Source organism: Xenopus laevis, chromosome 8L (genome assembly GCF_017654675.1).
Source record: "Xenopus laevis strain J_2021 chromosome 8L, Xenopus_laevis_v10.1, whole genome shotgun sequence".
NCBI classification, from domain to species: domain Eukaryota; kingdom Metazoa; phylum Chordata; class Amphibia; order Anura; family Pipidae; genus Xenopus; species Xenopus laevis.
This window is the reverse complement of record NC_054385.1, coordinates 9,773,235-9,917,413: the sequence shown is the minus strand read 5'-3', so window position 1 is coordinate 9,917,413 and position 144,179 is coordinate 9,773,235. Positions and strand designations below refer to the sequence as shown.

General features: G+C 42.0%; 4 protein-coding genes, 1 long non-coding RNA gene and 3 other non-coding genes across 10 annotated transcripts; 7 read left to right on the top strand and 1 right to left on the bottom strand.

Annotated features, from left to right (window-relative positions):
• The first annotated feature begins 15,422 nt into the window (after window positions 1-15,422).
• Window positions 15,423-15,512, top strand: trnar-ucu. The gene is given in 2 exon segments: window positions 15,423-15,459; window positions 15,477-15,512. It is a non-coding gene; the product is annotated as a tRNA-Arg (tRNA).
• A 6,902-nt stretch (window positions 15,513-22,414) lies between these two features.
• trnar-ucu lies at window positions 22,415-22,504 on the top strand. The gene is given in 2 exon segments: window positions 22,415-22,451; window positions 22,469-22,504. It is a non-coding gene; the product is annotated as a tRNA-Arg (tRNA).
• Window positions 22,505-24,205: 1,701 nt separating this feature from the next.
• trnar-ucu lies at window positions 24,206-24,295 on the top strand. The gene is given in 2 exon segments: window positions 24,206-24,242; window positions 24,260-24,295. It is a non-coding gene; the product is annotated as a tRNA-Arg (tRNA).
• A 28,982-nt stretch (window positions 24,296-53,277) lies between these two features.
• LOC121397115 lies at window positions 53,278-58,997 on the bottom strand. Its single transcript, XR_005963466.1, has 3 exons — window positions 58,860-58,997; window positions 55,277-55,326; window positions 53,278-53,433 (listed from the first exon to the last, which is right to left on the bottom strand). It is a non-coding gene; the product is annotated as an uncharacterized LOC121397115 (long non-coding RNA).
• Window positions 58,998-59,031: 34 nt separating this feature from the next.
• On the top strand, window positions 59,032-66,825 carry tor1a.L (torsin family 1, member A (torsin A) L homeolog). The gene is given in 5 exon segments (NM_001093663.1): window positions 59,032-59,201; window positions 61,459-61,724; window positions 62,665-62,840; window positions 64,356-64,483; window positions 66,143-66,825. Coding segments are annotated over 5 exon segments (984 nt in total). The 5' UTR covers window position 59,032; the 3' UTR covers window positions 66,388-66,825.
• A 1,900-nt stretch (window positions 66,826-68,725) lies between these two features.
• tor1b.L (1 L homeolog) lies at window positions 68,726-78,746 on the top strand. The gene is made up of 5 exons (XM_018241378.2): window positions 68,726-69,002; window positions 73,125-73,390; window positions 76,529-76,704; window positions 77,981-78,108; window positions 78,323-78,746. Exons 1-5 carry the CDS (start codon window positions 68,792-68,794, stop codon window positions 78,565-78,567), a joined length of 1,026 nt encoding a protein of 341 aa, XP_018096867.1. The 5' UTR covers window positions 68,726-68,791; the 3' UTR covers window positions 78,568-78,746.
• Window positions 78,747-86,708: 7,962 nt separating this feature from the next.
• On the top strand, window positions 86,709-97,227 carry tor1b.2.L (torsin family 1, member B gene 2 L homeolog). The gene is made up of 6 exons (XM_041572936.1): window positions 86,709-86,901; window positions 87,922-88,178; window positions 92,520-92,816; window positions 94,225-94,391; window positions 94,563-94,690; window positions 96,932-97,227. The coding sequence occupies exons 1-6, from the start codon at window positions 86,709-86,711 to the stop codon at window positions 97,168-97,170; spliced, it is 1,281 nt and encodes a 426-aa protein (XP_041428870.1). The 3' UTR covers window positions 97,171-97,227.
• Window positions 97,228-101,433: 4,206 nt separating this feature from the next.
• ptges.L (prostaglandin E synthase L homeolog) lies at window positions 101,434-141,454 on the top strand. 3 transcript variants are annotated; one of them, XM_018241379.2, is made up of 12 exons: window positions 101,434-101,600; window positions 102,097-102,234; window positions 103,385-103,476; window positions 113,598-113,654; window positions 114,068-114,158; window positions 114,240-114,313; window positions 114,426-114,491; window positions 114,591-114,662; window positions 114,776-114,856; window positions 119,309-119,375; window positions 134,398-134,480; window positions 140,922-141,454. In XM_018241379.2, the coding sequence occupies exons 8-12, from the start codon at window positions 114,592-114,594 to the stop codon at window positions 141,169-141,171; spliced, it is 552 nt and encodes a 183-aa protein (XP_018096868.1). In that variant the 5' UTR covers window positions 101,434-101,600; window positions 102,097-102,234; window positions 103,385-103,476; window positions 113,598-113,654; window positions 114,068-114,158; window positions 114,240-114,313; window positions 114,426-114,491; window position 114,591; the 3' UTR covers window positions 141,172-141,454. The 3 variants fall into 3 exon arrangements, with proteins under 3 accessions (XP_018096868.1, XP_041428402.1, XP_018096869.1); XM_041572468.1 differs by lacking the exons at window positions 101,434-101,600; window positions 102,097-102,234; window positions 103,385-103,476 and adding an exon at window positions 103,689-103,761; XM_018241380.2 differs by lacking the exons at window positions 101,434-101,600; window positions 102,097-102,234; window positions 103,385-103,476; ... (4 more) ...; window positions 114,591-114,662; window positions 114,776-114,856 and having other exon boundaries at window positions 119,136-119,375.
• Window positions 141,455-144,179: the final 2,725 nt, after the last annotated feature.

Sequence of the window (144,179 nt, the reverse complement as noted above, 5' to 3'; positions counted from 1 at the left end):
ATCATTTTACTGGCAGTGAAAGTTTTTCTGTGGGCTGGTGCTCCTTTTCACGGGAAAGAACGGCCCCAGTTTGGGTGTTTCTATATCATCACCTTGCTACCATCTCAGCACACTTTTGAAGGCTGCGAGAAGTGGATCTGCTCCATGCCCAATCTCTCATGATCTGAATTAGATTCAAGCAGGCTGAGAGTAGCGGAGGCTACAGCCCGTGTGCCCATGACCATACAATTGTACCTGGAAAATAAATAATTGTTGGTGAAAGAGTGATGTACTATATGATCTCACAGTGGGTGTGTGTGATTGGCAAATGGCTGGCTCTGTGGCATAATGGATAATGTCTTGGACTTTTAGATGGTCATGCTAAGGTTTTCAAAGGATGTTGGTTCTACTCCCACCAGATTTGGCTTCTCCTTATAGCGGCACTGCCTTCCCATATGTCTGGCCCTGTTTAGTGATCAGCTTCAATTCTGTTTTCTTAGTTGGGTTATTTCAGTCTGGCATTGTGTGACAAAGCTGTCATCTTCTTCCACTTCTTTATTCTTTGATGGCTCTGGCCAGCACATGCACAATAGAGTGAAAGACTGGATATTTTGTTTAATTTCAGGATTTTACTGAAGAACAAAGAAGCAGAAGAAGATCACACTGTGGCGCTCCTATAGATTTACCAATTTGGAGACTACATGCCCGAACTGGATGCCAATGAGCATGCTCACATTTTTCACTCAAGTTCACTATATACCTGTAAATGGTAGTATAATTTAATGAACTTTATGTATGTAGGTAATGACAGACGTCATATGCCGGGCTCTGTGGCGCAAGAGCTAGCGCATTGGACTACTAGTTGCATGTGACAAGGTGTTGTGGGTTCGAGTCTCACCTGAGCAGGCTAATATTGAGCTCGATTACAATCGCGCAAGACTGTGCTCGTGCAGAAGCGCATTTACGCACAAAGATTCAAGCGGCTGCTGTGGAGGGATGGGACCAGAAATGGGGTAGGTGACAGAGCAGGTACGTTCCTGGTGCAGACCCTGCTTTGTGCCTTAGGCACATACCTGCTAGTTGAGTTTGGGCTGACCTTACACCCCCATTTGCGGGCGAGTTCGCATCAAGCTCTTCATCGGCAGGGTGGGTCTGTAAAAGGAACATAAAAGTCGAGTGTGGGGTTTTATCTGACCCGCACATCACTAATGTGGGGCCCCTTCCAGAGCCATTTGACAATGCACCATGGATAGTTTAATGGGCGGCTGCCAAAATATTAGACAACCTCAGTGGATTGGTAAGTTTCTCTTTGGGCTTGTCTTCCTATGTGGAAAATAATGTACTAGCTCAGGGAGTTTCTATAGAACAAGGATGCGGTGGAAGAGCTATAACATTAGTCTGATTGTTCTGACCTACAACATCTGACTGTGTTGGTGGGGAGGTCTGCTGAAATTAGGGATTGGGTGCCCAAACTGGGAGCCACTTAGCATACTATCATTCTGGAACTCGACTTCTATATTTTATTAAAAAGCACTTGTGGATCAAATTGTGATCTATATGGTTTCACATGTATGGTTGTGTTTAGGCAGTTATAGTCATCAGGCTCTGTAGCACAATGGTCTTTCAGTTGTTAAGTCATTCGATGGTTTTGGGTTCAAGTCCCACCAAAGCCACAAGTGTCTAGCAGAGGTAATACCCAGCTTGTTAATCATAGGAGGTCAATATGTAAGGCCCTTTTCTGAGTGCACCATAAGAGAAACTGTATTCATACAAACCATAATTTTCTTTTCCTGGTCATCCCTACGGCAGCATGATCTTTGGTTTAGCGATCCCCATCAGTAATACAAAAGAAACACACGCCCCCAACACGCATAAAAGTCCCCCTCCTCCAATCCTCCCCGTTTTAGTAATCCAAGCTTACCAGAGATAATGGTGGGAATGCTGCCGTAGGGATGACCAGGAAAATAAAATAACGGCAAGTATGAATACATTTTCTCTTTTCCTGGTCATCCCTGGCAGCATAATCAATAACCTTTGAGAAATACCATAGCATTAAGGGAGGGATACAAGGCTACTTAACAATTTAATCAGATTGGCCAAAAATGAAGATCTTAAGAAAATAAATCAAGCTTGAAATGTCTGATGAATGTGTTGCGAACGCCATTTTGCACCATGCGCGCCATTTCGCACATGCGCACCACTAGCAACATTTCGGAGTTCACGGGCGCCATCTTCTTCTCTCCAGGAAATCTTCGGAATGAGACCAGCGTGGCGGCGCATGCTCAGTTGGAGCAACTTACTGATTTGCAACAACTGTGGATGAGGTCAATCTCGACACAATATTGACACAATATTGAAAGATTTACGTTCTCCTTTTTCTATAGGTGACGACAGTAATGTGAGAAGTATATGGTGACAAGGACTACACCTTCATTGACATAGGACATATGATGCATTATGTTAAATACTTTTTTTGATTTTGGTTTTCTTCTTTTCCTTGTCTCCTTTTATGTATATACATTATTTTTTTATTTTTAAAAATTTTTTTTCATTTATATTGGCTAACGATAATTAGTTGAGGTGAGGAAGTTTTCTGTAGCTTATTGTGGGCATTTTGAAACTATTTGAAATTAAAATGAAATATAAGGTGGAAGGTATTAATTCTGGAAAATACCACCTTTTTTTGCATTCAATTGACTTGATTGACGCTGGAACACAATTGCGCTCCATAAGATAACTTCCTCATAGCTCTATAAGAGTGGGCGGATGTGACGTTCACAATAGGCGTTGCTGCAACGCATGTGCATTCCATTTGGATTGCAACGCATTTCCTGGTATACACGCTTCTGTGCTACAGGCGGATGTGACGTCACACGCCACTTCTTGTATGTAGGGAGACTATGTAGGGTATCACAAAGGTATTTAAACCTGTTCATTGGACACATTCGCTCTGCCTTTTATCCTTTTTGCAATAATTTATGAGTTTTGCCCCTGATGAAGCCCACGGTTGTGGTCGAAACGCGTAGGGCCAATACTGGGCCATGGGCCATGGGCCATTATTGGGCCATAGCTGAAAATGTAAGTGTATTTTTGTAAATGTAATAAAATTATCCATTTTTAAATATGAGTGTGCAGTCCCTATATTTATAATTATATTGAATTTTTGGGAGACTTTGTTTGGGCGGTCTTCATGGGACAAGCACCTCACTATTGAATTAAAATTGGGTGTGCGCCTTCTAAAAATCTAATTCGTTGAGGTCAATCAAGAGGTCATCCAGGTAATGGTACACTTCTATCCCCTGCAACCTCAGCTGAGCGATGAATACTTCTAGGACCTTGGAGAATCTTGGAGAGACCTTTCCCCCAAGGAAAGATATTGCTATGCAGATTTAGAGGCTCTAGGCTCCATAGAAGTTGTTGGCTGTCTCAAGGTGACAGACACTGTCTCCTTAATCCATATCATAATACTCTCTTGATTTAAGGGTACTGAAGAACAGACTGTCTGTCCATATTATTCGAGGCGTAATCTTGAAAACATGGCTGACATCATTTTCTGTTTTTCATCGCTGGGTTGTCACATGCTCTGCAGAGTCTGACTTCTGTACTCTCCTCCATTCTTTGGTGTTTCCTACTCCAAGATTCTTCGGCAGGGACAGAGTCACTGCAAATAGAGAATTTGAGTACCAAGCTCTTTTCGTAGATGCCTTTAATAAGAAAACAGCAGGCAAGGCCGGATCCATGCTGAATCAAGCTCACTCTTGGGCATGAATGGCGAGGCAAATGGCTGCTTTAACATCAAAAAGCGCATGATGACATCACTACATAAGCTAATATGCGCACCAACAAGAAAAAACCCCTGCCACATGGGGTCTCTGCACAACTAGGTGGAGCTTTGGGTGGAGAGAGTCAGCAAGAACTGCAACCGGTAATCGGATCATTTCGGATTGTTGAGTGCCCAGCCTGCAAACTTATTGATAGAAGATACAAAGGGGAGCAGTGTCGGACTGGGGGCACCGGACCCACCGGGGCTGCTGTCCATGGACCCCTTCCGGACCCCCCCTTCATGGCAGCGTTTTACTTAAATGTTTTCCACCGGACCAGGGTACTTTCACATGTGTTTAATATGTATATCTCATCAAGCACTCACACTTTTCTAATATGGAGCACGTATGTTTGAGACCTTAGTGGACATTTTTGCACTTGTAATTGTAATGACTTTGTATACTGTTTTGTACACTAATAACCACTAGATGGCGGAACAGGATAACAAATGGGTTGTTAATGCGCATCCTTCAGTTTGATAGGGCCGTATGGTCTGAAATGTTGCTTTAATGCTAAGTGTGCAATACAGATATGGAATCTTTAATCTAAAACACCTATTATCCTGACAGATCATCTCCCATTTTCCATTTTATCCAAATAATCAACATTTTTAAAAATGATTTCCTTTTTCTCTGTAATAATAAAACAGTAGCTTGTATTTGATCCCAACTAAGCTATAATTATTCCTTATAGGAAGCAAACCCAGCCTATTGGCTTTTTTTAATATGTACATGAATTTCTAGTAGATTTCAAATTACAGAAAGATCCATTATCTGGAACACACCAGGTCCTGAGCATTCTGGATAACAGATCACATACCTATAAAGGCATTTAATGAATATGTGGTGCTGTTACAGTTGCTCCTGCATTTGTGTGCCGATGGTAAGTTGCCATTGGGGAACGTGCGCTGCCAAGAAAAGAGAAGCAGTTGTAGTGGTGACTACTGTACCAAATGTACTGTATGGTCTCACAGTGTGTGTGGCTCATAGTGTGTGGTTGCCTACTGGCTCTGTGGCACAATGGTTAGTACATTGGACTACTAGTTGAACAAGCTATAAGGCATTCAAATGTTGTGGGTTCGAGTTCCATCAGAGTCAGCTTTTTTAAAACCCAACTTATTAATCACTGGTCCATATGTGAGTCACTTTCTCAGCCATTTGACAAGAGTGCCCCATTGAGAGATTGTCAACACTGAAAAGCTTTCCAACTGATGTCCTGATTAGACTTGTTTATGATTTCTCTCATAGGCCTTTCACTTGTCTTCCTATACATTGCTCAAACTGGCGGAATTGTTTATCTGTAGATTTATATTTTGCCCAATTTATTAATTATGTATTTAGTGCAATAATAATTGTAGCTGAAATGTTAGTTATGCAAATCTCTCTTGTTTGGCTGATCTTTCTGTGGTACAATGGCTAGTGTGTTATCCTTGAAGGTGGAAGGTTTCTTATGGTTATTAGATTCCTACCTAAGTCAGTCTTTGTATCTAGACATAGTAGTATATCCTGCTATTACACTCAATAAACAGTATGTTAGCCTTTAATATATTTAATACAAGTTATACAAAGGTGTGTCTTCTAATTCCCTCATAGTGATAATCTACCCATGAAGTTTGGTTAATCATTGGTCCATATATGAGCCCCTTCCTAAGCCAGGACTGCAGTGCACCATAGACAGTTTGCCAGAACTAAAAAGCTTTCCAACTGATGTCCTGATTAGACTTGTGTATGATGTCCCCCCGATGGCCCTGCTTTCCTCTATGTATGGGACCCTTTTCCTTAGTCATCAACTTGTATTCTGTGTCCTTAGTTGGCTGGTCTCAGTGGGATTATATTAATCTTGATATCTCACTATAAAATGGAGTCTACCCTGGTCTGGTGGAAAACCCAGACCCCTCATATTACTGGTGAGAACAAAAAATCATTGGCTTTACATTGGGATGTTTTCTGTAAATGTATCAAGGCATATTACACCCTCTCAGTAGCCAATGTCTCCTCTCCTATTTGCAATTGCAATGGAACCCCTAGCATGCCAAATTAAATCAAGTGGTGGAAGGGCTCAAACTGGGCAACATGGTAAACCTGACCAGGCCCACAGATTAACATGGGTGCACACCTTTAAATACTTTGCTGTGTGGATTCATACAGACTTGAATAAATATGCTGCGCTTAATATTAATGCTATACTCAGATACTTAGAAACCAGGACAGAGACTTGGGAGCATCTCCCCTATCCCTAACCGGACACAAATCTATTCAAGATGGTGGTCTTATCCAAATTAATATATATTTCTGCAAACTCTGAATGTAATCCCCAGATCAACCTTTAGCAAACTTAAAAGTATTATGTTAACCTTTTCATGTCATGGATACTACTCATTACAAACTTTAAAGTTCCACCTGCCTGTCCCAAATCCCTTCCTGTATTGCTTAGCTACACAACTGACAGTTGCCTGGAGGTTGGCAGAGCCATCTCTGACTAATGCTGCCACATTTCGGGAAGCACAGGTACTGGGGTCCCTGGAGGAGCTCAAAAACCTTTTATACAGAGGAACAGCTTATACAATAAAAAGCCACTCCATTGGCAATGGCTAGGGTGTGGAAAACTGTGTCTTTTATTGTTTTACTTCAATGTAATATGAAAGCATTATGTACAAATGTAATTTACACTGCTGACCTATGTTCATCTTGATATGCTTAATAAAATAATTGTTTAATAAAAATTAAGCAAGGACCCTCCTGATTCAGAACACATGATAACAATCAATTTAATGTGTGTTTTGTCCATGGTTTGGAGTGATTCAGGCAATAAAAATATTTATTATGCCACAGATTTTATATTACCTATTCCCATAAGAATCCCTGTAAAATAATTGGTTAAGTTACGCTCACTAATATCCAGATTCATATGGGTGGATAAAATACCCAGCATGAAATATGATGTTCTTACTCAATCAAAAGATAAAGGGGAATTTGCTGTCCCAGACACTTACCTTTACTGTACTATGTTGCTGTTCATCTGGTCCGTATCCTTCATTGGCACCTGAAAGGTAAACAGAAAGAAAATGGGTTGAAATGGAATATTTTCTATGTAAGGAGCAATTCAAAACAGAAGAAGCACCCCCCACACTCAACCATTCATGCTTTTCTAATATGGAGCATGTATGTTTGAGACCTTTGTGGACCTTTTTTCACTTTCTAATCTAAATTGTAATGACTTTGTATACTGTTTTGTACACTAATAACCACTAGATGGCGGAAAAGGATAACAAATGGGTTGTTAATGTGTATCCATCAGCTTGATAGAGCCGTGTGGTCTGAAATGTTGCTGTAATGCCCTATTATGCAATACAGGTATGGGATCCGTTATGCGGAAACCTATTATCCGGATATATCTGTAAAAATAAAACAGTAGCTTGTACTTGATCCCGACTAAGATATAATTACTCTTTATTGGAAGCAAAACCAGCCTATTGGGTTTATTTAATATTCACATCAATTTCTAGTAGACTTAAGGTATGAAGACCCAAATTACTGAAAGATCCATTATCTGGAACACCCCAGGTCCTCAGCATTCTGGATAACAGGTCCCATACCTGTGGTGCTGTTACAGTTGCTCCTGCATTTGTGTGCCAATGGTAAGTGGCCATTGCGGAATGACTGGGGCAGCTGGGAAATTGACAATAGGCCCATGTCAGATTTCAAAACCGAATATAACAAAATCTGTTTGCTCTTTTGCATTATTCATGTTTTCCCATGACAGTATCCCTTTAAGCAAGAATCAAACTCACAAACTAATGAAACCTTCCACTTTGAAGGCTAACATTCTTCCCATTGTGCCACAGAAAAACTGACAGACAGCACCGTATTGTATAGACTGTACAGACATAGTAGTATATCCTGCTGTTCCACTCAATGAACAGTTTGTCAGCCTTTAATATATTTAATACAAGTAATGCAAAGGTGTGTGTTCTATTTTCCTCATAGTGATAATCTAACCTGATAATAATTGTAGCTGAAATGTTAGTTATGCTATACTTGGTCATTCTGCTGGTTTCTCTGTGGTACAATGGGAAGTGTGTTATCCTTCAAAGTGGAATGTTTCCTTAGGGTGTGAGTTTGATTCTTGCCCCTTCCTGAGCCATTGCACGGGAGCTACCATCTCAGCACATGTTTGAAGGCTGCGAGAAGCGGATCTGCTCCATGTCCAATCTCTCATGATCTGAATTAGATTCAAGCAGGCTGAGAGTAGCGGAGCCTACAGCCCGTGTGCCCATGACCATACAATTGAACCTGGAAAATAATTTGTTGGTGAAAGAGTGATGTACTATATGATCTCACAGTGGGTGTGTGTGATTGGCAAATGGCTGGCTCTGTGGCATAATGGATAATGTCTTGGACTTTTAGTTGGTCATGCTAAGGCTTTCAAAGGATGTTGGTTCTAGTCCCACTTTATTCTTTGATGGCTCTGGCCAGCACATGCACAATAGAGTGAAAGACTGGATATTTTGTTTAATTTCAGCATTTTACTGAAGAACAAAGAAGCAGAAGAAGATCACACTGTGGTGCTCCTATAGATTTACCAATTTGGGGACTACATGCCCGAACTGATTGCCAATGAGCATGCTCACATTTTTCACTCAAGTTCACTATATACCTGTAAATGGTAGTATAATTTAATGAACTTTATGTATGTAGGTAATGATAGACATCATATGCCGGTCTCTGTGGCGCAAGAGATAGCACATTGGACTTCTACTTGCATGAGACAAGTGTTGTGGGTTCAAGTATCGCCTGGCCAGGTGCCGTCGGCAATGGTCCTGGCTGGTATTGAGCTTGACTGTGCCCAAAGATTCAAGTGGCTGCTGGGGAGAGATGGGACCAGACATGGGGTAGATGACAGAGCAGGTACGTGCCTGGCGGCTCCCCAGCTTTGCGCCCTAGGCACATACCCGCAAGCCGTTTGGGACGACCCATTTGCAGGTGAGTTTGCATCAAGCTCTTCATCGGCAGGGTGGGTCTGTGAAAGTCAAGCGTGGGGTTTTATCTGACCCGCACATCACTAATGTGAGGCCCCTTCCAGAGCCATTTGACAGTGCACCATGGATGGTTTAATGGGGGGCTGCCAAAATATTAGACAACCTCAGTGGATTGGTAAGTTTCTCTTTGGGCTTGTCATCCTATGTGAAAAATAATGTACTAGTTCGGGGAGTTTCTATAGAACAAAGATGCGGTGGAAGATCACACTGTGGTGCTCCTATAGATGTACCAATTTGGGGACTGCATGCCTGAAATGGGTGCGGCTGAGCACACTCTCATCTTTCAGTCAAGTTCACTATTTTACAAGTAGTACCTTGTGTATAATGTCCCTGACATGACTCCCACCTGTGACAGCGCTTTCCTCTTTGTAAGCCCTTCTTTCTCCTAGTGATCAGCTTCTAATTTGTGTTCTTAGTTGGCCATTTCACTTAAGCTTTGTGTGAAGTGGCAGAATTCAGAGTAACTTTTTGGTCCTTAAATTTTGCCTGAGTTGAGTATTCTATTTATCTTGCAGCAAGCTGGCTCTGTGCTATGATGGAATGTACCTTGGTCTTCTACAAAACAAGGTAAGATGTTCCATGGTTTCAGTCACCCTAGATTGGTCTTTATATTCATTCTGTCTCTTCATCTATAAGGCTCTAACCCACAGGACCTCCAGAAGTTAAATTAAGGTTGTCAAAAGTTGTGGATGTGAATTCTCAGATGATGTGATCATTGGTGAATAAGTGGACAGCCATTTGGTTTTGGGAAATTGTCCTTGCCCAAAATAACAACAAAATTAAATGGAATTGTACTATAACATTAGTCTGATTGTTCTGACCTACAACATCTGGCTGTGTTGGTGGGGAGGTCTGCTGAAATTAGGGATTGGGTGCCCAAACTAGGAGCCACTTGGCATACTATCATTCTGGAACTCGAGTTCTATATTTTATTAAAAAGCACTTGTGGATCAAATTGTGATCTGCATGGTTTCACATTACATCAGATGAGGCCAAAAGAACCTGGACCTTCAATGAGCTCAAGTTTAATCCACAATGTAGGCCAGATTGATGAAAATCAAGTATGATAGGGGCAGAAGGTTCAAAGGAATTAACCCCTTGAGCCTGTGACCATATTTCCTGGTCTTGAAAGTGTCTCTATGAATTGTTCATAACATCCCTGCTCTCTCAACTTCAACTTCTCAACCTCCAGGCCGCAAGGTTCAGCGTTTCTGGATTCGGGTATAGGAGAGGACCCTGAACCTAACTAACTTCTACGTTGTTGGTAACTTGGTTCCTGAACTGCCACTCCGGCAAGATTGCAGGAAAGTATCATCTTCAGCACAGTGAAGATTAAAATGAATAGGGGAAAGACATATGTTCAAAGGTTTGTCTAGTCCTGAGAGCGCATCCACTGCCGTCGCTGATGACGATGGGACTCTGGAAAAGATAAGTAAGACCCCATTTGGATGTAACCCAATTGAAGACCTTTGGACACAGTTACTACTCTGCTTTACTCAAGGCATCCGCTTGACAATTCAAGATTCACTGCTAGTCCCTCCTTGTTTCCTTATGTAAGCTACTTCCAAAGCATTGTCGCATTTGAATTTCACTGAAGTGCCTAGGAAAACTGACCTGAAGAAGAGTAGAGCTTCTCGAACGGCTCTTATCTTTAGAACATGTCAAGGGAGATGTGATAGATCCCTTCTCCATACTCCCTGAAGTTGTGGCGCATCTGTATGGGCTCCCCAGCCGATGCATCTGTATAGACCTCTATCATACCTCACAGCTGTCCCATTTTTCATGGGACAGTCCTGATTTTGACAGCTCAGCCCACAGTCCTGGGTTTGTTACTGAAATGTCCCGACTTTCTCTTTGATCTCCTGCACTGAACAGCCAGAAAAACATATAAAGTTTTTAACTTCATTGGCTTTTTGCAGAGAGCACAGAATAGATGCTTAGATACTTTTGTAACAATTTACATGGGGTCTCTGCAAAACTAGGCTATTGGCGGAGCTTTGGATGGAGACAGCCAGCAAGAACTGCACACGGAAATCGGATCCTTTTGGATCGTTGAGTGCCCAGCCTGATAACTTACTGACAGAAGAAACAAAATACGGGGGAGGATTGGAGGAGGGGACCCTTATGCATGTTGGGGGTGTGTGTTTCTTATGTATTACTGACCGGGGGGGCTAACCCAAGGTAATTGCTTATGCTACCAGGGATGACCAGGAAAGACAGATTGCCAAAACTAAAAAGTGTTGCAACTGATATATTGGTACTAATTAGACTTGTATCCATGCTTCTACCATCCCCCTCATGGCAGCTGTTTTCCTTAAATGTTTTTGACCGGATCAGGGTATTTTCACATGTGTTTAATATGTTTATCTAATCAAGCACTCACACTTTTCTAATATGGAGCACGTATGATTGAGATCTTTGTGAACATTTTTGCACTTTCTAAATTGTAATAACTTTGTATACTGTTTTGTACACTAATAACCACTAGATGGCAGAAAAGGATAACAAATGGGTTGTTAATGTGTGTCCATCAGCTTGATAGGGCCGTATGGTCTGAAATGTTGCTGAAATACCCTAAGTGTGCAATACAGGTATGGGATCCGTTATCTGGAAACCTCTTAACCTGAAAGATCTCCCATATTCCATTTTATCCAAAAACATTCTCAGTAATAATAAAACAGTAGCTTGTACTTGATCCCAACTAAGATATAATTACTCCTTATTGGAAGCAAAACCAGGCTATTTGGGTTTATTTAATATTTACATGATTTTCTAGTAGCTTTAAGGTATGAAGATCCAAATTACAGAAATATTTGTTAACTGAAACACCCCAGGTCTTGAGCATTCTGGATAACAGATCCCATACCTGTAAAGGCATTTAATTAAAATGTGGTGCTGTTACAGTTCCTCCTGCAATTGTGCTGGTGCTCCTTTTCGCAGAAAAGTATGGTCCCAGTTTGGGTGTTTCTATATCATCACCTTGCTACCGTCTCAGCACGTTTGAAGGCTGCGAGAAGCGGATCTGCTCCATGCCCAATCTCTCATGATCTGAATTAGATTCACGCAGGCTGAGAGTAGCGGAGCCTACAGCCCGTGTGCCCATGACCATACAATTGAACCTGGAAAATAAATATTTGTTGGTGAAAGAGTGATGTACTATATGATCTCACAGTGGGTGTGTGTGATTGGCAAATGGCTGGCTCTGTGGCATAATGGTTAATGTCTTGGACTTTTAGATGGTCATGCTAAGGATTTCAAAGGATGTTGGTTCTAGTCCCACCAGATTTGGTTTCTCCTTATAGCGGCACTGCCTTCCCATATGTCTGGCCCTGTTTAGTGATCAGCTTCAATTCTGTTTTCTTAGTTGGGCTATTTCAGTCTGGCATTGTGTGACAAAGCTGTCATCTTCTTCCACTTCTTTATTCTTTGATGGCTCTGGCCAGCACACGCACAATAGAGTGAAAGACTGGATATTTTGTTTAATTTCAGCATTTTACTGAAGAACAAGGATGCAGAAGAAGATCACACTGTGGCGCTCCTATAGATTTACCAATTTGGGGGCCACATGCCCAAACTGGATGCCAATGAGCATGCTCACATTTTTCACTCAAGTTCACTATATACCTGTAAATGGTAATATAATCTAATGAACTTTTTGTATGTAGGTAATGATAAACATGATATGCTGGGCTCTGTGGCTCAAGAGATAGCACATTGGACTTCTAGTTGAATATGACAAGGTGTTGTGGGTTCGAGTCTCACCTAAGTCTGGCCAGGCACCCTAGGCAACTTGAACTGCTATGGCGCTGGCTAATATTGGGCTCGATTGCGCAAGATGCAGAAGTGCATTTACGCACAAAGATTCAAGCGACTGCTGGCGAGGGATGGGACCAGAAATGGGGTATGTGCCTGGTGCCTTCCCAGCTTTGTATCCTAGGCACATACCTGCAAGACCCTTGGGCTGGTCGAGTTTGGGACGACCTCGCACCCCCATTTGCGGTTAGTTCGCATCAAGCTCTTCATCGGCAGCGTGGGTCTATAAAAGGAATGAGAAAGTGTAGTGTGGGTGGGGTTTTATCTGACCCGCACATCATTAATGTGAGGCCCCTTCCAGAGCCATTTGACAGTGCACCATGGATAGTTTAATGGGGGGCTGCTAAAATATTAGACAACCTCAGTGGATTGGTAAGTTTCTCTTTGGGCTTGTCTTCCTATGTGGAAAATAATGTACTAGTTTGGGGAGTTTCTATAGAACAAAGATGCGGTGGAAGATCACACTGTGGTGCTCCTATAGATGTACCAATTTGGGGACTGCATGCCTGAACTGGGTGTGGCTGAGCACACTCTCATCTTTCAGTCAAGTTCACTATTTTATGAAATAATACATGTAAATGGTAGTATAATTTAATGAACTTGTGTATGTAGGTAATGGGCTCTGTGGCGCAAGAGATAGCGCATTGGGCTCTGTGGCACAAGAGATAGCGCATTGGATTTAAAGTTGCATGAGACAAAGTGTTGTGGGTTTGAGTCTCACCTGAGCCTGATCAGGCACCCTAGGCAACTTGGCTGGCTATGGCACTGGCTGATATTGAGCTCAATTACGCGTGCGCAGAAGCACATTTACGCACAAAGATTCAAATGACTGCTGGGGAGAGCTGGGACCTGACATGGGGTAGGTATGCAGGTATGTGCCTGACACCTCCCCAGCTTTGCACCCTAGGCACATACCCGCAAGACGTTTGGCCGACCTTGCACCTCATTTGCGGGTAGTGGGCGAGTTCACATCAAGCTCTTCATCAGGTGGATCTATAAAAGGACGGTGAAAGTAGAGTGTGGGTGGGGTTTTATCTGACCTGTACATCACTAATGGGAGGCCCCTTCCAGAGCCATTTGACAGTGCACCATGGATAGTTTAATGGGGGGCTGCCAAAATATTAGACAACCTCAGTGGATTGGTAAGTTTCTCTTTGGCTTGTCTTCCTATGTGGAAAATAATGTACTAGTTTCTATAGAACAAAGATGCAGTGGAAGATCACACTGTGGTGCTCCTATAGATGTACCAATTTGGGGACTACATGCCTGAACTGGGTGCGGCTGAGCACACTCTCATCTTTGAGTCAAGTTCACTATTTTATGAAATAATACATGTAAATGGTAGTATAATTGAATGAACTTTATGTATGTAGGTAATGGGCTCTGTGGCTCAAGAGATAGCGCATTGGATTTCTAGTTGCATGAGACAAGGTGTTGTGGGTTCGAGTCTAACCTGAGCCTGGCTAGGTGCCCTAGGCAACTTGGCTAGCTATGGCGCAGGCTGATATTGAGCTCGATTACGCGTGCGCAGAAGCGCATTTATGCACATAGATTCAAGTGGCTGCTGGGGAGAAATGGGACCAGACATGGGGTAGGTGACAGAGCAGCTGAAGGTTTAAAGGAATTAACCCCTTGAGCCTGTGACCATATTTCCTGGCCTTAAAAGTGTCTCTATGAATTGTTCAGAACATCCCTGCTTTCCCAACTTCAACTTCTCAACCTCCAGGTCACAAGGTTCAGTGTTTCTGGATTCGCGTATCGGAAAGACCCTGACTCAATAACTTCTACGTTATTGGTAACTTGGTTCCTGAACTGCCACTCCAGGAAAGTATCATCTTCAGCACAGTGAAGATTAAAGGGAATGGGGGAAAGACATATGTCTTGGACTTTTAGTTGGTCATGCTAAGGTTTTCAAAGGATGTTGGTTCTAGTCCCACTTTATTCTTTGATGGCTCTGGCCAGCACATGCACAATAGAGTGAAAGAATGGATATTTTGTTTAATTTCAGCATTTTACTGAAGAACAAAGAAGCAGAAGAAGATCACACTGTGGCGCTCCTATAGATTTACCAATTTGGGGACTACATGCCCGAACTGGATGCCAATGAGCATGCTCACATTTTTCACTCAAGTTCACTATATACCTGTAAATGGTAGTATAATTTAATGAACTTTATGTATGTAGGTAATGATAGACATGATATGCCGGGCTCTGTGGCACAAGAGATAGCGCATTGGACTTCTAGTTGCATGTGACAAGGTGTTGTGGGTTTGAGTCTCACCTAAGCCTGGCCAGGCAACTTGGACTACTGTGGCGCTGGCTAATATTGAGCTTGATTACGCATGCGCAAGACGCAGAAGCGCATTTACGCACAAATATTCAAGCAACTGCTGGCTAGTGATGGGACCAGAAATGGGGTAGGTGACAGAGCAGATATGTGCCTGGTGCCTCCCCAGCTTTGTGCATTGGGCTGGTTGAGTTTGGGCTGACCTCTCCCCCCCATTTGTGGGCGAGTTCCCATCAAGCTCTTCATCTGCAGAGTGGGTCTATAAAAGGAATAAGAAAGTCGAGTGTGGGTGGGGTTTTATCTGACCCGCACATCACTAATGTAAGGCCCCTTCCAGAGCCATTTGACAGTGCACCATGGATAGTTTAATGGGGGGCTGCCAAAATATTAGACAACCTCAGTGGATTGGTAAGTTTCTCTTTGGGCTTGTCTTCCTATTTAATGAACTGTATGTATGTAAGTGATGGCAGACGTCATGTGCCAGGCTCTGTGGCGCAATGGATAGCGCATTGGACTTCTAGTTGTTTGTGACAAGCTATTCAAAGGTTGTGGGTTCGAGTCCCACCAGAGTCAGATTTTGAATGCCCAATCCAGATAAATCCTGACATGTTAGTCAATGGTCTATATGTGAGCCCCCTTCCAGAGCCATTGACAGGAGTGCGCCATTTATAGTTTTGTGGGGGGGGGCTGCCAAAATATTAGACAGTGGTTTAGTGCGATTGGCAAATGGCTGGCTCTTTGGCACAATGGATAACACATTATATTCTGCTGTTACACTCAATGAACAGTATGTTAGCCTTTAATATATTTAATACAAATTATACAAAGGTGTGTTTTAATTGCCTCATAGTGATAATCTAATCATGACATTTGGTTTATCATTGGTTCATAGATGAGCCGCAAATGTGTAATTGTAGCTGAAATGTTAGTTATGCTATACTTGGCCATTCTGCTGGTTTCTCTCTGTGGTACAATGGAAAGTGTGTTATCCTTCAAAGTGGAATGTTTCCTTAGGGTGTGAGTTTGATTCTTGCCATTGCACGTTAGCACACCATTAATAATTTTACTGGCAGTGAAAGTTTTTCTGTGGGCTTGTGCTCCTTTTCGGGGGAAAGAACGGCCCCAGTTTGGGTGTTCCTATATCATCACCTTGCTACCATCTCAGCACATTTTTGAAGGCTGTGAGAAGCGGATCTGCTCCATGCCCAATCTCTCATGATCTGAATTAGATTCAAGCAGGCTGAGAGTAGCGGAGCCTACAGCCCGTGTGCCCGTGACGATACAATTGAACCTGGAAAATAAATATTTGTTGGTGAAAGAGTGATGTACTATATGATCTCACAGTGGGTGTGTGTGATTGGCAAATGGCTGGCTCTGTGGCATAATGGATAATGTCTTGGGCTTTTAGATGGTCATGCTAAGGCTTTCAAAGGATGTTGATTCTAGTCCCACCAGATTTGGCTTCTCCTTATAGCGGCACTGCCTTCCCATATGTCTGGCCCTGTTTAGTGATCAGCTTCAATTCTGTTTTCTTAGTTGGGCTATTTCAGTCTGGCATTGTGTGACAAAGCCGAGTTTTTTCACCACAAAGCGATCATCTTCTTCCACTTCTTTATTCTTTGATGGCTCTGGCCAGCACATGCACAATAGAGTGAAAGACTGGATATTTTGTTTAATTTTAGCATTTTACTGAAGAACAAAGAAGATCACACTGTGGCGCTCCTATAGATTTACCAATTTGGGGACTACATGCCCGAACTGGATGCCAATGAGCATGCTCAAATTTTTCACTCAAGTTCACTATATACCTGTAAATGGTAGTATAATTTAATGAACTTTATGTATGAAGGTAATGATAGACGTCATATGCCGGGCTTTGTGGCGCAAGAGATAGCGCATTGGACTACTAGCTGTATGAGTAAAGGTGTTGTGGGTTCGAGTTTCACCTGAGCCTGGCCAGGCGCCCTAGGCAACTTGGCCTGTCGCAGCGCTGGCTGATATTGAGTTCGTTTACGACTGCGCAGAAGTGCATTTACGCACAATGATTCAAATGGCTGCTGGGGAGGGATGGGACCAGAAATGGGGTAGGTGACAGAACAGGTATGTGCCTGGTGCCTCCCCAGCTTTGCGCCCTAGGCATATACCAGCAAGACCCTTGGGCTGGTAGAGTTTGGGCCAACCTCGCACCCCCATTTGCGGGCGAGTTCGCATCAAGCTCTTCATCAGTGGTGTGCCTCTATAAAAGGTATGTGAGTGTGTGGGGGGGTGTTATCTGACCCGCACATCACTAATGTGAGACCATTTGACAGAGCACCATGGATAGTTTAATGGGGGGCTGCCAAAATATTAGACAACCTCAGTGGATTGGTAAGTTTCTCTTTGGGCTTGTCTTCCTATGTGGAAAATAATGTAATAGTTTGGGGAGTTTCTATAGAACAAAGATGCAGTGGGAGATCACACTGTGGTGCTCCTATAGATGTACCAATTTGGGGACTGCATGCCTGAACTGGGTGCGGCTGAGCACACTCTCATCTCTCAGTCAAGTTCACTATTTTATGAAATAATACATGTAAATGGTAGCATAATTTAATGAACTGTATGTATGTAAGTAATGACACACCTTATGTGCCAGGCTCTGTGGCACAATGGATAGCGCATTGGACTTCTAGTTGCTTGTGACAAGTCATTCAAAGGTTGTGGGTTTGAGTCCCTCCACAGTCAGCTTTGACTGGAATGTACCTTGGTCTTCTACAAAACAAGGTAAGATGTTCCATGGTTTCAGTCACCCTGGATTGGTCTTTATATTCATTCTGTCTCTTCATCTATAAGGCTCTAACCCACAGGACCTCCAGAAGTTAAAGTAAGTTTGTCAAAAGTTGTGGATGTAAATTCTCAGATGATGTGATCATTGGTGAATAAGTGGGCAGCCATTTGGTTGTCTGTTTTTGGGAAATTGTCCTTGCCCAAAATAACAACAAAAATTAATGGAATTGTGCTATAACATTAGTCTGATTGTTCTGACCTACAACATCTGGCTGTGTTGGTGGGGAGGTCTGCTGAAATTAGGGATTGGGTGCCCAAACTAGGAGCCACTTGGCATACTATCATTCTGGAACTCAAGTTCTATATTTTATTAAAAAGCACTTGTGGATCAAATTGTGATCTGCATGGTTTCACATTAAATCAGATGAGGCCAAAAGAACCTGGACCTTCGATGAGCTCAAGCTTAATCCACAATGTAGGCCAGATTGATAAATATCATAGGAGTAGAAGGTTCAAAGGAATTAACCCCTTGAGCCTGTGACAATATTTCCTGGTTTTAAAATTGTCTCTATGAATTGTTCATAACATCCCTGCTCTCTCAACTTCAACTTCTCAACCTCCAGGCCGCAAGGTTCAGCGTTTCTGGATACGCGTATAGGAAAGACCCTGACTCAATAACTTCTACGTTATTGGTAACTTGGTTCCTGAACTGCCACTCCGGCAAGATTGCAGGAAAGTATTATCTTCAGCACAGTGAAGATTAAAGGGAATAGGGGAAAGACATATGTTCAGAGGTTTGTCTAGTCCTAAGAGCGCATCCACTGCCGTCGCTGATGGCGATGGGACCCTGGAAAAGATAAGGAAGACCCATTTTTGATGTAACCCAATTTAAGACCTTTGGACACAGTTACTACTCTGCTTTACTCAAGGCATCCGCTTGACAATTCAAGATTCACTGCTAGTCCCTACTTGTTTCCTTATGTAAGCTACTTCCAAAGCATTGTCGCATTTGAATTTCACTGAAGTGCCTAGGAAAACTGACCTGAAGAAGAGTAGAGCTTCTCGAACTGCTCTTATCTTTAGAACATGTCAAGGGAGATATGATAGATCCCTTCTCCATACTCCCTGAGGTTGTGCCGCATCTGTATGGGCTCCCCAGCCGATGCATCTGTATAGACCTCTATCATACCTCGAAACTGTCCCATTTTTCGTGGGACAGTCCTGATTTTGACAGCTCAGCCCACAGTCCTGGGTTTGTTACTGAAATGTCCCAACTTTCTCTTTGATCTCCTGCACTGAACAGCCAGAAAAAGATATAACGTTTTTAACTTCATTGGCTTTTTGCAGAGAGCACAGAATAGATGCTTAGATATTTTTGTAACAATTTACATGGGGTCTCTGCACAACTAGGCTATTGGCAGAGCTTTGGATGGAGAGAGCCAGCAAGAACTGCACAAGGAAATCGGATCCTTTTGGATCGTTGAGTGCCCAGCCTGATAACTTACTGACAGAAGAAACAAAATACGGGGGAGGATTGGAGGAGGGGACCCTTATGCATGTTGGGGGTGTGTGTTTCTTCTGCATTAGTGACTGGGGGGGGCTAACCCAAAGGTAATTGATTATGCTACCAGGCATGACCAGGAAAGACAGATTGCCAAAACTAAAAAGTGTTGCAACTGATATATTGGTACTAATTAGACTTGTATCTATGCTTCTCCCATCCCCCCTCATGGCAGCTGTTTTCGTTAAATGTTTTTCACCGGACCAGGGTACTTTCACATTTGTTTAATATGTATATCTTATCAAGCATTCACACTTTTCTAATATGGAGCACGTATGATTGAGACCTTTGTGAGCATTTTTGCACTTTCTAAATGCTAATGACTTTGTATACTGTTTTGTACACTAATAACCACTAGATGGCAGAAAAGGATAACAAATGGGTTGTTAATGTGTGTCCATCAGCTTGATAGGTCCGTATGGTCTGAAATGTTGCTGAAATACCCTAAGTGTGCAATACAGGTATGGGATCAGTTATCTGGAAACCTCTTATCCCGAAAGATCTCCCATATTCCATTTTATCCACAAAAAAAAATTCTCAGTAATAATAAAACAGTAGCTTGTACTTGATCCCAACTAAGATATAATTACTCCTTATTGGAAACAAAACCAGCCTATTTGGTTTTATTTAATATTTACATAATGTTCTAGTAGCTTTAAGGTATGAAGATCCAAATTACAGAAAGATTTGTTATCTGAAACACCCCAGGTCCATACGTGTAAAGGCATTTAATGAATATGTGGTGCTGTTACAGTTGCTCCTGCATTTGTGTGCCGATGGTAAGTTGCCATTGGGGAACGTGCGCTGCCAAGAAAAGAGAAGCAGTTGTAGTGGTGACTACTGTACCAAATGTACTGTATGGTCTCACAGTGTGTGTGGCTCATGGTGTGTGGTTGGCTACTGGATCTTTGGTACAATGGGTAGTAAAATGGACTTATAGTTGATCAAGCTAAGGCATTCAAAAGTGTTGGGCTGGATTCCCGCCAGAAAGAGTTTTTGAGACTGGGGTGGAGATAAAATTCCAACTTATTAATCACTGGTCCATTTGTTAGTCCCTTTCTCAGCCATTTGACAAGAGTGCACCATTGAGAGATTGTCAACACTGAAAAGCTTTCCAACTGATGTCCTGATTAGACTTGTTTATGATTGTAGCTGAAATGTGTAATTGTAGCTGAAATGCTAGCTATGCTACTTGCTCATTCTCCCAGTCTTTCTGTGGTACAATGGAAAGTATGTTAGCTTTCAAAGTGGATGATTAGCTTAGGGTGTGAGTTTGATTCTTGCTTAAGTCAGTCTTTGTATCTAGACATAGTAGTATATTCTGCTGTTACACTCAATGAACAGTATGTTAGCCTTTAATATATTTAATACAAATTATACAAAGGTGTGTTTTAATTCCCTCATAGTGTTAATCTAATCATGACATTTGGTTTATCATTGGTTCATAGATGAGCCGCAAATGTGTAATTGTAGCTGAAATGTTAGTTATGCTATACTTGGTCATTCTGCTGGTTTCTCTGTGGTACAATGGGACGTGTGTTATCCTTCAAAGTGGAATGTTTCCTTAGGGTGTGAGTTTGATTCTTGCCCTTTCCTGAGCCATTGCACGGGAGCACACCATTAATCATTTTACTGGCAGTGAAAGTTTTTCTGTGGGCTGGTGCTCCTTTTCGGGGGAAAGAATTGCCCCAGTTTGAGTGTTTCTATATCATCAACTTGCTACCATCTCAGCACATGTTTGAAGGCTGCGAGAAGTGGATCTGCTCCATGTCCAATCTCTCATGATCTGAATTAGATTCAAGCAGGCTGAGAGTAGCGGAGCCTACAGCCCGTGTGCCCATGACCATACAATTGAATCTGGAAAATAAATATTTGTTTTTGGAAGAGTGATGTACTATATGATCTCACAGTGGGTGTGTGTGATTGGAAAATGGCTGGCTCTGTGGCATAATGGATAATGTCTTGGACTTTTAGATGGTCATGCTAAGGCTTTCAAAGGATGTTGGTTCTACTCCCACCAGATTTGGCTTCTCCTTATAGCGGCACTGCCTTCCCATATGTCTGGCCCTGTTTAGTGATTAGCTTCAATTCAGTTTTCTTAGTTGGGCTATTTCAGTCTGGCATTGTATGACAAAGCTGTCATCTTCTTCCACTTCTTTATTCTTTGATGGCTCTGGCCAGCACATGCACAATAGAGTGAAAGACTGGATATTTTGTTTAATTTCAGCATTTTACTGAAGAACAAAGAAGCAGAAGAAGATCACACTGTGGCGCTCCTATAGATTTACCAATTTGGGGACTACATGCCCGAACTGGATGCCAATGAGCATGCTCACATTTTTCACTCAAGTTCACTATATACCTGTAAATGGTAGTATAATTTAATGAACTTTATGTATGTAGGTAATGACTGTCATCATATGCCGGGCTCTGTGGCGCAAGAGATAGCGCATTGGATTTCTAGTTGCATGTGACAAGGTGTTGTGGGTTTGAGTCTCACCTGAGCCTGGCCTGGTGCCCTAGGCAACTTGTCCAGCCACGGCGCTGGCTGATATTGAGCTTGATTATGCATGCGCATTTACGCACAAAGATTCAAGTTGCTGCTAGTTAGAGATGGGACCAGACATGGGGTAGGTGACAGAGCAGGTATGTGCATGGCTCCTCCCCAGCTTTGCGCTCTAGGCACATACCCGGTTTGCGGGTGAGTTCGCATCAAGCTCTTCGTCAGCAGTGTGGGTCTATAAAAGGAACGTGAAAGTCGATTGTGGGTTGGGTTTTATCTGACCCGCACATCACTAATGTGAGGCCCCTTCCAGAGCCATTTGACAGTGCACCATGGATGGTTTAATGGGGAGCTGACAAAATATTAGACAACCTCAGTGGATTGGTAAGTTTCTCTTTGGGCTTGTCTTCCTATGTGGAAATTAATGTTCTAGTTCGGGGAGTTTCTATAGAACAAAAATGCGGTGGAAGATCACACTGTGGTGCTCCTATAGATGTACCAATTTGGGGACTGCATGCCTGAACTGGGTGCGGCTGAGCACACTCTCATCTTTCAGTCAAGTTCACTATTTTATGAAATAATACATGTAAATGGTAGTATAATTTAATGAACTGTATGTATGTAAGTGATGACACACATTATGTGCCAGGCTCTGTGGCGCAATGGATAGCGCATTGGACTTCTAGTTGCTTGTGACAAGTTATTCAAAGGTTGTGGGTTCGAGTCCCACCAGAGTCAGATTTTGAATGCCCAATCCAGATAAAACCTGACATGTTAGTGAATGGTCTATATGTGAGCCCCCTTCCAGAGCCATTGACAGGAGTGCGCCATTGATAGTTTTATGGGGGGCTGCCAAAATATTAGACAATGGGTTTGTTCGATTGGCAAATGGCTGGCTCTGTAGCACAATGGATAACACATTATATTCTGCTGTTACACTCAATGAACAGTATGTTAGCCTTTAATATATTTAATACAAATTACACAAAGGTGTGTTTTAATTCCCTCATAGTGATAATCTAATCATGACATTTGGTTTATCATTGGTTCATAGATGAGCCGCAAATGTGTAATTGTAGCTGAAATGTTAGTTATGATATACTTAACCATTCTGCTGGTTTCTCTGTGGTACAATGGGAAGTGTGTTATCCTTCAAAGTGGAATGTTTCCTTAGGGTGTGAGTTTGTTTCTTGCCCCTTCCTGAGCCATTGCGGGGAGCGCACCATTAATAATTTTACTGGCAGTGAAAGTTTTTCTGTGGGCTGGTGCTCCTTTTCACGGGAAAGAATGTCCCCAGTTTGGGTGTTTCTATATCATCACCTTGCTACCATCTCAGCACATTTTTGAAGGCTGAGAGAAGCGGATCTGCTCCATGCCCAATCTCTCATGATCTGAATTAGATTCAAGCAGGCTGAGAGTAGCGGAGCCTACAGCCCGTGTGCCCATGACCATACAATTGTACCTGGAAAATAAATATTTGTTGGTGAAAGAGTGATGTACTATATGATCTCACAGTGGGTGTGTGTGATTGGCAAATGGCTGGCTCTGTGGCATAATGGATAATGTCTTGGACTTTTAGTTGGTCATGCTAAGGCTTTCAAAGGATGTTGGTTCTAGTCCCACTTTATTCTTTGATGGCTCTGGCCAGCACATGCACAATAGAATGAAAGACTGGATATTTTGTTTAATTTCAGCATTTTACTGAAGAACAAAGAAGCAGAAGAAGATCACACTGTGACGCTCCTATAGATTTACCAATTTGGGGACTACATGCCCGAACTGGATGCCAATGAGCAAGCTCACATTTTTCACTCAAGTTCACTATATACCTGTACATGGTAATATAATTTAATGAACTTTATGTATGTAGGTAATGACAGACATGATATGCTCGGCTCTGTGGCTCAAGAGATAGCACATTGGTCTTCTAGTTACATGGGACAAGGTGTTGTGGGCTCGAGTCTCACTTAAACATGGCCAGGCACCCTAGGCAATATTGAGCTCTATTACGACTGCGCTCGTGTGCAGAAGCGCGTTTACGCACAAAGATGCTGGCGAGGGTTGGGACTAGAAATGGGGTAGGTGACAGAGCAGGTATGTGCCTGGTGCCTCCCCAGCTTTGTGCCCTAGGCACATACCTGCAAGACCCTTGGGACGACCTCGCACCCCCATTTGTGGGCGAGTTCGCATCAAGCTCTTCATCGGCAGCGTGGGCCTATAAAAGGAATGAGAAAGTCGAGTGTGGGTGGGGTTTTATCTGACCCGCACATCACTAATGTGAGGCCCCTTTCAGAACCATTTGACAGTGCACCATGGATAGTTTAATGGGGGGCTGCCAAAATATTAGACAACCTCAGTGGATTGGTAAATTTCTCTTTGGCCTTGTCTTCCTATTTAATGAACTGTATGTATGTAAGTAATGACTGACGCGATGCGCCAGGCTCTGTGGCGCAATGGATAGCGCATTGGACTTCTAGTTGCTTATGACAAGTTATTCAAAGGTTGTGGGTTCGAGTCCCACCAGAGTCAGCTTTTGAATGCCCAATCCAGATAAAACCTGACATGTTAGTCAATGGTCTATACGTGAGCCATTTGACAGGAGTGCACCACAGTTTAATGGGGGCTGCCAAAATATTAGACAATCTCAGTGGATTGGTAAATTTCTCTTTGGGCTTATCTTTCTATTTGGAAAATAATGTACTAGCCTGGGGAGTTTCTATAGTAGTATCTTGTGTATAATGTCCCTGACATGACTCCCACCTGCCCCCCTGATGGTGACAGTGCTTTCCTCTTTGTACGACCTTCTCTCCTAGTGATCAGCTTCTAATTTGTGTTCTTGGTTGGCCATTTCACTCAGTGTGTGAATTGTGTGAATTGGCAGAATTCTCTATTTGGAACTGTTTGCCCAATTTCTTTTGAGTATGTATTTGATGAAACAATATGGCAGAGTAACTTTTTGGTCCTTAGATTTTGCCTGATTTGAGTATTCTATTTCTCTTGCAGCAAGCTGGCTCTGTGCTATGATGGAATGTACCTTGGTCTTCTACAAAACAAGCTAAGATGTTCCATGGTTTCAGTCACCCTGGATCGGTCTTTATATTCATTCTGTCTCTTCATCTATAAGGCTCTAACCCACAGGACCTCCAGAAGTTAAAGTAAGGTTGTCAAAAGTTGTGGATTACATCATTTTGAGAAATAAAAAATCACTTGTGGATCAAATTGTGATCTGCATGGTTTCACATTAAATCAGATGAGGCCAAAAGAACCTGGACCTTCAATGAGCTCAAGCTTAATCCACAATGTAGGCCAGATTGATGAAAATCAAGTACCATAGGGGTAGAAGGTTCAAAGGAATTAACCCCTTGAGCCTGTGACCATATAGTGTCTCTATGAATTGTTCAGAACATCCCTGCTCTCTCAACTTCAACTTCTCAACCTCCAGGCCGCAAGGTTCAGCTTTTCTGGATTCAGGTATAGGAGAGGACCCTGACTCAATAACTTCTACGTTATTGGTAACTTGGTTCCTGAACTGCCACTCCGGCAAGATTGCAGGAAAGTACAGTGAGGATTAAAGGGAATGGGGGAAAGACATATGTTCAGAGGTTTGTCTAGTCCTGAGAGCGCATCCACTGCCGTCACTGATGGCGATGGGACTCTGGAAAAGATAAGGAAGACCCCATTTGGATGTAACCCAATTTAAGAGCTTTGGACACAGTTACTACTCTGCTTTACTCAAGGCATCCGCTTGACAATTCAAGATTCACTGCTAGTCCCTCCTTGTTTCCTTATGTAAGCTACTTCCAAAGCATTGTCACATTTGAATTTCACTGAAGTGCCTAGGAAAACTGACCTGAAGAAGAGTAGAGCTTCTCAAACTGCTCTTATCTTTAGAACATATCAAGGGAGATGTGATAGATCCCTTCTCCATACTCCCTGAGGTTGTGCCGCATCTGTATGGGCTCCCCAGCCGATGCATCTGTATAAACCTCTATCATACCTCGCAACTGTCCCATTCTTCATGGGACAGTCCTGATTTTGACAGCTCAGCACACAGTCCCGGGTTTGATACTGAAGTGTCCCTACTTTCTCCTTGATCTCCTGCACTGAACAGCCAGAAAAAGATATAACGTTTTTAACTTCATTGGCTTTTTGCAGAGAGCACAGAATAGATACTTAGATACTTTTGTAACAATTTACATGGGGTCTCTGCACAACTAGGCTATTGGTGGAGCTTTGAATGGAGAGAGCCAGCAAGAACTGCAGACGGAAATCAGATCCTTTTGGATCGTTGAGTGCCCAGCCTGCTAACTTACTGACAGAAGAAACAAAATACGGGGGAGGATTGGAGGAGGGGACCCTTATGCATGTTGGGGGTGTGTGTTTCTTCTGTATTACTGACCAGGGGGGGCTAACCCAAAGGTAATTGATTATGCTACCGGGGATGACCAGGAAAGACAGATTGCCAAAACTAAAAAGTGTTGCAACTGATATAATTAGAACTAATTAGACTTGTATCTATGCTTCTCCCATCCCCCCTCATTGCAGCTGTTTTCCTTAAATGTTTTTAACTGGACCAGGGTACTTTCACATGTGTTTAATATGTATATCTAATCAAGCATTCACATTTTTCTAATATGGAGCACGTATGTTTGAGACCTTTGTGAACATTTTTGCACTTTCTAAATTGTAATGACTTTGTATACTGTTTTGTACACTAATAACCACTAGATGGCGATAAAGGATAACAAATGGGTTGTTAATGTGTGTCCATCAGCTCAATAGGGCCATATGGTCTGAAATGTTGCTGTAATACCCTGTGTGTGCAATACAGGTATGGGATCAGGTATCTGGAAACCTATTATCTGGATAGATCATCTCCCATATTCCGATTTATCCAAATAATACATTTTTAAAAAAATGATTTCCTTTTTCTCTGTAGTAATAAAACAGTAGCTTTTACTTGATCCCAACTAAGATATAATTACTTATTATAGTATTATAGTATTATTATTTGCTTATTGGAAGCAAAACCAGCCTATTGGGTTTATTTAATATTTACATGAATTTCTAGTAGACTTAAGGTATGAAGACCCAAATTACTGAAAGATCCATTATCCGGAACACGCCAGGTCCTCAGCATTCTGGATAACAGGTCCCATACCTGTGGTGCTGTTACAGTTGCTCCTGCATTTGTGCGCCGATGGTAAGAGGCCATTGGGGAATGACTGGGGCAGGTGGGAAATTGACAATAGGCCCATGTCAGATTTCAAAACTGAATATAACAAAATCTGTTTGCTCTTTTGCATAATTCATGTTTTCCCATGACAGTATCCCTTTAAGCAAGAATCAAACTCACAAACTAATTAAACCTTCCACTTTGAAGGCTAACGTTCTTCCCATTGTGCTACAGAAAAACTGACAGACAGCACCGTATTGTATAGACCATACAGACATAGTAGTATATCCTGCTGTTCCACTCAATGAACAGTTTGTTAGTCTTTAATATATTTAATACAAGTAATTCAAAGGTGTCTGTTCTATTTCCCTCATAGTGATAATCTAACCTGATAATAATTGTAGCTGAAATGTTAGTTATGCTATACTTGGCCATTCTGCTGATTTCTCTGTGGTACAATGGGAAGTGTGTTATCCTTCAAAGTGGAATGTTTCCTTAGGGTGTGAGTTTTTTGTTTAATTTCAGCATTTTACTGAAGAACAAAGAAGCAGAAGAAGATCACACTGTGGCGCTCCTATAGATTTACCAATTTGGGGACTACATGCCCGAACTGGATGCCAATGAGCATGCTCACATTTTTCACTCAAGTTCACTATATACCTGTAAATGGTAGTATAATTTAATGAACTTTATGTATGTAGGTAATGATATCCGTCACATGCCGGGCTCTGTGGCGCAAGAGATAGCGCATTGGACTTCTAATTGCATGAGACAAGGTGTTGTGGGTTTGAGTCTCACCTGAGCCTGACCAGGTGCCCTAGGCAACTTAGCCTGCCACAGCATAGCAAATATTGAGCTCGATTACACATGTGCAAGATTGTGCTCGTGCGGAAGCACATTTACGCACAAAGATTCAAGCGGCTGCTGGGGAGGGATGGGACCAGAAATGGGGTACGTGCCTGGCACTGACCCTGCTTTGTGCCCTAGGCACATACCTGCAAGACCCTTCGGCTGGTTGAGTTTGTACTGACCTCGCACCCCCATTTACGGGCGAGTTTGCACCAAGCTCTTCATCGGCAGGGTGGGTCTGTAAAATGAACATGAAAGTCTAGTGTGGGATTTTATCTGACCTGCACATCACTAATGTGAGGCCATTTGACAGTGCACCATGGATAGTTTAATGGGGGGCTGCCAAAATAGACAACCTCAGTGGATTGGTAAGTTTCTCTTTGGGCTTGTCTTCCTATGTGGAAAATAATGTCCTAGCTCAGGGAGTTTCTATAGAACAAGGATGCGGTGGAAGATCACACTGTGGTGCTCCTATAGATGTACCAATTTGGGGACTGCATGTCTGAACTGGGTGCGGCTGAGCACACTCTCATCTTTCAGTCAAGTTCACTATTTTATGAAATAATACATGTAAATGGTAGTATAATTTAATGAACTGTATGTATGTAAGTGATGACACACATTATGTGCAAGGCTCTGTGGCGCAATGGATAGCGCATTGGACTTCTAGTTGCTTGTGACAAGTTATTCAAAGGTTGTGGGTTCGAGTCCTGATTTGAGTATTCTATTTATCTTGCAGCAAGCTGGCTCTGTGCTATGATGGAATGTACCTTGGTCTTCTACAAAACAAGGTAAGATGTTCCATGGTTTCAGTCACCCTGGATTGGTCTTTATATTCATTCTGTCTCTTCATCTATAAGACTCTAACCCACAGGACCTCCAGAAGTTAAATTAAGGTTGTCAAAAGTTGTGGATGTAAATTCTCAGATGATGTGATCATTGGTGAATAAGTGGGCAGCCATTTGGTTTTGGGAAATTATCCTTGCCCAAAATAACAACAAAATTAAATGGAATTGTGCTATAACATTAGTCCTGTTCTGACCTACAACATCTGGCTGTGTTGGTGGGGAGGTCTGCTGAAATTAGGGATTGGGTGCCCAAACTGGGAGCCACTTGGCATACTATCATTCTGGAACTCGAGTTCTATATTTTATTAAAAAGCACTTGTGGATCAAATTGTGATCTATATGGTTTCACATGTATGGTTGTGTTTAGGAAGTTATAGTCACCAGGCTCTGTAGCACAATGGTCTTTCAGTTGTTAAGTCATTCGGTGGTTTTGGGTTCAAGTCCCACCAAAGCCACAAGTGTCTAGCAGAGGTAATACCCAGCTTGTTAATCATAGGAGGTCAATATGTAAGGCCCTTTTCTGAGTGCACCATAAGAGAAACTGTATTCATACCAACCATAATTTTCTTTTCCTGGTCATCCCTACGGCAGCATGATCTTTGGTTTAGCGATCCCCATCAGTAATACAAAAGAAACACACGCCCCCAACATGCATAAAAGTCCCCCCCTCCAATCCTGCCCGTTTTAGTAATCCAAGATTACCAGAGATATGGGTGGGAATGCTGCCGTAGGGATGACCAGGAAAATAAAATTACGGCAAGTGTGAATACATTTTCTCTTTTCCTGGTCATCCCTGGCAGCATAATCAATAACCTTTGAGAAATACCATAGCATTAAGGGAGGGATACAAGGCTACTTAACAATTTAATCAGATTGGCGAAAAATTAAGATTTTAAGGAAATAAATCAAGCTTGAAATGTCTGATGAATGCGTTGCGAGCGCCATTTTGCACCATGCACCCCATTTTGCACACTAGCAACATGGTTCATGGTGCCATCTTCTTCTCTCCGGAAATCTTCGGAATGAGACCAGCGTGGCGGCGCATGCGCAGTTGGAGCAACTTACTGATTTGCAACAACTGCGGATGAGGTCAATCAAGAGGTCATCCAGGTAATGGTACACTTCTATCCCCTCAGCTGAGCGATGAATACTTCTAGGACCTTGGAGAACCTTGGAGAGTCCTTTCCCCCAAGGAAAGATCCTGATATGCAGATTTAGAGGCTCTAGGTTCCATAGTTGTTGGCTGTCTCAATGTGTCAGACACTGCCTCCTTAATCCATAGTATAATACTCTCTTGATTAAAGGGTACTGAAGAACAGACTGCCTGTCCATATTATTCGAGGCGTAATCTTGAAAACATGGCTGACATAATTTTCTGTTTTTCATCGCTGGGTTGTCACATGCTCTGCAGAGTCTGACTTCTGTACTCTCCTCCATTCTATGGTGTTTCCTACTCCAAGATTCTTCGGCAGGGACAGAGTCACTGCAAATAGAGAAATTGAGGACTGAGCTCTTTTCGTAGATGCCTTTAATAAGAAAACAGCAGGCAAGGCCGGATCCATGCTGAATCAAGCTCGCTCTTGGGCATGAATGGCGAGGCAAATGGCTGCTTTAACTTCAAAAAGCGCATGATGACATCACTGCATAAGCTAATATGCGCACCAACAAGAAAAAACCCTGCCACATGGGGTCTCTGCACAACTAGGTGGAGCTTTGGGTGGAGAGAGTCAGCAAGAACTGCAACCGGTAATCGGATCATTTCGGATTGTTGAGTGCCCAGCCTGCAAACTTATTGATAGAAGATACAAAGGGGAACAGTGTCGGACTGGGGGCCTGGGACCCACCGGGGCTGCTGTCCATGGACCCCCTCTGGACCCCCCCTTCATGGCAGCTGTTTTCCTTAAACGTTTTCCACCGGACCAGGGTACTTTCACATGTGTTTAATATGGATATCTAATCAAGCACTCACACTTTTCTAATATGGAGCACGTATGTTTGAGACCTTTGTGGACATTTTTGCACTTTCTAAATTGTAATGACTTTGTATACTGTTTTGTACACTAATAGCCACTAGATGGCGCAACAGGATAACAAATGAGTTGTTAATGCACATCCTTCTGTTTGATAGTGCCGTATGGTCTGAAATGTTGCTTTAATGCTAAGTGTGCAATACAGATATGGGATCTATTATCAAAAATACCTATAATCCCAAAAGATCATCTCCCATATTCCATTCTATCCAAATAATCAACATTTTTAAAAATTATTTCCTTTTTCTCTGTAATAATAAAACAGTAGCTTGTATTTGATCCCAACTAAGCTATAATTTCTCCTTATAGGAAGCAAAACCAGTCTATTGGCTTTATTTAATATTTACATGAATTTCTAGTAGACTTCAAATAACAGAAAGATCCATTATCTGGAACACATCAGGTCCTGAGCATTCTGGATAACAGATCCCATACCTATAAAGGGATTTAATGAATATGTGGTGCTGTTACAGTTGCTCCTGCATTTGTGTGCCGATGGTAAGTTGCCATTGGGGAACGTGCGCTGCCAAGAAAAGAGAAGCAGTTGTATTGGTGACTACTGTACCAAATGTACTGTATGGTCTCACAGTGTGTGTGGCTCATGGTGTGTGGTTGCCTACTGGCTCTGTGGCACAATGGATAGTGCAATGGACTTCTAGTTGATCAAGCTATAAGGCATTCAAATGTCGTGGGTTCGAGTTCCATCAGAATAAGCTTTTGTAAAACCCAACTTATTAATCACTGGTCCATATGTGAGTCCCTTTCTCAGCCATTTGACAAGAGTGCACCATAGAGAGATTGTCAACACTGAAAAGCTTTCCAACTGATGTCCTGATTAGACTTGTGTATGATTTCTCTCATAGGCCTTTCACCTGTCTTCCTATACATTGCTCAAACTGGCGGAATTATTTATCTGTAGATTTATATTTTGCCCAATTTATTAAGTATGTATTTAGTGCAACAATAATTGTAGCTGAAATGTTAGTTATGCAATACTCTCTTTCTTGGCTGAACTTTCTGTGGCACAATGGCTCGTGTGTTATCCTTGAAGGTGGAAGATTTCTTACGGTTATGAGTTTGATTCCTACCTAAGTCAGTCTTTGTATCTAAAAATAGTAGTATGTTCTGCTGTTACACTCAATAAACAGTATGTTAGCCTTTAATATATTTAATACAAGTTATACAAATGTGTGTGTTCTAATTCCCTCATAGTGATAATCTAACCATGAAGTTTGGTTAATCATTGGTCCATATATGAGCCCCTTCCTAAACCAGGACTGCAGTGCAACATAGACAGTTTGCCAGAACTAAAAAGCTTTCCAACTGATGTCCTGATTAGACTTGTGTATGATGTCCCCCGATGGCCCTGCTTTCCTCTATGTATGGGACCCTTTTCCTTAGTCATCAACTTGTATTCTGTGTCCTTAGTTGGCTGGTCTCAGTGGGATTATATTAATCTTGATATCTCACTATAAAATGGAGTCTACCCTGGTCTGGTGGAAAACCCAGACCCCACATATTACCGGTGAGAACAGAAAATCATTGGCTTTACATTGGGATGTTTTCTGTAAATGTATCAAGGCATATTACACCCTCTCAGTAGCCAATGTCTCCTCTACTAGTTGCAATTCCAATGGAACCCCTAGCGTGTTGTATTTAATCATCACAAGTAGTGGAAGGGCTCAAACTGGGCAACATGGTAAACCTGACCAGGCCCACAGATTAACATGGGTGCACGCCTTTAAATACTTGGCTGCGTGGATTCATACAGACTTGAATAAATATGCTGAGCTTAATATTAATGCTATACTCAGATACTTAGAAACCAGGACAGAGACTTGAGAGCATCTCCCCTATCCCTAACTGGACACAAATCTATTTAAGATGGTGGTCTTATCCAAATTAATATATATTTCTGCAAACTCTGAACGTAATCCCCAGATCAATCTTTAGCAAACTCAAAAGTATTATGTTAACCTTTCTATGAAATAGATACTACTCATTAGAAACTTTAAAGTTCCACCTGGCTGTCCCAAACCCCTTCCTGTATTGCTTAGCTACACAACTGACAGTTGCCTGGAGGTTGGCAGAGCCATCTCTGACTAATGCTGCCACATTTCGGGAAGCACAGGTACTGGGGTCCCTGGAGGAGCTCAAAAACCTTTTATACAGAGGAACAGCTTATACAATAAAAAGCCACTTAATTGATGAAGGCAAAGGCTAGGGTGTGGAAAACTGTGTCATGTATTGTTTTACTTCAATGTAATATGAAAGCATTATGTACAAATGTAATTTACACTGCTGACCTATGTTCATCTTGATATGCTTAATAAAATAATTGTTTAATAAAAATTAAGCAAAGCTCCTCCTGATTCAGAACACATGATTACAATCAATTTAATGTGTGTTTTGTCCATGGTTTGGAGTGATTCAGACGATAAAAATATTTATTATGCAACAGATTTTATATTACCTATTCCCATAAGAATCCCTGAAAAATAATTGGTTAAGTTACGCTCACTAATATCCAGATTCATAAGGGTGGATAAAATAACCAGCATGAAATATGATGTTCTTACTCAATCAAAAGATAAAGGGGAATTTGCTGTCCCAGACACTTACCTTTACTGTACTATGTTGCTGTTCATCTGGTCCGTATCCTCCACTGGCACCTGAAAAGTAAACAGAAAGAAAATGGGTTGAAATGGAATATTTTCTATGTAAGGAGCAATTCAAAACAGAAGAAGCATCCGCCACACTCAACCATTCATGCTTTTCTAATATTGAGCACGTATGTTTGAGACCTTTGTGGACATTTTTGCACTTTCTAAATTGTAATGACTTTGTATACTGTTTTGTACACTAATAACCACTAGATGGCGCAACAGGATAACAAATGGGTTGTTAATGTGTGTCCATCAGCTTCATAGGTCTGTATGGTCTGAAATGTTGCTGAAATGCCCTACTATGCAATACAGGTATGGGATCCGTTATGCAGAAACCTATTATCCGGATAGATCATCTCCCATATTCCAATTTATCTAAATAATACAATTTTTAAAAAATGATTTCCTTTTTCTCTGTAATAATAAAACAGTAGCTTGTACTTGATCCCAACTAAGATATAATTACTCTTTATTGGAAGCAAAACCAGCCTATTGGGTTTATTTAATATTTACATGAATTTCTAGTAGACTTAAGGTATGAAGACCCAAATTACTGAAAGAACCATTATCCAGAACGCCCCAGGTCCTCAGCATTCTGGATAACAGGTCCCATACCTGTGGTGCTGTTACAGTTGCTCCTGCATTTGTGTGCCAATGGTAAGTGGCCATTGGGGAATGACTGGGGCAGCTGGGAAATTGACAATAGGCCCATGTCAGATTTCAAAACTGAATATAACAAAATCTGTTTGCCCTTTTGCATAATTCATGTTTTCCCATGACAGTATCCCTTTAAGCAAGAATCAAATTCACAAACTAATGAAACCTTACACTTCCAAGGTTAACGTTCTTCCCATTGTGCCACAGAAAAACTGGCAGACTGTCCAGTCTTGTATAGACCATACAGACATAGTAGTATATCCTGCTGTTCCACTCAATGAACAGTTTGTTAGTATTTAATATATTTAATACAAGTAATTCAAAGGTGTATGTTCTATTTCCCTCATAGTGATAATCTAACCTGATAGTGATAGTTGTAGCTGAAATGTTAGTTATGCTATACTTTGCTATTCTGCTGGTTTCTCTGTGGTACAATGAGAAGTGTGTTATTCTTCAAAATGGAATGTTTCCTTAGGGTGTGAGTTTGATTCTTGCCCCTTCCTGAGCCATTGCACGGGAGCACACCATTAATCATTTTACTGGCAGTGAAAGTTTTTCTGTGGGCTGGTGCTCCTTTTCGGGGGAAAGAACGGCCCAGTTTGGGTGTTTCAATATCATCACCTTGCTGCCATCTCAGCACATGTTTGAAGGCTGTGAGAAGCGGATCTGCTCCATGCCCAATCTCTCATGATCTGAATTAGATTCAAGCAGGCTGAGAGTAGCGGAGCCTACAGCCCGTGTGCCCATGACCATACAATTGAACCTGGAAAATAAATATTTGTTGGTGAAAGAGTGATGTACTATATGATCTCACAGTGGGTGTGTGTGATTGGAAAATGGCTGGCTCTGTGGCATAATGGATAATGTCTTGGACTTTTAGTTGGTCATGCTAAGGTTTTCAAAGGATGTTGGTTCTAGTCCCACTTTATTCTTTGATGGCTCTGGCCAGCACATGCACAATAGAGTGAAAGACTGGATATTTTGTTTAATTTCAGCATTTTACTGAAGAACAAAGAAGCAGAAGAAGATCACACTGTGGCGCTCCTATAGATTTACCAGTTTGGGGACTACATGCCCGAACTGGATGCCAATGAGCATGCTCACATTTTTCACTCAAGTTCACTATATACCTGTAAATGGTAGTATAATTTAATGAACTTTATGTATGTAGGTAATGATAGACGTCACATGCCGGGCTCTGTGGCGCAAGAGATAGCAAATTGGACTACTAGCTGTAGGTGTTGTGGGTTCAAGTCTCACCTGAGCCTGGCCAGGTGCCCTCGGCATTAAGACTGTGCTCGTGCGCAGAAAAGCATTTACACACAATGATTCAAGTTCGCTATATACCTGTAAATGGTAGCGGAGGTATGGGACCAGAAATGGGGTAGGTGACAGAGCAGGTACGTGCCTGGTGCCTCCCCAGCTTTGCACCCTAGGTATATACCAGCAAGACCCTTGGGCTTGTTGAGTTTCGTGCCTGGTGCCTCCCCAGCTTTGCACCCTAGGCATATACCAGCAAGACCCTTGGGCTTGTTGAGTTTTGGCTGACCTCGCACCCCCATTTGCGGGTGAGTTCGCATCAAGCTGTTCATCGAAGCCGTGGGTCTATAAAAGGAATGTGAAAGTTGAGTGGGGGAGGGGTTTTATCTGACCCACACATCACTAATGTGAGGCCCCTTCCAGAGCCATTTGACAGTGGATAGTTTAATGGGGGGCTGCAAAAATATTAGACAACCTCAGTGGATTAGTAAGTTTCTCTTGTCTTCCTATGTGGAAAATAATGTACTAGTTCGGGGAGTTTCTATAGAACAAAGATGCAGTGGAAGATCACACTGTGGTGCTCCTATAGATGTACCAATTTGGGGACTACATGCCTGAACTGGGTGCGGCTGAGCACACTCTCATCTTTCAGTCAAGTTCACTATTTTATGAAATAATACATGTAAATGGTAGTATAATTTAATGAACTTTATGTATGTAGGTAATGGGCTCTGTGGCGCAAAAAAAAGCACATTGGGCTCTGTGGCGCAAGAGATATCACATTGGATTTCTAGTTGCATGAGACAAGGTGTTGAGGGTTCGAGTCTAACCTGAGCCTGGCTAAGTGCCTTAGGCAACTTGGCTAGCTATGGAGCTGGCTGATATTGAGCTCGATTACGAGCAGAAGCGCATTTACGCACAAAGATTCAAGTGGAGAGATGGGACCAGACTTGGGGTAGGTGACAGAGCAGGTATGTGCCTGATGCCTCCCCAGCTTTGCATCCTAGGCACATACCAGCAAGACGTTTGGGCCGACCTTGCACTTCATTTGCGGGTAGTGGGCGAGTTCGCATCAAGCTCTTCATCGGGTGGGTCTGTGAAAGTCGAGTGTGGGTGGGGTTTTATCTGACTTGCACATCACTAATGTGAGACCCCTTCCAGAGCCATTTGCACCATGGATGGTGTAATGGGGGGGCTGCCAAAATATTAGACAACCTCAGTGGATTGGTAAATTTCTCTTTGGGCTTGTCTTCCTATGTGGAAATTAATGTACTAGTTCGGGGAGTTTTTATAGAACAAAGATGCAGTGGAAGATCACACTGTGGTGCTCCTATAGATGTACCAATTTGGGGACTACATGCCTGAACTGGGTGCGGCTGAGCACACTCTCATCTTTCAGTCAAGTTCACTATTTTATGAAATAATACATGTAAATGGTAGTATAATTTAATGAACTGTATGTATGTAAGTGATGACGCAAATTATGTGCCAGGTTCTGTGGTGCAATGGATAGCGCATTGTACTTCTAGTTGCTTGTGACAAGTTATTCAAAGGTTGTGGGTTCGAGTCCCACCAGAGTCAGCTTTGACTGGAATGTACCTTGGTCCTCTACAAAACAAGGTAAGATGTTCCATGGTTTCCGTCACCCTGGATTGGTCTTTATATTCATTCTGTCTCTTCATCTATAAGGCTCTAACCCACAGGACCTCCAGAAGTTAAAGGACCAGTAACATCAAATTTTTTTTTCAAAAATTCGTTAGTACATAACGAAAAAATAACACCAACACAAATTAAAATTTAAAATAGCAAAGCCTTTATTAAGAAATAACTTACAGAAACTCCACTTCCTGTCCTCTTCAGAAACGGCGAAAAGGCGAATATCCTTCCTGCAGCGCTCGATTTGTCCTCCCTGGCTAGCTCCAATATTCTACTGACAGTGTGTGAAGTGAGGTGAAGAGAGTTGAAGCTGCGGATCAAGACCCTGCGGGACCGACACATAAAGACCTTTCTGCTGTACGAGTGCAAGAAAACCAACTGGTGCAGGCAGCCAAAGATGCAGACAGTTTCCTGGGAGCAAGCGGTTCTCCCTCCACAGGCAGCGGAGCGCTGAGGTGTCACCCGGCTGACTGAGAAGAGAACCTGGCAGAGCGACTTCAGGAAAAACTCAGGTTCCAGTTGAGAGAAGCAGTCCTGATTCCGGATCTCTGTCCCGGTTGCACACAGTTGATCCCAGTATGGGACGACGAATGGGACGACAGTAGCTCCACTGCGGCCGAGGAACCAGCTGGTACGACGTCAGTAGAATATTGGAGCTAGCCAGGGAGGACAAATCGAGCGCTGCAGGAAGGATGTTCGCCTTTTCGCCGTTTCTGAAGAGGACAGGAAGTGGAGTTTCTGTAAGTTATTTCTTAATAAAGGCTTTGCTATTTTAAATTTTAATTTGTGTTGGTGTTATTTTTTCGTTATGTACTAACGAATTTTTGAAAAAAAAAATTTGATGTTACTGGTCCTTTAAAGTAAGGTTGTCAAAAGTTGTGGATGTGAATTCTCAGATGATGTGATCATTGGTGAATAAGTGGGCAGCCATTTGGTTGTCTATTTTTGGGAAATTGTCCTTGCCCAACAAAAATTAATGGAATTGTGCTATAACATTAGTCTGATTGTTCTGACCTACAACATCTGACTGTGTTGGTGGGGAGGTCTGCTGAAATTAGGGATTGGGTGCCCAAACTGGGAGCCACTTGGCATAATATCATTCTGGAACTCGAGTTCTATATTTTATTAAAAAGCACTTGTGGATCAAATTGTGATCTGCATGGTTTCACATTAAATCAGATGAGGCCAAAAGAACCTGGACCTTCAATGTGCTCAAGCTTAATCCACAATGTAGGCCAGATTGATAAAAATCATAAGGGTAGAAGGTTCAAAGGAATTAACCCCTTGAGCCTGTGACCATATTTCCTGGCCTTAAAAGTGTCTCTATGAATTGTTCAGAACATTCCTGCTCTCTCAACTTCAACTTCTCAACCTCAAGGCCTCAAAGTTCAGCGTTTCTGGATTCGGGTATAGGAAAGGACCCTGACTCAATAACTTCTACGTTATTGGTAACTTGGTTCCTGGAATGCCACTCCGGCAAGATTGCAGGAAGGTATCTTCAACGCAGTGAAGATTAAAGGGAATGGGGGAAAGACATATGTTCAGAGGTTTGTCTAGTCCTGAGAGCGCAAGAACTGCCGTCGATGATGGCGATGGGACTCTGGAAAAGATAAGGAAGACTCCATTTGGATATAACCCAATTGAAGACCTTTGGACACAGTTACTACTCTGCTTTACTCAAGGCATCCGCTTGACAATTCAAGATTCACTGCTAGTCCCTCCTTGTTTCCTTGTGTAAGCTACTTCCAAAGCATTGTCGCATTTGAATTTCACTGAAGTGCCTAGGAAAACTGACCTGAAGAAGAGTAGAGCTTCTTGAACTGCTCTTATCTTTAGAACATGTCAAGGGAGATGTGATAGATCCCTTCTCCATACTCCCCGAGGTTGTGCCGCATCTGTATGGGCTCCCCAGCCGATGCATCTGTATAGACCTCTATCATACCTCGCAACTGTCCCATTTTTCGTGGGACAGTCCTGATTTTGACAGCTCAGCCCACAGTACTGGGTTTGATACTGAAATGTCCCGACTTTCTCTTTGATCTCCTGCACTGAACAGCCAGAAAAAGATATAACATTTTTAACTTCATTGGCTTTTTGCAGAGAGCACAGAATAGATACTTAAGATACTTTTGTAACAATTTACATTGGGTCTCTGCACAACTAGGCTATTGGCGGAGATTTGGATGGAGAGAGCCAGCAAGAACTGCACATGGAAATCGGATCCTTTTGGATCGTTGAGTGCCCAGCCTGCTAACTTACTGACAGAAGAAACAAAATACAGGGGAGGTTCGGAGGAGGGGACCCTTATGCATATTGGTGGTGTGTGTTTCTTCTGTATTACTGACCGGGGGGGGGGCAAACCCAAAGGTAATTGATTATGCTACCGGGGATGACCAGGAAAGACAGATTGCCAAAACTAAAAAGTGTTGCAACGGATATATTGGGACTAATTAGACTTGTATCATATTGGTACTAATTAGACTTGTATCTATGCTTCTCCCATCCCCCTCATGGCAGCTGTTTTCCTTAAATGTTTTTGACCGGACCAGGGTACATTCAGATGTGTTTAATATGTATGTCTAATCAAGCACTTACACTTTTCTAATATGGAGCACGTATGATTGAGACCTTTGTGAACATTTTTGCACTTTCTAAATTGTAATGACTTTGTATACTGTTTTGTACACTAATAACCACTAGATGGCGAAACAGGATAACAAATGGCTTGTTAATGTGTGTCCATCAGCTTGAACGTGCGCTGCCAAGAAAAGAGTTGTAGTGGTGACTACTGTACCAAATGTACTGTATGGTCTCACAGTGTGTGTGCCTCATGGTATGTGGTTGGCTACTGGATCTGTGGTACAATGGGTAGTACAATGAACTTAAGGCATTCAAAAGTGTTGGGTTGGATTCCCACCAGAGAGAGTTTTTGAGACTGGGGTGGAGATAAAATTCCAACTAATTAATAACTGGTCCATTTGTTAGTCCCTTTCTCAGCCATTTGACAAGAGTGCACCATAGAGAGATTGTCAACACTGAAAAGAAAACCCGGAAGTTCGGCTCTTAAAGTTAAAAGAGACGGCTTTTTGCCGCCCCTTGTAACTGGCTGCTGGCTGCCGCCTGAGGCAAGGGTTTCACCTTGCCTCATGGCAGAAGCGGCCCTGTATATACAGTACCTGTAAATTGTAGTATAATTTAATGAACTTTATGTATGTAGGTAATGATTGTCTGATCTGCTGGGCTCTGTGGCGCAAGAGATAGCGCATTGGACTTCTAGTTGCATGTGACAAGGTGTGGTGGGTTTGAGTCTCACCTGAGCCTGGCCAGGTAACCTAGGCAACTTGGCCAGCCAAGGCGCTGCCTGATATTGAGCTTGATAGCGCATTTACGCACAAAGATTCAAGCAGCTGCTGGGCAATGATGGGACCAGACATGGGGTAGGTGACAGAGCAGGCACGTGCATGGCGCCTCCCCAGCTTTGCGCCCTAGGCACAATCCCGCAAAACCCTTGGGCTGGTCAAATTTGGGCCGACCTCGCACCCCCATTTGCGGGAGGGTTCACATCAAGCTTTTCATCGGCAGGGTGGGTCGGCGTGGATCTTTCTAATGTGTAATTGTAGCTGAAATGTTAGTTATGATATACTTGATGATATACTTACTACAAATGGGTTGTTAATGTGTATCCATCAGCTTGATAGGGCCATATGGTCTGAAATGTTGCTGAAATACCCTAAGTGTGCAATACAGGTATGGGATCTGTTATCTGGAAACCTCTTAACCCAAAAGATCTCCCATATTCCATTCTATCCAAAAAAAAAATCTCAGTAATAATAAAACAGTAGCTTGTACTTGATCCCAACTAAGATATAATTATTCCTTATTGGAAGCAAAACCAGCCTATTTGGGTTTATTTAATATTTACATGATTTTCTAGTAGCTTTAAGGTATGAAGATCCAAATTACAGAAAGATTTGTTATCTGAAACACCCCAGGTCCTGAGCATTCTGGATAACAGATCCCATACCTGTAAAGGCATTTAATAAATATGTGGTGCTGTTACAGTTGCTCCTGCATTTGTGTGCCAATGGTAAGTTGCCATTGGGGAACGTGCGCTGCCAAGAAAAGAGAAGCAGTTGTAGTGGTGACTACTGTACCAAATGTACTGTATGGTCTCACAGTGTGTGTGGCTCATGGTGAGTGGTTGGCTACTGGCTCTGTGATACACGGGTAGTACAATGGTGTTGGGTTGCATTCCCTCCAGAGAGAGTTTTTGAGACTGGGGTGGAGATAAAATTCCAACTTATTAATCACTGGTCCATATGTGAGTCCTTTTCTCAGCCATTTGACAAGAGTGCACCATAGAGAGATTGTCAACACTGAAAAGCTTTCCAACTGATGTCCTGATTAGACTTGTTTATGATTGTAGCTGAAATGTGTAATTGTAGCTGAAATGCTAGCTATGCTATACTTTCTCATACTGGCAGTCTTTCTGTGGCACAATGCGAAGTATGTTAACCTTAAAAGTGGATGATTTGCTTAGGTTGTGAGTTTGATTCTTGCTTAAGTAAAGGTGGCCATAGACGCACAGATAATATCGTACGAAACGAATTTTCGTCCGATATTCGTTGCGTGTATGGTGGAAAAAGAGCCGACTGATATCGGCAGAAGACTTGGATATCGGTCGGCTCGTTGATCGGGCTGGACGGAAAATTTTGATCGGGTGCCTTTGAAGGGACCCAAACATCGCCCATGGTTAGTGCTGAATCGTCAGATACAGGTAGAATTCTATTGTTTCTCCCTGTATATCTACCTGTATATCTGACGATTCAGCTCTACACGTGTGTATTGAAACGAACGATCTTTCTTGGAAAGATCTTTTCCAAGAAAGATCGTAATTGTTACGTCTATGGCCACCTTTAGTCTTTGTATCTAGACATAGTAGTATATTCTGCTGTTACACTCAATGAACAGTATGTTAGCCTTTAATATATTTAATACAAATTATACAAAGGTGTGTTTTAATTCCCTCATAGTGATAATCTAATCATGAAATTTGGTTTATCATTGGTTCATAGATGAGCCGCAAATGTGTAATTGTAGCTGAAATGTTAGTTATGCTATAATTGGCAATTCTGCTGGTTTCTTTGTGGTACAATGGGAAGTGTGTTATCCTTCAAAGTGGAATGTTTCCTTAGGGTGTGAGTTTGATTCTTGCCCCTTCCTGAGCCATTGCACGGGAGCACACCATTAATCATTTTACTGGCAGTGAAAGTTTTTCTGTGGGCTGGTGCTCCTTTTCGGGGGAAAGAACGGTCCCAGTTTGGGTGTTTCTATATCATCACCTTGCTACCATCTCAGCAGATTTTTGAAGGCTGCGAGAAGTGGATCTGCTCCATGCCCAATCTCTCATGATCTGAATTAGATTCAAGCAGGCTAAGAGTAGCGGAGCCTACAGCCCGTGTGCCCATGACCATACAATTGAACCTGGAAAATAAATATTTGTTGGTGAAAGAGTGATGTACTATATGATCTCACAGTGGGTGTGTGTAATTGACAAATGGCTGGCTCTGTGGCATAATGGATAATGTCTTGAGCTTTTAGTTGGTCATGCTAAGGCTTTCAAAGGATGTTGGTTCTAGTCCCACTTTATCCTTTGATGGCTCTGGCCAGCACATGCACAATAGAGTGAAAGACTGGATATTTTGTTTAATTTCAGCATTTTACTGAAGAACAAAGAAGCAGAAGATCACACTGTGGCGCTCCTATAGATTTACCAATTTGGGGACTACATGCCCGAACTGGAGGCAATGAGCATGCTCACATTTTTCACTCGTTTACTATATACCTGTAAATGGTAGTATAATTTAATGAACTTTATGTATGTAGGTAATGATAGACATCATATGCCGGGCTCTGTGGCGCAAGAAATAGCGCATTGGACTTCTTGTTGCATGAGACAAGGTGTTGTGGGTTTGAGTCTCACCTGAGCCTAGGCAGCTTGGCCGGCCACGATGCTGGCTGATATTGAGCTTGATTACACATGCGCAAAATTGCAAATTTACGCACAAAGCTTCAAGCGGCTGCTGGGCAAAGATGGGAGCTGAGCCATGGTGTAGGTGACAGAGCTGGTGCCTCCCCAGCGTTGCGCCCTAGGCACAATCCCGCAAGACCCTTGGGCTGGTCGAGTTTGGGCTGACCTCGCACCCCCATTTGCGGGCGGGTTTGCATTAAGCTCTTCATCGGCAGGGTGGATCTTTCTAATGTGAAAGTTGTGGGTGGTTGTGGATTGGGTTTTATCTGACCAGCACATCACTAATGTGAGGCCCCTTCCAGAGCCATTTAACAGTGCACCATGGATAGTTTAATGGGGCTGTCAAAATATTAGACAACCTCAGTGGATTGGTAAGTTTCTCTTTGGGCTTGTCTTCCTATGTGGAAAATAATGTTCTAGTTCGGGGAGTTTCTATAAAACACAGATGCGGTGGAAGATCACACTGTGGTGCCCCTTTAGATGTACCAATTTGGGGACTGCATGCCTGAACTGGGTGCGCACACTCTCATCTTTCAGTCAAGTTCACTATTTTATGAAATAATACATTTAAATGGTAGTATAATTTAATGAACTGTATGTATGTAAGTGATGACAAACATAATGTGCCAGGCTCTGTGGCACAATGGATAGCGCATTGGACTTCTAGTTGCTTGTGACAAGTTATTCAAAGGTTGTGGGTTCGAGTCCCACCAGAGTCAAATTTTGAATGCCCAATCCAGATAAAACCTGACATGTTAGTCAATGGTCTATATGTGAGCCCCCTTCCAGAGCCATTGACAGGAGTGCGCCAATTATAGTTTTATGGGGGGCTGCCAAAATATTAGACAGTGGGTTTGTGCGATTGGCAAGTGTCTGGCTCTGTGGCACAATTTATAACACATTATATTCTGCTGTTACACTCAATGAACAGTATGTTAGCCTTTAATATATTTAATACAAATTATACAAAGGTGTGTTTTAATTCCCTCATAGTGATAATCTAATCATGACATTTGGTTTATCATTGGTTCATAGATGAGCCGCAAATGTGTAATTGTAGCTGAAATGTAAGTTATGCTATAGGTGGACGTGTTGCTGGTTTCTCTGTGGTACAATGAGAAGTGCGTTAGTCTTCAAAGTGGAATGTTTCCTTAGGGTGTGAGTTTGATTCTTGCCCCTTCCTGAGCCATTGCACGGGAGCACACCATTAATCATTTTACTGGCAGTGAAAGTTTTTTTGTGGACTGGTGCTCCTTTTCGCGGGAAAGAATGGCCCCAGTTTGGGTGTTTCTATATCATCACCTTGCTACCATCTCAGCACACTTTTGAAGGCTGCAAGAGAAGCAGATCTGCTCCATGTCCAATCTCTCATGATCTGAATTAGATTCAAGCAGGCTGAGAGTAACGGAGCCTACAGCCTGTGTGCCCATGACCATACAATTGAACCTGGAAAATAAATATTTGTTGGTGAAAAAGTGATGTACTATATGATCTCACGATGTATGTGATTGGCAAACGGCTGGCTCTGTGGCATAATGGATAATGTCTTGGACTTTTAGTTGGTCATGCTAAGGCTTTCAAAGGATGTTGGTTCTAGTCCCACTTTATTCTTTGATGGTTCTGGCCAGCACATGCACAATAGAGTGAAAGACTGGATATTTTGTTTAATTTCAAAATTTTTCTGAAGAACAAAGAAGCAGAAGAAGATCACACTGTGGCGCTCCTATAGATTTACCAATTTGGGGCCTACATGCCCGAACTGGATGCCAATGAGCATGCTCACATTTTTCACTCAAGTTCACTATATACCTGTAAATGGTAGTATAATTTAATGAACTTTAAGTATGTAGGTAATGAAAGACATCATATGGCGGGCTCTGTGGTGCAAGAGATAGCGCAATGGACTTCTAGTTGCATGAGACAAAGTGTTGTGTGTTTGAGTCTCGCTAGGCAACGGTGCTGGCTTATATTGAGCTTGACTGCGCTTAAGCGCAATTATGAACAAAGATTCATAAAGAGAGTTAGGACCAGACAGGGGGTAGGTCACAGAGCAGGTATGTGCCTGGTGCCTCCCTAGCTTTGCACCGTAGGCACATACCCGCAAGACGTTTGGGCTGACCTCGCACCCCCATTTGCGGGTGAGTTTGCACCAAGCTCTTCATTGGCGCTGGGTCTATAAAAGGAACGTAAAAGTCGAGTGTGGGTGGGGTATTACCTGACCTGCACATCACTAATGTTAGGCCCCTTTCAGAACCATTTGACAGTGCACCATGGATGGTTTAATGGTGGGCTGAGAAAATATTAGACAACCTCAGTGGATTGGTAAGTTTCTCTGGGCTTTTCTTCCTATGTGGAAAATAATGTACTAGTTTGGGGAGTTTCTATAGAACAAAGATGCGGTGGAAGATCACACTGTGGTGCTCCTATAGATGTACCAATTTGGGGACTGCATGCCTGAACTGGGTGCGCACACTCTCATCTTTCAGTCAAGTTCACTATTTTATGAAATAATACATGTAACTGGTACTATAATTTAATGAACTGTATGTATGTAAGTAATGACAAATGTGCCAATGGATAGCGCATTGGACTTCTAGTTACTTGTGACAAGTTACAAAGGTTGTGGGTTCGAGTCCCACCAGAGTCAGCTTTTGAATGCCCAATCCAGATAAAACCTGACATGTTAGTCAATGGTCTATATATGAGCCCCCTTCCATAGCCATTTGACAGGAGTGCACCATTGATAGTTTAATGGGGGGCTGCCAAAATATTAGAAAATCTCAGTGGATTGGTAAATTTCTCTTTGGGATTGTCTTTGTATTTGGAAAATAATGTACTAGCCTGGGGAGTTTCTATAGTAGTACCTTGTGTATAATGTCCCTGACATGACTCCCACCTGCCCCCCTGATGGTGACAGTGCTTTCCTCTTTGTAAGCCCTTCTTTCTCCTAGTGATCAGCTTCTAATTTGTGTTCTTAGTTGGCCATTTCACTTAGGGTTTGTCTAAACTGGCAGAATTCTCTATTTGAAACTGTTTGTACATTTTATTTTGAGTATGTATTTGATGAAACAATATAGCAGAGTAACTTTTTGATCCTTAGATTTTGCCTGATTTGAATATTCTATTTATCTTGCAGCAAGCTGGCTCTGTGCTATGATGGAATGTACCTTGGTCTTCTACAAAACAAGGTAAGATGTTCCATGGTTTCAGTCACCCTGGATTGGTCTTTATATTCATTCTGTCTCTTCATCTATAAGGCTCTAACCCACAGGACCTCCAAAAGTTAAAGTAAGGTTGTCAAAAGTTGTGGATGTGAATTCTCAGATGATGTGATCATTGGTGAATAAGTGGGCAGCCATTTGGTTTTGGGAAATTGTCTTTGCCCAAAATAACAACAAAATTCAATGGAATTGTGCTATAATATTAGTCTGATTGTTCTGACCTACAACATCTGACTGTGTTGGTGGAGAGGTTTGCTGAAATTAGGGATTGGGTGCCCAAACTGGGAGCCACTTGGCATACTATCATTCTGGAACTCGAGTTCTATATTTTATTAAAAAGCACTTGTGGATCAAATTGTGATCTGCATGGTTTCACATTAAATCAGATGAGGCCAAAAGAACCTGGACCTTCAATGAGCTCAAGCTTAATCAACAATGTAGGCCAGATTGATGAAAATCAAGTACCATAGGGATAGAAGGTTCAAAGGAATTAACCCCTTGAACCTGTGACCATATTTCCTGGCCTTGAAAAGTGTCTCTATGAATTGTTCAGAACATCCCTGCTCTTTCAACTTCAACTTCTCAACCTCCAGGCTGCAAGGTTCAGCGTTCCTGGTTTCGGGTATAGGAGAGGAGCCTGACTCAACAATTTCTACGTTATTGGTAACTTGGTTCCTAAACTGAAACTCCGGCAAGATTGCAGGAAAGTATCATCTTCAGAACAGTGAAGATTAAAGGGAATAGGGGAAAGACATATGTTCAGAGGTTTGTATAGTCCTGAGAGCGCATCCACTGCCGTCGCTGATGGCGATGGGACTCTGGAAAAGATAAGGAAGACCCATTTGGATGTAACCCAATTGAAGACCTTTGGACACAGTTACTACTCTGCTTTGCTCAAGGCATCCGCTTGACAATTCAAGATTCACTGGTAGTCCCTCATTGTTTCCTTATGTACGCTACTTCCAAAGCATTGTCGCATTTGAATTTCCCTGAAGTGCCTAGGAAAACTGACCTGAAGAAGAGTAGAGCTTCTCGAACGGCTCTTATCTTTAGAACATGTCAAGGGAGATGTGATAGATCCCTTCTCCATACTCCTTGAGGTTGTGCCGCATCTGTATGGGCTCCCCAGCCGATGCATCTGTATAGACCTCTATCATACCTCGCAACTGTCCCATTTTTCATGGGACAGTCCTGATTTTGACAGCTCAGCCCACAGTATGGTATGTTACTGAAATGTCCCGACTTTCTCTTTGATCTCCTGCACTGAACAGCCAGAAAAAGATATAATGTTTTTAACTACATTGGGTTTTTGCAGAGAGCACAGAATAGATACGAAGGTACCTTTGAAACAATTTACATGGGGTCTCTGCACAACTAGGCTATTGGCGGAGATTTGGATGGAGAGAGCCAGCAAGAACTGCACACGGAAATCAGATCCTTTAGGTTCATTGAGTACCCAGCCTGCTAACTTACTGACAGAAGAAACAAAATACGGGGGAGGATTGGAGGAGGGGACCCTTATGCATGTTGGGGGTGTGTGTTTCTTCTGTATTAGTGACCGAGGGGGCAAACCCAAAGGTAATTGATTATGCTACCAGGGATGACCAGGAAAGACAGATTGCCAAAACTAAAAAGTGTTGCAACTGATATATTGGTACTAATTAGACTTGTATCATATTGGTACTAATTAGACTTGTATCTATGCTTCTCCCATCCCCCCTCATGGCAGCTGTTTTCCTTAAATGTTTTTGACCGGACCAGGATACTTTCACGTGTTTAATATGTATATCTAATCAAGCACTCAAACTTTGCTAATATGGAGCATTTCTAAATTGTAATGACTTTGTATACTGTTTTGTACGCTAATAACCAATAGATGGCAGAAAAGGATAACAAATGGGTTGTTAATGTGTATCCATCAGCTTGATAGGGCAGTATGGTCTGAAATATTGCTGAAATACCCTTAGTGTGCAATACAGGTATGGGATCCGTTATCTGGAAACCTCTTAACCCGAAAGATCTCCCATATTCCATTTTATCTAAAAAAAAAATCTCATTAATAATAAAACAGTAGCTTGTACTTGATCCCAACTAAGATATAATTACTCCTTATTGGAAGCAAAACCAGCCTATTTGGGTTTATTTAATATTTACATGATTTTCTAGTAGCTTTAAGGTATGAAGATCCAAATTACAGAAAGATTTGTTATCTGAAACACCCAAGGTCCTGAGCATTCTGGATAACAGATCCCATACCTGTAAAGGCATTTAATAAATATGTAGTGCTGTTACAGTTGCTCCTGCATTTGTGTGCCGATGGTAAGTTGCCATTGGGGAACGTGTGCTGCCAAGAAAAGAGAAGCAGTTGTAGTGGTGACTACTGTACCAAATGTACTGTATGGTGTCACAGTGTGTGTGGCTCATGGTGTGTGTTTGGCTATTGGCTCTTTGGTACAATGGGTAGTGCAATGGACTTCTAGTTGATCAAGCTAAGGCATTCAAAAGTGTTGGGTTGGATTCCCTCGAGAGAGAGTTTTTGAGACTGGGGTGGAGATAAAATTCCAACTTATTAATCACTGGTCCATTTGTTAGTCCTTTTCTCAGCCATTTGACAAGAGTGTACCATAGAGAGATTGTCAACACTGAAAAGCTTTCCAACTGATGTCCTGATTAGACTTGTTTATGATTGTAGCTGAAATGTGTAATTGTAGCTGAAATGCTAGCTATGCTATACTTTTTCATACTGCCAGTCTTTTCCGTGGCACAATGGGAAGTATATTAGCCTTCAAAGTGGATGATTTGCTTAGGATGTGAGTTTGATTCTTGCTTAAGTCAGTCTTTGTATCTAGACATACTAGTATATTCTGCTGTTACACTCAATGAACAGTATGTTAGTCTTTCTCTGTAGTACAATGGGAAGTGTGTTAGCCTTCAAAGTGGAATGTTTCCTTAGGGTGTGAGTTTGATTCTTGCCCCTTCCTGAGCCATTGCACGGGAGCACACCATTAATCATTTTACTGGCAGTGAAAGTTTTCCTGTGGGCTGGTGCTCCTTTTTGGGGGAAAGAACAGCCCCAGTTTGGGTGTTTCTATATCATCACCTTGCTACCATCTCAGCACACTTTTGAAGGCTGCGAAAAGCGGATCTGCTCCATGTCCAATCTCTCATGATCTGAATTAGATTCAAGCAGGCTGAGAGTAGCGGAGCCTACAGCCCGTGTGCCCATGACCATACAATTGAACCTGGAAAATAAATATTTGTTGGTGAAAGAGTGATGTACTATATGTTCTCACAGTGGGTGTGTGTGATTGGCAAATTGCTGGCTCTGTGGCATAATGGATAATGTCTTGGACTTTTAGTTGGTCATGCTAAGGATTTCAAAGGATGTTGGTTCTAGTTCCACCAGATTTGGCTTCTCCTTATAGCGGCACTGCCTTCCCATATGTCTGGCCCTGTTTAGTGATCAGCTTCAATTCTGTGTATTTAGTTGGGCTATTTCAGTCTGGCATTGTGTGACAAAGCTGGGTCATGTTCTTCCACTTCTTCATTCTTGGATGGCTCGGGTCAGCACATGCACAGTACAAGAAGAAATTGGATATTTCGTTTAACTTCAGTATTTTACCTTACTGAGCATGCAAACCTGGTGTGAAGAACAAAGAAGCGGAGGAAGATCACACTGTGGTGCTCCTATAGATGTACCAATTTGGGGACTTCATGCCCGAACTGGGTGCCACTGAGCATACGCTAATTTTTCAGTCAAGTTCACTATTTTATGAAATACTACATGTACCGTATATACTCGAGTATAAGCCGAGTTTTTCAGCATCCAAAATGTGCTGAAAAAGTCTACCTCGGCTTATACTCGGGTCAGCGGGAAGTAGCCGAGATTGCAGTCACTTTTAATCATTCCTATACCAACAGTTCACTTGGGGAGAGACTGCAATATCCCACAATGCCCTCTGTTGGTTTTATGAAAGAATAACAGTGCGCCCTCTGTTGGTTATATCAAAGAATAACAGTGACTGCAATATCACACAACGCCATCTGTTGGTTGTATCAAAGAATAACAGTGACTGCAATATCACACAGTGCCATCTGTTGGTTATATCAAAGAATAACAGTAACTGCAATATCACACAGCGCCATCTGTTGGTTGTATCAAAGAATAACAGTGACTGCAATATCACACAGCGCCATCTGTTGGTTATATCAAAGAATAACAGTGACTGCAATATCACACAGCGCCATCTGTTGGTTGTATCAAAGAATAACAGTGACTGCAATATCACACAGCGCCATCTGTTGGTTGTATCAAAGAATAACAGTGACTGCAATATCACACAGCGCCATCTGTTGGTTGTATCAAAGAATAACAGTGACTGCAATATCACACAGTGCCATCTGTTGGTTATATCAAAGAATAACAGTAACTGCAATATCACACAGCGCCATCTGTTGGTTATATCAAAGAATAACAGTAACTGCAATATCACACAGCGCCATCTGTTGGTTGTATCAAAGAATAACAGTGACTGCAATATCACACAGCGCCATCTGTTGGTTATATCAAAGAATAACAGTAACTGCAATATCACACAGCGCCATCTGTTGGTTGAATAAAGGATTAACAGTGATGGCAATATCACACAGCGCCATCTGTTGGTTATACGAAAGATCAGTGATGGTTTTATGACATACAGCACTCTCTGCACAATTCTCTGTCACCATCAACTTTGCAAAGAAGTCCGGTCGATCGCTGGGGGAGTCTCTTTGGCGGAAGGTGCGCTGCTGGGAGACAGGGCTGTAGTTGTGTCTAGGCTTATACTAGAGTCAATAAGTTTTCCCAGTTTTCGTAGGTAAAATTAGGTACCTCGGCTTATACTCGGATCGGCTTATACTCGAGTATATACGGTAAATGGTAGTATAATTTAATGAACTTGTATGTATGTAAGTGATGACAGACATGATGTGCCAGGCTCCGTGGAGCAATAGATAGCACATTGGACTTATAGTTGCTTATAATAATTTATTCAAAAGTTGTGGGTTTGATTCCCACCAGACCTTTGAATGCCCAATCCAGATAAAACCTGACATGTTAGTCAATGATCTATATGTGAGCCCCTTCCAGAGCCATTTGACAGGAGTGCACCATTGATAGTTTAATGGGGGGCTGCCAAAATATTAGACAATCTCAGTGGATAAGCAAATTTCTCTTTGGGCTTATCTTTCTATTTGTAAAATAATGTACTAGCCTGGGGAGTTTCTATAGTAGTACCTTGTGTATAATGTCCCTGACATGACTTCCACCTGCCTCCCTGATGGTGACAGTGCTTTCCTCTTAATATGACCTTCTCTCCTAGTGACCAGCTTCTGTTTAATGTTCTTAGTTGGCCGTTTCACTCAGGGTTTGTGTGAATGGCATAATTCTCTATCTGAAACTGTTTGTACAATTTATATTCATATTGTCTCTTCACCTATAAGGCTCTAACCCACCGAACCTCCAGAAGTTAAAGTAAGGTTGTCAAAAGTTGTGGAAACACATGCCCCCAACACACACATAAAGGTCCCCCCAATCCTCCCCATTTTAGTAATCCAAACTTACCGGAGATAAGGGTGGGAATGCTGCCGTAGGGATGACCAGGAAAAGAAAATTATGAATACATTTTCTTTTTTCCTGGTCATCCCTGGCAGTATAATCAATAACCTTTGATAAATACCACAGCATTAAGGGAGGGATACAAGGCTGCTTAACAATTTAATCAGATGAGGCCAAAAGAACAAATTAGCCAAAAATTAATATCTGAAGAAAATAAATCAAACTTGAAATGTCTGATGAATGTCTTGCTAGCGCCATTTCGCACAGCGCACCACTAGTGACATTTCGCACGCGTGACCAGCCGGGCCCGCAACGCGCTTGGCCAGCCTGGCCCGGCTCTGCCATCGACACTCATGCCTCCGCTGCCCATGAGGCCACAATACCTCTAGTTGAGTGTGCCCTCAAACCTTCTGGTGACTGTTTACCCTGCTCAGTATAAGACTTGGATATATTTGACAATCCAAGTACTAAAGGTTTTTTAGATGATGGCTCTCCTTACCTCGAGCCCGCTGGTATAATAAACAGCTTCTGAGACTTTCTGAGGGGTTCATTTCTCAGAATGTACTCCCTGACACATCTCTTGACATCTAAAGGACTTTCCCCACTCTCTGATGATAATGTAGGTAAAACAATAGGCTCATTCAGATAAAAGGCCGAAACTACCTTTGGCAGGAATGATGGGACTGATCTTAGAACTACTTTCTCCACATGGTGTTCTGAGGATAGGGCTTGAAGATCCCCTGCTTGTCTCGCAGAAGCTAGCGCAATCAACAATATTGTTTTCAAAGACAATGGCCAAAAAGAACCCTACATAGACCCTCCTCTGTCCTCCCCACAACCCCAGGCAAATGCCCCTAACTTTGTACTTACCCCTCAGTGCAGATTCAGGCATCAGAGTTCATGGGTGCCATCTTCTTCTCTTCAGAAATCCCCGAAATGAGACCGGCGTGGTGCTCTTCTCCGTCCCCCCTCATGCCAGCCATTTTCCTTAAATATTTTCCAGGGTACTTTCACGTGTGTGTAATATGTATATCTAATCAAGCACTCACACTTTTCTAATATGGAGCACGTATATTTGAGACCTTTGTGGACATTTTTACACTTTCTAAATTGTAATGACTTTGTATACGGTTTTGTACACTAATAACCACTAGATGGCAGGAAAAGGATAACAAATGAGTTGTTGATGTGCGTCCCACAGCTTGATAGGGCTGTATGGTCTGAAATGTTGCTATAATGCCAAGTGTGCAGTACAGATATGGGATTTGTTATCCAAAATACCTATTATCCTGAAAGATCATCTCCCATATTCCATTTTATCCAAATAATCAACATATTTAAAAATGATTTCCTTTCCAAAACTTTTTAAAATAATTTCCTTTTTTCTCTGTATTAATAAAACAATAGCTTGTACTTGATCCCAACTAAGCTATAATTCTTCCTTATTGGAAGCAAAACCAGCCTATTGGGTTTATTTAATATTTATGTAATTTTCTAGTAGACTTAAGGTATGAAGTTTCAAATTACAGAAAGATCCATTATCTGGAACACCCCAGGTCTTGAGCATTCTGGATAACAGATCACATACCAGTAAAGGAATTTTAATGAATATGTGGTGCTGTTACAGTTGCTCCTGCATTTGTGTGCCGATGGTAAGTTGCCATTGGGGAACGTGCACTGCCAAGAAAAGAGAAGCAGTTATAGTGGTGACTACTGTACCAAATGTACTGTATGGTCTCACAGTGTGTGTGGCTGGCTACTGGCTCTGTGGCACAATGGATAGTACATTGGACTTCTAGTTGATCAAGCTAAGACATTCAAATGTTGTGGTTTCGAGTTCCGTCAGATTCAGTCTTTGTAAAACCCAACTTGTTAGTCATGGGTCCATATGTCGTCATCATTTATTTATATAGCATATGTGAGTCCATTTGAGTGCACTATAGAGGGATTGTCAACACTGAAAGCTTTCCAACTGATGTCCTGATTAGACTTTTTGACTTGTGTGTTTGATTTCTCTGATAGGCCTTTCACCTGTCTTCCTATACATTGCTCAAACTGGCAGAATTATTTATCTGTAGATTTATATTTTGCCCAATTTATTGTAAGTATGTATTTAGTGCAACAATGATTGTAGATGAAATGTTAGTTATGCATTACTCTCTTGTTTGGCTGATCTTTCTGTGGCACAATGGCTAGTCTGTTGGCCTTGAAGGTGGAAGGTTTCTTATGGTTATGGTTATGGTTAAGGTTTTGAGTCTTTGTATCATTGAGATGTTTTAAGTGTCAGACCTGGGGTTTCTACACCCAGGTCATCTCTCCCCTAGGGTGAACTACAGTTCTGCACTTTAAATTATATTCTTATTAAATTGCTAGAAGGATTAGAGCCAGCTGAATTGTTTTGCCTTTTTAGATTTATATTTTGCCCAATTTATTGTATTTTGCCTAACGTATGTATTTGGCACAACAATAATTGTAGTTGAAACGTTAGTTATGCAATACTCTCTTGCTTGGCTGATCTTTCTGTGGTACAATGGCTCGTGTGTTATCCTTGAAGGTGGAAGGTTTCTTTAGGTTATGAGTTTGATTCCTACCTAAGTCAGTCTTTGTATTTAGACATAGTAGTATATCCTGCTGTTACACTCACTAAACAGTATGTTAGCCTTTAATATATTTAGTGAAAGTTATACAAAGGTGTGTGTTCTAATTCCCTTGTAATGATAATCTAACCATGAAATTTGGTTAATCATTGGTCCATATATGAGCCCCTTTCTAAGCCAGGACTGCAGTGCACCATAGACACTAAAAGCTTTCCAGCTGTTGTCCTGATTAGACTTGTGTATGATGTCCCCCTAATATTAATGCTATACTCAGATACTTAGAAACCAGGAAACCAAAATCTCATTACAAACTTTAAAGTTCCTCCTATCTGTCCCAAACCCCTTCCTGTATTGCTTAGCTACACAACTGACAGTTGCCTGGAGGTTGGCAGAGCCATCTCTGACTAATGCTGCCACATTTCGGGAAGCACAGGTACTGGGGTCCCTGGAGGAGCTCAAAACCCTATTATACAGTGGAACAGCTTATACAATAAAAAGCCACTCCATTGATAAAGGCAATGGCTAGGGTGTGGAAAACTGTGTATTTTATTGTTTCACTTCATTGTAATATGAAAGCATTATGTACAAATGTAATTTACACTGCTGACCTATGCTCATCTTGATATGCTTGATAAAATAATTGTTCAAGAAAAATTAAGCAAGGCCCCTCCTGATTCAGAACACATGATTACAATCAATTTAATATGTATTTTGTCCATGGTTTGGAGAGATTCAGGCAATAAAAATGTTTATTATGCCACAGATTTTATATTACCTATTCCCATAAGAATCCCTAAAAATAATTGGTTAAGTTACGCTCACTAATATCCAGATTCATATGGGTGGATAAAATAACCAGCATGAAACATGATGTTCTTACTCAATTAAAAGATAAAGGGGAATTTGCTATCCCAGACACTTACCTTTACTGTACTATGTTGCTGTTCATCTGGTCCGTATCCTCCACTGGCACCTGAAAAGTAAATGGAAAAAAAATGGGTTGAAATGGAATATTTTCTATGTAAGGAGCAATTCAAAACAGAAGAAACACCCCCACACCGGCTGGGAAATTATATTTGAGAGGTAAAAATTCCCAGAGGGACTCTTGAAAATGTAAAAACTCCATCTAAAGGATCAATACATAGCTTATAGCAGATATTTTAACAAATGAAGAAAAGATTTGTACACCCTCTCAGACAACTAGAGATTTTAAACACTATCTACAGATCATCTAGAGAGCAGGTGACCCCAACCCATTTTACCTGTGAGCCACATTTAAATGTAAAAAGAGCTGGGAAGCAACACAAGGATGAAAAAAATCCCTGGGGGTACAAAATAAGGGCCATGACTGGCTATTTGGTAACCCCTAAATGGACTGGCAGCCTACAGGAGGCTCCATTTGGTAGTACAACTGTTTTTTATACAACTAAAACTTGCCTCCAATCCTGAAATTCAAAAATAAGCTCCTGCTTTTAGGCCACTGGGAGCAACATCCAAGGGTTTGGAGAGCAACATGTTGCTCACAAGCAACTGGCCTAGAGCCTCTTCTTACACAAATGCCCCACAGGGCTGAAGATTATACACAGGCCAAGAATCAGCCGACCCAGGCTCCACTCTCTTGTCTGGGAGCAGATACACAGGGAGGATTTGGCACAAAATGTTTTTTTAACTATTCTATGGAGCCCCTGACCACCAATGTTTCTTTTTAACTTGTAAGGGGGGGCATGGCCACCAATGTTTTTTTAAAAAAAAAAATTTATAGGGGCCCTGGAACCAATGCTTTTTTTTTTTTAAATTTTTATGTGGGACCCTGGCCGCCAATGATTTTTAAAAAACTTATAATGGGGTCCTGACCACCAATGGCCTTTTATAACTTGTATGTGGGGGGGGGGGGTTTACCATATTTAGGTATAAATAAACCCGTAACTCATAGCAGGATAACAAAGTGGCAGATTCATGTATAAATATCCCCAGAACTGATAGCAGGATAAAACAGTGGCAGATTAATATATACATACCCCCAGAACTAATAACAGGATGGCACAGTGGCAGGTTCATGTATACATATCAGCAGACCCCATAGTAAGATGACACAGTTGCAGCAGGTTCTATATAAATACCCCCAGATCTCATAGTGAGATGGTACAGTGGCAGGTGCATGTATAAATACCCACAGAACTCATAACAGGATGAAAAAGTGGCAAGTTCATGTATAAATAGCCCCAGGACTCACAACAGGAAGGCAAAGTGGCAGGTCCATTTATAAATACCCCCAGAACTCATAACGGGAAGGCTAAGCAGCAGGTTCATGTATAAATATGCCCAGAATCCATAGTAAGATGGCAAAGTGGCAGGTTCATGTATAAATATCCACAGACCCCATAGTAAGATGGCACAGTGGCAGGTTCATGTATAAATACCCCCAGAACTCATAGTAAGATGGCACAGTGGCAGGTTCATGTATAAATACCCCCAGAACTCATAGTAAGATGGCACAGTGGCAGGTTCATGTATAAATATGCCCAGAATCCATAGTAAGATGGCAAAGTGGCAGGTTCATGTATAAATATCCACAGACCCCATAGTAAGATGGCACAGTGGCAGGTTCATGTATAAATACCCCCAGAACTCATAGTAAGATGGCACAGTGGCAGGTTCATGTATAAATACCCCCCAGAACTCATAGTAAGATGGCACAGTGGCAGGTTCATGTATAAAAAAAAACAGAACTCATAGTAAGATGGCACATTGGCAGGTTCATGTATAAATACCCCTAGAACTCATAGTAAGATGGCACAGTGGCAGGTTCATGTATAAATACCCACAGAACTCATACCAGGATGGCACAGTGGCAGGTTCATGTATAAATATCCACAGACCCCATAGTAAGATGGCACAGTGGCAGGTTCATGTATAAATATCCACAGACCCCATAGTAAGATGGCACAGTGGCAGGTTCATGTACAAATACCCCCAGAACTCATAGTAAGATGGCACAGTGGCAGGTTCATGTATAAATACCCCCAGAACTCATAGTAAGATGGCACAGTGGCAGGTTCATGTATAAATACCCCCAGAACGCATAGTAAGATGGCACAGTGGCAGGTTTATGTATAAATACCCACAGAACTCATACCAGGATGGCACAGTGGCAGGTTCATGTATAAATATCCACAGACCCCATAGTAAGATGGCACAGTGGCAGGTTCATGTATAAATATCCACAGACCCCATAGTAAGATGGCACAGTGGCAGGTTCATGTATAAATACCCCCAGAACTCATAGTAAGATGGCACAGTGGCAGGTTCATGTACAAATACCCCCAGAACTCATAGTAAGATGGCACAGTGGCAGGTTCATGTATAAATACCCCCAGAACGCATAGTAAGATGGCACAGTGGCAGGTTTATGTATAAATACCCACAGAACTCATACCAGGATGGCACAGTGGCAGGTTCATGTATAAATATCCACAGACCCCATAGTAAGATGGCACAGTGGCAGGTTCATGTATAAAAAAAACCCAGAACTCATAGTAAGATGGCACAGTGACAGGTTCATGTATAAATACCCCCAGAATCCATAGTAAAATGACACAGTGGCAGGTTCATGTATAAATATGCCCAGAATCCATAGTAAGATGGCACAGTGGCAGGTTCATGTATAAATATCCCCAGAATCCATAGTAAGATGACACAGTGCAGTGGCATAACTAGATATTACTGGGCTCCATAGCAAATTATTTTTCAGGCCCCCAGAATGTCTAGAGATTGACCTGTTTTACCAATATTTATTTATATTGTATATGAATTAGGGCCTCATGGGGCCCCTATAACTTATTGGCCCCCCTGCAGCCTCAGGTTCTGCTTCCTCTGTAGTTACACCTCTGGCACAGTAGCAGCTTCATGTATAAATATCCCCAGAATCCATAGTAAGATGGCACAGTGGCAGGTTCATGTATAAATATCCCCAGAACTCATAGTAAGATGGCACAGTAGCAGCTTCATGTATAAATATCCCCAGAATCCATAGTAAGATGGCACATTGGCAGGTTCATGTATAAATATCCCCAGACCCCATAGTAAGATGGCACAGTAGCAGCTTCATGTATAAATACCCCCAGAATCCATAGTAAGATGGCACAGTGGCAGGTTCATGTATAAATATCCCCAGACCCCATAGTAAGATGGCACAGTAGCAGGTTCATGTATAAATATCCCCAGACCCCATAGTAAGATGACACAGTGGCAGCTTCATGTATAAATATCCCCAGAATCCATAGTAAGATGGTAGAGTGGCTGCTTGTTTATGTAAAAAACACCCCCAGAACTTATTTGGCAGGTTCATGTATAAATACCCCCAAATGACCAATGTAATGCACATTTGCCTCAGTACTGACTAAGTACATTTCATATAAGTGAGTAGTGACAGAAAGTTACTGGGAGAGTAACTGGGACCCATAACGCCCTCATTAGAGGCTCCACAATGAATTCAGTGACCATTACCTCATAGATACGGTATCATGACCTGAAATTGACCTGAGTGCCATCTTTAATCGATCAGACAACCAACCCGGACAACAGCAGTAATTGCCAATAAGAAAAATGGCGACCACAGCGTTCCGGAAGTGATCTCTCTGAAAGACCTAAACCGGGAAGCGCCACCGCTGACAGGAGCCATGAAACTGCTCCGGGCGCTGGTCTGGTTTCTGTGTCCGGTGTTGGTTCGGTGTGAGCCTGTAACGCTGACAGTCGGCGCTCTGTCTGTGGTGGGTGGCGCCGTCTATTATGGACTGCAATGTTACTTCCAGCAGTGCTGCCCGCAGAATGGCGCCATCAACGCTACAGGTGGGCACAGGGTCACGTGATCTCTAGAGCTGAGAGGAGAGAATGGCTATTTAATACATGTGTATCCTGCATGGCTTACTCATTAATCAGTGCAGCCTGCGTGTAGCTTTAGCTCATCCACAAGAGGATGGTGTAAGGGAACTGGCATGAAGTTTCTTTAGCTATAGACACCAATAAGCACAGGTCAACACTGGGTTCCAGGTTCTGCTTGGCCAGTTCTTTGCCTAGAGTTGCATAACTCCTCCCAACATGTTGGAAATTAAAAGAGGGACATTTTTTGGCCACGCCCGTTTGTGTGACCACGCCCCCTAATTATCATGTTCTTTTTACAAAATTTGGCAGGTTATGAAAGTTTGTGGTTTTTTTTCAGTTATTACGGTTTTGCTAATGAAGGTGAATTGCCCTTTAAGCTGAGAGTCTAACTTTTCCCAAGGGACCTGCTTATCTTATATTGTTACAATTACTTATTTGCTTATCTCAAAATTGTTACAACTGTATCTTATGTGCAGCTGTGGCTGTTCTGGGTTCTCTGCCAAAACCCAATCAAGTTATAAACATTGGTTTTTTTTCTGGCTGTTCAGTGCAGAGAAAAACAGGACTTTCCAGTACAAAAGAGGGACTGTGCCTCTGAAAATGGGACAGTTGGGAGGTTATGAGGGTTGCCACCTTTCCTGGAAAAAAATACCGGCCTTCCTATATATTTTTTTTCCCCTATTAATAACATTGTGATCAACCATCATTTTTACCAGCCAGGCTGGTAAAATACCGGCCAGGTGGCAACTCTATCTGTGCCCCATGTTAGCCAGTTGCTGCAGAAGGGTTAATTGGGCTGTTCTTTATCTTTATTGGGTGCTGTCAGCTTCCACAGCTATAGAACAGGGCCCTGTATTTGTGTATTTGTCATGGTACGACTATATTGTAGTTGTGTAGAGAAAGAGAGACATTAGGTGCACACCATAGACAGTTGTTTCACCTGGCTGCCCCAGCTAAAAACAACACAAGCAATGCAGAAGAACGGCACTCACAGGTAGGGATGCACCAAATCCAGGATTTGGTTCAGGATTCGGCCTTTTTCAGCAGGATTCTGATTCCGGCGAATCCTTCTGCCCAGCTGAACCGAATCCTAATTTGCATATGCAAATTAGAGGCAGGGAGGGAAATTGCATGACTTTTTGACAGAAAACAAGGAAGTAAAAAATGTTTTCCCCTTCCTACCCCTAATTTGCATATGCAAATTTGGTTCGGTATTCGGCTGAATCTTTCACGAAGGATTTGGGGGTTCGGCCGAATTGAGAATAGTAGATTCGGTGCATCCCTAACGTCTAGTCCTGGGCGTTCCTCCTTCAACATTCTCCAGACATGTGTTATCTCCCATTATGAGCTGCTCATTGGTCCAGTGCAGACAGGTGACATCATACTGGCTCAGTCACTCGCGGTATCTGACTCATGAACAGAGGTGCTTATTGCTATATGTGTCTAAAGGTGATGCTGGATTGTCATAAGTCGCTTGTGTAACTGGCAAAACGCAGCGTAACTTTTTATTCTCCTAATAAAAACAAAAAATAAAATATATCTCTAAGCAACTTCCAATGAGCATTCATTCATTCCCACAATTTTGGATTCGGCACAACTCCCGAAACCATTTGCGAAAGATTCGGCCGAATACCGAACCAATTCCTAATTTGCATATGCAAATTAGGGGTGGGAAGGAGAAAGCAGTTTTACTTCCTTGTTTTGTAACAAAAAGTCAGGTGATTTCCCTCCCCAACCCTAATTTGCATATGTGGATTTGGTTCGGGCAGAAGAACTCGGTTGAATCCAAATCCTGATGAAAAAGGCCGAATACCAAACCGAATCCTGGATTCGGTGCTTCCCTACTAATAAACCCATCACTAGGTTTGTAGTTACATGTAAATTATTGCTTTGGCAGTGGAGGGTATCCAGTTAGGGGCCCTGTGGCATGGGGGGGGGTAGCTCGGTCAAGAGCCCAGTGGTAGCAGTAGATTCTCCATTTGGTTGATTTGCTGTGGGGAGGGTATTCTGGTTGGGGGCCCTGTCATATGGAAGTGGGGTTACTATATTCATGGACCCTGTGGTCAGCCAATACATCAATTCATTGAGGTGTGCAGCAGATACCTGAGCCAAAGCATTTGTAACAGGGAATTAAAACAATGTTTAAAGCCTAGGCCAGAGAGTTGGTTGCTACACAACATGCAATTAAGCTATTATACAATATGGCCCCTCACTTCCGTTTCAGCCCTAGAGTTGGACTTCGATAATAACATCTTTGGGCAGCACCTGGCCAAGAAGGTGATCCTGAAAGGAGTAACCGGGTTCCTTAGAAACAAGCAGCCGAAGAAACCGCTCACTCTCTCCTTCCATGGTTGGACCGGAACCGGCAAGAACTACATCAGCCAGGTCTTGGCCAGGAACATCTATCCGCAAGGAATGGAGAGTCATTTTGTGCACCAGTTTGTAGCCACGCTGCACTTCCCCCACGCTAACCAGGTTGACAAGTATAAGGTAATCCAAAGGCTGGATATAAGAAGTTACTGAGGGGTTCTGTGGCCATATAAAGGCACAAGGCTGCAAACTGTGTTATACAGGGAACTCTGCAGTGGCGTAACTATCGGGGGAGCAGGGGGTGCGATTGGGCCAGGGCCCGCACCCCCTCAGGGCCCCCACCCCCTCAGGGCCCCCTTGCAGCTTGCGCTACACTGGATTCCGGCAGAAAATAGCGGGGGGCCCAGCTGCACGTCCTGCGCCAGGGCCCGCCCCCCTCTAGTTATGTTACTGGAACTCTGAGTATCACTCGTGTATTATAAAGTAATATTGTACCCCCTACTGTAAATGATAAGGATATTAGAAGTCACTCACTGAGGGGTTCTGTGACCATATAAAGGCACAAGGCTGCAGGCTGAGTTATACAGTGAACTCTGAGTATCACTCATCACTCATAAGGGATAATGTACCCCTACTGTAAATTATAAGGGTATTAGTAGTCACTGAGCCTCTTATTCTTATATTAGAAGTCACTGAGGCGTTGTTCTGTGACCATATAAAGGCACAAGGCTGCAGGCTGAGTTATACAGGGAACTCTGAGTGTCACTCATGTATTATAAGGGATAATGTACCCCGTACTGTAAATTATAAGGGTATTAGTAGTCACTGAGCCTCTTGTGTTTTATAAGTGTATTATAAGGGTGCATATTGAAGGATTGTCACGATATATAAGAGGATATGTTGAGCATTGCATATAATGGTTTCCAGGTTTTTTAAACTTTATTGTACACGTGATGTTTTAGGGGAAATGGATTAAATTGTTCCTTTCTGTATGTTAAAACCTATAAAATATATGCAGTGTTGGAAATTCAAGCAGTGTGCTGTAATTCTGTGGAGCATTTGAGGTATAACTGTTGGGAATGACACACATCTCCACTCAGATATTTAATTGCCTTAACAGGACCAGCTCCAGGCGTGGATAAAAGGGAATGTATCCAACTGTGAACGCTCCATTTTTATATTTGACGAAGTGGACAAAATGCACCCGGGACTTATTGATTCCATCAAGCCATTTCTGGATTACTATGAGCAACTGGAGGGGGTTTCCTATCGTAAATCCATATTTATATTCCTCAGGTATGTGCATGCAGCTGGGGTCTTTTGGGGCCAGTCTGTGTCTCCTATTTGTTACAGAATAACCATTCCCAGCATGTAATCTATAAAAACAACAGGGGTGCAAAGAGATGCAGCTGCTAGAAAGTCAGTAGGCACATAAATGTGATAAAACTTCCCCACAATCAGGGGGAAAAGATGAGAGGGAGTCCAGTCAGGAGCCCGGTAGGAACCACTGTTCCCTAATCGTGGTCCTCAAAAAGGCTGAGCTGTTATCTTGTCATGAGCTAAGGGGGTCAGTTAGGGTGAGATTTGGGGTGAGTGCTGTTTGTGTCCTGGGTACCTCTGTAACTATAGCAGGGTGACTTTTACCCCAATGTTTCTATATATCTGTAACCTTGTTATGAGCTAAGGGGGCCCAGTCTGAAGATCAGTTAGGGGGAGATTTGGGGTGAGTACTTATTTGTGCCATGGGTACCCATGGAACAATAGCAGGGTGACACCCCAATGTTTCTATATATCTGTAACCTTGTTATGAGCTAAGGAGGTCTAGCCTGAAGGCCAGTTAGAGGGAGATTTGGGGTGGGTCCTTATTTGTGCCCTGGGTACCCCTGGAACTATAGCAGGGTGACTGTTACCCCAATGTTTCTATATATCTGTAACCTTGTTATGAGCTAAGGGGGTCCAGTCTGAAGGTCAGTTAGGGTGAGATTTGGGGCGAGTGCTTATTTGTGCCCTGGGTACCTCTGGAACTATAGCAGGGTGACTTTTACCCCAATGTTTCTATATATCTGTAACCTTGTTATGAGCTAAGGGGGCCCAATCTGAAGATCAGTTAGGGGGAGATTTGGGGTGAGTACTTATTTGTGCCATGGGTACCCCTGGAACAATAGCAGGGTGACACCCCAATGTTTCTATATATCTGTAACCTTGTTATGAGCTAAGGAGGCCTAGTCTGAAGGCCAGTTAGAGGGAGATTTGGTGTGAGTCCTTATTTGTGCCATGGGTACCCCTGGAACAATAGCAGGGTGACTGTTACCCCAATGTTTCTATATATCTGTAACCTTGTTATGAGCTAAGGAGGCCTAGCCTGAAGGCCAGTTAGAGGGAGATTTGGGGTGAGTCCTTATTTTTGCCCTGGGTACCCCTGGAACTATAGCATGGTGACTGTTACCCCAATGTTTCTATATATCTGTAACCTTGTTATGAGCTAAGGGGGTCCAGTCTGAAGGTCAGTTAGGGTGAGATTTGGGGCGAGTGCTTATTTGTACCCTGAGTACCCCTGGAACTATAGCAGGGTAACTGTTACCTCAATGTTTCTATATATCTGTAACCTTATTAGGAGCTAAGGAGGCCTAGTTTGAAGGCCATTTGAGTGCTCACTTTTGGTTTTCTCCCATTATTAAAGTAGAATTTCTGTGCATGATTATAGACCACTAACTTCATTGATTCCAGTTGTGCATTAGCTGTTTGTAAACTGTATTGTAGCCCACTAGTTTGCTGTATCTGTACACTCTACCTTGTTTCTGTGCATTTTAGCAATGCTGGAGGAGAAATAATCTCGAAGTTGGCATTAGATTTCTGGAAGAATGGCAAGAAAAGGGAAGACATTAATCTCTTCGAAGTCGAGCGTCAGTTATCGCTTGCTGCTTTCAATAACAAAGACAGTAAGTATTATTTCAGATTATTAAAGGCATGCACATGTTGGGATCAGTATAAAAATCAAGGCTATGGCTCCATTAGTCACAAAAAAATTGAGAATTTGAAATTTAAGTAATTACATGTATATTTTGTGAATTAATTTCAATCTCTTGAAATTAGTAACACTAAAAATTAAAAGTGTTTATTAACTAACATATTTATGGAATATTTTAGTGTCACTAGTGATGTGCGGGTCAGGAAAAACTGAACCTGCACACAATGTTAACTGCCAAAATGTTGCCATTGTAGAATCCAAACCTGACCCATACCCGTGTCTTCTTTCTCTATACACTAATATTGTGCACTCCTCTAGTTCTAAGACAGAGAATCTTCGGGAGCCGAGTAGGAATGTACGTCCCCAGTCTGACCCACACCCAAACCTAAACTGCAATGACTGACCAAATTTTAAACCGAACCCACCCAACCGGTGGTCAGCCTGCACAGTACTAAATCAGTAGGGATTCCCAGCAGTTCAATATTTAACCCCTTTACTAACTTTTTAATGTGTTAAATGATAATGAATTATCAGATTTCTCTTCCTGTGAAATTTTCTCCTAGTATAGAAAAGATCTGGCTAGACTTTTAATCATGGGCATTTATTGATTCAGATTGGTGTTCGAGATCAGTGCTAGGGTGAGCCATGACATGCCATTGAAAATCGGTTTGGCTGCTAAAAGCAAATGGGGCTTTGCTATGAACATAATTAAGTTAACTTGCACCAGCGCATTTAGGCAGCCAACTTGGCCCCTACAGACTTAGTCAACAGCTTCTTGGCCCATGTATGGTGCTCTCCCATTGGCCTGCTAACTAATATCTGTCTAAAAATCAAAGGACCACATTAGAGCACTGATTCTCCTGACAGGTCTCTGTAAGAATCACATTGTGGTCCGATCATTGGCCTAGGAGTTAAAGTAGAACTAAAGCCTCAATAAAGAAGTAGTTAGAAATGTTGTACATTATGTTTTGGGCTTCTGTACCAGCCAAAGGCAACCACAGCCCTTTAGCAGTAAAGATCTGTGTCTCCTAAGATGCCCCAGTAGCTCCCCCATCTTCTTTTCACTTACTGAGCTTAGGGACCCACTCAATATACAGTACACATAGAATATAAATGTCACAATATAAGGCTGATTAGTAATTAATACAGATAATTACTACATGGCAGCATAGAAACCAGTGCAATTAGCATCAGAATTTAATAATCAGCAAACCTGTAGCATCATCTTATATTACAGGGAAGCTCATTTTCTGCTGGATAATTAGTGATGAGCCCTAAGCTTAACTTCTCAACAGCCAATCAGAGCCCACTGAGCATGTGAGTGTCACAGACACTTTCCAAGATGGTGACCCCCTGTGACAAGTTTGAAGTCCTGGATCATTGCTGCTATTGACAAGCTTAAACTTTAGGCTGGTGCAATAAGTTCAGTACATAAAATATGGCATTTGTAGTCACATTCATTTTTAAGTTTACTTTTCCTTTAAAGAATGTTTTTATAAGGTTATGGTTGGCTTATGTAGGCTGATAAAAGCTGCCAACTTGGTTCCCACAGCATGATCTAATTATTAGCCCTAGGGCCAAATGATTGTTTTGTACATTCCATAGTGACGTAGCTTTTTCTCACATACAGGTGGATTTTGGCACAGCAGCCTGATAGAGAAAAACCTGATCGATTTCTTTGTGCCGTTCTTGCCCCTGGAGTTGAAACATGTGAAGATGTGCGTGAGGGCGGAGCTGCGGCACAGAGGCTACGAGGTGGATGAAGAGATCGTCACCAAAGTCGCCAAGGAAATGACCTATTTCCCCAAGGATGAGAACGTGTTCTCTGTTAGGGGCTGCAAAGTCGTGTCAACAAAACTAGAATTTTATCTATGAGACTTTTATTTTGTAACTGTTTCTCGCCTTGGAGGGGGGGGGTCGGACTCATTTCAGAACTGAATATTGTGGCCTTACTGACAGTGAAGGGATTTACTCACTGTTTTTAAAGGGAGGGGTTCGCAATAGTGCTGTACATAATACACACTGGTTTATTTTTATATTTTTGAGTAATTTGTCTTACAAGTTGCTGTAACCAGGTAATTTAGTTGTGGGTATAAGTGCAAGCCTCTGTGACAAGTCTGTGCTGTATCAAGATGATATTCCTTGTCAGTGCCAATGGATGGTGACAACACAGAAGGTTATACAAGCGCTTGGGGCATTTCAAGCTTCCGTTGTGACCAGCAGTACAAATAACACCCCGCAGACACAACATCAGTGTCCCCCTGAACTCTTACCAGAAATATGTGATTTTGATAAAGATCTATTTATACTGTTTCATGTGTCCTTCAGTCTCCTTCAATCAGGATAATATCATTGGTTGGGTCTTATTCTGTTAATTTGGTGGAGTAGAACTAACACGGCCACTATTCCACATATTATGACCCATTTACAAACAGGAAGTGCAAAATCCACAAAAACCCAGGCAATTGGGGCTTGTACATATCTCCCAAAAATCCTCTTTTAGCTTTTAGCTGCGAGAGAGCCTAAAGTTAATGTATTGTGCAGCATTTCTCTATGATTTACACATCACGTGTGCCAGAGAATGGGAAAAAAGGTAATATGTGAAAGTCTTATAAGTGAAAAACCAAACCAAAAGGTGGTCACTCCAAAGGTTAGTTTAGATGGGTTTGGTTTTTCACTTATAAGACCTCCTCCTCACTATTGGGGACAGTCATTCCTGTATTCCACATATTTCCCTTTTTTAAGCATAGTTTAATGAATAGAATTAGGATTAATATTATCCTGTTATGGTTGCACGCAGGAGGCTGATTCATGAACAATTGCAGCTCAGCGTTTAAGTTAACTTTTAGTATCTTATAGAATATCCAATTCTAAGCAACTTTCAATTGGTCTTTATTGTTTTTATATATATAAAGGCTGCTGCACATGGAGGGGTGCACGGTAATTTTTTATATATCAATTATCTTCAGACCAGCACTCCCTTTAAAAACTTAGTTGTTTATTATTGCATAGTATCAAATGCCCGACGTTTCGGTCCACATTAGGACCTTTTTCAAGGATGATGATACATAATTTTTCAAGGATGATGATACATACTTCAAGAAGACCAGCAACACCAGGATATTTGTGTGTCAAATCAAAGTGTATTCATTTAGTGCATGAATAGCAGTAAAGAGTGACTGAAGTTTATCAGAAGTCACAAGTCACATGACATGGGGCAGCTGGGAAATTGACAATATGTCTAGTCCCATGTCAGATTTCAAAATGAAAATATAAAAAAATCTGTTTGCTCTCTTGAGAAATTGATTTCAGTGCAGAATTCTGCTGGAGCAGCGCTATTAACTGATTTGAAAAAACATGTTTTAAAATGACAGTATCCCTTTAACTTTTAAAAGGAGAAATTGATCCTAAAAATGGCTAGAAATGCTATTTTTTATTTATACTTAAGTTACTGCACCAGCCTAAGGCTTTGCTAATGGCACGAATAAACAATTGAATCACACATGGAAGTGCTGCTGGAGTTTTACTGTGGATGTATTCCTTGGCAGAGAGGAACGCCGCTGTACACCCGACGCTTCAAAAGGCGATTCAGTGTAAGTGTGGCACCTTTACTGATTTGACTGCACCAGCCTAAGGCTTAGTCCACACCAGGCAATTCGGGGAGATTTAGCGCCCTGGCGACTGATCGCCTCTTCTTTGAGGCGACTAATCTCCCCGAACCGCTTCCTCTTCTCCTGCACCGGCTGTAATGAGAGTCGCCTGCGTTATAACACACTTTGTTTTTACGAAGTTTCCTCGTGAGGCGACTTCGGAAAACGAAACGCCGCGTGTGTCATAACGCAGGCGACTCTCATTACAGCCGGTGCAGTCGAAGAGGAAGCGGTTCGGGGAGATTAGTCGCCTCAAAGAAGAGGCGATCAGTCGCCAGGGCGCTAAATCTCCCCGAATTGCCTGGTGTGGACTAAGCCTCAAAGTTCAACAACCTACTGAAATCTTCCAGCTGTAATCAACTTGTCATGGGAGATGTTACATGGCTGCCACATCAATCATATCTCAATCAGCTCACAGCAGCCCCAACCCTCATCCTTTGCCCTGTCTGCGCAAACTGCAATTCCCTCCCATCTGAACTGGGCGCCACTCGCATCTCCCCGCCCCCTTCTCTGGTTGGCCAATGCGGTTCCTTTGTCAGACACGTGGGCGTGGCCTAACCAGGAACTGGAGTTTGAGTAAAGTTCCTGCAGCTCCTGTCTTGCTTACTTCAGTGCTGCTGAGAGGGCTAATGGCTGTAGAGAGGGTGAATGTTGCCAGGGCCAGGGGGCTGCGTTGGCTCTTGGTGCTGCTGTTGCTCTGCCCCAATGTATATACGGAGCCCATTACTATAAGCATCGCTGTCGGTACGGCTGCAGTTCTCACAGGCTACTTGTCCTACCCGCGCTTCTACTGCTACTGGTCCGAGTGCTGTGAGCCCGAGCGGCCGCTCAACCAATCAGGTGAGAGGAGCAGCAGGGAGAAGAGGCCAGGCCAATAGTGTGGATAAAGGGAAGAAACAGGGGGAGCGAGGAATGGCACCTCCCAGTTATTCAGCAGAATTACATTGAACTGGGGTGAGGGGCAGCTCTGGGTTCCTGAGGTACAATATAACATACTGGTCTATCCCAACACCTGTCATTTCAGCTCCGTATATTCTATTCCGCTTTCACTTTCCATTCCCCTGAAATTCGAATGGCTTAGTCCGCCCTCCAACTGCTACGCCCCTTCACCCCACAAGCCAATCAGGGAAGCAAGAGTCTAATTCATTGCAATACAACATATGTAGTATTTATCCCAATGATCTCTCCCAGCAGTTTCTGTACTTTTACTTCTGCTCTCCCCCAGCAGCCCTGTACCTATCCCTTTGCTCCTCCCCAGTAGACCTTTCTCATCCCCAGCAACTGGTCCCTACCACCTGTCATGTCTGCTCCTATATGTCGTTCTACTTCACTTCTCACTTTCACTTTCCATTCCCCTGAAATGGCTTTGTCCTTCTTCATACTGCCACACCCCTCATCTCACAAGCCAATCAGGGAAGGAAGAGTCAAATTCTCTGTAATACTACAGATGTAAAGTACTGATCCCACTGATCTCTCCCAGCAGTTTCTGTTCTTATCCCTCTGCTCTCTCCCAGCAGCCCTTTATGTATCCCTTTGGTCTCCCCCAGCAGCCCTGTACCCATCCCTCTACTCTTTCCCCCCCGCAGCCTTGTACTTATCCCCTCAGCAGCCCTGTACCCATCCCTCTACTCTCTCCCCCCGCCGCCTTGTACTTATCCCCCCAGCAGCCCTGTACCCATCCCTCTGCTTTCCCCTGGCAGCCCTGTACCTATCGCCCTGCTTTCCCAGTAGCTTTCTACCTTTCCATCTGCCCCCCCCCCTGTACCTATCCTCCTTACTCTCCCCCGGCAACAGGTCCCTACCACTTGAACACCTGTCATGGCTGCTCTGTATATGTTTTCTATTCCATTTTCACTTTCCATGGGTTAAGCTGGCGATAGACGCAAAGATCTGACCGTACGAATCCTCGATTTGTACAATTTTCGGACCGTGTGTGGAGAGTCCGGCAGAGATCGGTCGTTTGGTCAATCCGACAGGTTAAAAGATTTCTTTCGGCTGCCGATAGTATCTCTGCATGTATTGCCGATTGTACGATTTTCAGTGGGAGACTTTCACCAGCTTTGTCAGACATAACTATCGTACGATTGCTGTCAGGGGCAGAACATCGGCTGATCTGTTCTTTTACTACTTTATTTGGTCTGAAAGGTTAGTGGCAGGTCGGGAGATGGGGAAGTCTGATCATTTCAGGATTCAAACGATCGGATCTTTGCTTCTATGGCCAGCTGTAGTGCTTCTTCATACTGCCACACTCCTCACCTCACAGACCTCTCCACTAGCCCTGTACATATGTTTTACCCTTCCTCATCTGTCCTTTCTCCCCCTAAGCCCTGTATTGTCCAGCTTTGCCATTACATTTTCCCTTCCACCTTGTCTCTTTTTATTTCAGTTGCACACTTTTTCAGCTTCTTGTGTGGCTCATTCAGGTTAAGTGTCGCTCTTTTCACCCTAAAAATGCTGCCAGTTAGAAACTTTGAGAAAAATTAGAGTGTGTGCTGCCACAAAAAAAAATATATATAATGTAAATGGTACCACTCTAATAAACCAAAAAATGTCGTGGTTAAGTAAATAGCAAGGAGATTCACTCCACAGTTCACCTCAGTCCTAAGGTGCAAAATCCAAGACACTAAATCCAAAAGGAAGAATGTGAGGATCTCCAATAATCAAGAGCTAAATATTTTTTTAAAAAAGTAGAAAATTTATTAGGACATAAAACCTAACGCGTTTCGTGCCTGATAGGGCACTTACTCATAGGATTACTGATAGCCCATGAGTAAGTGCCCTATCAAGCACGAAACGCGTTAGGTTTTATGTCCTAATAAATTTTCTACTTTTTTTAAAAAATATTTAGCTCTTGATTAATGGAGAGCCTCACATTCTTCCTTTTGGATTTAGTGTCTCAGTTAGAAACTTTACCAAAATAAAGATGGCAAGGAAATAGTAATCTGACATCAGGCTTGGGACCCCAAAAGTGTAATGAAAATAAGAACTGTACCCCCAGTCCCTGGTCCCCAGAATAATGACACAGACAATGGATTAAGGGTCAATCTGTGAATTCGCAGCTTTATTAACAAGATAAATAAGATGGAAAGTGGGGCTTGTAATGGGGTAGTGAGCTATTTTATCCTAAAGAAGGCAAAAAGACTCTAGCTTTGGCCAATCTGCTTCATTTGAGGGAAAATTCCTTCCAGACTCCTTAACGGTGTTTGGAATTTTTTCCCAGGATCTTGCTGGACAAGAATATGGCTGTATGCACATGAGCTTTTCAGCCGCTTGGTGTCCTCTGCATTCCTCTCCGTTCCATTTGCCTCCCCTGTGGCCTACAGACCCCCACAGATGGACAGATGGACGAGGAATACAGACGCATCCTAGTCACTGTAAGGCCCATGTTTATATGCTGTATGATGGTAAATACACCTGCGCTGGGAAAAAAGAAGACGGGTTATAAGTCAGCCTGTCTGTAGTCTTTTGGTAAAGCTGCTTGCGAAACTTGTTTCAGGGCACGATTCGACTTATTGTTGTTTTTAAATATACTCACGGGATAGTGATTGGTGACTGCGAAAACAGTTTTAATGCATCAAACTTTTCCTTGACTCCTTATTAAATCTATTTTCTTTTCTAAGAGCCGATGGGTTTCTGGTTTTGTAAGGAATATTAGCCTCTTTCCAATTAAGGATAGGAAAGGTAAAATTTTAAGACCGCAGCCTCTGCCTTCTCTCACTTTGTATTGCTCCCAGGGACTATATCAAACAACAGAGTTAGATTCTTTGGGAGCAGCTCCACTAACTATCCGTTTTAAATTTTCCTGTTTTTTTAATCAAGGAGTAACTTTGGGAAAAACCTAATTTTTAACATAGTAATTTATCGGATTTATTTTTCTTGCACAAGTCACTCTATATTTAATCAATTGTTGCAATAAATTGATGTGAGATACATTTAATAAATTAACTAAAAAGCACTGGACACTTTATAAGGAATTTCACAGAAATATCAAAATCTATTTTTAAGTGAATAGATCGATTGGGTGCACTGAGTTTATAAGATTTTTAATTCATTCACAGAAACACTTAATTCATTTTTTTAAGTCATTGTTTAAGTTAATTGCCTAATCAGTTGTATAAAATTCATCAGGTTAATTAAGTGGTGATTACTAATCCATATTTAATCAAGTATTAGATCATGAATTGGTCTTTAATTAATAATTATTAATAATAAATATTAGTTTATATTGGGAGATAAATCCATTAATATTGAAAAAAAAAACCTGTGGGTACAAGTAGTGAGGAGATATCATACAGTCATAAACAAGGTTTCTTTTCTTTATCCTTCTTAATTGTAAATCTTGCATGAGAATAATTTAAGTGAGGAGAGTCGGTACCTCTTTTTCTAAGGTGCTGTTCTTCCTCTGGTGGTTTTTGCTGGCTGATCTTCCTACAAACGTCTGTAACAAATCGAGAAAATGGGATTATGTTCCAGAAATTCAGGGTGCATCTCTGATACCTGCGACTGCTTCTCTACTCTGCACCGGTCTCCTCTTATAAATGAGAGTGAATATACCAACAGTGAGGTTCTACCAGACTGGAATTCAAAATAGACCTAAACAGCCTCAATAGGTCAACATACAGTGGTTGCCTGTGGGGTCTTTCAGCAGCTAGTCAGGCCCTGGGCTCTACTACTTAATTTTAGGCTATTGTCAAAATGCTTTTTAAGGTTCGTGCTTTTCCAGGTTGCATTAGACACAGACATCTATGGCTCAGTTCATCCTTTTTGGTTGCCACCAACCACCCCACCAATGTCTCCTGTCCTGGGTGCTGTGCGGGCACAGGCAGTGCTAGGATAGGTAGGTGGTACGGGGTAGTTGTTTAAAAAGAAAGGCAATGTATAGAGTGTGGAGCGCGAAACAGCTAAATGATAATGTAGCTAGGTAATTCTGAGTATCCATTAAATTATTCTTGTCTCTTTCAGGCCTACAGGCCGATCTGAGGGGAAAGTTCTTTGGGCAGCACTTGGCTCAAGAGGTGATATATCGAGCTTTGTCTGGTTTCATGACCAACACGAATCCTAAAAAGCCGCTGGCCCTGTCTCTGCATGGATGGTCTGGAACTGGCAAGAACTTTGTCAGCAAAATCATTGCAGACAATATATACGGACTGGGAATGAACAGTAAATTTGTCCATCTTTTTGTCGCCACTCACCATTTCCCTCATGACAGCAATCTTCAACAGTACAAGGTAACCTTGCATTCCAGAGCCATCAGGAGTTGGACTCAGGAGCTTGGGTAGTCAGACTTGACGTTTCATACGCTGAAGCGATTAAAGGGACAGTAACACAAAAAATGAAAGTGTCAGTAATGAAAATATAATGTACTGTTGTGCTGCACTGGTAAAACTAGTGTGTTTGCTTCAGAAACTCTATTATACTTTATGTAACCAAGCTGATGTGCAGCCATGGGGGCAGCCATTCAAGCACAGGATACACAGTAGATAACAGATAAGTACTACTATAGTTTATATAAACAAGCTGCTGTGTAGCCATGGGGGCAGCCATTCAAGCACAGGACACACAGTAGATAACAGATAAGTACTACTATAGTTTATATAAACAAGCTGCTGTGTAGCCATGGGGGCAGCCATTCAAGCACAGGATACACAGTAGATAACAGATAAGTACTACTATAGTTTATATAAACAAGCTGCTGTGTAGCCATGGGGGCAGCCATTCAAGCACAGGATACACAGTAGATAACAGATAAGTACTGCTATAGTTTATATAAACAAGCTGCTGTGTAGCCATGGGGGCAGCCATTCAAGCACAGGATACTGTGTACTGTATACTGCCCCCATTGCTATTATTTTTTCATTCCTTTAAAACACTTAAATTTTTTTTTGGTGTTACTGTTCCTTTAAAAGCATTGGTCCAAGTGCTTGTGTGTCCAGGCTTGTCAGTGTATTGTGATGGTTGGGCTAGTTTTGGCTAGTAAAAACATGGCCCAAAGTAGCCCCATGTGCCTTTATCTTACACTGTACTATTGCCTAAAAGTGTTTACTCATATTATGTAATGCAATGTCATTTGGGAATGAGTTAAATATTTTCTTAAAAAAAATGTATAGTCACTCTCTGGTTGTATAGGAGGGGAGTATATATCTTATGGTACAAACAAATACAGGTATGGGACATGTTATCCAGAATGTTTGGGACCTGGGATTTTTTTTCCGGATAACGGATCTTTTCATAATTTGGATCTCCATACCTTAAGTCTAATAGAAAATCATTTAAACATTAAACCCAATAAGCTTTCTTTGCTCACAATAAGGATTAATTATATCTTAGTTGGGATCAAGTACAAGCTACTGTTTTATTATTACACAGAAAAAGGAAATCATTTTTAAAAATGTGGATTTTTTGCATAAGAAACAGCCTTCCAGTAATTCGGAGCTTTCTGGATAATGGGTTTCCAGCTAAGGGATCCTATACCTGTAGCAGTTCAATCTTGCAAGCATCCTAGATGCTTACTCTGGATTAGTGTATGAGGCCTCTCATCCTTTGTGACCCTAGTCTAAGGGCCCTGACAGATGAGATTAGTCACCCCACAATGAATAAGCAACATAGAAGTCGTTTCAGCTCTCCGAAACTTCCTTGCATGGAAACTTAAAGTGATGGTTCACCTTTACGTTAACTTTTAGTATGTTATAGAATGGCCAAATCTAAGCAACTTATCAATTGGTCTTCATTTTTTCTTTCTTGTAGTTTTTGAATCATTTGCCTTTTTCTTCTGACTCTTTCAAGCTCTCAACTAGGGGTCTCTGCCCCCATCTTAAAAGAAAATGCTCTGTAAGGCTACAAATGTATTGTTATTGCTATATAGGACCTCATGGGGCCCCTGTAAGAGGATGGCTCACCTTGAAGGTAACTTTTCATATGTTACAGAACGGCCAATTCTAAGCAACTTTTAAATTGGGTTTCATTATTTATTTTTTATAGTTATTTGCCTTTTTCTTCTGACTCTTTGCAGCTTTCAAATGGGTGTCGCTGACCCCTTCTAAAAAAAACCCTTCTAAAAAAGAGCAAACGCTCTGTAAGGCTACAAATGTATTGTTATTGCTATATTTTATTACTCCTCTTTCTATTCAGGCCTCTCCTATTCATATCCCAGTCACTTATTCAAAATCATTGCATGCTTGCTAGGGGAATTTGGACCCTAGCAACCTCATTGCTGAAATTGCAGACTGGAAAGCTGCTGCATCAAAAGCTAAATAACTCAAATAATAATAACAAATAATAATAAAATGAAAAATTCCAAATTGTCTCGGAATATCACTCACTACATCATACTAAAAGTTCATTTAAATTTGAACAAACCCTTTAAGGTGACTTCAGAAAGCCATAGCAAGGCATATGTTTTCCCACCAGATATTTAAATGTACTTTCCTTTCAAGGAAACGTTTGCCTCGAAGGGAAACATGGGGCAACTTCTGAAACCCGAAGCAACTTGTATCTTTTCCAACCGGCGATTTGCAAAGCACTTAGGGGAGAATAGTCACCTGTGCTAGGAAATTAATCATAGGGAGAATAATCTTCTAATCGCAAGGAGAATAATGTTCTCATCAGTCAGTAGCCTAATAGGTGTCAATTCTACTGATACCATGTGTCTTAAAACGTCCCCATTGCCTCCCATCTCTTCCTACTCAAAAGCATGAGAAAGCCTTTGCTTATGGCCCATGCTGAAGTTATGTACAGAACATTTTCCGTTCTTTTCAATTGCTAAAAGGTGGGGAGAAATGTTTTGATCACTGCCAAAAAGACCACAGAGAATACGGCAGCAGTAAAAAAAAATACTACAGGTATTTACGGAATGGCTGTCTCCCATAGACTCCATGTTATCAAAATAATTCAAATTTTTAAAAATGATTTCCTTTTTCTCTGTAATAATAAAACAGTAGCTTGTGCTTGATCCAAACTAAGATATAATTACTCCTTATTGGAAGCAAAACCAGCCTATTGGGTATGTTTAATGTTTAAATGAATTTCTAGTAGACTTAAGGCATGAAGACCCAAATTAAGGAAAGATCCATTATCCTGAAAACCCCAGGTCCCGAGCATTCTGGATAACAGGTCCCATACCTGTGGTACTTTAACTTTATTTATTCTTTCACAGGCATCTCCAGGCAGCAGCAGTGTAAATGGTAACAAACCTTTTTTAGTTGAAGGGTAATTGTTTGTTGTGACCACATTTCTAGAAGTAAAGATGTATGTTCCATAAAACCTTATCACTTTATATACAGCATTACACCTTGTTTTAAGGCCCATGAGTTGCCTTGGAATGGATATAATCAAGAAATGAGTAAAATGACTGTGCGTCTGTGCTACAGGATCAGCTGCACACGTGGATCCGTGGGAATGTCACTCTGTGTCCTCGCAATTTGTTTATATTCGATGAGATGGACAAGATGCACCCGGAGCTTATCAATGCCATCAAACCCTTCCTGGAGTATTATGACAATATAGACGGGGTGTCCTATCGGAATTCTATCTTCATTTTCCTTAGGTAAGGGCTAAAGGGTGCGGTTAGTTTAAGTGTTGTGATGCCATGTGATTCCCTGGCATTGTGGAAGGGTGAATATTACTAATGAGCTGTGTCTGGGAGAGTGTGGATTAGTAGGTGTTAAAGGAGAAGGAACCCCTAAAAATGAATGTGGCTAAAAATGCCATATTTTATATACTGAACTTATTGCAGCAGCCTAAAGTTTCAGCTTGTCAATAGCAGCAATGATCCAGGACTTCAAACTTGTCACAGGGGGTCACCATCTTGGAAAGTGTCTGCGACACTCACATGCTCAGTGGGCTCTGATTGGCTGTTGAGAAGCTAAGCTTAGGGCCACTAGGGTCACTAATTATCCAGCAGAAAATGAGCTTCCCCTGTAATATAAGCTGATGCTACAGGTTTGCTGATTATTAAATTCTGATGCTAATTGCACTGGTTGCTGTGCTGCCATGTAGTAATTATCTGTATTAATTACTAATCAGTCTTATATTGTGACATTTCTATTCTATGTGTACTGTATATTGCGAGTGGCTCCCTAAGCTCAGTAAGTGACAGCAGCACAGAGCATGTGCAGTGAATCAGCAGAAAAGAAGATGGGGAGCTACTGGGGCATCTTTGGAGACACAGATCTTTACTGCTAAAGGGCTGTGGTTGGTACAGAAGCACAAAACATCATGTACAACATTTCCAGCCTTTAGTTAGGCTTTAATTCTCCTTTAAAGGAAAACTATACCCCCCAACCAATGTAGGTCTCTATAAAAAGATATTGCATAAAACAGCTCATATGTAAAACCCTGCTCTCGTGTAAATAAACCATTTTCATAATAATATACTTTTCTAGTAGTATGTGCCATTGGGTAATCATAAAAAGAAAATTTCCATTTTAAAAAATAAGCACACCAAATAAACCATACTTGTTAGGTCACATGAGCCAATTAACAGACAGAGTCTGTCTTTTGCTTCCACACTTCTTCCTGTTACAGTTAGAACTGCAGTATTTCTGGTCAGGTGATCTCTTCCTGTTTCAATTAGAGCTGCAGTATTTCTGGTCAGGTGATCTCTGAGGCAGCACACAGACCATCATGAAATGGTGGCTCAAGGCAAGAAATGTAAAAGGACAATATTTACTTAAATACATATTCCAGTTCGGTAAGATTCTCTAATATGCCACTTAATATGATGTAAACTATGCGTTGATTAAGTATTCATTTTGGGGGTATAGTTTTCCTTTAAGAGAAACAAAGTGACGCATTCCCTGAACTCTCATGTCGTCCTTTAGCAACGGCGGAGGGGATCTGATTACCCGCAAAGTGTTAGACTTTTGGACGGAAGGGAAGCAGAGGGAAGATCTGCAGTTACAGGACTTTGAGAGTGTGATTTCTCTCGGCATATTTAACAACCAAAAAAGTAAGTGTTATGAACTCCCCACACTTCCATATAAAGGGGGCTGCCATTGAGTGTGTGAATTGCGCATGTTCCAGGGCTGACCAACAAACCTGTTCATTTATGCTATCATAAATATCTTTTGCTGAAGAAAAACGGACATGGTTCATTTACTATTAATGTAATTTTTACATTAAATCTGGATAGAAAGGATTAACCTCAACTATTGGTCCCACAGGTGGATTTTGGCACAGCAGCCTCATTGACAAGAACCTCATCGATTTCTTTGTTCCCTTTCTGCCTCTGGAGTACAGGCACGTAAAGCAGTGCATCATCGCAGAAATGCAGCACAGAGGCAAGCCAGTAAACATGGAGCTGGTGGAGAAAGTGGCTAGAGAGATGACTTACTACCCGAAGGAGCAGAAACTGTTCTCTGACAAAGGATGTAAAACAGTGTCGGCCAAATTAGACTTTTATCTGTGAATTCCTTCAGGGGACAATGCCGCGGCTCTGCCATAAATGGGACATTATGGGGTTTGAGCAGCTCAGATTGGGGCTGGGAACTTTCTTAAAGGAACAGTAACATCAAAAAATTGAAAAGTGTTTAAAGTAATAAAAATATAATGCAGTTTTGCCTTGCACTGGTAACTACTGTGTTTGCTTCAGAAACACTACCATTGTATAAATAAATAAGCTACTGCATAGAAATGGGGGCAGCCATTCAAGTGGAAAAAGGCACAAGTTACACAGCAGATAAGCTCTGTAGAACATAATGGTGTTATCCCCTATTTAACCTGTGCCATATAGCCTTTTTTCAATTTCTGCCATTGCTACACAGCAGCTTGTTTATATGAACTATAGTAGTGTTTCTGAAGAAACCCATCAGTTTTACCAGTGCAGGGCAACAGTACATGATATTGTCATTACTTTAAATCACTTTCATTTTTTTGGTGTTACTCTTCCTTTAAAACAACACTGCACAGCACCTTCTCTATGCACTAAATAAAGTAAATCTTTGATGGAAATTTCTATAACACCAAATAGCAGCATTTAAATATTTCAAGGTCCTTCTATTTCTGTTTTTAAAGGAGAACTGAAGCCAACAAATATGTCTAGTGATGACTGAAGATACTGTAGCAGCCCAGATATTTATAATAGTAATTCAGGCCTTCAACACTGTGCACAGATGTCACCATCACCTAATTCTGTAAGGCCCAAATTCATTACTAATCAGCCTTGTATCATGACTTTTATCTTGTTTTTATTTACTGTATATTATGAGTTGGTCACCTAACCCAAGTAGGCCTATGAGAGTACTAAATGTGTGTCCATGTTGTGTCTGTATGTTTATATATTGGGTTGTTGGCACATGGTTGGGATGGCTTCAGTTCTCTCTGGGAGACCCACTGAGATCAAAGGACCCAACTGCACTGGGGAAGGTGATTCCCATCATGAATGAGAAACTCTATACCTTGTAGTGGTATACCAGCGTAGCACAAGCAATGCCACATATAGTAAGGGGTCTATCATAGGCAGTGGGTTTCCTATTTATAAGAACAGGGAGCAGCTGCCAGTCAGTGTGGGCATTGTGTTTATTATGGTAAAGTCCAAAGGAAGAGGTTAATTTTAAAAAAAAAATATGGCTCATGATAAATGATTATAAATGGAGGGCATGGTTTTTTGTTTTTTTTCAAATAAAAATTAAATTCATTTGAATATTTTCTGCTTTTTTTAGTTATTCAAATGCAATTCTTTTTTCATAAGTATTTCCTATTTTTATCGCTGTAGAAAATAACACAGAACAAAAACAGTTGTCCTTTAACGTAGTCATAAATCATTAGTGTTTTCAGTCTGTTCCTTTAGGAAAGAAATATGGGTGCATTAAAGGGCATCAGGAGGCCAATTCCCTGAGCTGAGAAGATGGAGGTGGCCCAATTTATTAAACATATAATGAGGAGAATATATGAAGCGGAGCTCACCCGTTCAGCGTCTTCGAAGCCCGTCTCCTCTCCAGCTGCATCCCGTGAGAACTCCACAGGCGCATACACTCCAAACTCTACACAGGGCACGATATAGCAAACCCAACAAGTACTCAAGGGATAGCAGGGCCATGGCCATAATTATTATAGAACACAAAGAATACATAGGCATTTATGCTCCCCAGCATATGATTACCGCAGCAGTTCCATTTCTCGCAGCCCAACTAGGCAGCACCATTATCACAGGAGCAGACAAACTCACAGCAGGGTACATGGTAGGTTCTGCAACAGGGACAAGTCTGCTAGGCCTGATAGCAGATCTCAAAGTAGGCTGATACAGATTAGGAAACACAGGAGCCATAGGGCCCCATAATCTTATCTCTAGGGAGAACCAGACTGGCAGCTGGACAACGCAAGGCAACGTGGAATCAACTCAGCAGCAAAGACGAGAGCAAGTTCAACAGCATACATCTGTGAGGGTGCCACGGAAAGAAAAAGTGGATACGAAAGAATTTAATTTAAGTTAAAGCAACAGGAGAACACAAAGGGATCATCAAAAGGAAGGCTTCAATTCATCTAAACCAACGGACACCGGCTTCTGATGTAGCAAGAGATGACAGTAGGCAAGTGCAGAAATGGACATCTGAATTTGCAATGGAGAAGGGTGAGTACTGTAAATAGAACATTTTGGGCTCATTGGGAAGACATCTGGAAGCAGAGGTTTTTAGTGGTATTTTGGATAAAGCATTGAATTTATGCAGGATAGAGCTGTTATTGGGGCATGGTACAGTGGATTTTTTTACATAAACATTTTTAGGGTTACTGTTCCTTTAAGAGTACAGTACAGACAGACCTTCTTACAGGGTTTGGTCACAACAAGCTGGGCTTCAGCCGCTGTCATTGCTGCCCCCTTTCCCCGATTCTTTTTCATTGGCAGAAACATCAGAGGCTGGTGACATCAGAGGGCAGGTTAGTGATGTGGTGATGGGCAATTGGCTAATTGCCGCGCCATTCATTTACAGTTCTAAAATCAATCATGTGGAGCGCTCACCTCCCTAGTTCACACTTTTGTAGTGCCAGGTGCTGTACTGTGAGACCCACCCCTGTCACTGGGTCAAATTGATATCCAGAAGAAAGCCAGCAGCACACTGAGTCTGGTTGCAGTTGTGTTCAAAAGGAAATTTTATTTAGCCCATATGCAAAAGGCAACGTTTCGAGCCTACCAGGCCCTTTATCAAGCCTGATAAAGGGCCTGGTAGGCTCGAAACGTTGCCTTTTGCATATGGGCTAAATAAAATTTCCTTTTGAACACAACTGCAACCAGACTCAGTGTGCTGCTGGCTTTCTTCTGGATATTCATTTACAGTTCTGTCCAGATGGCAGATTTCACCTGCACACCCCTTCAGAGACATTAGGGTGAATGGCAGACAGGTGGCAACTCAACCCTGCACACAAGCAACAGTTTTTGAGCAAAAAAACACAAGTTAAAATCTGTAGAATTTTTTTTTAAAAGCCTAATGTACATGAATGGGGAAGCTGTAAAGTGTAGGCAGCGTTTTTTCTGGTTTGAACTCCCAGCCCAGGTTGGCAGACACTGAGCCAAAAAGCATGATGCTTTACTTACTAGCATTACTAACTACAAGAGTTGTAACCTTGCTTTCTGCTCAGCTTAACATAGTAACCTAATAACATATTAAGTTAGGTTGAAAAAAGACACACGTCCATCAAGTTCAACCTTTAAACTTTTTTTAACCTGCCTAACTGCCAGTTGATCCAGAGGAAGGCAAAAAACCCAATCTGAAGCCTCTCCAATATGCCTCAGAGGGGGACTCCAAAATGGCAAGGGGACCAGTCCCTGGATCAACTTGTACTATGAGCTATCTTCCATAACCCTGTATTCCCTCACTTGATAAACACCATCCAACCCCTTCTTAAAGCTATCTGCAGATATCTGCACTAGAAAACACTAAATTCTGATTTAATAACTGGAAATTAAAGTTACCTGGAACAACTTGTTGCTGGCCCGGGACCTCTTTAGTGCAGGTGGGTGAAAAATATTTGCATATGTGATTGCCACGTTACTTCCTATAGCCGCCCCCACGTTGCATGTAAAAAGTGTCTCCAAATTAAAAATAATTGTCATACAATACAATTTTCAGTAGGTCAAGAAGGAAAGTTTGTTCATCAGAATTATTCCTCCAATGTCTAAAGGAAATGTCCGAAGGAAAGCCGAAGTCAAGATCATCAGTCCAATAATAGTAGAACAAGCACACCCAGGAACGTATAATACAGAACCTATTCACGGGCAGTGATTCTACTCTTTTGCCGTCTTTTAAGGTTTAAATTTGGTGCCATTGCATGTTGACACCGGCGTTGCGTTCCGGCATGATGATGTCACCACACCGTGAAGTGTCATCTTCAGTCTCTGGGCGCCGCCATCTTGCGAGCTGCGAGAGAAGAGGAGTGCCATCGGGTGCTCCTTATTTATGAGTATGAGTTCTCTATCCCCTCTAGATAAATTTAAATTTGTACCAGTTTTCTACACGTTACCAAAGATACACAAGAATCTACAGCATCCCATGGATAGACCCATAGTGGCAGGCACTGAATCAGTCTTTTTCCCTAAAGCCACTTTTCTGGATCGGTTACAGGGATGGGATCCATTATCCGGAAAGCTCCGAATTATGTAAAGGCCGTCTCCCATTGACTCCATTTTATCCAAATAATCCAAATGTTTAAAAATGATTTCCTTTTTCTCTGTAATAATTAAACAGTACCTTATACTTGATCCCAACTAAGATATAATTAATTCTTATTGGAAGCAAAACCAGCCTATTGGGTTTATTTAATGTAAGTATCAAGATCCAAATTACGGAAAGATGTTATCCGGAAAGCCCCAGGTCCCGAGCATTCTGGATAACGGGTCCCATACCTGTACTACAAAACTTTGTTGTCACTACTTGGGCTTACCTAAAACATACCACACAGTTACTATATCTATGGGATGATAACCAATTACCAGAGGGGGAGATATACTTGGCCAACCTAGACTGTGGGAGTCTGTGCACTCATCTCCCATGAGATGGGACTCCAAGCTACAAGTGACATCCTTAAGACATCGGAGGAATAATTCTGATGAACAAACTTTCCTTCTTGACCTACTGAAAATTGTATTGTATGGCAATTATTTTTTACTTGGTGATGGTTTTTACATGCAACGCCGAGGGGCGGCTATAGAAAGTAATGTGGCACCCACATATTTAAAGGGCCAGTTTTGAGGATAACTATGTTTATCCCCTCTCTTTCAAACACAGTGTATTGCTTATAGACGCTACATCGGTTTGTGTTTCTAATAGGGATCCACCAATTGGATTTGGCCAAACCCCCCGTATACTTCGCGAAAGATTCGGCCGAATATCGAACCAAATCCGAATTTGCATATGCAAATTAGGGGTGGGAAGGGTAAAACATTTTTTGCTTCCTTGTTTTGTGACAAAAAGTCACGCAATTTCCTTCCCCGCCCCTAATTTGAATATGCAAATTTGGATTTGGTTCAGCCAGGCAGAAGGATTCGGCCAAATCCGAATCCTGCTGAAAAAAGGTCGAATCCTGCCTGAATCCCGAACCGAATCCTGGATTCGGTGCATCCCTAATACTTTCTAATATGGAAAGGCCCTAGCGACACACTATTACAGTTCCAGTAATGGCTCTTTTTCCCCAAACCTCTTCAGCAAGCAATGCCCCCTGTTGGTTGGAGGGGTCGGCACCTCTCCTAAATTCCAATACCAGAAAAGTAAATAAACTACAGTGTTTGTTAGTCACTTATTTATTGTGGGGACTCTGTAGTTCCCACAATAAATTTCAGCTTGGTGTATGATCAGGACTGTATATCTTTCCTTGATGTGAACATACACAAAATTGGAACTAAGCTAAGCACTGATTGGTATAAAAAAAAAACTGATCGGAATACTCTTTTACATTTCACAAGTTTTCACCCACCTGCACTAAAGAGGTCCCTGCCCAAAACACAATTAACAAGAATCGTCTCTTTTAGTAACATCTCTCCTGAGCAGGCCACTGAAATGTTGACAAGGTTTTGGGACAGGGGATACCTCAGAGACATCCTGACAGAGAGTAATAATTATGTCAGTGCTGTAAAAATACATGGTAATAATTATAATGTCTACAGTTCCCCAAGGAGTCAAGCCTAAGCAAAGGAAAATTAAAATAAACATATTGTCTTTCTAAGCCAATACACCACGGCAAGTTGACAAATCAGCAAGATTTTGCAAAAATATTGGCATATTTTACAAACAAGTGCACCCCAAATTACTAAATTCACACAACCTAATTCACCTAATGGCCTGTAAAAGAGGGCAAAACGTAAAAAATCTTTTGGTTAAAGGAGAAGGAAAGACATTTTTGCCAAAAGTTAGGCACCCCAAATGATTGTACTTATCTGAAACCCCGGGCTGGTGCTCCTATCAGGAGAAAACTGCACCGGCCTGGGTTTATTCCAATTGTAATCTAAAATCCAAGTAACAAAAACAAAATTATGGGGCGTGGCCTGCATCTGAGTATGGTGGACGTGTGAGTGTGCGGCTCCTGATCCAACCGATCCAAAACAGTGCTAATCCCTCATTTTGGCTATGGGTAAACACGGCAAACTTAAAGATTCTACCTCAGAGACATCTAAGACCCCAAGAACGACTGAGGCGCAACGTTCGCTGAAGCAATTCTTTACTTCTGCAGATTTGGAAGCTGCGTCGCATAAATCCAAGATGGCGCTGAGACGCCCGCGCAGTCCACTAGAAGACTCCGACAGCGAGTCCGTGAGTACTGATACTGCCACGCTCTCTTACCTTAAATCGCTCCCGACTAAAAGGGATTTTGAACACTTGGTCTCACAAATTAAAAAGACTGTACGCGAGGAAGTGGCAGATCTTAAGCTTGAAATGGCTACATTACATTCGCGTGTCGCAGATGCTGAAACGCGCCAAGACACTGTGGAAACTGCTACTAACTCCCTGATTCAGTCACAGTCTACTCAAAACAAACTGCTCTACTCCCTGCAGAAGCGGATAGACGATTTAGACAATCGGGGTCGTCGTTGTAATCTACGCATTAGAGGCCTCCCGGAACAAGTTGATGGAGTAAGCCTCCAGGCTACTGCAATGAAAATTTTCAATCTTATCCTTGAGAAACCAGATACGCATATGGTAGAGTTTGAGAGGATACATAGAGCTTTGCGGCCTAAAGGATTGCCGACGGATCGGCCTAGAGATGTAATTTGTTGCCTGACTCGTTTTCCTGTGAAGGAGGAAATTTTGCAAAAGGCGAGGAAAATGCAAACCATTCCCTTCCAGGAAGCGCAATTGTTAATTCTCCAGGATTTATCCTGGTCTACTCTACAGCACCGACGACTACTGCGACCCCTTATAACTGCACTTAAGGACAATAACATCCTATTCCGATGGGGTTATCCGTTCAGTCTACATGTAACCCACAATGGCCAATCCTTTGCTCTCACTGGGCCGGATGATTTGGCTCCTTTTCTTGCAGGCCTGGGGCTCTCTGATGTTACTTTGCCGGAATGGATAAAGTTTTGCTATCTGCCGAAACTGCCGTTATTGCCTGCTCGAGAACCATGGACCGAGGCGACTACACCCAAGGAACAACGTAAGAAGTCCAAAGTCACCCCGGCCAAAGATTTACCACCAGAGGGATGAGTATATTCAACATGTACTATACTGCCTACCAGCTCTTTGACTTATTTGTTATTGGCAACGTATTGTCAACTTTGACGAAGAATTCAGTTGGATCTGTTTTTCTTGTTTTTTTTGTTTTTTTTTTAATTATAATTTTTTACTCTTTTCTCCGTCACCTTCCTACTCTGCATTTCGATTGGATTTTGCTGGACGGTATGGTACTGTTCTTTTTCATATATGGTTCTACACTGTTTTTGGATCGGGTATATGGGGAGCAGCCCTTTCGGCATACTGAGCTCTCCACCCCCCCAGGGGATTGGGTGACTATTGGGGAAGACACTGGCTGTTAACCCTTCTAGTCCCTATTACATCTCACCTTTTTGGTGATTTTTTCTAGGCCCCATTTTGCGATGTCTATCGCACAGTTTAATGTGTATTTTGATTTTTCTGTGGCATGTTTCGCATTGTTTGGTTTTTTTTGTCGTTTTTTCTTTTTTCTTTACTATTACTATTATTTGTTTTTGGCAAGGCTATATAAGTCACTATGCATTTACAGTCTGCTTCAATGGGTGATATTACTGTAACTTCTTTAAACGTTAATGGCTTCAATATTCCTGAGAAAAGGCGTAAAATCCTACATGCAATGTACAAAGGCAAAACTGATATTGTTCTCTTACAGGAGACACATTTTAAGGGGGCTGACTGTGCTCCTATTAAATATGGCGGCTATTCCAGGTGGTTTTATAGTAATAATGCCTCTCAAAAAAGCAAAGGTGTAGCTATTGGTTTGCACAAAAATTTAGATTTCCAATTGATGGATGTGTTGAGGGATGTTGAAGGCAGATATATTTTTGTGAAAGGATCTATTCACCATACCCTATGTACTATTGGGAGTGTATATGCTCCTAATAAATCGCAACCTTCATTTGTTAGGAAGATGCTGTCCGCTTTGGACTCTTTTGGTGCAGGATGTTTGATTCTTGGAGGGGATTTCAACCTTACTTTGCAACCTAGGTTGGACTCGTCCAAGGGAACATCTTCACTCCCGTATTCCGCCATCAATTTGACACATAAGGCTCTTCGACGAACCCAACTGATTGATACTTGGAGATATCTGTATCCCAAGGATCGTAATTTTACCTTCTACTCTCATGCTAAGGCTGTATATACTAGAATTGACTATATTTTTCTTTCCCAATACCACCTGGAATGGCTGTCGTCAGCTTCGATACAAGATATTTTGTGGTCAGACCATGGGGCTACTTCAATAACTCTGAGATTTCCACATAAACAGATTTCTGAATGGAGATGGAAACTTAATGAATCTCTGCTTAATGATCCGGATTGTATGTCTGAGTTGACTGAAGCCTCTGTGGCTTATAGTGCAGCTCTTCAATCTGACACGACTTCTTCTCCCATGTCGAAATGGCAGGCCTTTAAATGTCTAGCTAGAGGTATCTTTATTAAACACGGTTCCAGACTAAAGAAACTGAGGTCTCAACAACTTGCCCAATTGTTTGACCAAATACACTCACTTGAGGAGTTGCATAAGCAATCTCTTGATGAGGAACGTTTGAAGACTTTAACCGAATGTAAACTTAAACTACATTCTTTGCTGAATCATAAGATTCAGGGTACTTTAAGTAAAGTTAAACAAAAATATTATGAATATGGAAATAAGGTTGGGAAGATGCTGGCTCAAGCTTTGAAGCAGAAACACACCATTTCCCATATTCATAAAATTAAGGATGATAAAGGCCTTGTCCATCTTTTACCTAAACAGATAGCGGCAGCGTTTCGTGCTTATTATCAGAAATTGTATAATATTAATCCATCTATCTCTTCTCAGGCTAGAGATCATCTTCGGATAAATATTCGTAAATATTTATCTGATAATAAACTCCCCTCGATTCCGTCTGTGCACTTAGAGGCATTGGAATTCCCTATTTCTAGATTGGAAATTTTGGATGTTATTAAACAACTCCCCTCTCATAAAGCCCCAGGTCCTGATGGATTCCCGGCTGGGTTTTACAAACAATGTCTTACCCAAGTAACGCCTCTCCTGGAAGCGCTATTTAACGGCTTAGATATTAATGCTCCTCCTAACCAAGAATTTTTACTGGCGCATATTGCTGTTCTTCCCAAACCAGGTAAAGATGATACTAATTGTAGTAGCTATCGTCCCATCTCTCTCCTCAATCAAGATTTGAAATTGTTCACCAAAATTCTGGCCCAGCGTTTACGACCAATTCTCCCTATGATTGTCCATCGAGATCAGGTAGGCTTTGTTTTCAATCGAGAAGCCAAGGAAAACACTTATAAAGTTCTCAATTGGATTGAATGGCTTCGAGTGCAAGGCAGGCCTTCTCTGCTTCTCTCGACAGATGCAGAGAAGGCCTTTGATAGAGTTAGTTGGGACTTTCTAGACTTGGCATTAGACAGTTTGGAGTTCGGGCCTAAGTTCAAGGGTAAAATTATGGCTTCCTATACTGCTCCGTCTGCACAGGTTCGAGTCAATGGGATTCTTTCTCCCCCATTTGAGATAAGGAATGGGACGAGACAGGGTTGCCCTCTCTCCCCACTTATTTATGTGATAACAATGGAGTTTTTATTAACCGCTGTCAGACGCAATCCGGATATTTTAGGGGTAACGATTGGATGCGATACCTATAAAGTTGCGGCATTTGCGGATGACCTCTTATTCGCTATTTCACAACCTCTGATTACCCTACCTAATCTTCTGCGAGAACTGAAGGAATTTGGGTCACTGTCCAATTATAAAATCAATATGGATAAGTCAGAGGCTCTAATTTTAAATATGCAGTTACCACTGCAACAACAATTGACATCTAACTTTCCCTTTAAATTTCCACCTGTGTGTATAAAGTATTTGGGCATCCGGATTTCGCCTGACAGCCAACAACTTTATAATTTAAATTATAAGCCCCTATTAGAAGAGACTCGGAAAACTCTACAACTTTGGGGAACTAAACATTTTACGTGGCTAGGTAGAATTAACACTGTAAAAATGACGGTTCTGCCTAAGTTTCTTTATCTTTTCCAGACTCTCCCTATCCATCTTCCTCCTAATTTTTTTAAAGAGTTTAACAATATGATCAGAGATTACATTAATAGGGGGAAGAGGGGTAGAGTGAAGACTCTAACTCTTCATAAAACAAGACAGAATGGAGGGCTTGGTTATCCTGATCTGGAGGCGTACTATCAGGCCAGTATTTTATCGAGAATTCGAACATTTACGGACCCAAATTCTGTTGTACACTGGAGGCAATTGGAGGATTCTTGGGTAGATCATACCCTTCACTCCCTACCATGGGCAAAAGATATTAGCCACTCTCTTAAGGGGATACGTCCTCATGTATTAATAACTCCTACCCTCTTAACTTGGAAAACAGCTTATCCGCCAACTTCAGCTAACGGTATTTCCCTCACCACTTTTGCCTTTGTATAACAATCCGGAGTTCCCACCTAGTCTTCAAGACAATGGTTTTAAACAGGCCTTTGGCATTTTGAAGCCTAGTTTAAGGCATTTATTGTTAACTCAGCCGGGTGTAACGTCCCAAGTAGTACAGAACCAGGAGTTGTGGTCCCTACAGGATTTCTGGAGATTCCGGCAGCTTTCTCATTGGTTGGTAGACTTAAAACTATGTGGAGTAGTGGCCAGGGACCTGACTACCTTTGAATCCCTTTGTGCTAGAGAGGGGAACATTCTGCATCAGGTTTCTATATTTTATAAATTACTAAATAGTTTGAAATGCAAAGACCACCCATCTTATGCACGTCAATGGGAGGTGGAATTGGAAACGACTTTTACTGATGGTGAATGGGCCTCTATTTACCGAACTAATTCCCGCTGCTCTATTAGTAATAAGTATCAGGAATACTCCTTTAAATTACTTTCCCGGTGGTATAGAACTCCGGTGAGGCTGAAACAGATGGGTTTGTGTTCAGATGATTTATGTTGGCGGTGCAGTCGGGAACCAGGAACTCTGTCCCATATCTGGCTGAGTTGTCCTGTATTGAATTCATACTGGAAAAATGTTCTGTCTGACTGTAAGACCATAACTGGGATCCAACTGCCTAAATCTCCATCAACCCTATTATTATTTCATGATATTAAGTCTTTCGGCCCTTCTCGGTCAAAATTAGTGATGCAGCTTTTGTTGGCAGCTAAATCCCTAATTCCGTTACATTGGAGGAGTCTCCTGCCTCCTACTAGAGAGGAGTGGTATAAAGTGGTGAGTGAAATCTATCGTATGGAAGAATTGACGGCCTATGTCAATAATACCCAAGGGAAATTTGCGGACACTTGGTTTTTATGGATGCAATTTATAGCAAATGCAGGGGAAGCAACTGCGCCTTGATACCCTGAAGCTTGATAGCGATGCTGTGTTTAGTGGATTATTTTATTTATAGACGTATTGCCTTGCCTTACTTATTTCTTTGGTTCCTTCTTCTTTTTTTTTTTTTATTATTCCTTTTTTTTTTTTTTTTGTGTACAATTTCTCATTTGTGTATTCTGTTTCTATATTTTGTAATGTGTATCATTGGCAACCTTTGCATATATTGTTTCTTTGTTTATTATTTCAATGTGATTCATGTAGCAAAAGCTTCTATATTTGTTTTGAATATTTTATTTTAATAAACACGTTTTGAATATGAAAAAAAACAAAATTATATATATATATATATATATATCAACTATATATATCAACACACACAACAAGCTGGGTTTCAGGCTGCACGCACACGGATTCCTATCTCCCACACAATGCAGGAGCCGCTATCTCACAGTCCCAAAGTAGAAAGCAGCTCCCAAAACGTACAGCTCAGGTACCCGATCCACAGTCCCAGAAACCAATGTGTGTGTGTGTTACTGACAAAATTTCCCATGGCCACCTGCAGACTTCTCACCCATATTCTTGTCTATAGTCAGGGGAGATCCTGCCCAATTTGCCGCCCGAGGCGTCCTTTGTTTTTGCCGCCCCCCGCCTCCCCCACGGCACTCACCTTCAGCGCCGGACGGGGGTCCACGTCGCTAGTGCAAAGAGTGCAATTGCTCTCTCTGCACTAGAAGAACCGAGTTTCCAGGTTGCGGCATTTTTGTCGCCCCTGGCAACCAAGGGGGTGCGAATAAGTAACCGGAACCGCACACACAAAATCTTTTAGCAATCGGGAACATCCCCTTTTATTGTGCCACCAACAAGATCAATGTTTCGGGGGGTTAACCCTCCCTTCATCAGAAGGAGAGTGCCTCAACTCGCCTCATTGGAGGAGCACCCCTGTCTATAGTGCACCCCTGTGTGTCTTCCTTCACATACCTTTGAAGTATGCATCTCCTTGGTTTCTATGGGAGGAGCTGTCTTTCACCTGTGTGTCACCGCTGTTTCTGTCATATTTAGTGTCTCTCGCTATAGCATCCCAGTAGAACTCTCATCTCTGCAGGAAGTGGGCAAGGTTCCCAAGTGGAGTTGCATTTGGTCCAAATGGCACTACTGATCTACCCCATGGTACATTCGGAGCCCATCTTTAGAAGTATCGCTGCTTCCTTTCTCTTTCTGTACTTGCTGCCCTCCTACTTGCCCTGGTCAGAAGGCTGTAATGCGTTGCGGACAATAGACGAAACAGGTGAGGGGGCACTAGTTGGGATAGTTTAGTAGACTAGGTAGAAAAATGGGTTGAGAGACAACCTACGTAGCGATAGTGATGCCAGCTTAGAGTAAGTTTGGGTAATGGCAATAATGGCTGTAAACAAGTATGGGAAGTGGACCAGCAGGTGGTATGGCAAATGTAAACCAGCAGTAACAGTTAAGTGCCACCTATCTCAGTAGCATTGTACAAGTCCCACAGCACCCTCACCCCTACAGTCCTCTCCTATTTTTCCCCTCTAAGCTACTCTTTACTCTCACCGAGTTGAGTCAGTGTCAACTCAATCAGAATTCCCCTCCTCTCTCCCTTCTTTGTATAGGAACAGCACCTTTTCCCTCTTAATCATCTTGAGTATCTTTCCAGTTTATACTACCCTTTACTCTCACAGAGACTTCCCCTAGTCTGCTCATTCAGAATTCCCTTTCTCCTTCCCTTCTTTGCATAGGTAGCAGCAACTTTTCCGTTTTACTCATCCCGAGAATCGGTCCACAGAGCCTTCACCATACAGTACTGTCTTTTTAACCTGTGTCAGCTCAATCCGAATTCCCTTCCTTTCTCCCTTCTTCAAATAGGTGGCAGCACTTTTTCACAGACTGCTAGGCAATGGTATGACAGGTTCTCTGTTTGTCATGCTTATAATCTATAATCATAATCTATGGGTCTACAATGCTCTGATTGCTGCTGGAAGAGAAAGTTCTTTGTACAATTTTTTTAGTATTAGTTTTTTAGCAGGCTATGCAATGTTTTGGGGGGGGACCCCCTTCCTCGGGTACCTGTCTTTGTTACATTTTATTATTCATGTTAAAACTTACTCCTGGAGGATGAATTTATGGAGTGAAAGATGGGGCTTCACAGATATGCTATAAATTTGTCCAGTATGATTATTATGGCTGTCTTTTTAATAACTTTTTTGCTTTTGTTCTTTATTGTAGTTTGATTGATTGTTAATTTGTTCAAAGAAGTAAAACATAGATTAAAAAAATCCCAGACTGGATACTGAGGGGGTTTTACGTGCAAGCTTTCCTTAACATAGGGCTTTGGGGTGAATTAATTGAACTGTTTTTTCATCAGGCACAAATAGGATCTGTTTTTGTTGCCCTTTTCAGTCCTACAGGCCCTACAGGCTGATCTGAGGGAAAAGTTATTTGGGCAGCACTTGGCTCAGGAGGTGATATATCGAGCTGTGTCTGGTTTAATGAGCAACAAGGATCCTAAGAAGCCACTGGTCCTGTCTCTGCACGGATGGACGGGAACCGGCAAGAGCTTTCTCAGCAAAATCATTGCAGATAATATATACAAGCTTGATGCAAAGAGTAAATGTGTCCATCTCTTTAGTGCTACTGATTTCCTTCATGAGCACCTGGTTCCACAGTACAATGTAATCTTAAAAATTCAGTTCTAACACTATGTTTATGTGCAGGTGGCATCTGCATTTATTTTTAGTAGTATCTTTTCAGATGTGCAAAATACTGAACTAACTGAACTGTACTAAACCATTATATATTTGAGCAGATTTGCCCCTTTAGCTTATAACAAGGTTACAGATATATAGGAAGATTGGGGTAACAATCACCCTGCTATAGTTCCAGGGGTACCCAGGGTACAAATAAGTACTCACCCCAAATCTCCCCCTAAATGACCTTCAGGCCCCCTTAGCTCATAACAAGGTTACAGATATATAGAAACATTGGGGTAACAATCACCCTGCTATAGTTCCAGGGGTACCCAGGGCACAAATAAGTACTCACCCCAAATCTCCCCCTAAATGAACTTCAGGCCCCCTTAGCTCATAACAAGGTTACAGATATATAGGAAGATTGGGGTAACAATCACCCTGCTATAGTTCCAGGGGTACCCAGGGCACAAATAAGTACTCACCCCAAATCTCCCCCTAAATGACCTTCAGGCCCCCTTAGCTCATAACAAGGTTACAGATATATAGAAACATTCAGTGTCGGACCGTTACACCAGGGGCCCACCAAAAAAAAGGGGATACCAGGGATACCCAGGGCACAAATAAGCACTCACCCCAAATCTCCCCCTAACTGACCTTCAGACTGGGCCCCTTTAGCTCATAACAAGATTACAGATATATAGAAACATTGGGGTAACAGTCACCCTGCTATAGTACCAGGGCTACCCAGGGCACAAATAAACACTTACCCCAAATCTCCCCCTAACTGACCTTCAGACTGGGCCCCCTTAGCTCATAACAAGGTTACAGATATATAGAAACATTGGGGTAACAGTCACCCTGTTATAGTTCTAGTCAAACTACTATAGTGACCAAAGGCAGAGCTTTATCAAATACTCTTTTCAGCTCAATTGTGTTCGCTAAAAATGGCATCAATTCCAACAGCTGTCTTTAATGAAACTCAGGGATTCCACTCCATAGTGCCAAAGATAAGAAATATATCAACTAATGTATCAGTTTAGAACAGTTTCACAGAGCTGCTTCAGACATAAGAAAGTTGAAACTGGAACTTTGAACTTAAATATTAGAAAAATGGTCACAAACAGAACATAGAAAGTAATTGAAAAAACTCTTTATTTCTTGTGAACAATCTAAAACCAACTGAACTGAAAAAAATGTGTTGGAAGGTGAACAACTCCTTGAAGAGTTCAAATAAAATCATTATAAAACCCTATTGATAGTGATATTCCAATAAAAACATCAGGTGTTCCATTGGTGAAATTTGACCAGATCCCACTGCAAATTCATTTTAGAGCTCTTGTAAATTTTGGAACTTAAAAGATCTGTCAATTTATACTAATCTATACTACAGGAGCAACTGAGGTCGTGGATCCGTGGTAATGTCCATCAGTGTCCACCCTCCTTATTTATATTTGATCAGATGGACAAGATGCATCCGGAGCTTATAGATGTCCTCAAACCCTTCCTGGATACGAATGACTGGTTAAATATTAGGCATTCTATCTTTATTTTCCTCAGGTAAGAACTAAATCTCCACTTGTATATGAGTTAGTTTAAATGTTCGTTTCATTATGGTGCCTTATGGTAGTAGAGACTGAATAATACTGATGAGATGCCCTTGGTAAAGGGCGGATCAGTAGGTAACTCATTGCCTTACTTCTGAATGAACTTTTCTTTTTTTTTTTTAAGCAATGCCGGAGGGGAACTGATTACCCCCAAGGTGCTGGAGTTTTGGCAGGCAGGGAAGAACAGGGAGGATCTTCAGTTAAAGGACTTGGAGGATGCACTGTCTGTTGGGGAATTTTACAACCAAAGCAGTAAGTGAAGAAAACCCCACTGCCTTTCATAAAGGGTATTGCCATTGGAGGTGTGAAATGGGGGTGTTGTAGAGATGCTGCTGGAATCTTTTCATTATTAAATAAAATTCTCCAGCACATGCAGTGCTGTGGCTATAAGAAATTAAGAGATGGAGTAAATCACCATGTCTGGACAGGGATTCAAATTCGGAAAATGCCCTGGCATTTCAAGTACACAAAGGCTCAAACAGCCCCTCCCCCAGCAGCCCACTATATAGTGTCTGTCTATGGCATATTACATCAGCCTCAATGCCATTTGCCAGAACTCACAGATTGCCAGTCCGAACTTGTAAATCAATAGCACATTAAATGGCATTAGAGAACTTAACTAACTTTCAATTTGCTCCATGTTGTTATTGCACTGAATTGTACAGTGTTGGTCTGTGTGCACACATGGCACCGATTTTGGCACGGAAATGTGAAAGTGTGTATTGTCGTGCTGAAATCCACTTCGTATGTGTGCACACAGGCAGTCGCCATGCATGTCAGGGTAATATAATACACACTGCGGCACTTCCGTTTGTAAAGGTAAAAAAAAAGTGCTTTTATTTTGGTCACAGATTGGGTGGAGTTTCGGGCTCTTTCTTGCTCTTTCTCAAGCCTTGAAACCCCAGAAACGTTGCCTGATCTGTGACCAAAATAAAAGCACCCTAATCACCTTTACAAACATAAGTTCTGCAGCGTATGTTATATTATATGATTTATTACCCCTGGTAAGGATTCAAGTTGCTTGAGCACCCCTCCAAAAAGAATATTTTTAAGACTATGAAGATTTTCATTCATCCAGGTCAGGGATCCCCAACCTTTAGAACCCGTGAGCAACATTCAGAAGTAAAAGGAGTTGGGGAGCAACACTAGCATGAAAAATTTTCTTGGGGTGCCAAATAAATGCTGTGATTGGCCATTTAGTAGCCCCTATGTGGATTGTCAACCAACATTGAGGCTCTGTTTTGCAGTACACCTGGTTTTTATGCAACTAAAACTTGCCTCCAAGCCAGGAATTCAAAAATAAGCTCCTGCTTTGATGCCACTGGGAGCAACATCCAAGGGGTTGGAGAGAAACATGTTGCTCGCGAGCTACTGGTTGGGGATCACTGATCCAGGTCATGGCATATCTAATATAGGTAAATCTAAAACAACTGGACTTGCTGAGTAATCATTGAAGACGTTTCACTACTCATCCGAGCAGCTTCTTCAGTTCAACTGAAATTCTCGGCATATAAACTCTTCCACTAATCCAATGGCACATTGTAACTCTTCAAAGGGTGACATCTGAAATTAACAGAGGTGTTGATTCTGTGTAGTTACTGTGATAGGATTATTTAAAGTGTTTTATGAGAATTGCATGAATGGATGTGTGAAGTGTTCTGAAACCGCCAGGTTAGAACAGCATTGTATGTAACAGACAGGTGGTGTCGAAGGCCCCCGCCTCTGTTTAGGGACGGTTTCTCCACCTTGACATGAATCGCCTCTTTCTTGCCTCGTTCAAACCAGCGGTCTATTAAGATGGTTGATGCTCTCCATAATATTATAAGAACATGCATGTCAGTGCACATACATGACAGAGCTGATGTGCTTTTTCTCCTTCCTTGTTTATATGCACGGAGAGTACCAGCCTGATGTGGCACTAGCTTGACCCTAGAGCAGGGGCCCTAATCTTTTTGTTTTTTTAACTGTGAGCCACATTCAAATGTAATAAAATGTTGGAGAGCCCCACAAGCATGAGATCATGCCTGGTGTTCCAAAATAATAGCTGTGAAAAGATGCAAAAATGAGAACCTACTTTGAAGCCACAGGGAACAACATTAAAAGGAAGGTGAGCAACATATGTTACTTACGTGACACTGGTTGGGGCTCCCTGCTCTAAGGAAGCAGCCCTTGTGGCTGCTGAGAGGCTCAGGAGCTATAGGAAGACACTGATAAGAAGTTTTATGTCTAATAACCACAAGTTAATAGGGGTCATTTACATACCCCCAGGCAGAAGTGCAACAGCATCTGCCACAATTCAAACAGTTGCTGCAAAGATCCCAGAGCCCACTTTTGGGGAAGCTGGGAGCTTTGTAGCAACTGATATGGATCCATAATCTAATCTGACATAGACCAGTGAAAACCTATTGGCTTCAAGTTGTTGTGCTGCTAATTTTGGTTTTTGGATATTATGAATAAGAATAAAAGTGTAAATCATAATTGTTTGTCCCAAAGGTATATTTTGGCACAGCAGCCTCATCAACTTCATCGATTTCTTCGTTCCCTTTCTGCCGCTGCAGTTCAGGCATATAAAGAAGTGCGTCATCACAGAAATTCAGCGCCGAGGCAAGCCAATAGATACGGAACTGGCAGGGAAAGTGGCTAAGGATATGACTTACTTCCCAGACGATAAGAGTGTGTTGTCTGTTAAAGGGTGTCATACGGTACCTGCCAAATTAGACTTTTATCTCTGACTTCTATCAGAGGATAATGCCATAGGTCTGCCTTAAAGTGATACTGACATGTTCCTATAATAGGAACGTGTCAGTATGAAGAAAATGCTGCACACAAAATATTTCCCCTCAAAGCCCCCCGCAAATCAGCCCCCAGCCCCGCAAAACCACACACACTCGGCAGTGAAGCAACCCGGAAGATCAGTCAGTGCAGGGAGGGATTCGGCTGAGAAAGGTGCGCAGGGCTGGGGAGCCTTGTGGGGGGGCCTTTGCAGGAAATATTTTGTGTGCAGCATTTTCTTCATACTGACACGTTCCTATGATTTTTATAGGAACGTGTGCAGAGGAACACTTGTATTTGCTTAAAAGTCAACCCCATGGTGCACCTAACCCAAGTAGGCCTATGATAGTTAAAAAAAAATATATATTTTAAAGATATCAAGGAAAATATAATACAAGCTTTTCAGCAAGCAGGTGCTGGGAGCAGGGGATTCCGGAGCAGCCTGCAGGTTACCAGGAGTCACAAAAAAAGCTGCTCATGGTAACTTTAAAAGCCAAAATGAAGTTTTTTTTAAATCAGAATTTCGGTTCTGCTAGCCCAGACAGCGCAATTGCACTCTCTGCACTAGTGAGGCAGTTTCCCCAGGCTCAGAACTGGAAAGCAAGAAGGGCAGCAAGGACCTCCGGAACACCTCTGGCTGGGAGACCTGAGTGACTTTGAATGCAGTAATGAGACTTCCTTTGTGCACCTATGCTCTCCCATGCAGTTGTACCTATAGTGCATTGCAGCTACTTTCCTCTAACTCAGAACAGTTCAGTTTATAAATAAAAACTGGGTACATAGGTTGTGCAAAATAAAAAATATTTCTAAATTATGTGTAAAGGTTGGAGTGAGCAGATGTCTTACAGAACAGAACACTACTTCCTGCTTTTCAGCTCTTTAACTCTGAGTTAGTCAGTGACTTGATGGGGCGCTACATGGGACATAACTGTTCAGTGAGTTTGCAATTGATCCTTAGTATGCAGCTCAGATTCAAAAGCAGTAGAAACCAAGACGCTGTTGAAGCCACAGAGGTGCAGCTACATAAATGTGTGTCCATGTTGTGTCTGTATGTTTATATATTGGGCTGTTGGCACACAGTTGTTTGGGATTGCTGCAGTCCTCTCTGGGAGAACCACTGAGATCAAAGGACCCAACTGCACAGAGGAAGGTGATTCTCATCATGAATGAGAAACTCTACACCTTGTGCTGTTAGTTGGCTATTGGTTGTGAACATAGAAGTCCGTGTAGCACAAGCAATGCCACATACAGTTAGGGTCTATCATAGGCAGCAGGTTTCCTATTCATAAGAACAGGGAGCAACTGCCAGTCGGTGTGGGCATTGTGTTTATTATGGTAAAGCAGCAATCACAAACACCTTTCTGTGATTAAGTCCAAAGGAAGAGGTTTATTTTAAAAAGAAATAGGGCTCATGATAAGTGATTGTAAATCGGGGGCATGGTTTTTTTTTTTTTTCAAATAAAAATACAATTTATTTTAATATTTTTCTGCTGTTTTACTTATTAGACACAAATTATTTTTCATTAGCGTTTCCTACTATAGCAAATAACACAGAACAAAAACGGTTGTCCTTTAACCTAGTCATACATCATTAGTGTTTTCAGTCTGTTCCTTTAGGAAAGAAAAACAAGTGCATTAAAGGGCATCAGGAGGCCAATTCACTGAGGATGAAGATGGAGGTGGCCCAATTTATGAAGTTTAGACCCTGCAGCCATCTTTACCCTTAGCTGGCCATAGATACAAAGATCTGATCGTAGAAATCGAGGATTTTCGGACCATGTGTGGAGAGTCCCGTCATTTTTCGTCTGGCGGAGATCTGTCGTTTGGTCAATTAGACAGTTTAAAAGATTTCTGTCGGTTGCCGATAATATCTCTGCGTGTATTGCCCATCGGACGATTTTCAGTGGGAGACTGTCAGTAGCTTTGGTCGGACATAGATATCGTACGATTGCTGTCAGGGGTAGAACATGGGCTGATCTGTTCTTTTGTACTTTATTTGATCTGAATGGTTAGTGGCAGGTCGGGAGATGGGGAAGTCTGATTGTACATTGATTCGTACAATTGGATCTTTGCGTCTGTGGCCAGCTTTATTCCCAGTCTTTCCTTACACTACGCCGGAACTAGACAGACTAGACTAGACTATCACAGAGATGGGCAGTTAAATTAATAAGGGGAATGGGAGGATATCAAAAGGGAAGGCAACTCTTCAAACTGGGCCCAGGTGATTGCATTATGCAGATATGTAAAAATCCTCCGGTGAAAGCTAATCACAAACAGATCTGCCTAAGGGGCACCATTTTTACTTGGCAAAGGCCAACATTGTAAGGCTGCAGTTCTTTAAATGGAGGCCCATGGGACCTATTCTTCTTGGGGCTAGGAGTTGCTTACTGGCATTGGGAGGGGGACTCTTGCTGGTTGTTTTTAATTAGGAAAAAAAAAGAAATGACAAGTATTTACAAATGTCAAAGATTTAAAAATGCTGGTCCTGTTGGTTTCCTGACGATCTCTTCGCAGTCTCTCTGCTGCACATAAAAGTCCTGGAAAAAAGAAAAGGAATTTCTTTTGTTGAGATCAGCACCTAAGGCAATGGAAATGTAATAGCCAATATAGTGTAGTATGTTTATACAATAAGGTGTATCAGCGAGTGCATTAACAAATAGTTTTTCCAGGAGTGCTTCCCCTTCCTTTTATGTTATGGGTATCCCCTTTTCTTTGTTTTAATTTTAGCCTTGTGGGGGGGGGGGGGTTCTCGATAAATACAACAATTATTGTGTTTTTTAACCCCAAGTTAACATCACCTCCCCCCACAAGGCTAAAATTAAAGGCCATGTTAGCTCTTCCAAACACATTCAGAGATCTTGTTAAAGATGACCATCCTAACAGCAATTCCAGTTTGAAAGGCACATTCAAATACTTTAATAAGAAATGCAAACTTTGTAGCTCCACGTGACTTTAATTATACAGAATTGGGCTTGCCAGAACCTAAAATGTTCTATTATTATAACCGTATTTGTGGTATATGCACTAATATGTAAATGCCAACTATTGTACATTGGTAGAACAAAGAGAGCAGTGGGCACACGTATTCTAGAGCATGTAAATAATATATTTAAAAAACTGACAAATTACAGTGTCCCAAGACATTTTAAAGGGGGAGATCGACTGAACGGATAAAGGGTAGAACTCCAGTGTCAATTTTACCTCCGATACCTTCCGTTCCGATGCAATGGGACTAATCGCAGGCGTTGAGCCAGATGTAATAATACAAATGTCGCACGAAGAAGCTGATTGCATATGACATGACTGTTGGATTTGAACGCTGCATGTTGCGTCTTCATCCGAAAGTAAGAGTTGTGGTGTTAGAAATAGAAGATATTGCAGGTAAAATCGCCCGTGGAGTTCTACACTAAGGGTAGGACTACACGGACGTTTTCGGCGCGATCCGATGCACTGCGGCAAAATGCATGAGACGGAAATAAAGTAATAAATAGAAATGTCAGATGAAGTCGCAGGGTTGATCTGACGCAAAACGACTGTCGGACGCAAAACGACTGTCGGATGCAGACGCAGACATGTCGAATGGGATCAACCCGGCGACTTCATCCGACATTTCTATTTCTTACCTTATTTCCGTTGTTTGTGATTTGTTGCAGCTTGCCGGATCTTGCCGAAAACCTCTGTGTAGTCCTACCCTAAGACAGAGGGAAAATTACTGGATATACAAAATGAACACATTAAGTCCAGGAGGCCTCAACATTGACCTTGATTTAGCTGCTTTTAATTGAAATATTCTTCATACCTAAATGTGTCTCAAACAGGCACTACAATAATTTTATATTGTATTTTAGAAGTGTTTTTGATATGAATTTTTCTATAAACAACAAGATGGTGTCAATATATAATTGTGATTAGGCAACAGAATATTTCAAAATAAAACAGGTTAGAAGCAGTAATGTCAAGTTGGTTTTGTATCCCTACTTTGATTGTAATCTTAATGTTTACACAAACTCATTGTCTCCTGTGTTATAATTAGACAGTGTCTAAATGTTGACAACTATATCCATTACAAAGCCCCTAGACAAAGAGGACTTTGCATAAAACTACAGAGGTCCCACAGGGGATCATGGGAGTTGTAGTATAAGGACTAAGTAGAGAAGGTAGGCGGAGACTTATGCTGCAAAAAGAAAATTTTTAAATTGGGAACTAACGAGGGAGCCACACCCTGCCTGAGGAAGCGGACCAGAGAGTCTGTGAAACGTGTAGGAAAAGACAGTTTGGCACCAATTGCTACTCCCTGAACACCAACATATCTCCCAACAGCAGATCCTTCTGAGAAGTCTGGACCTTTATCTTGGAATGGGATGTGCTCTTGATGCTGATCTGTTTATAAGTAGGCAATCTGCTTTCTGTAATTGTTTTAAAATATTTATTAAACAGAATTATACTATTATTTACTCTTTTATCTCCACTTCATGTATTGAGTCATGAATAAACTGTGGAACACAAAACAAATATGACATTCAAGCTGAACATTGACTGTTTGTAAGTAGATGCCCAAAAGGGAAGCCTCATTCATGGGTGCACCTTGGGTGAATCCAATTAACTTTTTAACCCTATTGTGGCTGCATTACCCTTATCAGACAACACAAAACAGTACTGCCCTATGTGCGCTTCCTTCTCTTTCACATATTATGCAGCACCGACCAACATTATGTGAGAGTTGGAATTAAGGCAGCAGTGGAGATACTTAGTGAAGTGCTGCGATATTGATAAAAGCCTCTCCCAGTGCTTTTAATTGCAGCTGTTTATGTAGTATATGTAGTAAGGATAATTTACCAATGCAATGCTATGGGGACCCTGTATTAACACCTGCTGTGTGCTGGCAGATTCCTGGCTTCTCTTGGCAGCCTGCAACCGACTCAAAAGATGCATCAAACGAAGAAAGAGGTTTTCAATATTTTTATTGCGCTTCATATACAATGAACACTGAGTTCCAAATTGTAGGTTGCCTGAGCAGATTTGGGGTAAGTTCTTATTTGTGCCCTGGGTACCCCTGGAACTATAGCAGGGTGACTGTTACCCCAATGTTTCTATATATCTGTAACCTTGTTATGAGCTAAGGGGGCCCAGTCTGAAGGTCAGTTAGGGGGAGATTTGGGGTAAGTTCTTATTTGTGCCCTGGGTACCCCTGGAACTATAGCAGGGTGACTGTTACCCCAATGTTTCTATATATCTGTAACCTTGTTATAAGCTAAGGGGGCCTAGTCTGAAGGTCAGTTAGGGGGAGATTTGGGGTGAGTGCTTATTTGTAACCTGGGTACCCCTGGAACTATAGCAGGGTGACTGTTACCCCAATGTTTCTATATATCTGTAACCTTGTTATGAGCTAAGGGGGCCCAGTCTGAAGGTCAGTTAGGGGGAGATTTGGGGTGAGTGCTTATTTGTACCCTGGGTACCCCTGGAACTATAGCAGGGTGACTGTTACCCCAATGTTTTTATATATCTGTAACCTTGTTATGAGCTAAGGGGGCCCAGTCTGAAGGTCAGTTAGGGGGAGATTTGGGGTGAGTGCTTATTTGTACCCTGGGTACCCCTGCAACTATAGCAGGGTGACTGTTACCCCAATGTTTTTATATATCTGTAACCTTGTTATGAGCTAAGGGGGCCCAGTCTGAAGGTCAGTTAGGGGGAGATTTGGGGTGAGTGCTTATTTGTGCCCTGGGTACCCCTGGAACTATAGCAGGGTGACTGTTACCCCAATGTTTCTATATATCTGTAACCTTGTTATGAGCTAAGGGGGCCCAGTCTGAAGGTCAGTTAGGGGGAGATTTGGGGTGAGTGCTTATTTGTACCTTGGGTACCCCTGGAACTATAGCAGGGTGACTGTTACCCCAATGTTTCTATATATCTGTAACCTTGTTATGAGCTAAGTGGGCCCAGCCCATATATACTGCACTAGTGCTTTTCCCAAGACAGTGCAATGAAACAATGGGAATATAGACAAAAATGTTGATACCCTGGGATGGAGAAGAACTCTCGGGCCAGCGTCCAGGGTTCCCAAGGCTGAGTAACAAATTTGCACCCCAATTATGTGGCTTAACTTAGTTGAAAGGGAGTTGAAAGAAAAGGAAAGCCTGTATCCAAGTGTTGTGCTAACATTTTCCTTTTTCCCAGTGTTCCAGGTGTCCCAAGCGCAGAGTCATAGTCTCACAAACCAGGAAGTATTACAATACTGTTTATGTACATTTGCCCAAAGAAGGACAAAGGTAAGTAAATGTCACCACATCACTTAGTTTTTACTCCTCTAGTAGTTTTCTCTGAGAACCAGACTAGGGAAAAAACTTACCATGGCTTGTTTATAAACACTGGGCACTAACCTGGCCAGTAACCCATAGCAACCAGTCAGTGATTAGCTATTTTCGGCCAGCTGTAGTTTGAACGCTGGAAGCAATCACCTGATTGGTTGCCATGGGTTACTGCCCAGGTGCAAATTTACCCAGTGTTTACAGATAACCCTGACTGATTTTATTTCACTACAGAAGCCCCTCGAGGTAAGAACAGGCTTTTTTTTGTCCCTTCAGGACTAGGGATGCACCAGATACACAGTGTAGTTTTTTTGCTGACTGGAAACCCCCTTAAATAAAGCAAATATGCCTAATGATTTATATTACTCACTATATACAATAAAAGAGTCGCTGCTCTTGGTTCCCACTGTAATAGTATCAACGCTTTTGGTGCTTACTAGGGAATTACTATTTTGAAATCTATATAAACATATATTGGGAACCATAAATAAAACTTCATATGACTTATTCGAAGGTATATATTTCATGGTATTTTTAGAAGGCAAAAATCATAAATGTGTAACAGGACTGCCCTCTGCTGTACTCCCCAGGCAATGACATGAACATGTGAGCATGTGGCTGCTAATACCCTTATTATTTAAAGTAGCGGGGTAAGTTATCCCTTATAATACATGAGTTCCCTGTATAACTCAGCCTGCAGCCTTGTGTCTTTATATGGTCACAGAACAACCCCTCAGTGACTTCTAATATCCTTATCATTTACAGTAATAGGTACATTATCCCTTATAATACATGAGTGATACTCAGCGTTCCCTTTATAACTCAGCCTGCAGCCTTGTGCCTTTATATGGTCACATAACCCCCTCTGTGACTTCTAATATCCTTATCATTTACAATAGGGGGTACATTATCCCTTATAATACATGAGTGATACTCAGAGTTCCCTGTATAACTCAGCCTGCAGCCTTGTGCCTTTATATGGTCACAAAACCCCTCAGAAGAGGTTTTCAGTATTTTTATTTACAAAAAAAAACCGAGTTCCAAATTGTTGGTTGTCTAAGCAGATTTGGGGTAAGTTATTATTTGTACCCTGGGTACCCCTGGAACTATAGCAGGGTGACTGTTACCCCAATGTTTCTATATATCTGTAACCTTGTTATGAGCTAAGGGGGCCCAGTCTGAAGGTCAGTTAGGGGGAGATTTGGGGTGAGTGTTTATTTGTGCCCTGGGTACCCCTGGAACTATAGCAGGGTGACTGTTACCCCAATGTTTCTATATATCTGTAACCTTGTTAAGAGCTAAGTGGGCCCAGCCTGAAGGTCAGTTAGGGGGAGATTTGGGGAGAGTGCATTTTTGTGCCCTGGGTTAACAAAGGGGGATTATCCCTGTATCCCTGGTTCATATTAATTCATTTTCAGGTCCCCAAAACTTTATACATAATCATAAAAATTCTCCAGCCAGCCCGATCGACAAGCCGACCGATATCCACGTCTTCTGCTGATATCAGTTGGCTCGTCTCCCCCCATACACGCACTGAATATCATACGAAAATTTGTTTCATACGATATTATCAGTGCGACACCTTTAGATTGTAAACTCTTTTTGGCAGGGGCCTCTTTACCACTTACCGACCTGCTTTATAAATGCAAAATAATAATATGTTAGTGTTTTTCTTTTAATGGGGTGCCGTATAAGAAGCTGACCACGTGCCTCCTTTAACCAATGTTACATTTAGTAAAAAGTACATTGGGACACATTTTACACTGCACACATAACTTGCATCCCAAGGGGTTCAATTTTATGCCGATTAGGAAGCCAGATCCACGCACATTCAATCTTAAAGGGGCCCAGTAAGCCCCTTACTAGGGGTAGAAGCTATTTAGAAGGTAAAATGGGTAATACAGGGGTATACATTGCAGCCAGTACTGCTGTATGGGGAACAAACAGTTAAATGGAGGTTCCAGTGTAACAGGAGAGAGCCATAGGCAATAGTAAGGTACTTAACAGCAATCTTTAGGGTAATGGGGTTGATGTGGCAAAAGGTTTTGCTTTTTATCAGCACCAAAGTTTCTGCTTGATCCTCATGTACGTGTGTGTGTGTGTATGTTATGACAGCTGTGAAAATTGAGACCAGATATGTATTTTTGTTGGACTGAACTAGTAGTAGAAAACAACATATTTGATTCCCATAACTACATTTTAGAGCTTATTTCTCCATTGTTGCACCAGTGGGAATGTTTTTTGTAGTCTGCCCTCTGCATCTCCGGTTGCGCTGATGGCCACAACCTTGTACTTGCCTGCAATAGTAATGTAGTAATTACTTGGTTTTCTCCTTCAGCTGTCCATTGTGTTTATCAGCCCTATACATATTCCTCTGCTCCCCCCGCAGCCCTATACATATCCCTCTGCTCCCCCCACAGCCCTATACATATCCCTCTGCTCCCCCCAAGCAGCCCTATACATATCCCTCTACTCCCCCCAAGAAGCCCTTTGCATATCCCTCTGCTCTCCCTGAAGGTAGGGTTTTCACCTGGCCGGTATTTTACGGGCCTGGCCGGTAAAAATGATGGTTAATTACAATGTTATTAATAAGGAAAAAAGATAAATATATAGGAAGGCCGGTATTTTTTTCAGAAAAGGTGGCAATCCTACCTGAAGCCCTGTATGTACCTCTCTGCTCCCCCCTAAGCAGCCCTCTTCATATTCCTTTTCTCTCCCCCCCCCCCAAAGCCCTGTACATATCCCTCTGCTCTTTCCCAGCAGCCCTGTTTTTTTTATATAACTAAAATAACACACAGAAACTTTATATTCAGGGTCGGACTGGGCCGGCAGGACACAGGGAAAAAACCCGGTCGGCCCCAGCTCTTTTGGGCCTCAGCGGCCCAGATCCGCACCTATATCTGCGATACGAACACTTCTTAAAAACATTTTGCGCATTCGCTCATGCGCACATGTGCGGCGAGCTGTCGCATGCACACATGCATCGTGCTGGCACAGCAGGGGGGCCCGGGGGCAGTAGCCCCACTGGCCCCCAGGCCCTCCAGTTCGACCCTGTTTATATTCCAGTTCATGCAACTATAAGTTTAAACAGTAGATGGCTCTAGATTTCAACCCCTGGAGTGATATTTTTAATAGAGGTTTCCGTTATTCGAATTATGGAAAGGCCGTCTCCCACTGACTCCATTTTATTCAAATAATCTAAATTAAAAGAAAAAAAGTACAGCATTTTTCTCTGTAATAATAAAGCAGTAGCTTGTACTTGATCCCAACTAAGATATAATTAGTCCTTATTGGAAGCAAAACCATATTACATTAAAAGTCAGATGGCACACACTTAAGTAATTGTGCTAAAACTTTGGTGATTTATTGAGATCTCCCACTTGGAAGCAAAACCAGACTACTGGGTTTATTTAATGTTTACCTGATTTTCTAGTAGATTTAAGGAATAAAGTTCCAAATTAAGGAAAGATCCCTTATCTGGAAAACCCCAGGCAAGTTATACAGGGAACTCTGAGTATCACTCATGTATTATAAGGGATAATGTACCCCCTACTGTAAATGATAAGGATATTAGAAGTCACTGAGGGGTTGTTCTGTGACCATATAAAGGCACAAGGCTGCAGGCTAAGTTATACAGGGAACTCTCCGTATCATTCCTGAGTTATACATTTCTCTAATGCACAAAAGTCACAAATCTGTTTTATATTTTATTAATTTACAGTATATATAGTGTCATCATAAATACTGGCACTCACCATATTGCAACTGAATCTCCTGGGTGCTTCCCATTTAGTCAAATAATGAGACATATTGGAAGCACTCACCGGCATAATAACAAGTGAATTTATAATTTGGAGCTTCATATAATCCCCCACACCTGATGACACCATAGCCTGACAATTGTATCCTTATAAATGGTGCACAAAAGTCTAATTTGTGTCACATGACTCACTGAATTTGTGTATTATAATAAATGATGTATCCCCTGTAGTTCCAAGACCGTTATATAAGCAATTTGCCTTCTGCCTCATGCTTTTATATGGTCATCGAACTACTCGGTTACTATCCTTCTATTTTAAAATAGGGAATGCAATATTCACTATATGATCGATGATTTGTGAGGTGTTTAGTCATAACTGATGCTGGAGATCTTGCTTGTTTTTACATGATTATATTGTAATATTAGGGATCACGTAGGAGTTATATTTCCTGTTTAAAAAGTACTTGGCCTACAATGTTATGCCTTTATACGGTCATAATACATGTATTGCCGATCATAAAACATACTGATATTTCATTATTTCCTACAGAGGGAGATACATGATCCCCCTGTTTAATGTTACAACAGAAGCTGTCAAAGTCTACAGAGAAATTAGTAGTAATAGAAGTAGATTAAGGGAAATTCCAGCTAAACCTCTATTTGTACATATAACTACATATCCATCCAGGGAGCGACAAGACCTTGCTTTGTTTTATTCTTATTTTAAGATAAGAGGGCTAAGTGCCCGGTCTGTTTGTTCTCCCTCCTCCACGGGATGCTGAGACGGTTTTATTGCCCTGATTTTCTTTCGCTGCTGCACCAGGCTGAAGTCCAGTACTATTTGCCTTTTACTGACCATTCTGTCATTGGCTTGTGCTGTTGCTTTCACATTCTCATTAAAGGATAAGTAAACCTTTAAAATAAGTGAATATGTAAAACTGATGAGGTGGCTATTCTAAGAACATTCACAATTTACATTCATTATTTATTTTGTTTTTATTCCAAGATATTAAAGGATACATGTGCTGTTAATATGAATGAATTGTGTTACAGCTGCGCCACCTGCTGGTTATTTTCCCACCATTCTGGCCACCAAGTAGTCCAGGAAGTTGTCAGGAGAAAGAAAGAGGCTGCTCTGATGTTCTTCTGCTTAGGAAAGATGTGAGACAGGTTTCTAATGTTTTTCCAAAGCAGAAGAACTTCAGAGCAGCCTCTTTCTTTCTCCTGACAACTTCCTGGACTACTTGGTGGTCAGACTGGTGGGAAAATGACCAGCAGGTGGCGCAGCTGTACCGAAATTCATTCACATCAACAGCACATGTATCCTTTAATATCTTGGAATAAAAACAAAATAAATAATGAATGTAATTTTAAAGTTCTTAGAATAGCACCCTCATCAATTTTAAAGGTTTACTTATACTTTAATCCATGGTTTAAAAGAGGGGTGCAGAGTACAGGTGTGGGATCCATTATCCAGAAACCCATTATCCAGAAAGCTCCAAATTACGGAAAGGCCGTCTCCCATAGACTCCATTATAATCAAATAATCCAGATTTTTTTAAATTAATGCCCTTTTTCTCTGTAATAATAAAACAGGAGCTTGTACTTGATCCCAACTAAGATATAATTAATCCTTATTGGAGGCAAGCCATACCTATTGGGTGTATTTAATATTAAAATGATTTTTCATTTGATGAAGATCTAAATTAAAGAAATATCTGTTATCAGGAAACTCCCAGGTCCTGAGCATTCTGGATAATATATCCCATACCTGTATAGTATTTTCTTTGGGTTTTTGCTTAATCCAGGGTACTGTAAGGTTGCATGAAACGGAAGCTATATATGGGTACCTGGGGTAACTAACAGACTGACCACTATTCTTATAGATATCTACCACTTTCTAGGTTATATACGTCTGGCAGAACACACATATCTGTTACTGGCACAATAAGGCTTTTTTTCAGTGAAAATGTAAGGCTAAATTTTAGAGGTATCCGGTCATCCTAAAATAGTCCCCCCACCAAAGATGCTGGCTCATAGAGGCCACACTCTGGCTGGGGGAAACAGTTGTTTCTGGGTATTTTTTACGTGCCCTACACCAGGAAGAAGCTTTAGGTGATAGCGGCCATGTTTGGGGCACATGCATGCGCATAATGAACAAATGCCACAGCATGCCTGGTTGCACCTCCCGGTGCAGGTGTCCTAGCGCTGGCAGGGGCAATTTCAAAAGAAAATACTGTCTCCCCCAACTAGAGTGCGGGCTATTAGCCTACACATTTGGTGGGGGAAACTATTTTGGGGTGACAGGTAGGGTTGTCACCTTTTCTGGAAAAAATACGGGCCTTCCTATATTCTTGCCGTATTTTGCTATTAATAACGTTGGCATCAAGCATCGTTTTTTCGACCAGGCCGGTAAAATACTGGCCATGTGGCAACTCTAGTGACAGGTCGCCTTTAAGCAGAGTCGACTGGTTGATGGAAGATTAGAAAGAAAGGTAAAATCACTGAGAGGTGCCAAGTTGTCAATATAGCCCCATTAATCCTAGTCACTTACTACCCTGGGCTGGTGCTCCTCTTCTTCAAACGAGCCCTGACAACTTTTTGCTGAACGCCATGCCGCCATCTTTTTCCAGACGTCTCCCTTCATGCTTATGAAATGCTTTCTGAAAATTCTGTACTGTCCATTTGTAGCAGTTCGGATATAGTACCCTGGTCTGCTGAAGAAGAGGAGCACTAGCCCTGGGTTGCAGATAAGTGAATAAAATCACTGGGGGTGCATTAACTTGACACCTCTCAGTGGTTCAAACTTTCCTTCTTGTTTTATTGACACAAGAAACATTTGCAAATGTATTGGCTGCCAATCCCTGGTGCCGCACAAATTATAACCAATCAGATGTGTGTTATTATCATTTTGGCTGCAGTCGTTAAAAACCTAATGCTGATTGGTTGCTCTTGGTTTCTTTGTGAGAATGTCCCGTTATCGATGTAATAGAAATACTGTGTGCAACTTGCAGCTAATATAATTGTTATACAATTTGGATTTAATATTATCCAACGTATCCTACAGTTAAGGGTGGTGGCACCCGCCCAGCGCCGTCCATCGTCAAATCTCCTCTTCTTTGGGCGACTAATCCTCCCGAAATGCCTTCCTGCCGGCTAGAATGTAAATCGCCAGCAGGATGGAATTCGAATTGCTTAATTTTCCGAAGTCACCGAAGTTTCCTCTGAAAGGGGGATTTCAGAAAGCGAATGCGATTCGAGTGCCATCGCGCTGGCGATTTACATTCTAGCAAGCATTTTGGGGAGATTAGTCGCCCAAGGAAGAAGAGATTTGTCGCTGGGCAAATAATTTCCCCGGAATCGAATCTTGTGCCACCACCCTAACGCATTGCATAGCAAAATGTGTGTGGCGATCCCCCCGGGGGGTCACTGATATAGGAGGGATTAGCGTAAAAGTCAATTAGGAAGACATTTGGGAGAATCCCTATTTGATCTTCTGTATACAAGTGGAAGCTCAGATTGAAGGTCAGTTAAGATTTGGAGTAAACATATATTTACTGCCCTAGATGGCGGATGAAACAAAGGTTTTTAAAAAGTCTCATATATTTGTACCTTTGTTTTGAGCTTAGTGGCCCCTGCTCAAATACTCGACTTTAAAAGGGGACCTTGAACTAATATATATTCTTAGCACTGTTATATGGGATACATTATCCAGACGTACTTGCTTAGCAGAGTATGTAGTCTCTTTGCCTGGGAAACTGACAGGATCTTGATTAACTCCTGGTTATGCTGGCTAGTTAGAATTGATTATTCATCTCCTGCAATGCACAAACTTGACTTTATAGACTGTGAATTAGCAAAGCCTGAAGCAAGGGAAACTACACCCAAAAGCCAGCCTTCCTTCCTTTCTCTGTTAGCTGCACGTTCATCTGGAGGCCATGAAAATTCCCATACTCAGAACCTAGGGGCCATTTCTATTAAACCTCGTTTTTTTCTGGTCCAGTTTTTAAAGGGGAAAACTCATATTTTTAGAGGAAAAAAAATACATTTTTTTTTAGAGATTTACTATACAGTACCCCAAAGCTGCTAAAGTCAGAATCTGGAAATAATTCAGCTAAAACCTGTAGAAATCAATGGCAGATGTCCCTGAAGATGTTTCTCGACATCGTGATCTGTGCTGGTTTTCATACGATAATCCCAAAAAGTCAGGGTTTTCAGTAAAATGGAGCGATTCAGGCATCAAACTCAAAAAGTTGTACCATTCAAATTTTGCTTGATTTTTTAGAGACTTTTCTCGACAAAATCAAGCAACAGTCACCCTGCTATAGTTCCAGGGGTGCCCAGGGCACAAATAATTGCTCAACCCAGATCTCCCCCCTAAGGGGCCTTCAGGCTGGGCCCCCTTAGCTCATAACAAGGTTACAGATATATAGAAACATTGGGGTGTCACCCTGCGATAGTTCCAGGGGTACCCAGTGCACAAATAAGCACTCACCCCAAATCTCCCCCTAACTGACCTTCAGACTGGGCCCCCTTAGCTCATAACAAGGTTACAGATATATAGAAACATTGGGGTAACAGTCACCCTGCTATAGTTCCAGGGGTACCCAGGGTACAAATAAGCACTCACCCCAAATCTCCCCCTAACTGACCTTCAGGCTGGGCCCCCTTAGCTCATAACAAGGGTACAGATATATAGAAACATTGGGGTAACAGTCACCCTGCTATAGTTCCAGGGGTACCCAGGGCACAAATAAGCACTCACCCCAAATCTCACCCTAACTGGTCTACAGACTGGACCCCCTTAGCTCATAACAAGGTCACAGATATTTAGAAACATTGGGGTAACAGTCACCCTGCTATAGTTCCAGGGGTACCCAGGGCACAAATAAACACTTACCCCAAATCTCCCCCTAACTGACCTACAGACTGGGCCCCCTTAGCTCATAGCAAGGTTACAGATATATAGAAACATTGGGGTAACAGTCACCCTGCTATAGTTCCAGGGGTACCCAGGGCACAAATAAACACTCACCCCAAATCTCCCCCTAACTGACCTTCAGACTGGGCCCCCTTTGCTCATAACAAGGTTACAGATATATAGAAACATTGGGGTAACAGTCAACCTGCTATACTTCCCACACCAACTTATTCAAGCTGATTTCTTGATAAATTAGTTACATTTGTGAATGGGAGTTTGTTTTAATAAAAACAATGATATAATCGAGGTTTAGAAAATAACCCTCAGTGTCGTATATTGATGGGATTGGCCACCGTAGAAGAGCATTCAGCAGTCCTGAACTGCCCCGTGGCAATTACCAAAGGGTGTCTGTAAGATTCTACGAACAGTCACTATTAGTGGGGGTTAGGGTTGCCACCTGCCCGGTAAAAATGTTGGTTTATCCCAATGTTATTAATAGGGAAAATGCTAAATATATAGGAAGGCCGTTTCCCCCCCCCCCCCGAAAAGGTGGTAACCCTAGTGGGTAGGATGTTTGGGCCTCTATGTAGTTGAAATGCCAAGGCCTATTTTATATCACAGTCCGGTCCATAGTCAGCACTATTACATCACCAAAGGGTGGGGGCCCTGCTTTAAGTTTAACCAACCACCTGCCCAAACGGCTTAACCTCTTGCCCAAAACCCACGAGCAGGCCCTTGGGTCTAATGGGTTTTGAGTCAAAATGCTCATCGCTAAAGTGAAAAGTAAAAGAGTTGGAGAAGTACACTAAATAAGGAGGCGCAAAAAGGGTACGGAAGTAGTCGTTTATTAAAATTGGGTTCCTACCTAACTTTTGTGTCTCCCCGTATAAAAGCCGAGTTCGGCATGTGCGGTGGCAATCTAATTGCAGCTTGCACACATTTATGTGACCACGTGTATGTCACTTAACCCTGAAGGAAATGTTTCACCACTTAAAGTTAATGATTGATTGATTGATTGAAAGCCCTTTATGTGTATTTGGAGGTTATTCATTTTTTAACTACTGTGCAATTGCTTCAGGCTTGTAGCAACTTGGTTATTTCATACCTTTCCCTTCCAGAGCTGAATCAGGTAAGTGCACAGTACACTGGAATGTGCTTGTTCCACAAAAGCTCTTTTTTAAATTTAATTTAATGAAAATACAGATATGGCATGTTAATATGAACTTAAGTGGCAGGTGAAATGTTTGCAGTTGGGCAATACCTATCCAGGCCTTTATTGATCCACACTCTGCAGTTTAGTATGTTATACAATGGCCACTTCTAAGCACTTTATAACTGGTCTTCATTATTTATTTTTTATTGTTTTTGAATTATTCGCCTTCTTCTTCTGACTCTTTCCAGCTTTCAAATTGGAGTACCTCCAGGAATTCCACCTTTCGAGCCTTATCTATAAAGCAAGTAAGCAGTTGTGAGAAACTTGCTTCCGTGGTCGGATTAGAGGATAAGCCCGCCTCGGGCAATGCAGGGATCACCACCGAGAACCATGAAAGGGCTGCTGATCTTCATTATTATCTTTTTCTTTGTATAGCAATGACTTATAAGGCAGTTATTTTCAAAGAATGTTTAAACGTGAAAGTAAAGTTCAACCACTGGGGAGGGTACCAAATGTTAGGCACCCCCAGTGATTTTAATCACTTGCCTGATACCCCAGGTCAGTGCTCCTTCCATGATTCCTGAAGACATGGACAAAAGCATGCACTAGCTCAGGGTAAAATGTACAGTAGTCACTGGGTCACTGCATTTTTTACTTGACTTCATATAGATCCCTGACCCAGTGTAGCTTACCATCTAATATTCCTTTCTTTTTTTAGAATGAATGAGAATATGCAGTCCTCAAAAGAAGAGATCGCAATGGGCCAGAAGAGTCCTCGGGGTAGCAGGTTGGAGCAAGGATTGTGAGCGGTGGGTGGATGTGAGCTGGGGGTAGTAGGGTGCAAGGGGGGCCAGTGGAGCTTACAATCTCATTTTCCTTTCTTTTCGTAGAATGATTGAGAATATGCAGTCCTGAATTAGAGAGATCACAGTGGGCCAGAAGAAGCAGAGTCGGCAGGAAGCAGGTTGGTGCAAGGATTGTGACGGTGGGTGGGTGTGAGCCGGGGTAGTAGGGTGCAAGGGGGGCCCAGTGGAGCTTACAATCTCATTTTCCTTTCTTTTGCTGGAATGAATAAGAATATGCAGTCCCCAATGGAAGATATCGGAATGGGCCAGAAGAAGCAGAGACGGCAGGGGAAGCAGGTTGGTGCAAGGATTATGACCAGTGGTTGTTAGCTGGGGGTAGTAGGGTGCAAGGGGGCTCAGTGGAGCTTACAATCTAATTTTCATTTCTTTTCCTAGAATGAATGAGAATATGCAGTCCCCAATAGAAGAGATTGCAATGGGCCAGAAGCAGTGTTGGCAGGGGAGCAGGTTGGTGCAAGGATTGTGAGCGGTGGGTGGATGTTAGCTGGGGGTAGTAGGGTACAAGGGGGCCCAGTGGAGCTTACAATCTAATTTTCCTTTCTTTTTCTGTAATGAATAAGAATATGCAGTCCCCAATGGAAGAGATCGGAATGGGCCAGAAGAAGCAGAGTCGGCAGGGGAAGCAGTTGGGTACATGGATTGTGAGTAGTGGGTGGGTGTGAGCGGGGGGGAAAGTAGGGTGCAGGGGGAGTTGGGTGTGAGCGGTGGAGGTTTAGGGGCGCAGCATCTTGAAATCCAGCCCTGTGTATCAGAGAGCAGCAGGCTTCACACAGAAACTAGCGTACGTATCTCTGCCGTCATCATAATAATCAGCCTTGTGTGTATTTTGAGTCTGACATGGCTGACTTAAGGCACAATTTCATAGGGTTTTTGTTGTGCAGTAGGGTGTGAAATTCCGTGCCAGCAGCTCTGCCTTTGCTCCTAAATGGGCTCTTGAGAGGGATTATAGCTGAGATGATACAAGTCTTTCTTTGAATGCACAAATAGCAATAAGTGATGTTAGTTATCTTTAGCGCTTGTTCCTAGTAATAAGCTTGAGTAGCACAAGCAGCATCAATAACTTGCCGGCTTTATACTTTCAGGCGGCAGAAATGTACTTGTTGGGATTCTCTGAAACAGGTGGAAACTTTTCATTCATGTGACAAAGCCATAAGCACATGATTCTGTGTGTTATGTTTAACCTTTGGGCGCCCCAGCTCTTTCCATCATCTGCTTAAAAACAGTGACCCATATTCCAGCAATAGAAAAGAGTAATTTAAATGAAATGCATAAATAATTTAGACTAATTCTTGGGTGGTGATGCCGAACCCTAGACTTAACCTGCTAAAGGTTGGGAAACTCTGAGTTAGTTTTTATTGCTCATCTTTCTATTGAGGCCTCTCCTATTTATATTCCAGTCTCTTATTCAAATCAGTGCATGGTTGCTAGGGGAATTTGGACCCTAGCTACCAGGTCTGCCACTGAACAAACTGGGTGGGCAGTACGCCTCCAGAGGAGGACAGTCCTGCCAACCAAGTGATATGGGGCCACAAAATTTCTGATAGTAGCCAACTAACCCCATGTCATATGGGTGATAATGCTTAATTTTTTTTTTTTTTCAAACATGTTTTTATTCGAAGTGATAAAGCAAAATCACAAGACATACTGTTACAGATTACCATGAAGCAGATAATACCGTGATTATGGCAATAAACGTAAACATAACAATAACAATTTAAACAGTCAGCTCAGTTATGGCGAATAGCATGGGGGGGTCGATCCTGTAAGAGTTAGTTCAGATAAGAGGTCAATAGTCTGTTGGTTTGGTGACTTCTGGGAGGTGCAGTATCGGGTTGTAATTACTCTTGTTGTAGTGCTGCTAGATATTGGGATGACTCCATGATCAAAGGGTGATTCTTGAGAGTTTCCATATCATACCATGCGGTATGTCGAAAGGTGTAGATTGTGAGGCATTTAATTCGTTGTGGGAGGTGCGCTATATAGGTAGACCAGTTGTCCAAAAATTTAGATGTATCGTGTTCGTTCTTGGTTACGGTTTCCAACCAGTCCATATGGAAAATGTGATGTTATTTTTGTTTTACTAATATCATTGGGGGGCGTGTAGCCATTGTTGTAATAAGGTTTTCCTGGCTGCTGCAGCCAGTCTTCCCATAAGGCGTTTGTCGGTTGTTGATATTTGTGTAAATGAAATAGGATTGCTGAACAGCGCCCATTCTACATGTATTTGGAGGGGCTTCCCAATCATCTGTGCACCGTATGAAACAACTTCCTTCCAAAAAGATTGCATTAATGGACAAGACCATAAGGTATGTATTAGGTTTGCAGCAGGAGCATGGCATTTTAAGCATTTATCTGAGGAGAGGTTACCCATCTTGAATCTTCTTATTGGTGTAAGATATGAATTATGAAGAATTTGAAGTGACATTTCCTGATATCTACTTGCCGGAAGTAATGTCATAATTTTAGAATGAAGTTTCAAAACGTCTGATTCCATAATGTTGGGTAATTCCGTAGTCCATTTAAAGTTAGGTTTATCATCATCTACGTTTAATACTGGTCTAATAGTATGATAAATGTGTGAGGTTGTGAGTTTCCTATTCTTGTGTTTCCATAGTTGGTTATGTTTGTCATTATCTGTTAGGAGTTGTACTATAGTGTTCGCAAAATGAATGATTTGCATACTTAAGTATAGATGGGAGTTAGTAAAAGGGAATTTGTCAGTTAGTTTATTCAAAGAGAATATTGAATAGTCGTTATCTAGTATGTCGTGTATGTTATGGAGGCCGTTAACACTCCAGGAAGATAATGCTTAATTTAAACACAAATTACCATTCACTTTTAAAGGGGTTGTTCACCTTTGAGTTAGATTTTAGTATGACGTAGGGAAGAATAATCTGAGACAATTTTCAATTGGTTTTCACTTTTTATTATTTCTGGTTTTTAAGTTTATTTAGCTTTTAATCCAACAGCTTTCCAGTTTGCAATATCGGCAATCTGGTTGCTAGGGTCCAAATTACCCTAGGAACCATGCATTGATTTGAATGAGAATATGGAATATTAATAGGGGAGGTGTCGGAACAGAAAGATGAGTAATAAAAAGTAGATTTGTAGCCTCGCAGTGCTTGTTTTTTTAAATGGGCTCAGTGACCCCCTTTTGAAAACTAGAGTCAGGAGAAGAAGGCAAATAATTCATTAACTTTAAGAAATACATAATGAAGAACAATTGAAAAGTTGGCCATTCTATAACATGTCTAGATCTTGGCCATGTCTAGATCTTGATAATACAGCTGTAAGGGGCCCGACGGCTCAGCCAGGGGTAGCGGACCAAGGAGGAAGCGCAGTCCAACCAGAACGAGGTATCCAAGGGGTTAAGAGAAAGGCAAAGTCAGGTCCAGGCAAAAGGGTCGGTACAGGCGGCAAAGGTTCAATACACGGTTTTACAGGCAAGGTCAAGATCAGGATCAATAGCAGAAGTAACATAGCGCACCCAGGAATTTACTATGTGGAACCTATTGTAGGGCAAAGTCAGCAGCGATCCAGCGTCTTTTATAGGCCTCCTTTGGCGCCAAAAACGGATGCAGTGACGTCATGGCGTTGGTGACCAAACCGACGCCAGCGACTTGTCTGACACTGGCGTGATGTGAGAGAGCTGCGCCCAGAAGGGGCCGCATGGGAGACCCACCATTGGGATCTGTGATTAAGTGTCCTAGTGACACGACAACCAGTGGCCTAACTAGATTTTACTGGGCCCCACAGCAAATAAATTTTAGGGCCCCAAACATATCCAGAGGTTGTCCTGTTTTACCAAAATGTATTGAAATTGTACATGAATTTGAGCCTCATGGGGCCCCCTATACCTCCTGGGCCCCCTGCAGCCGCAGGGTCTGCTTCCTCTGTAGTTACGCCCCTGACGACAACGCGTCAGGCGAGAGATGACTATATAATAAAGCTTCAATTTTTAATTTACTATTTTCCTGGTCTGATCAATACGTGAGTTTGCCAGTGTGCCCGGCACCAACATTTATACTTATTGTATACGGATTGTCCGCTCCCCTGAGCTGAGGACCTGGGGCTGGAGCACCTGGGCCACGTCTTTACTTTGGTGAGTGATTCTACTACATCTGCCTTATGCTTGAAAAGTCATTAATTCAATTTTTTTCCCAAGGACCGGCGGGGGGGGCGGGAGGGGGTTCAGGAGGGGTTTGGAAAGGGGGGGAGTAGGGGGTCGGATTAGTTGGGGGGTTCAGGAGGGGTTGGCGTCCAATTTGGGCATCTTGGCGTCCAATTTGGTCGCGCCACATTAATTGTTTGGTGGCCCAGTTCATGACTGTCCGCAGACCAGTTCTGGGCCATGGCCCGGCAGTTGGGGACCCCTAGGGTACACAGCAGATAAGCTCTGTAGAATACAATGGTGTTATCTGTTATCCACTATTTATCCTGTGCCATATAGTCTTTTTTCAATTTCTACCATTGCTACTCAGCAGCTTGTTAATATGAACTATAGTAGTGTTTCTGAAGCAAACACACCAGTTTTACCAGTGCAGGGCAACACTGCATGATATTTTCATTACTTTAAAACTTTAAAACACTTTTATTTTTTGGTGTTACTGTTCCTTTAAGGTACGAAGATCCAAATTATGGAAAGATCCGTTATCCAGGAAGCCTTCGTTGCGAGCATTCTGGATAATAGATCCCGTACCTGTTTGGGTATTTCCAAAAGTGTCTCGACAGAGCTGTACAATAATATAATTTAGAGAATGAGGGATGATGCCAGCCATCCACTAGGGGGGCAAAGTGTCGGAGAGTATGTGCTCTAGTTTTTATTTACACTTGCTATACCCAAAACACATTAGTATATGAAAATCACTGTTTTTTTTTTAAAATAAAAATTCCTTTCTATGCATATAATAATTATTTGCAGATATTAGGGTTACCAGCTGTGCAGTTGCACTGCCCTGCCCACTATTGAGGCTCCTCCCATTTCCTCTCCCTGTTCTATCACTGCTGGAGCAACGTTAGCCCTGCTGCACAATCAGTGCATCCTTAGGATACATGATGGATAATGAAGTGTTTGCTTCCTTTGTGTTCTACAGCACCCTGCTCATCCTGAAGATGTACATCATAGCTGTGATCACCGGGCAGATCCGACTGCGCAAGAACGTAAGTCCCTCCGGAGTTCTCTTTTTTTTGGCAGGCACTTCAACTTCAAAAAGTCAGAGCTTAAGGCTATTTACCATTAAGGTTTCTGGTGTTTCCTAATCTCTAAGCACTCTAGAGTAGGGTTACCTTTGAAAATCAGACACGCTGAACCCGAGTGATTAAATAAATAGAGGGATTCTGAGCGGAGCTCCATGTGGGTTTATGTATGTCCCCTTTTCGTACACACTGCAGTGCAAGTTTCACGTTCCAACTATCCAAACATTCCAGCACTAAGTATCTTGCCCTCCCTCCTCTTCCTCTATGGAGCGGAATCCAGCAGGAAAGGGGAGCACAGAGGGACTGGTGGTATAAGAGAGAAGGGGATTTAAACGAAACCAGGCTCCAACGACAACTGTTGCCAGAGGGCAGGGAACCCATTCTGATTGTAAATGAGAGGCTGGGCAGTTACTGTATACAATTGCATTCCTTCTTTAGTTAACAAGGATTTATATGGCACCAACGTATAGCGCAGCGCTGTAGAAATAGATACAGAATGTAAAGAACTTACCTGTACAGCTGTGCAAATTGTGCTTTCACATCAGGTGTGTTTGCTTACCCTCAGTCCTTTAATAGTGATGCTGCTCAGAATACACCTTGCGGGTGATTGACACACAGAGATAAAAGTCATAACAAAGATCAGATGCGTTTCACAAAAGCTTCATTCCAGTTTAGTTAATTTGATGGTTTTTTATTGCATCTGTCATCACTCTGTGTACAGCAGCCATTTTCACCTCTTGTTATTTATTGTTGAACAGCAGTGGATATTAATATGTCTTTATTAGTACAGGTAGGGGACCTGTTATCCAGAATGCTTGGGACCTGGCATTTCCGGATAACTGATCTTTCCATCTAATAGAGTCTAGTAGAAATTCATGTAAATATTAAATAAACCCAATAGTCTGGTTTTGCTTCCAATAAGGATTAATTATATCTTAGTTTGGATCAAGTACAAGGTACTGTTTTATTATTACAAGTATGGTATCTGTTATCCGGAATGCTAGGGACCTGGGGTTTTCTGGATAACTGATCTTTCCGTCTAATAGAGTCTACTAGAAAATCATGTAAACATTAAATAAACCCAATAGTCTGGTTTTGCTTCCAATAAGGATTAATTATATCTTAGTTGGGATCAAGTATAAGATACTGTTTTTTTTATTACAGGTATGGTATATGTTATCCAGAATGCTAGGGTCCTGGGGTTTTCCAGATAACTGATCTTTCCGTCTAATAGAGTCTACTAGAAAATAATGTAAACATTAAATAAACCCAATAGTCTGGTTTTGCTTCCAATAAGGATTAATTATATCTTAGTTGGGATCAAGTACAAGCTACTGTTTTATTATTACACGGAAAATGGAAATCATTTTAAAAACTTGGATTATTTGGATAAACTTGAGTCAATGGAAGATTGCCTTTCTGTAATTCGAAGGTGTTCTTCAAAGCCCTTAAAAGGGTAGTTTACTTTTACATTTACTTTTAGGGCTCTTACACATGGGCGTTTTTTTGTGTGCTCCCCTGCGTTGCACTTTCCTTCATTCAGACGCAGGGGAGCGCAGGAGTAGACGCACTGAATTATTGTTAATGGGGCTGTACTCACACAGACACATGTAAGTGCCGAATGCAGGTAAAATGCAACATTCTGTGTCCCAACCTGCGTTTGGTGCTTACATGCATCTGTGTGAGTTCAGCCCCATTAACAATAATTGAGTGCATCTACTCCTGCGCTCCCCTGTGGCTGAATGGAGGAAAGTGCAACGCAGGGGAGCACACAAAAAAACGCCCATGTGTAAGAGCCCTTAGTATGTTAGGGCTCTTACGCACGGGCCGTTTTTGTCTGCGCTCCCCTGCATTTTGCTTTCTTCCGTTCAGCTGCAGGGGAGCGCAGGGGTAGATGCACTCAATTATTGTGAAGGGGCTGTACTCACACAGACGCATGTATGCGCCGAACGCACGTAAAATGCAACATGCTACGTCCCAACCTGCGTTTGGCGCTTACATGCGTCTGTGTGAGTACAGCCCCCTTCACAATAATTGAGTGTGTCAACTCCTGCGCTCCCCTGCGGCTGAATGGAAGAAAGCGCAACTCAGGGGAGAACACACAAAAATGGCCAGTTGTAACTTTTCAATTGCTCTTCATTATTTCTTTATAGTTGTTTTCAACTATTTGCCATCTTCTTCTAACTCTCTCCAGCTTTAAATGAGAATTCAACCCTAAACCTAAAAAACCCCAGGGAAATGCCCCTAATGTTTTACTTACCCCTCGGTGCAGATTCAGGCATCGGAGTTCACAGGCGCCATCTTCTTCTCTTCGGAAACCTTTCGTGGCAACTGCGCATGCTCCGATACCTAAGAAAATTGCCGAAGCGCCGGTCTCATTACGAAGATTACTGAAACGGCTGAAGATGGTGCCCGTAAACTCCGATGCCTGAATCTCCACCAAGGGGTAAATTAAACGTTAGGGGCATGTGCCCAGGGTAACACTTAGGCTGGGGGGGAGAAAGGAGGGGGGTCTTTGTAGGGTAGGGGGGTAGGGTTTTTTCAAGTTTAGGGTTGAATTCTCCTTTAAAACACTGAATGTATTGTTATTGCTACTTTTTATTGCTCATCTTTCTGTTCAGGCTTCTCCTGTTCACATTCCCATCTCTTATTCATATCAATACTTGGGGGAATCTGGGTAATTGCAAACTGGAGAGCGGCTGAGTAAAAAGGGTAAATAACTCAAAAACCACAAAGAAAATGAAAACCAGTCGCAAATGGTCTCAGAATATCAGTCACTACATCATACTAAAAGCTAACTCAGAGGTGAACAACCCCTTTAAAGATGGCTTTGAATCAACTTCAGTGCCATGAGCCAGGCCACCAACTGTCACCAATGTCATGTGAGAGGGAGGGTGATAAGGGCTAAACAATGATCTACAGATCCAGCACTAGTCTGGTATTTGCTTTGCCAGCCCCCCCCCCTTTTCTTTATAACACTGAAAGTTACCCATCCCTAAAATAAATTACATAGGTCTATGCCAGTGCAATTGGACACCAGGATAGCCTATGTTTTGTAGTCTGTGTGGCAAGCCCCATTTCTAACAATGAAAGTTATTTTTTAGCTGCTACAAGTTGCTTATGTGGCACTAATTTGTCCTGCCCGTATTTCTCTCTATTCCTTTACCTAATGGGAAAGTGCAGAGAAAACCCCCTTGGTTTGATAGAAACGTATCTATCCTTGTTGACTATAGTTAACCCAGGTCCCGAGCATTCTGGATAACAGATCCCATACGTGTACTTGATCCCAACTAAGATATAATCAATCCTTATTGGAAGCAAAACCAGCCTATTGGGTTTATTTAATGTTTACATGGTTTTCTAGTAGACTTAGGGCATGAAGATCCAAATTACGAAAAAAGATCCATTATCCAGAAAACCCAGGTCCCGAGCATTCTGCATAACAGATCCCTTACCTGTACTTGATCCCAACTAAGATATAATCAATCCTTATTGGAAGCAAAACCAGCCTATTGGGTTTATTTAATGTTTACATGATTTTCTAGTAGATTTAGGGCATGAAGATCCAAATTATGGAAAGATCCATTATCCGGAAAACCCAAGTCCCGAGCATTCTGGATAACAGATCCCATACCTGTACTAGAATCGCTAAATTTGTACCATCCTCCTCTAAATACCATTTCATCTCCTGGCTTTTTTGTTCGTGCGAGTTTTTTCTTGCCTCTTTCATCTGTTAATAACTGTGAGAGCAAATCCCTACACCCACAGATTGCACCACTCCGTGAAAGGTCAGATTACTTCTGGTGAACAAGCCGTGTGCCATAATCCAGCACACGCAAGGAGCAGGGCTCTGTGATACAAAGGTGTGGAGAGATGGGAAGTGCTCTGTCTAGCCCCAGCCAATAGCAACTTGTCTGGCATATTAATTAGATGCAATGTCAATTGTACTAACAGTGGGACTCCAACTTCTATGGACACTTTCCCGACTTTATGTGCCCAGAACATCTATCCGCATGCGCAATGTTGACATTGGTTCCGGATACAAAGAAAGCATTTTCACAGCAGGGTTGCACGGTGGTGTAATATCCTGGTTTACAGCAACTGACATTCTTTTATTAGAGAATTCATAGGGCAACTCCTGCCAAATACGCAAGAGAATAACATATAGCATAATGGAAAAACACAGAATTTAAGTAAGTTGTGTCTAAATGCAAGTGCCAATGAAAGCAGTGTTTTTTGTTCTCCGGTTGGGACACATGAAACAAGGTAACAGATGTCCATTCTGCTCCAGGTCTGTTCAAGGGGTGGTTCATCTTTAGGGTAAAGGCACACGGGCAGATTTAGGGAGATTAGTGGCCCCGGTGACAAATCGCCTATTCTTCGGGGCAACAATCTCCCCAAACTGCCTTCCCCTACCTTCCCGCCGGCTAGAATGAAAAATCGGCAGGGGGATGGCATTTGCAGCGATTCTTTTTCCAAAGTGGCCGGCGGGAAGACGGGGAGATTGTCGCCCCGAAGAAGAGGAAATTGTCGTCCGGGCGACTAATATCCCCAAATCCTTGTCCCTACCCTTAAGTTAACTTTCAGTGTTTTATAGAATGGAATATCTAAGCAACCTGTCAATTGGTCTTTATTATTTATTTTTTATATTTTTTTTTAAACATTTGCCTTTTACTTCTGACTCTTTCCAGCTATCAAATGGGGGTCGCTGACCCCATCTAGAAAACAAATGCTATTTAAGGCTACAGATATATTTTTATTGCTACTTTTTATTACTCACCTTTCTATTCAGGCCTCTCCTATTCATATTCCAGTCTCTTATTCAAATGAATGCGTGGTTGCTAGGGGAATTTGGACCCTAGCAACCAGATTGGTGAAATTGCAAAATGGAGAGCTAAGTAATAAAAGATGAGAAACAATTGCATCATACTCAACATACTTAAATTTAACTCAAAGCTGAACAACCCCTTTTAGCAGTTGGCTTTTACTACATTGTTTCAGGAGTCTGAGCCAGTAGTGTAGGGAATATATACAGACACTGTTTTCAATAGCAGTTACATTTACACAGAACTTTTGGAATCACTGACAATATTTAATGAATGTATAGTGGAAAGTTGCTTAGGGTTATATTTTCTTTTTTTTTTAGGGGGGGGGTATTTGCTGGAATTCTGCTTTAAAGAGGTGGTTCATCTATAAGTTAACTTTTAGTATGCTAGAGTGGCTGCCAATTCTAAGCAACCTTTCAATTGGTCGTCATTATTTTTTAAAGTTTTTTAATTGCTTACCTTCTTCTTCTGACTCTTTCTAGCTTTCAAATAGGGATCATTGACCTCATCTAAAAAAAAAAAGCTCTGTAAGGCTACAAATGTGTTGTTATTGCTTTTTTTATTACTCCACTTTCTATTCAGGCATCTCCTATTCATATTCCAGTCTCTTATTCAAATCAATGCATAGTTGCTAGGGGAATTTGGACCCTAGCAACCAGACTGCTGAAATTACAATTTGGAGAGCTGCTGAATAAAAAGCTAAATAACTCAAAAACCACAAATAATAAAAAATGAAAACAAATTGTCTTAGAATATCCCTCTCTAAATCATACTAGAAGTTAACTCAAAGGGGAACGTTCACCTTCAAATAACTAGTTGTTTTCAGATAGAAAGTCATTGGAAAAAAGTCGTTATTTCTCGTGATCTATTTTCTGTGTGTGACTGTTTTTTTAATATTGAAGTGTTATTTTTCACTTTCTGAAGCAGCTCTGAGAGGGGGGGTCACCGACCCTGTTAACTGTTCTAAATTGATACATTTAGTTGATACATTTCTTATCTTTGTCTCTGCTGAGCAGAATCTCTGAGTTTCATTACAGGCAGCTGATAGAACTGATACAATAGTTGCTGATACTCCAGAAATGCTGCTGAGAAATGGATCAACTAAATGTTGCAAAATCGTAACAATTCAGAATCTGCGCCTGAATTACTGAGCTGCCCCTGAATTACTGAGCTGCCCCTGAATTACTGAGCTGCCCCTGAATTACTGAGCTGCCCCTGAATTACTGAGCTGCCCCTGAATTACTGAGCTGCCCCTGAATTACTGAGCCGCCCCTGAATTACTGAGCCGCCCCTGAATTACTGAGCCGCCCCTGAATTACTGAGCCGCCAATTACTGAGCCCCCTGAATTACTGAGCCGCCCCTGAATTACTGAGCCGCCCCTGAATTACTGAGCCGCCCCTGAATTACTGAGCCGCCCCTGAATTACTGAGCCGCCCCTGAATTACTGAGCCGCCCCTGAATTACTGAGCCGCCCCTGAATTACTGAGCCGCCCCTGAATTACTGAGCCGCCCCTGAATTACTGAGCCGCCCCTGAATTACTGAGCCGCCCCTGAATTACTGAGCCGCCCCTGAATTACTGAGCCGCCCCTGAATTACTGAGCCGCCCCCGAATCACTGAGCTACCCCCGAATTACTGAGCTGCCCCATATCTCTTCAGCTTTCTGAATTTGTTTCCGAGTTTCCTTCTGTGGCAACTAAGGTGACATTGAAAAAACGAAGAGCTCAGAGTGTCACCACGCCGGCGATTTACTTTCTAAACAGTGGGAAGGCAGTTCGGGGAGATTAGTCGTCCGAAGAAGAGTCGATTTGACGGGCAACTAATCTCCCCAAATCTTTGCGTGTGTCTCTGCCCTTAAGGTGTAACGATTTAGTGAAAATTGTCATTAAAGGACCGTCTACAATGGTGCTTTATCTATGGATTTATAATAGGAATTTACCAAACACTTTTGGCGGGTGAGGCGGGGAGATCCCCTACAGTTTTATTCAAGTCATGTGATGTAACGTTTTGGGGGCGTGCCCCTTCGTCAGACATGATTTTGTTACGGATTTATATATGGATTTGCCTAGAGTTAAATGCATTTTTGTTTTTATTTCCGCAAATTTCTATGAAGGTGGTTCCTAATCACTATTGTTTCTAAGTCTGGCAGGCCAAAATCTTCCTTATCACTCCTATATTGTTTTCTAATCCCATTAAAAATAGAGCGTGGTGATGTATAGATAGATGTATCATGGCATCACAGGTGCATGGCAAACCAAATTACTTAAAGGGGTAGTTCACCTTTATTGGGACTCCTAGCAGTCACAGGGTCTGCTTCCTATATGGAGTAAGCTGTAAAGTGCCAAGCCCTCCATACCTCTTGCACCAGTCAGTATTATTAGTATGTAGCCTTTAGGTTTGCTATATATATATATATATATATATATATATATATATATATATATATATATATATATATATATATATATATATTCATCTTTTGTACAGTGCTGTGGTATATGTTGGCGATTGCTGGTTCATAATATTATTGGTGTCCCTGGATATTATAAAACATAGTTGTTAAAGGGGTATATTCACCTTTAAGTTAACTTTTAGTATGTTATAGAAAGGCTAATTCTAAGCAACCTTTCAATTGGCCTTAATTTTTTTCTATTTTATAGTTTATTTTTAATTATGGGAGTCACTGATCCCATCTAAAGACAAAAGCTCTGTAAAGCTGCAAATTTATTGTTATGGCTACTTTTTATTAGGGATGCACTGAAACCAGGATTTGGCCGTTCACAGCATGATCCAGATTTGGCTGAATCCTTCTGCCCGGGCGAACCAAATCCAAATCATAATCTGCATATGCAAATTAGGGGAGGGAAATTGTGCAACTTTTTGTCACAAAACAAGGAAGTAAAAAATGTTCAACCTTCCCATTCCCTAATTTGCATATGCAAATTAGGATTTGGTTCGGTATTCGGCTGAATCTTTCGCGAAGGATTCGTGGGTTCGGCCGAATCCAAAATAGTGGATTCGGTGCATCCCTACTTTTTATTGCTCTATTCAGGCCTCTCCTATTCATATTCCAGTCCCTTATTCACATCAATGCATGGTTGCTAGGGGAATTCGGATTACCAAAATTGCAAAGTGGAGGGCTGCTGAATAAAAAGCTAAATAACTCAAACTCAGAAATAATAAAAGAAACGAAAGCCAGTTGCAAATTGTCTCAGAATATCACTCTCTACTTCCTTCTAAAAGTTAGCTTAAAGGCAAACAACCAATTTAACACATATTCATCGTCGTATTGTTGGTTTGTTTATTCTACAGTCTGTAGCATACAGGATTATGTTTGTTTTTGATTAGCCGCATGGCTAAATTGTTGGATATTTTTTTAAAGGAGAAATAAAGCCAAAGTCTTCTGGGGGTGCCAGTTACTTAGGTTTATCTTAAAAATCTACCTGGCAGCTCTCTAGGTGAAGCGGGCATTGCACTTGGACCCAGCATGTCTGAAAACATCATAGACAGTAGCGACCTTGATTCCAATTGTTCGTCAGGTGTTAGAACATGTTAGCTTTGTACCCATTTTAGCAGCAACTGGCAGTGCCAACTGGCAGCCAGATTTGTTTCCCAGAGATGGAAAGGAAGAGGTGCCCTTATAAAAGGAGCAAAACCACACTTGTGTTTACTTAGACTTGGAGGGCTTATGTTGCTGGAGGCACAATGCCAACTTTGTGGTGTAAGAACAATTGTTTGAGTATAGCAATCACAACTGTACAAATTAATAATGGAATTTAGCACCCGTTCAGTTATCATTTGCTCCAAAACTGGATTTCTGGATGTCAAATTTGAGGAATACAATGGGCATGGGGCTTGCAGGGGACTGGCTAATAGTGATGTGTGGGTCAGGTTTTACCCAGACCTGGCCTCCCTCCACCTGCGCCAGACTTCCGGGTTCCTTTTATAGATGCTCGCCAACCTGCCCCGCTGATGACGTCACAATAGGGGAGGGGCAAGCGGCTATAAAACCGGAAGCCAGCAGTGTAAGGCCGCAAATTGGGGTGCGAGGTCGGCCCGAACCGACCAACCCGAACATCACTACTGGGTACAGTTTTGGTATACTGGAGGCTGATCAGATAGATCATTTCATTTGGAATATCTTTTTGTTGGGGTCCAGTTTTACCTAGTTGGTAGAGCTCACTGCCTAGAGAGTGCAGTGGATGGAGCCTTCTAACTAGGTACAGGTATAGGATCCGTTATCTGGAAACCTGTTATCCAAAAAGATTGGAAGTACGGAAAGGCCGTCTCCCATTGACTCCCATTTTATCGAAATAATCCACATTTTTAAAATTGATTTCCTTTTTCTCCGTAATAATACAACAGTAGCTTGTACTTGATCCCAACTAAGATATAATTTATCCTTATTGGAAACAAAACCAGCCTGTTGGGTTTATTTAATGTTTACATGATTTTCTAGTAGACTTAAGAAGATCCAAACTACAGAAAAAAAAAAACAGGTCTCGAGCATTCTGGATAACTGGTCCCATACCTGTATTACGGGTTCTTATGATTTCTGAGGGCAGCCCTATCATTTAGTACTAAATAAAAAGAGGGAAACTATTTATTCTATTTTAATATCATAATATTATAAAGGTTTGGGGCCTGTTATCCAAAATCCTTGGGACCTGGGGTTTTCTGGGTAATGGATGTTTCTTTAATTTGGATCTTCATACCTTAGGTATGCTACTAGACAATCATGTAAATAATAAATAAACCAGTGGGCTGGTTTTGCTTCCAATAAGGATTAATTATATCTTAGTTGGGATCAAGTACAAGCTACTGTTCTGTTGTTTCCATTATAAAACAGTTTTGTTTTCTTGTGCATAGCTGCTCTACACTTCCAATCTTACATCAGCTCTGTGCATTAGTCTCTTGCCCATTATATGGTGTTGTACTTGCCCTTTACCACTGCAACTCTGCAAGTATACAAATGTTGAGTAATGCCGAGAATCGTCGTTCTGTAATTTTTAAAACTTTAAAGAATAAGTTCACCTTTGAGTTAACTTAAAGTTATAGTTGGTCTACATTATTTTTTTCTTCCTCTAAATCTTTCCAGCTTTCAAATGGGGGTCACTGACCCCATTTAAAAAACAAATGCTCTATAAGTTTATTGTTTTTCCAGTCTCTTATTAAAATCTAATTGAGAAGCAAGTGCTTAGCTTGTCGTGGATAGGTTGGGAAAAGTAATTCCACCCACCAGTTGAAGTTCATTGAGTTAATATTGCGCAGTCCAGGATTTTTGGGTTACTCATGATTCCCCTGTGGTCTTCAGTCTACGAGGGAAAGTAGACGTACAATCAAGAACCGGGGGAGCTAAATTCTTCCACTGGCAGAGATAAGATAAGAGCATTTAGTAGCACTCTCCCTACAACATTTCCTCTTATATTCAGCTTTACGTCAATAATGCATACATCTCTTATATTTATAGGGGTGTCATAGCAAAAATGCTCTTGATTCCCGTCTGCATATACAGACTGATACGTCATTTACACACCATATACTGTAGTGCCTTCATTATATAACTGTCTATTGCACACGGAGAAAAGCTCAGTTCTTTCCATTGCTGTTTGCCATGGCTGTTCTTCACATGCATACACAAACATAACAATAACATTATCTTTTATTTATATAGCACCCACATATTCTGAATTGCTTTGCAGACATCCCAGATGCTCCCCCTATGAGTAATAAAGCAGTGACAGGTTGATGTAAAGAAAAGTGATGTCATATTGGGAGTGTAGCTTGCCTTATTTACTTACGTCTGTGGCCTGATGACAGGAGAGCACAAGGTGCAGCAGGGGGAGGACACCCTGGGTGCTGTCATTTCTAGGATTGGTTAGGGCAGGGCCACCATCAGAAATCACGGGGCCCGTACAACAACATTTTCTGGGTCCCAAGCCCCACCCCAGATCCCGCCCACCCACACCACAGTAAAAAGGCCACAAAAATAGCCCCACACACAAGTTATAAAAAGCCATTGGTGTTCAGGAACCCATTATAGGTTAAAAAAAAATTGGCAGCCAGAGTCCCACATAAAAGTTTTTAAAAAAACATTGGTGGCCAGGGGCATATATAGTATTAAAATACAATATTGGTGGCCAGGGATTTAAATAAAAAAAAACAAAAAACACATTGGTGTTCAGTGGAACTTACCTTAGGCTCCTTTGGTGGCTTCGGATCTTTTAGAGGCTTCAGGACTTCAGGTTCGGGTGTTTTCTTGGCTTTGGGTTTTTTTGCGGTGTTGTCGCTTCGGGTCTTTTCTCGGCTTCGGCTCCGTATGGGACTTCGGTTCTTTAGCACTTTGGCTCATCTGGACTCTGGATCTTCGGCTCTTCAGGACTTCAGCGGTTCAACGTTGTAAAGGGGGGCCAGGCTAATTTCAAAAGGGCAGAACAGCTGGACACCCTTTTAGGCCCAGGCCTGGTACAGATGTACCACCTGCGACCCCATGATGGTGGCCCTGAGTTAGGGTCAGAGCTGACCAATAGCAATTGATGTCTCTCTATGATGTCTTTCTCTGTGCCCAGTAAGGGGGTCAGCCGGTTAACAGGGTACAGAACTTGGTGAGCCTCATGAATGGATCAGCCTGAACTGCAGTTGTCGCTCTGAGCTACAGTGGATACTTATTAGTGATGACTTATCACATCTTCCAAACTTTGCCAGTGAAATCAGAACACTCCTAATCCTCTTCCATTCATCTGCCATTGCTCATATATATATATATATATATATATATATATATATATATATATATATAATATATATATATATATATATATATATATATATATATATATATATATATATATATATATATATATATATATATAGATACTAGTGCCTGCCAACCCCTTCAGTGGCATCCGTATAGATGAAAATGAAATGGTGACTTGATTGGGTGGGAGAGAGTTCGATGTGGGTTGACATTTGTCGGTCTGAATTAGGGATGCACCAAACCCAGGATTCGGTTCGGTATTCGTCCAGGATTCGGCCGAATCCAAGCCCTTAAAATCGTGACTTTTTGTCACAAAACAAGGAAGTAAAAAATTTTTTAGCCGCGAGCTTCGTGCGCGCCTCTTTTCCCCCTCTCTGATTTGCATATGCAAATGAGGGTTTTGGATTCGGTTTTAGGCTGAACCTTTCACAAAGGATTCGGGGGTTCAGCCGAATCCAAAAAAGTGGATTCGGTGCATCCCTAGTCTGAATATCGCTAATAGCCACTGGCATTGAACAAAGACGCTCTCCCTTATGGTGACTGCGGGCACTGTCAGACTGGGGAGCGGTGTTGTAGCTACTATACAGCAGATCCCTGTGACTGGGGAAAGAGGGGGGCTTTACAGTCACAGGGGCTGCTTTATGGTCTGTCTGCCGCTAACAGCCTTAAAGCCAGCCCACCTGCCCGCAAAGGAGTAGGGTGCAGGTTGCAGCTTGCAGTGGGCCTGTAAATAATTTACAAATGTTCTGTATAAATGGGGAAACCGGTAATGGCACTGGCCAAGCCACACACCAGTAGGGAATACAGAATAAATGAAATCCTTTGATGCAGCAAACTGGGGTGTTCCCAAATTTATTCCATGGGGCTTTAAGACAGATTGTTTGTAAAGTGACTGACAGCACCATATAGTAAATTTGGGATCACCCCCGTTTGCTGCATCAAAGGTATTGGCATTTAATTTATTCTAAAAATAATTTAGGCAGACGGCCTCCCACCAAACTCAAGGGTTTCAGGCTGTCCCACACATCAATTCTAGATATCACCCCCTGTCTCATTGTTGTAAGTTACAAAACTATAAAACTATTATATTCATCTTCACCTGTCCATCACAGTAAATTGGTGATTTTGTTTTTGTGCCAAAGTGCAGTAACCCATAGCAACCAATCAGCAGCATTTACTGGTCACCTGTTTTATACTAGGGCCTGGGATATCAGGCTGGGAATCCCTTGCCTCACTGCTTGCACCCAGAATCGTTACCTGCACTCGGGTGAAGGCAGACGCCACATATTTTGGCACCGAAAAGCAAGTTTTTGCCCCGGAATCTATCTGTTTGCCTGCCAGGGTTGGACTGGACCTGCGGGACACTGGGAAAAAAACCTGGTGGTCCCTGAACTGTGCCGGATCAGACTTGCTCCCTGGACTCCTTCTCCTCGAGTCACTCCCTGAACACGGTCGCGTCGCTAACATGACGGATACAGGTACATACATACGTACATATGGGCTATAGTTAAGAAGGCTTTGTGGCTGGGGCGCCCGGGGGATGGCGAAGGGGGCCCTGGGGCTGCTGCCTGCACCAATGGGAGGTAATGATTCCGGGTGCAGGCAGCGCAGCAGAAGAGGGACAGCGGATTCTCTGACTGTGTTTCTCCGCAGCCTTAGATCCATGTAGCGTGGCCCAAGCACTTTATTGGTTGCTATAGGTTAATGCACCCGGGCAAACTTTGTACCTTTTTTTTTATATGTTCATGTCTTATTCAGTGGTTTCTCCTATTCAGCTCACCAGAAAGTTGCTTGGAGATAGTTGCACAACCCCCCTTTTGTCATTATTGCTCTCGTTGCCAATACATCCAGCAGAGAAACCGCTGCATTGTTCTGTATACAGTAACTTTCTGGCACCTTCTCTGTCCGCAGAATTCTTTATTTGTGGGCTAAATTGATACCAATTGGATGTCATCTGATCAGCCACATATTCTTGGAAGCAATACAAGCACTCATGCCTCCTTGGGCCTGTTGCCCCTTTTCCACTGACGTCATTGGTACGTGCTTGGAGCACTGGAGCATTTATTGTGGCAGTCAGTGGGCAGCAAACCACACTTACTACTGTGAGCTCAGCAAGGCACTGGTGGACCGTAACTTTGACTGGCAGACTGATAAAGCAGCAGCTTGAAATATTTTTATGTTATACGAAATCTGGGTTCTTTACTTCCCTTCTGGTCGATATCCACAGAGCCCAGTTTGCACATATCACATATGAAATCTTTACTTTTTTTTAAACTCTGTTTTCATTTTTATGTCAACCTGTATATACATTCACATAATAAGATCAGGGGGGAGCACAGGTTCTTTTGTGATAAGCATACGATTAACAGTGCAGTGGAGTCTTATGCGTTGTTAGACGTCCCTTCCCATAAATAAAATGATAGATGTACGTAAATCATAAGATTAACCAAAATAAAAGAATCAAAAAGAGGTTAAAAGTAAAATATAAAAATAACAAAAAGGAACATTTTTGAACCATCTGAGCCCCGGGGATTGTTCGAGAGGGAGGAAAAACCGTTATATGTCTTCAGTCCATGATATTGTCATGGGCAGGTAATGTTATTTGGAGAAAGGTCTTATTTAGTTGAGGGATGCAGGGAGTCCCACAGTGTTCATACTTTATCAAAATGTGATAACTGGGAGTGTGCAGAGCTGCCAGGTACTCCATACGTCGGATATCTTGGATTGCAACCTTAAGTTGACCATAGAAGTGCAGATTTCCTGACCTGCCACTAACCATTCAGATCAAATCAAGTAGTAAAAGAACAGATCAGACGATGTTCTGCCCCTACAGCAATCGTATGCACATTATGTCCGACAAAAGCTAGTGACAGTCTCCCACTGATATCGTCAGATCGGCAATACATGCAGAGACATTATCGGTAGCCGACAGAAATTTTCTAACCTGTCCGACTGATCGGCATCTTACGAAAAATGTCGGGACGCTCCACACACGGCCCGAAATCGTACGAAATGGAGATTTGTACTATCTAATCTTTGCGTCTATGGCCAGCTTTAAGCTCCCTTCCGGTGGGAGACTGTATCTTTTTCCAGTTGCAAGCTGTTAATCGTTTATCTGCAGTCAATATGAGATAGGCTTGTTTCTGTACATGGCTTTTGAGTTTGGGGAATGAAATTCCTAAAAGGAATGTTTGTGGGTCCAACTGTAAGGCACATCCTAGTAGGGACAGTACTTTTTCTTTCCAATAGTTCTCCAAGAGAGGGGAGGTCCAAAAAGTATGGTATAGGGTACCTACTCCTCCACATGTCTGTAACTATTACATCCCATAGATTGCCTCTGCATGGCCTACAGGGCATTCCCAGCTGGTAAATATAAATGCCCTTTTCTCTTCTTTTTCAACAGGCCTTTGCCAATCCAGAAGATGCCATGAGACATGGGGGAATCCAGTACTACAGACAGGACCCTGATGTGGAGCGATACCGGAGGTATGTTACTTATTGTTACTGCAGGTAAATTTGTTGTACCGTGTTAGCCAGTACAAATGTTACAGGGCAACCCTTTTGAAATAAAAAAATAACAGTGGTATAAAGGCGATACCTAAGATAATCATAGCAAAATTTCAGAACACTTTAGTTCCTTTTTCAAGCTGATTACCAAAGCTTGCTATGATTAACTTAGTTAGCCAATAAAGGTATCGCGTTTTATACCACTTTATTTCAAAAGGGTTTTCCTGTAACATATTTATTATTACCTGAGACTTTTTGTCTTTCATGCTGTTTGGGGAATAAATGGGACACTGACTAATTAGCTTTAGGGTCAGGGCACACAGTCAGATTCGGGGAGATTAGTCGCCCGGCGAGGAAACTTTGGTCGACTTCGGACTTCTGAGTGCGCTGGCGATTTACATTTTAGCCGGGGGGAAGGCAGGAGAGGCAGTTCGGGGACATTAGTCACCCCGAAGAAGAGGAGATTTGTCGCCGGGTGACTATTGGAATTGGATTTACCTGCCAGTGTAAAACAAAGCTGCTTGCGATTCCAGTGCTGCAAAGCTGTGTGTGTGACAGTAGCAGGCACCTGGGGGTACATTATGGTCGGGAGTAAGGCCTTCACTTACATTACTATGCATGCTATTCCACAGACCTTTCCCAGACTGCACTGCTAATATTCTTTTACTAAATCCTTTAAGCTCCTGTTGCAAGTCAGTCAACTGGTGGGTTAGTAAAGGCACTGGCTAGATAGAGTCTTATACATTCTGGAATCTTTATTTTTTTGAGCTTTTGTTGACTACATTTCCCATCAGCCTCAGTAGTTCAGTTCCAGCTTGGTGATCATTGCCGAGGCTAGTTTAGGCAGTCACATTTGCAGCCATTCTCTGGATGCCTGATTCCCCCTCCCTCCCCCTGGAGTGCATAGCCGCTCATAGAGACCATATCGTTTTTCAGTGAAACTATAAACCGTTGGCACTGTGAGGAAATCATTTCTGGCAAAGGTTTCAGTGTTAATGTGAAGTTGTGCCAGCACCCACATCATGAACGAATCCACAGAGACACGTGCTTCTTTCATTAGCTGCAGGGGTCGTACAGTGTTGCACGGCTCTGGGTATTGTTTCAGACACAGCTGCTTCTGTTTGCTGGAGCTTTGGCCTGGTCACATACAGCACCTCAAAGTAAAAACTGGTAGAAGCCCTTACTTTTTATGCAATTCATCTGTATCGTATCCCTTGCTCCCATCCAAAGCAGAGTTCCAATTAGTACTGCGGGGGAACGCAGGAGTAAACGCACTGAATTCTTTTCAATGTGGCTGTACTCAAACAGAAGCATGTAAGCTCGGAACGCAGGTTGGGACGCAGCATGTTGCATTTTACCTGCGCTCCGGTTTCATGCGTTCAGCCACAGGGGAGCGCAGGTAAATAGCAACATGCTGCGTCCCAACCTGCGTTCCGCGCTTACATGCCTCTGTGTGTACAGCCACATTGAAAAGAATTCAGTGCGTCTACTCCTGCGCTCCCCTACGGCTGAATGCATGAAACCGGAACACAAGTAAAAACGCGTGTCTGTAAGAGCCCTTACACACAGGTAACCGGTGATAACACATACAGGTATATATATACCCTTTAACCACATCATTGGTTAAATACAACTGCTTAAGTACACTTAAGTCCAGGTGTATCACAGTCCATAAATCACAAGATCCCAGTTACTGTAAGTCCAAACTTTTCTTTTTATTGTGTGATATTCCATAGGTCATACTTATTTAATAGTCCATATTGACTCACCTGATAATGTAAAAAAAAACATATAAAACACTCACAATATAACACGTCTGAAAGGATATTTTTAAACATTTTTTAAAACATTTTTATATAAAACATTTTATTTTAAAAACCACTTGACCTCAGTACTGCCCCTAGGGCCTACTCAACCCGTGTATTTTCAACAGTGCTATTAACATGGTTCTATATAGAAGCTGCTAAGAATAATATTAATTTTAGATTATACATCTTACCATGCAGTCGTCCTCAAACACAAAAACCCCTGGGGTTCCAGTGGGCATAACTTTTTGATCCACACTGCTTCTATCTTAAGGTGCAACCTCTTTTTATCCCCACCTCTTTGGGGTTCTTGTATTACTTCAAGTACCATCCACTTCAATGGTGACATATTATGCCTACACAAATTGAAATGACGTGAGAGTATCTGTACATGTATTGGGTTTAAATCCCCCTCTACATTTTTAGGTTTTTAAAATAAAATGTTTTATGTAAAAATTTGATATTGTTAGTGTTTTAAATGTTTAGTCAATATGGACTATTAAATAAGTATGACCTATGGAATATCACACGATAAAAAGAAAAGAAAAGTTTGGACTTGATAACTGGGATCTTGTGATTTATGGACTGTGGATACACCTGGACTTTAATTGGCTGGCAAGGCTATAATACCTCTAAGCAGTTGCCTTTAACCAATGATGTGGTTGGTGGGTGTGGTTAAAGGGTATATATGTTCTCACCTGTCACCTGTGTGTAACACACATACAGAAAGAGCACCTCTCCTTTCCTGTGCCGGGTCCTTCTCCATCATATAAGTTCCCTTCTCCCCAGAACTGCATTAACAGTCTACTGTCTCCCTCCTCAATCACACTAAGGGGCAGATTTATCAAGGATCGAATTTCCATTTCATGAGAGTTATTTTAAACTCCCATGAACTCGAAATTCGACCAACTGCAATTTGATTAAAAAATTAAAAAATTTTGAAGCTCGGGTGAATAGGATTGACCCGCAAACTCAAATCAAATTCGATCTTCGAGTTTTTTTCTTTGAAAAGGAAGGCAGCAAACAACTCCAAATTGATCCCAGGACATCCCCATAGGCTAAAACAGCAATTTGGCAGGTTTAAGGCAGTGACTAGTCGAATTCAAATTCTAAAGGGCCAGTGTATGATAAATTTCGGATATTCGAATTTGAATTAAAAAAAACCCAACTTTTAACAAACTCAAATTCATAAATTCTAATTTTCAATTCGACCCTTTATAAATCGCCCCCCAGATAATAAGTAGAGTCTTGCATGGGTGTAGGAATTACAGCTGCTCCCAGATAGTCCTGCAGAATATTGACCATCCGACTGTAAGCCTCTATACACATAGATCTTGGCAGGCGCTGCCTTTCAGGGAAAGCTGTTTTGCCTCAGCTTGTGGCTCAGATTCCCGGCTGAGACGTAACCACATTTCTGTTCAACTTCTGGGATAAACAGGAAAAGGTTCTGTGTTATTTTTTTCCATGTTCCCGACACCTAAAGGAAAACATCAGGGGTGCGGAAGGTTTATAGGCAGGGAGAACCATTAGCATTTCCATCTTGCTCTTAAAGAGGTGGTTCACCTTTAAGTAAACTTTTAGTATGTTCTAGAATGGCTAATTCTAATCAACTTTTCAATTGGTCTTCATTATTTATTTTTTATAGTTTTTGAATGATTTGCCTTCTACTTCTGACTCTTTCCAGCTTTCAAATAGGGGTCACTGACCTCCATCTAATAAACAAATGCTCTGATTGGCTACAAATGTAATGTTATTGATACTTTTTCTTACTCCTCTTTATATTCAGACCCTCTCCTATTCATATTCCAGTCTCCTATTTAAATCAATGCATGGAGGCTAGGGGAATTTGGACCCTAGCAACCAGATGGCTGAAATTACAAACTGGAGAGCTGCTGAATAAAAAGCTAAATAACTCAAGGTTAAAGGTGAACAACCCATTTAGATGTCAGGGAGCTCCCAGTCACATAGATAGGAATATATATAAGCTTCCCTGTGCCAAAATGTTTTCCAGGATATTTATAATAAAGTTGCCCAACTAGACCCTAGTTGTCCTTTTAAGTGTAAGAGTTTTCAGGGCCTCCTTGGAAACATAGGGAAGTGAAAAACACTCTTCAGAACACAGTGACACCCTGCCATTAAAAAAGGGGTTTATATTTATTATAAATCATCTTTATTAAAGGGCAGTAACACCAGGAAATGAATACGATGGAGTCCTGCAGCAGGACGGGTACCCGTGGGTTACCTTCAAAAACATGTGGTACCCTGCGGGTTGCGGGCGGAAGTTCCGGGTCCGGGTATAGACGCGGGTCAGCGAATTTGTGGGTCTGGGTTGCGCATTGCAGGTTGCGGGTATGGGTTCCAAAAAATGGACCCGTGCAGGACTCTAGAATATGGCCTCAAAGCATTTACATAATGATATTTATTTATTCTGCAGTAACATTTGGTGGCATTTGTAGAAAGTAGGGCATTTTTATTTGAGAATCCCTGTCGTTTTCCTGATCGGGTGTTTGGGGAGTCCCTGCTGGGCAATATAAGGAATAATACAGGGAGACTGGGATATAGTTACCAGTGATGTTCGGGTCAGGGTTTCCCTGACCCGCACCCGACCCTAACCCGCCCTGCTACAACCCGCGCCCGCCCGCACATGTGCTTCTGGGGTCCTTTTATAGACCCGTGCCGACCCGTCCCGCTGATAACGTCACAATGACATCACAAAAGGGGCAGGGCGAGCAGACGCGAGGCTATAAAACCGGAAGTTGTATGCCGGCATTTGATGGTGGCGAGGAGCACTGCGAGGTCGGCCCGCACACCACTAATAGTTACGTAGTTACATAGTTAAATTGGGTTGAAAAAAGTCCATCAAGTTCAACCCCTCCAAATGAAAACCCAGCATCCATACACACACCCCTCTCTACTCTCACATAAATTCTATATACCCATACCTATACTAACTATAGAGTTTAGTATCACAATAGCCTTTGATATTATGTCTGTCCAATAAATCATCCAAGTCCCTCTTATAGTCATTAACTGAATCAGCATCACAACATCACCCGGCAGTGCATTCCACAACCTCACTGTCCTGACTGTGAAGAACCCCCTACGTTGCTTCAAATGAAAGTTCTTTTCTTCTAGTCTGAAGGGGAGGCCTCTGGTACGGTGATCCACTTTATGGGTAAAAAGGTCCCCTGCTATTTGTCTATAATGTCCTCTAATGTACTTGTAAAGTGTAATCATGTCCCCTCGCAAGCGCCTTTTTTCCAGAGAAAACAACCCCAACCTTGACAGTCTACCCTCATAATTTAACCCTTCCCTCCCTCTAACCAGTTTAGTTGCACTTAGTCTCTGCACTCTCTCCAGCTCATTTATATCCCTCTTAAGGACTGGAGTCCAAAACTGCACTGCATACTCCAGATGAGGCCTCACCAAGGACCTATAAAGAGGCATAATTATGTTTTCATCCCTTGAGTTAATGCCCTTTTTTATGCAAGACAGAACTTTATTTGCTTTAGTAGCCACAGAATGACACTGCCCAGAATTAGACAACTTGTTATCTACAAAAACTCCAAGATCCTTCTCATTTAAGGAAACTCCCAACACACTGCCATTTAGTGTATAACTTGCATTTATATTATTTTTTCCATTAATCTGGTCAGATGCAGCCCACACTTTGCTGTGCTCTTACAGAGGGAGGTTGAACTACAAAGGTGTGTATTTATTTGTGTTTGTGGCTCAAGGGCCCAGAGTTGTGAGTGATTGCAACAAACCCACAGCTTCTATGCATTGCTCCTTTCTATTGTGCAAATACACCGCAGTATTGTAGAATGAACTCTGCACCAATGAAAAACAATGTGCTGCAACATTGGCAGTTGGAAGCAAAAATTAAGATTGTGTATCGTGACCACGGCCCTTCAGTATTGTTTGATAACGTTGATCTATTGTACAACATTGCCAAAAATGAGGGTGCTATATTAATATATGAATAAATAATCATCTCTTAGCTCTGTGCCCAACTTTTATCTAAATGGCTGCTGTCTGACACCAAAAGGCACCACATTGTGTTTAAAGGGACCGGTCTATCATTGTAGCCCCACGTTTGCTCACGTTTCCCTGGTTTTCTATGAGAAACTTGTAAAACAAGAGTAAAAAAAAAAAAAAAAAGTGATATTCTGAGACAATTTGCAATTTGTTTTCATTTTTTATCATTTGTGTTTTTTTTAAATTTAACTTTTTATTCAGCAGCTCTCCAGTTTGCAATTTCAGCAGTCTGGTTGCTAGGGTACAACTTCCCCTAGCAACCATGCACTGATTTGAATAAGAAACTGGAATAGGAAAGACCTGTATAGAAAGATGAGTAATAAAAAGTAGCAATAACAATAAATTGGTAGCCTTACAGAGTTAATTCAGCTCTTCAGTTTGCAATGTTAGTAGTGTGGTTGCTAGGGTCCACATTACCCTAGCAACAATGCATTGATTTGACAGAGAGGCTATAATGTGAATAGGAGAGGGCCTTGTGTATATATATATGGAAGAGAAACAATAACATGTATATGTGTATATGATGTGTAGTCCCTTATCTTGTTGTTCATCAACCTCCTCTGCTTTTGTCTTCCAGGGCCCATAACAATGACATGGAGAACATTTATCCGTTCTTGTTCCTGGGAGCGGTCTACTCTCTGCTCAGTCCCAACCCCACCATCGCCAGGATCCATTTCCAGATCTTCTTCATATGCCGGGTGCTCCACACCGTGGCTTATGTCTTGGCTCTGAAACCACCCACACGTTCCGTGGCCTATATCATTGCTCAGCTGCCCTGCTTCTCTATGGTCCTTCAGATTCTCTACTCTGTCGCCTCCTTCTGGTAACCAAAGGCCAAAGCATTCCTTAGCTGATTCATTCATAATGCGCAGTGGCGCATCATCATTTATTTATATATAGCCTTTCCTTTCAGCCAGAGGGCTAGTTAAAGCCACAGCTCTCTCTGCTACAGATGAAGGTTACTCTTAAGAGACTGCAGAGATCTTGTCGCAGCTTGGAACCTTTTTTATTGTTTTAATAAATGGGGAAGCTCACTTGAACTTTCCCAGCATCCTTTATTCTGTACTTGACAGATTGGATTATTAAAGTGGTTGTTCTCCTTTAAATTAACTGTTAGTATGATGTAGATCAGTGATCCCCAACCAGAGGCTCGTGAGTAACATGTTGCTCTTCAATCCCTTGGATGTTGCTCCCAGTGGCCTCAAAGCAGGGGCTTATTTTTAAATTCCAGGCTTGGAGACAAGTTTTGGTTGTATAAAAAACAGTTGTACTGCCAAACCAACCAGGCCACATAGGGGCTACCAATAGCCAATCACAGCCCTTATTTGGCACCACCCATGAACATTTTCATGCTGGTGTTGCTCCCCAACTAGGATTGCCACCTTTTCTGGAAAAAAATACCGGCCTTCCTATATATTTAACTTTTTCCCCTATTAATAACATTGGGATTAACCATCATTTTTACCGGCCAGGCTGGTAAAATACTGGCCAGGTAGCAACCCTATCCCCAACTCTTTTTACATCTGAATGTTGCTCACGGGTGAAAAAGGTTGGGGACCCCTGACATAGAGAGGGATATTCTGAGACAATTTGCAATTGGTTTTCATTTTTTATTATTTGTGGTTTTTGAGTTATTTTGCTTTTTATTCAGCAGCTTTCCAGTTTGCAGTTTCCTCAATCTGGTTGCTTGGGCTCAAATAACCCTAGTAACCATGTATTGATTTAAACACGGTACCGGAATATGAAGCGGGAAAGGGCCTGGATAGAAAGACGAGTAAGAATAAGTAGCAATAACAATAAATGTGTAGCCTTACAGAGCATTTGCTTTTAGATGGGGTCAGTGACCCCCATTTGTAAGGCCGGAAAGAGTCAGAAGTCAGAAGAAGAAGAAGGCACATAATTAAAAAAAAAACTATAAAAAAATAATAATGAAGACCAATTGAAAAGTTGCTTATAATTGGCCATTCTATAAAATATTAATTTTAAGGTGAACTAACCCTTCAACAGTTATGAATCCAAACATTATGTGCAATATATCCTTAGCCTGATCAGCTTGTGCCAATACCCCTGAATTATTAGACATAGCTACTCAGAACCCCCAAAAATAATAAGCTACGCTCTGTCTTCCATTGGAGAAATGTTACGGCCAAAGCATTAACCCTTGTTACCTGAACTACACCAAAAGCCTGTATGCTGGGAGATGTAGTTCAATTACAGCCTTTGCAATGAAAGTAATCGTGGGTGGGTGGGGACCTGAAACAGACCTGCCCTTTAGGGCTAATGTCACAGGGAATGTTGATCGGCCCAAGTTTTCTGCCCGATGTTAGTGGCCCCATTGAACCCCTAAACCCTTTACATTTAGAGTTTCCCTTTATCCTAAGGGTGGTCATTATTCCTCTGACGTGTGTGAAGTCAAATAGACATTTCATATATTGTTTAATAATAGTATTTGGTTGAATGGCATGTGTTCTGTATTATATTAAAATATATTAATATACATCAGTGTTGTAGGACAGGCTCATGTTTCTATTACTTTATAGCAAATTAATTGCCTTTCCCACAGCATGCTGGGAAAAACCTGGCGCTGCTAAGCTGTACCCACTTCTGAGTAAGTACCTGCCTTTTTTGTCCATAATTTCATGCTTGTTTAAAGGGGTTATTCACGTTTAAATTAACTGAGAGTATGATGTAGAGAGGGATATTCTGAGACCATTTGCAATAGGTTTTTATTTTTTATTATTTGTGTTTTTTTTGGGTTATTTATTTTATTCAGTAGCTCTCCAGTTTGCACTTTTAGCTGTCTGGTTGCTAGGGCCCAAATTCCCCTAGCAACCATGCACTGATGTGAATAAGAGACTGGAATATGAATAGGAGAGACCTTCAGCGGCAACTGAGCGTCCAATTCGCAGCGCCGGCGTTAGTTACGGGCTAGGCTCGGTGGCCCAGTTCAGGACTGTCCGGGCCGTGGCCCAGTGGTTGAGGACCCCTGTTCTAATGTGCTTTTGTTGTAGCCTTTGGATATGCTGCCCTCTTGTGTTGTAACTCAGAAGTGCAACTCTCTATAGAGATCTATGTTAGGATTCCAGCCACATTGTGTGTGTGGAGGAGATTTCTCCATCGTCATCTTGGGGGACACAGGGACAGTGGGTACAGCTGGTACCACTAGGAGGCAGGACACAACAAAGAACAAAATAGAACTCGCTCCTCCCCTGCCAGATATACCCCCCCCAGCAGGTGGAGCCCAGTTCAGTTTTTTGTTGATTCTTTTTCGCACTCATCTTCATCCAGTCTCCTAACTGTACATTCCCCACAGGTGGCGGAATCTGACTGGCCGGAAAGAGAAGCATCATGTGAGTATGAGCCGCTGCGATCTAATTCCACCCCGACACTAAAAAAATCTCTCAGCGGAACAGTGGGGTAGCGGCTGCCATTTTCAGCAGGACTCCACCTAAAGCCTTCACTGCTTCTCCTGCTACCTGTCTCCTCACCCTGCGGCAGACGGAACGCAGACCAGCCCTCATATATAGAGAGTGAGATTATCTGATAAAGGTATTGGGTTTACCATGTCTGAGGGGGCTAGTGAGGCTCTGTTTTCCAGGGGAACCGCATTTATAAAATATTTAGCGTGCGCAAAGTGTTGCAAACGTTTGACTCGGCCAATAAAGAGCCCTTATGTTCAAATTGCAATCCCACGGCTAGTGCTTCAGATCCCCCAGGGACTGCTCACCCTCGGGGACACAGGCCTCTCTAGGGAACACAGGGATTCTTCCTTCAGATTCCCCTCCCCAAGACACAATGGGTATCTCAATTGGCAACAGGTATCCCGAGATTGGCC

What these genes read in the sequence shown, in the direction of transcription:
- tor1b.L (XM_018241378.2), top strand. Translation starts at nt 68,792, where the DNA reads ATGGCTGTAGAGAGGGTGAATGTTGCCAGGGCCAGGGGGCTGCGTTGG. An exon ending in TCTATCTTCATTTTCCTTAG is followed by an intron (nt 76,705 to 77,980) that starts GTAAGGGCTAAA and finishes GTCGTCCTTTAG; the next exon opens with CAACGGCGGAGGGGATCTGA. An exon ending in CATATTTAACAACCAAAAAA is followed by an intron (nt 78,109 to 78,322) that starts GTAAGTGTTATG and finishes TTGGTCCCACAG; the next exon opens with GTGGATTTTGGCACAGCAGC.
- tor1b.2.L (XM_041572936.1), top strand. Translation starts at nt 86,709, where the DNA reads ATGCTGTCCGCTTTGGACTCTTTTGGTGCAGGATGTTTGATTCTTGGA. An exon ending in ATATCTGTATCCCAAGGATC is followed by an intron (nt 86,902 to 87,921) that starts GTAATTTTACCT and finishes TTCCCAAACCAG; the next exon opens with GTAAAGATGATACTAATTGT. An exon ending in TCTATCTTTATTTTCCTCAG is followed by an intron (nt 94,392 to 94,562) that starts GTAAGAACTAAA and finishes TTTTTTTTTAAG; the next exon opens with CAATGCCGGAGGGGAACTGA.
- ptges.L (XM_018241379.2), top strand. Translation starts at nt 114,592, where the DNA reads ATGAATGAGAATATGCAGTCCCCAATAGAAGAGATTGCAATGGGCCAG. An exon ending in CAGTGTTGGCAGGGGAGCAG is followed by an intron (nt 114,663 to 114,775) that starts GTTGGTGCAAGG and finishes GTAATGAATAAG; the next exon opens with AATATGCAGTCCCCAATGGA. An exon ending in GATGTGGAGCGATACCGGAG is followed by an intron (nt 134,481 to 140,921) that starts GTATGTTACTTA and finishes TTTGTCTTCCAG; the next exon opens with GGCCCATAACAATGACATGG.